At 41.8% G+C, this 144,179-nt stretch overlaps 4 protein-coding genes and 1 long non-coding RNA gene across 18 annotated transcripts in view; 3 read left to right on the top strand and 2 right to left on the bottom strand.

Annotated features, from left to right (window-relative positions):
* CHIA (chitinase acidic) overlaps positions 1-3,727 on the bottom strand; it is a 9,744-nt gene extending 6,017 nt beyond the window's left edge. The window contains 4 exon segments of the mRNA XM_045801345.2: positions 1-27; positions 1,653-1,854; positions 2,389-2,421; positions 3,629-3,727. The exon segment at positions 1-27 is cut by the window's left edge and continues 30 nt beyond it. Of these exon segments, the coding sequence (XP_045657301.2) occupies positions 1-27; positions 1,653-1,854; positions 2,389-2,421; positions 3,629-3,659 (293 nt within the window). The 5' untranslated portion in view covers positions 3,660-3,727.
* Positions 3,728-33,633: 29,906 nt separating this feature from the next.
* Positions 33,634-40,515, top strand: LOC148109203 (uncharacterized). Its single transcript, XR_015726215.1, has 3 exons — positions 33,634-34,002; positions 34,105-34,233; positions 40,014-40,515. It is a non-coding gene; the product is annotated as an uncharacterized LOC148109203 (long non-coding RNA).
* A 19,048-nt stretch (positions 40,516-59,563) lies between these two features.
* DENND2D (DENN domain containing 2D) lies at positions 59,564-78,382 on the top strand. 4 transcript variants are annotated; one of them, XM_045801517.2, is made up of 13 exons: positions 61,259-63,662; positions 63,759-63,933; positions 64,268-64,443; positions 65,331-65,443; positions 66,147-66,216; positions 66,933-67,010; positions 68,070-68,210; positions 69,318-69,466; positions 73,088-73,265; positions 76,370-76,411; positions 76,805-76,889; positions 77,209-77,448; positions 77,879-78,382. In XM_045801517.2, the coding sequence occupies exons 2-13, from the start codon at positions 63,792-63,794 to the stop codon at positions 77,953-77,955; spliced, it is 1,491 nt and encodes a 496-aa protein (XP_045657473.2). In that variant the 5' UTR covers positions 61,259-63,662; positions 63,759-63,791; the 3' UTR covers positions 77,956-78,382. The 4 variants fall into 4 exon arrangements, with proteins under 4 accessions (XP_045657476.2, XP_045657473.2, XP_045657472.2 ...); XM_045801520.2 differs by lacking the exons at positions 61,259-63,662; positions 63,759-63,933 and adding an exon at positions 59,564-59,832; XM_045801516.2 differs by having other exon boundaries at positions 61,260-63,933.
* A 1,883-nt stretch (positions 78,383-80,265) lies between these two features.
* On the bottom strand, positions 80,266-117,362 carry CEPT1 (choline/ethanolamine phosphotransferase 1). 7 transcript variants are annotated; one of them, XM_087866164.1, is made up of 10 exons: positions 117,238-117,254; positions 113,342-113,395; positions 110,041-110,450; positions 104,490-104,637; positions 102,577-102,718; positions 90,191-90,275; positions 83,127-83,258; positions 82,272-82,430; positions 81,646-81,771; positions 80,266-81,043 (listed from the first exon to the last, which is right to left on the bottom strand). In XM_087866164.1, exons 3-10 carry the CDS (start codon positions 110,377-110,379, stop codon positions 80,921-80,923), a joined length of 1,254 nt encoding a protein of 417 aa, XP_087722290.1. In that variant the 5' UTR covers positions 110,380-110,450; positions 113,342-113,395; positions 117,238-117,254; the 3' UTR covers positions 80,266-80,920. The 7 variants fall into 7 exon arrangements, with proteins under 7 accessions (XP_087722290.1, XP_045657479.2, XP_045657480.2 ...); XM_045801523.2 differs by lacking the exon at positions 117,238-117,254 and adding an exon at positions 116,716-116,841; XM_045801524.2 differs by lacking the exon at positions 113,342-113,395 and having other exon boundaries at positions 117,238-117,362.
* Positions 116,852-137,402, top strand: DRAM2 (DNA damage regulated autophagy modulator 2). Of its 5 annotated transcripts, none has more exons than XM_087866165.1 (11): positions 116,852-116,991; positions 118,053-118,177; positions 119,262-119,331; positions 121,767-121,861; positions 122,915-123,059; positions 126,761-126,828; positions 128,112-128,251; positions 134,428-134,605; positions 135,115-135,197; positions 136,493-136,622; positions 137,029-137,402. In XM_087866165.1, exons 5-10 carry the CDS (start codon positions 122,929-122,931, stop codon positions 136,583-136,585), a joined length of 693 nt encoding a protein of 230 aa, XP_087722291.1. In that variant the 5' UTR covers positions 116,852-116,991; positions 118,053-118,177; positions 119,262-119,331; positions 121,767-121,861; positions 122,915-122,928; the 3' UTR covers positions 136,586-136,622; positions 137,029-137,402. The 5 variants fall into 5 exon arrangements, with proteins under 5 accessions (XP_087722291.1, XP_045657483.1, XP_045657487.1 ...); XM_045801527.2 differs by lacking the exon at positions 136,493-136,622 and adding an exon at positions 136,400-136,492; XM_045801529.2 differs by lacking the exon at positions 136,493-136,622 and adding an exon at positions 136,400-136,492 and having other exon boundaries at positions 116,855-116,991; positions 118,056-118,177.
* The last annotated feature ends 6,777 nt before the right edge of the window (positions 137,403-144,179 follow it).

The following is a 144,179-nucleotide window of genomic DNA, read 5'->3' as shown; positions in this document are numbered from 1 at the left end:
GCCAGGAGAGTTTAAAGCTGGCTCTTCCTGTTAAGCAAAGAATAGAAAAGAGAAACTTCAAAATCCATGAGTCCTTCTATTTAAAATAACATTGCTTTGGTATTGGGCCTGGTCATATACATTGATGTTGCCTTGATAAGATATTCTGTAGGATAATTTTCCTTCACTACTGAGGACTATGTTTATAAAAATTATGTTATTATCCAATACTTAGTATAATACTAAGTGAAATAAATCAGTCAGCGAAAGACAAATGCCATATGATTTCAATCGGATGTGGAATTTAATAAACAAAACAAAGAAAAAAGAGACAAAAAACAGACTCCTAAATATAGAGAACAAACTGGTAGTTGTCAGAGAGGAGGTGGGTAAGGGGATGAGGTGAAATAGGTGAACGAGATTAACAGTACACTTATCACGATGAGCACTGAGTAATGTATAGAATTGTTGAATCATTATATTGCACACCTGAAACTAATATAACACTGCATGTTAATTAGCCTTCAACAACAACAACAACAAAATTGTGTTGTTATCATAAATGCACTCAAAATTCTTTGAGGAAATCCAAATTATGGGAGCAGATTTTGTAAAAATAGGTATCTATTGGCAATAATATATAAAACTAAAAAGCATAATTAAATCATATTCTGTTCCATCAGATGAAATGATAAATGTTGCTTGAACATAATTACTTTCTCAGCCTCCAAGATAATGAATATAAATCAATTGCTTAAAATTATGCACATTTTTCTGGAATAGTGGTTCTCAAACAGTTTATATAAGAATGGAGTGCAAGGGTCAGAGTGGGAAAACATTAAAATTCTGGGTTTATAGCCCCTTTCTCAGAGATTCTGATTTAGTTGGACAGTAGGAGGGATTGACATTTTTATCAGGTGTCCCGTGTGATTTTGATGCATAGTCAATGGATCACACTTCAAGAAATGCCACTCCACAGGAGCTTACTTCCTCTATTTATCATAACTTCAATTCTAGTAGCTACATTCAAGATAGTACCACTACTGATGGTAACGATGGCCTGTAGCCCTATTTCTCCTAGAAATAGCTAAACTGAGCAAATCAGAAATTAGAAGATATCAGAGTCATTGTTTCTTTGTTATGCTTCACTTTTACACAAATAGAACTCTTATAATACAGCAGACATTTCTGATTTGGGGGCTCGGTTCCCAGGGCTGATGTCTAATCTTCATTACCATCCACCTCCCGCTCTCTATTGTGAATAGCTACGATGGCTTGTAGTTTCTTGGGTCATAAAAAGAGATGGAGACAGGGAAAAGGAGAAACAGAGCTGATATATTTTGAATACCTGCTAGAGCAGGCAATGTGCTATGTTATCTATTATATCCTTGCTACTTAAAGTGTAACTTCCTGGACCAGAAGTATCAGCATCATTGGGGAGCTTGTTTGAAATATAGAATCTTGGTCCCTGCCTCAGACTCACTGAACCTGAACTCATTTTAAGAAGATCCCAGGTGACACTACATCAAAAACTAAGGATGTACTGTATAGTGACTAACATTCCATAATAAAATTTAAAAAAAAAGAAGATCCCAGGTGATTTGTTTGCACATTAATATTTGGGAAGCACCAATCTAGGAGATACCAAATTAGATATCTCCTCCATCTCTTACTTTTTTTTCAGGCCACTGAAAGCTTGGTAGAAAGTCACATCGTCCCATTCAATGGTGGTGATCTCGTTGGTCCGCATCCCAGCAAAGGCATAGATCAGGTGAGTACAGAGGCAGGGGTCAACGTCATCAGGCTTGAAGAGCACCAGGCCTGGCCAGTACTGGACCCAGTTAGTGAAGTAGCATGTCAGCTGGTAAGCAGAACCTGAGAGCAGTAAGAAGTGAGAACAATGGCCTGATTTAGGTGCCACTGAAATGTGCTGTGAGATTTGGCTCTGCCTCTATTTCCCTCCCTTTGTCTCAATGCCCAATCTCTGTGTGGGGCTGTTTAATATAAATATTCTTGCAGATGAGTTCAAAGATTCTAACTTGGGAACTAGTCACTGACTTGGGATTAGTTATTTTTTACTTCAACAGATTCATTGGGGGATCTTAAGCCTAAGGACCTCTTAAGAAAAGATGTCCAGTAGCCCTGTGAAGCCAAGAATACCAGTTTATAACTCCCAGTGGTCATGCTAAAGAGGATAGCAGTGACAGCCAACCCAAAATAATAGGTTCTCTCAATGCCAAACCCATCTGTGAAGTAGACAGTAGCTCTCTTTCCTTCATAAGGCTTATCTCTTGATATACTTTAAAAATACATTAATCAGACAATTGCATTATGAGTAATTTGTAGAGATTTGTGGTTTCTGTTAGGAAAAGATCGTATCAATGATAAAAGACAGAATTCATGACTTACATAGCTGAGCATTCAGCAGAAGGGCCAGACCCGGAGGGAAAGAAACACACGTACACTGAACCAATTCTCTATACCATGTGGAATCTGATTCTGAGGCCTTGGGTGCCAGTCCTATTTGCCATAGGTTGTTACAGCCCAGTGGTATGTAGGGATTATGTCAAAGAGTATTCTTTCTAGTGAAGGCACCAATAGACCTACACTTCCCTCCTCTTAGTCAAATATGGCCATGGCACTCTCTTCTTACACCTTTCATGTCAGTAATAAATGTTACTGAATGCAGAGTTCACAGGCTACTATTTTGGAAGATCTACTGAATTTCTACTGAAATTACCCAGAATGTACTCTACTCAATGAGTACATATCCACCAATACTTCACCTCCCTGAACCGGGATGAGTATAGCCTTCCACAGACAAGGCATCCTCTAAAGCTGTGAATTCAATATCTCCTGGAGCATTGGGACATTCTTGGAGCCATCTTTTAGGAGCTCTTATAGTAGAAGAGAAGTACCAGGTACTGCGAGGCAAGACTCCAGATGCCTCTCCCTGGTTCTACCAGACCACTTCTGACATGACTGTTTTATAAATTGAGCTAGAGGTTTCATTTGGAAAAGGTTCTGAAACTATAAAAAGTTTGTAAATCACAGCTCTAGAACAACTAATAAACTATGGATATAGCTTGGTTCTAAACAATTTACTGACTTAACCCCTTTAAATGATTGAATTTCTAGCTGACCTTGTTATGATACATCAGCAACTCAGTAGGACAGTAGGGGATAAAAGAGAAGTCATTCTGAAAACAGTGGAACAAAGATAACGCACATAATTCTATCTCAGTTCCTACTGATTTTCATCCCTGGAAAAGCTAGACCAAGGATGCAAGCATGTGAATAAAAATATACCAGTTAAAATGAGGTGGTGCAGGAAGAGGAATGCAGAACAAGAAACAATTGATAAGGGGTGAGAGAATAAGACCAACATTGGAAGAAAATAAGTCTTTCTTTTAGGACCATGCCAATGGGATCAATGAAGGTAGAAATGTTACTAGAGTTGACTGAGATTAAAGGAATAAGAGATAGACTGATTTGTATATGTCAGGATTCTCTTGGAAATTTGAAATGATGAAAGAAGAACAGAAGAGCCTAGAGGTAACATGTGAAGACTGCTTCATGGCTGTCAGATCCAGAGAGAAAAAGAAATCAGGTAAGAGTAAGGATCTGTCTCTGACTGCAGACTCACCTGTGAGGAGAATAAGCTTTGCCATGGCTGTCATTGCTACTGGTCTAGCAGAACCTGGATTTGCTTTTTATACCATCTGAGTCCTAGGTTATTGTAAGGGCTTCCAAGTGGAGAACAATGAACTCAGATGTGTATGTAGCTAAGGAGTAAATCAACAGATCTCCTCCCCTACAAACACCACGCCTTAGACTTGCAACCTCTACCCTCCCACCACCACCACTTTTTCTGCTCAATAAGGACAAAACAATGCTGTGACTCCTGACAAGGTCGTGGAGACCATTACAATGGAAGCCAATAGCTTAATAGCCTTTATGGCAGTTCCCAGGGCTGATAAGCATCTGTTTAAACATTCTGGTTAGGTTTTTATGTTGTGGACATTTCGTGACTGGCATCAAAGCATATCTTTATTGGAAAGCAAATAATAAAAACCCTTAGAAGTTATTAGCTGTTTTTAAACCCCTTTTCTTCATGTAATTATTCATGTACAATTTGTATAATCAGTACAAACTTTCCATCTTTAGGTGCTACTTTCTGAACATTTTACCCACACCTGTTCTTTGGAATGACCTTAAGTCATGATTATATAATTTTATCTAAGAATGTATGGTTTCCAAAATGTCCCCTCTGAAGGTCAACAAGGACTTTCTATTATTCCATAGTTCCAAATTATGTCCAGATGTTAAAAAAATACTTTCGTGTTGCTGATATGTAGAGATGATGATATTGAGAGGAGTCTCTTTTAATAGAAATATTTGCAACTTGACTATGTCTAGAATTTTATGTTTAAAATTAATTCCAATCTATCTTTCTAAACATTATCCATTACCATTATCCTATAATAAATTTTTGCTTCAGCCAAATGGTCTATTTGTTGTCCCCAAACATGTCTTTCATGCCTTTGCTGCTTATACTCTCTCTCCACCGTTTGCCTATGTCTTCTTCTCCTCACTGCCTGCCCCAATGTTACAGTTCTTCAAAGCCCAGCTTAGACCCTCTCTTTGAAGCTCAGTGATTTCTTCTTCCTCTGAAATACCCTATATACTCTAGTACCTATTGTCTGTACTGCTTATATGCTACTGCCCTGCACAATACCCAGAAGGTAGGTGTGGGCATATGGGCACCCATCGTGGGATATCAGCACCTTTGCTGATTCCGTGGATGCAGACTGACTTCTCTATCACATTTAGAAACTAAGTTGTATCCATTCACCCCACAATAATTAGGTCCTGAGTGCTTAGTTCCCACTTGCAGGACCAGAGAAAGTCTGGTAGAAGTGCTTCCAGGGAGGATTTCAGTTGCGAAAATAGTAGTATCCACAAACACTACAACAAACACTATGTGCCAGAGATTGTTCTGGGTGTTTTATATCACTAAGAACTTGTTTTTGCAAGTGGCTAATACCAACAAAACAAGCACAGATTGGTATATTGGAAAAATATGAGAAAGCTCACAGAATCAAAGATTAGAATATAGGACTGCCTCTGATAAGACAGAAATCAAGCATTTCTTGGGGCAGTGGAGTGGGAGGAGGTCTTAGAATAAACCCTAATTTTATTTTTTGCCATGATTCATTCCACGTAAGAATCAAAGTCCCAGGAGAAACTGTAGCTTTGAGCTTGCACTAGACACTTGATTAGGGAAAAAGGGCACTTGGATTCAAATTTCCATCAGGACTGTTCACAAAATGAGATTCTAAAAGAGTAGGGGGCAAATACTGAGTGACTGAAAACAATGAATGTTCATCAGAGGGTCTACGTCATTATTTCATTTAGCCCATAAAAACCATTATTACCATTACCCCAATTTTGTAGATGAGAAAATTGGTAAAACAAATCAGAAGCACCAGATCCAGCTATTTCTTATGTTCCATAAATGAGTGAAACCATATGATAATTGTCTTTCTCTGCTTGACTTATTTCACTTAGCAAAGAAATAGCAGGAAGATCGGTAGGAGAAGGAAGGGAAGAATAAAGGGGGGATAAACAGAAGGGGGAATGAACCGTGAGAGACTATGGACTCTGGGAAACAAACTGAGGGCTTAAGAGGAGATGGGGGTGGGGGATTGGGATAGGCCGGTGATGGGTATTAAAGAGGGCACATATTGCATGGTGCACTGGGTGTTATACACAAATAATGAATCATGGAACACTACATCAAAAACTAAGGATATATTGTATGGTGACTAACATAACATAATAAAAATTATTATTAAAAAATTAAAAAATTAAAAATAAATAAATAAATTCAAATAATAATTTTAAAAAGCACCAGATCCAGGATTCAGTGCCAGGATAGTTGCCTCCAGAATGGAAATCTCCTAATCTTCACACTGCACTGCTTCCTTATATTCCAGTTGGTGGTCCAAGTTGAACTGGGAAAGGCATTTCCCTGAGGCATCCAGGAGAATACGGTTGGGACAAAGAGCCAGAATTATGTTACATCAAGGTTAAGTCAAGGATTTGCAAAAATATCAAAGTCAGTAGTCTCAGGTTATCCTCTTTGGCACTATAGGTCTATCTGTTGTTTAGATTTAGTGAGATATTTTCTTTTGAATTTGGTGCCTCTTATCCTACATAAATGACCTGCAGGTAAAACATCCCTTCTTAATAGCTCCTTAGGAGCTCCAGGTATGCCCCTATCAAGCCTGCCTCCCATCTGAGCACTTAAGTGTTAGAAAGAATTATCATCATAAGATTTATAGAATAATAAAGATTTAAAAGTGTGGCATTGTGTATCTTTTCATGTTGTTAGATTCTTTTCAATAAGCCTTCATTATTTTTAGATTCTCAAATTTATGGTACAATGTACCATACACATGAGTTTAAATATGCATTTAAAGGAAAATATTAAAAGAAAACCCCTGTTCTACCACCCAGCTTAAATATGAGAATACTATCTTTGAGTATTACTTCATATGCCCTTACCCAGTTCAATGCTTCTCACTTCCCTGGAGTAAGCAACTATCCTGAATTTTGTGGTAACCATTTCTTTGCTTTATTTATAATTTTATCACATATGCCTGTATCCCTAAATAATATATTCATTAGTTTAATAATTGTTTATTATGATAATAATATCTTCATTAGTTTTAGTATCTTCATTAATTTTAATTTTGTATAAGTGAAATAATACCAAATGTGTTCTTCTATTACTTGCTTTTTTAGCTCAGCATTAAGTTTTTGAGATTCATCCGAGTTGTTACAGGTAGCAGCTGTTCACTCATTTTCTTTTTTTCAAAGATTATTTATTTGAGAGATAGAGGGAGAACAAGAGCCAGGGGAGGGGCAAAGGGAGAGGAAGAAGCAGATTCCCTGCTGAGCAGGGAGCCCGATCTGGGGCTTGGTCTCAGGACCCTGGGATCATGACCTGAGCTGAAAGCAGATGCCTAACTGACTGAACCATCCAGGTGCCCTGTTCACTCATTTTCGTAGCTGTACGGTTTTCTGTTATATGAGTGTGGTACAATTCACTTATCTTTTCTGCATAGAGCAAAATGTGGGTTGTTTCCAGCTTTTCTCCCTGTATGCTGTTATAAGCATTTAACATGTTTCTTGGCGAACATTTGCAAATTTCTCCAGTGTTTGTATCAAGGAATATGATGGCTGGGTGAAATAGCATATGTATCTTAAAATTTGCTATTTAGCTAGACATTTTTTCCAAAGTAGTTGTATCAGTCTGTACTACCAACAACAATGTATGAGAATTCCTATTACTCTACATCTTTTTTTTTTTAAGATTTTATTTATTTATTTGACAGAGATAGAGACAGCCAGCAAGAGAGGGAACACAAGCAGGGGGAGCGGGAGAGGAAGAAGCAGGCTCATAGCTGAAGAGTCTGATGTGGGGCTCGATCCCATAACGCCGGGATCACGCCCTGAGCCGAAGGCAGGCGCTTAACCGCTGTGCCACCCAGGCGCCCCTATTACTCTACATCTTTGCCAAAATTTGGTATCATTGGATTTGAAAATTTGTGTCATTATGGTGAATAGTTTTAGTTTTTCTCTCTCAGGTAACTAATAGGACTGAGCATTTTTAAACATTTTAAACATTTATTGTCCACTTTTGTTTCCTTTTCTGTGAAATGTCTGCTCATGCCTTTTGCCCATTTTTCTATTGGGTTGTCCGCAAATATATTAATCCTTTATTGGAGTACTTTATATATATTTGGGGTTGTAGTTATTTTTCTCCCATTCTGTGTCTTGTCTTTTCACTTTTTTATGATATCTTAGGATGAAAAAAGTTCTTAATTTTAATGTAGTCAAATATATACAACTTTTTCTTTATGGCTTGCTTTTGTGTGCATACGTATCTTATTTGAAAATCAAAAATCCCTCCCTACCCTGAGAACATAAATATTCTTTTATATTTTCTTCTAAACTTCTAAATGCTGCCTTTAAATTTAAGTCCTTAATTCGTCAGATTTGTTTTTGCGTATAGCGTATGGACTGATTTCAGTTTTTTTTCCATATGAGTAACTAGTTGTCCCAGCATCATTTATGAATAATCCATCGTTCCTATGCTTATCTGAAATACCATTTCTATCATAACTCAGACCTGTCTTATGTAATGGCATATGGTCAAATCCCATCCCACCATCCCCACCTCCTGTCACACACACTGCTCTTCACCCTCAGGAACGTCTCAGTCATCATGGCTCTTTATGCTCCTATTTCAATTTTATGATTCACTTGTTAAATTTCATGAGAAACACCATTGCAATTTTGATTGGAATTACATGGAATAACATTGGGGATAATTGTGATCTTTGTGGTACTGTCTTTCTATTCATGAATATGGGTTGCCTCTCAAGTTATTTACATCTTTTAAAATGTCTGTTATAAAGTAATATAATTTTCTCCATAATGGTTTTTCACATCATTTGAAAAAGATGTATTCCAAGGTATCATATATATTTTGTCTCTATTATAAATAGTATCATTTAAACTGCATTTTCTGTTTATTTCTGGTATATACAAATGCAGTTAATTTTTTTAAAAGATTATTTATTTTGAAAGGGAAGAGGCCAGAAGGAGAGGAGAGAGAAAATCCTAAGCAGACTCCCTGCTGAGTGCAGTGGCTGACGTGGGGCTCAGTCTCACCACCCATGAGATCACGACCTAAGCCAAAATCAAGAGTCAGATGCTCAACCAATTGAGCCACCCAGGTGCCCCGCAGTTAATTTTTTTTTAATAAAAATTCAAGTCCAACAACCTTATTAAACACGCTTATTAGTTTACATAATTTTTTGTGCTTTTGTTTCATTTCCTCTATAGTGACTCATATCATCTGAGAACAATGACAGTTTTATTTCTTCATTTCTAAAATGCGTAGCTAGAGGGCCACCACATAAAAGAACAATGAGAGACTGGCCCATGCAGTCAGTCTAAGTAAGGATGCCAGTTTATTCACACAGAAATATGGGCATGACTGGCACAATAGCCACTGCCAGTCAATTGTATAGAGCATTCTCCCACACCTGCCTGGCATAGTGGTTCCCATGGAACTGAACAAAGTACCAAAGTAGACGCTAGGATCACGGATTTGGGTTCCAATCCTAGTTCTCCTTCTTACTGGATACGTACATTAGAGAAGTTATTTTACTGGTTAGCCTCAGTTTCCTTGCTCATCATCTCTGGATAATAATAGTTCTTATAGGGGGATGCCTGGGTGACTCAGTTGGTTAAGTGTCTGCCTTTGGCTCAGGTCATGATCCCGGGGTCCTGGGATCGAGTCCCCTATCGGGCTCCTTGCTCAGCAGGAGCCTGCTTCTCCCTCTACCTGCCACTCCCACTACTTGTGCTCATTCTTTCTCTCTCTCTGACAAATAAATAAATAAAATCTTTTAAAAAAATAATAGTTCATACAGGGTCACTGTGAGGATTGAATGAAATCACCTATGTAAAACACCTTGCATGTACCTAGCACATATTAGATATTAAATAAATTTTAGCCATTATGATTATACCCAAACTGAGATCTGAAATCTTTGGATAGCTGAGGAGTAATTATGGGTTCTGGGGGAGTTTGCACACTAAACTTTGTGCATGGGTTAAATGACGTATTTCAAATATTAATTTATTAGTTTTTTAAATGTAGATTTAAAATAAAATACCAATTCATTTGAAAATTCGAGTTGCTTTTTGCTGTATTTCCTCAGTTGGCAGAGAAGGAAAACTACTATCACTATCTTCTATGTGTTTTCAGAGAGGAGTCCATAAATTAATTTTTTTAATTTTAGAAATGGTTCCTCCTACTTGAAAAAGCTTGCTATTAGAATCTGGCAGGGAGGAAACAGACGTTTCAAAAGTGGTGAATTTCCTGCTCTGCAGATGTTTAAATATAAACTGCAAGATATCTGAGGTCACCTTGTAAAGGACTTTGAGGGTCAACAGACAACAGATTTGCTGACCATTAAAGACTCTTCTAACCCATTTGATTCTTACTATTCCCCCAAGAGGGAGGCAAGCTAGACTTTATTGTTCATACATACCGATGAGGAAACGGAGAACAAGAATTTGATGAAATTACACAGTCAGATGTATAGCCCAAACTGAAGCCCAGAGCTGCTGACTCCTAGTCTGGTGTTGGTTTCTCTCTCTCTCTCTCTCTCTCTTTTTTTTTTTTTTTTTTTTTGCTGAATTCTACATTTCTACTAATGCAGCCTAAGACTGTATTATCTCTTACAACAACTTTATCATGTTGTTGCTTCATATGGAGTTTCTTACATGAAATGGACTCAAATCTCACTCATCGTGTGTTTGAGAAATTGATTTTTTTATAACCCTATGCATATTTTCATTACATACACCATTGTGTTTTGTGTCACTTGTTTACAGTCTATGTCTCCTACTAATAGGTCAGCTCCTTGGAGGCAGGTACTATATTTTATGCATCTTCATATCTCTAGTGAATTGGATAGTTCTTGGCATTTCAAAGATGACACTACAACGAAGTTCAGGAGTGCTATGACTCCTACCCCACAGAAAGGTGACTTCTTTGTATCCAGAACAAATGATGGGCAGAGAGTCCTGGAAGGGAGTACTGGAAACCTAAAAATGGTTGGGTGAACTTTCTACAGGGAGACACTTTTCCAATGAAGACATACAAATGGTTAACAGACACATGAAAAAATGTTCAAAATCATTAGCCATCAGGGAAATTCAAATCAAAACCACATTGAAATACCACCTTACGCCAGTTAGAATGGCAAAAATGGACAAGGCAGGAAACAACAAATGTTGGAGAGGATGTGGAGAAAGGGGATCCCTCTTACATTGTTGGTGGGAATGCAAGTTGGTACAACTACTTTGGAAAACAGTGTGGAGGTCCCTTAAAAAGTTAAAAATTGATCTACCCTATGATCCAGCAATTGCATTACGGGGTATTTACCCCAAAGATACAGATGTAGTGAAGAGAAGGGCCATATGCACCCCAATGTTCATAGCAGCATTGTCCACAATAGCTAAATCGTAGAAGGAGCCGAGATGCCCTTCAAGAGATGACTGGATTAAGAAGACGTGGTCCATATATACAATGGAATATTACTCAGCCATCAAAAAGAACGATTTATCAACATTTGCTGCAACATAGATGGGACTGGAGGAGATAATGCTAAGTGAAATAAGTCAAGCAGAGAAAGACAATTATCGTATGGTTTCACTCATTTATAGAACATAAGTAGGAAGATCAGTAGGAGAAGAAAGGGAGGGGTAAACAGAAGGGGGAATGAACCATGACAGACTATGGACTCTGGGAAACAAAGTGAGGGCTTCAGAGGGGAGGGGGTGGGGGAACAGGATAGGCTGGTGATGGGTAGTAAGGAGGGCATGTATTGCATGGTGCACTGGGTGTTATACGCAAGTAATGAATCATGGAACTTTACATCAAAACTAGGGATGTAATGTATGGTGACTAACATAACATAATAAAAAATATTTTAAAAAAAAGGTAGAGATAGCAGTGACTCAGGTATTCTGTACCTGTCCCTTAATGCGGCAGTCTTGATTTCACAGTTGCTAAGACAGGGTTGGGGGAATAAAAAGAAAAAGGTGTGGGAAGGGATATCTGGATTGGGTCCCCAAATCACAGTTGTTCAGCACCAGAAAACTTCCTGTCCTCAGAATCCTAGGTTCATAACAGATGGCTGAGAACAGATGGACTGTTGCTAGGAATGTCTCTATTTAGGATATTTATAGCATTGGGCAGGCAATCCAGTTAGCACACCAGTTGGAGTGAACACTAGGCTTAAGCAATATGTCTTTGTGTTGACTTTTCTGCATTCTCCTGCTTTCATCCTCTGTGGGTAATAAGAAACATGAAATAGCCATCAGATTAGGTTTGGACATTGTCTTAGTTTGCTCTGGCTGCCGTAACAGAATATCATAGATTGGGTGACTTAAACAACAGAAATTTATTTTCCTGGGGCGCCTGGGTGGCACAGTCGTTAAGCATCTGCCTTTGGCTCAGGGCGTGATCCCGGCGTTATGGGATCAAGCCCCACATCAGGCTCCTCCACTATGAGCCTGCTTCTTCCTCTCCCACTCCCCCTGCTTGTGTTCCCTCTCTCACTGGCTATCTCTATCTCTGTCAAATAAATAAATAAAATCTTTAAAAAAAAGAAATTTATTTTCCCATAGTTCTGGAGGTTGGAAAGTCCAAGATCAAGGTTCCGGCAAGATTCGGTTTCTGGTGAGAGCTCTCTTCCTGGCTTGCAGTCACCTTTTGGCTATATTGTCAAATGGGAGAGAGATAGAGACAGAGACAGAGACAGAGAAAGATCTAGTGTCTCTTTTTTTTTATAAGGGCACAGTCCCACTGGATCAGGGCTCCATCCCTGTAACCTCATTTAACCTTAATTACCTCCTTAAAGGCATTCTGTCTCCAGTACATGTGAATGATCCCCTCCTGACCATTTTATTCTCAGGAAGCCCACAACAAATCTAGCAGACCGTAAATCTAGGTCTGAGGGAGAGAGATCCTGGGCCTTAGATGTTGGGGGTTTTTAAGCTTCTTAATTATTAATTAAGAACCAAACTCTTCCTAGTGCAATTAGGACATAGGCTTTAACAGCAGAACCTTGACTTTCAGCTCCACCCACTATCTCAGCATTTATCAGTTGGGAGAACACTTGGTTTTCTCCGGGTATAATCTTAACCCTTGTGATTATAGCACTACTACTAGGTGGAAACTTGGCTGAGGTCTTGATCCACATGTCAGCTCTCTGCCAGGGTGGACTGCATTAAACCCTGGGTCATAGGCTATCATTGGTGTTCAGAGGCAGCCAGCCAACTTCCTTTCCAGGAGACCTGCCTACACGGCATCAGTTAAGTTAATCATCACCTCCCAGTTATCTTCCAAGAAAAATTGATGAAGAACCATCATAACCAAGACATATCTGGGTTAAGTTATTGAGTTCTTCAGGCACCAGAGAGAAAAATTTATCAAATAACTTAAAATGTATGGGTTGATGAAGGGGTAGGGGGTACCCACCAGCCTCAAACATCCCACCACAATATTCAATGCCAGAGCACAATGTAGCAATGCCTACTATCTAAGGTTAAATTTACCTGGAAGTAGTTCATGTGAGAGTAATTTATTTGGGAGTAGAATCCAGGAAGCAGGAATAAAAGATAAAAGAATGAAACAGAATGAAAAAATGGAAGACCAATACAAAAATGTATTATTAAGTTGTTCATTGCTAGGGACAACTGGATGCTCAGTCCCTTGGGACTATCTTAAAAGTATTATGAAACGTGCTTCTAGACCATCCAGAGAAGAGAAGTGGAAAGACCATGGTCCCCTGACCGCCCAGGGATGACATTAACTCCTCTACATGGGTAGGTTGTCCAGGCTTTAGTGGAAGCCTATATCTAAGAAGCCTCACGTAAGAAGCCAGAAGTGCAGCACACATGCCTGAAGCAAGGGACTACAACTCCATGAAGGTGATTGAAACTTACGCAGAGCTGGTTGCCGCAGTTGTGGCTGACGTTAAAAGGCAAGGCAGTGAGAATTTGAAGTGGTGCTAAGAGGTTTTGTCTACACCTACAGAGTTCTGATGAAAAGAAAGTATTAGCCTGTCATATAATACTCTGCCAAGGAATTTTGCAAGTATCAAAGGAACAGGCAGGCATTCTCACTTGTGAAGGGGCTCAAGGTCTGCAGCAGCCACAGCACTACTTAGAAAAACTGTTGGCAAAATCAGCCAACAGCAATAACAAAAGGTAAGTGAAAAGCACAGGAATAGAAGTATGCAATGTCAGAAAAAAAGGACTAAGACAAATTTTTGAGAAAAAGAGTGAGCCAGGAGTTTTATGTCTAACGAGCTATTGATCAAGTATAAAGGCGACAGTCAGGCATTTTCATACCTGTGAGAAAGTGGAAGACCACAACTTCAAGCCCTTCTTGGCAAACAAAAACAAAACAAAGGAGAGATGGACTGGAGAATCCAATATTAGAGGTGCTGTAGTAAAAGCACTGGTCATGAGCACTGCATTAATTTAAACATGAGTTTAGTTCTATTATCAAATGAAGTGATATTAAAATTTTTGAGTAAATGAAAATAATAACAAAATCTGGAGGTGACAAGTATTGGAAGAGTGTTAAATGTGTCGTTTTCATACCTCTAGCATGGAAGCATGAGCTTAAACATGCAAGTCCAGCTCCTAGTTTCCATCATCTTTTGTTCTTAACCCATTTCTTTGCTTTCCTTTGAGGCACATCAGATAGGTTTGTATATTCTGTCCTCAATTCTTTTCTTTCCATTCTTTCTTAAACCTTCTCCACTCGGGCTTTTGCCACCAAGCAGAGTTCTACCTTGCTCTTGGTGAAGACCCACATGCTGTTGAACCTGATGGTCAACTCACAGACCACACCTTACTTGACCTATTGGCAGTATTGGACACAGTTGATCACTTTTTCCTCTTTCCAGACTCTTGACTCTCTTGGTGTTCTCCCTCACACATCCCTCCTTCTTTGGTCTTCATTACTCATTGCTACTCTCTCTGCAGCCTCTGGATATTGGAATGCCCAGGGTTTAGTGGTTGGACTCCTTTCCCTTTCTACACTCATTCCCTTAAAGATCTCATCAAGCCTATTGACTTTAAATACCAACTACATTCCAACCTCCAAAACTTTCATGTCCAACTGCCTTCTCAATGTTCCTCACTAGAAATCCAATAGGAATCTTAATTCAACATGTCCAAAACTGAATCCATGACCTTCTTCCAGAGCCTGCTCTACCTTCAGCCTTTCTCATTCCAGCTGACGGCAGCTCTGTATTTGCTGTTTCTCAGGTCAAAATGCTGGGATTATCCTTGAATCCTTTCCTCCCCCAGCCATAACTCTAAATACAATCCATAAAGAATTCTGTTTAGCTAAAAAAAAAAAAAAAAAAAAAGCTTTAAAACACAACCTAAATTCAATCACTTCTGACCATCCTCTACTGCTGCTACCCTATTCTGATCCATCATCTCTCTCCTGGATCACTGCACTAGCCTCCAAACTACATTCTCAGCAAAGCAGCCAAATTATTTTAAAATAGAAGTCAAATAATTTGTCCACTTAAAATCCGTCAAAGTTCCTCATTGCTTCAGAGTAAAGGCAGAAGTCTTTATAATGCTCTATAAAGCCTTAAACCATGGGTCCGCAAGCTATTGTCTGAGGGCCAAATGTGACCGATTGCTTATTTTTGTACAGTAGCCTGGGAGCTAAGAATGATTTTTACATTTTTAAATGGGTGGAAAAAAACCAAAAAGGACATTTAGTGACACATGAAAATTATACAAAATTCAAATTTCAGCATCCATAAATAACATTTTATTGGAATACAGCCATACATAGTCATTTACGCATTGTCTCTGGCTGCTTTCACCACTAGTACAACAGCAGGGGTGAGTGGTTGCAGTGAGACCATATGGCCCACAAACCCTAAAATGTTTACTAACTGGCCCTTTACAGAAAAAGTTTGCCAACTGATGCTTTAAACAATCTGCTCTCTCCTGACCACATCTCTTATGACTTCCCCCACAGTTCTCTGCCTTTGCTCCCTTTTCTCCAACCAGACTGGTCTCCTTCATTTAATACGTCAGGAATTTTTCCTTAGGGTCTTTATACGGATCTTTCCTCCGCAACATTGTCCCAAAGATAACCACAAGACTAATATCTTTATTTTTTTATACACTTGCTCAGGTAATTTGTGAGTGCTGTATAAAATGGAAATAGGGGACCCCACGTTCAAAAATGATTAATAATCCAACATGTCAACAACAGAACATTAATGTACATACATAGGTCACACGCTTAAGAAACGGGCTGACCGCCCCTTTTCAAACAGAGACCCCTCCCCTGGAAGCCTCGAGCTCCTCTCCTCTCCATTTTTTATAACACGTTTCAGCATCCAACATACTATATGGTTTATGCATTTGTTATATATATTAATATCTGTCTTCCTGGTTAAAATGTAAGCTCCATGTAGACAGGGATCTTTCTCTCTTTCCCTCATTTCTGTATTCCAATACATAGAATTGTGCCTGGAATATAGTAAGTACTCAGTAAGTAAGTGTAATAAATTTTATTGAAAAAAAGTGTATGAAATTCAGCAATTACCATGTTCTTATTTTAAACTCAAATAAAATAAAATATTTTATTAAAAAGAATATTTCTACTTGTGATTTACAAAATTATTTCTGTCTGGCCATCTCTTCTTTCACTTGTACAAATAATGGCTGATGGGTACATAATATCAGTAAGTACTAAGAAATATAGTTAATGGAATTAACCTTCTAGGGAACTGCTGTTTTTGTTTTGTAATTGTGTAGTATTTTCAACTCCCAATTTATGTACATGTATTTTTTTGACAAAAACTAAAAGTTAGATTTAAAAAAAGATAAAGGCTGAGAATTGAAAAAAGTAGTGTCAGTCCTCAGATTGAAAGTGAGCATTTAGTATCAAGCAGAAGGGGAAAAAAATAAAACCACACCTAAACATAAAGGTAAAAATAAACTAAAATAGTGAAACTGCGGAACTTCAATGAAGAGAAATGGTAAAATCTTAAAAACAAAACCAAAAACCCTATGGCTAACATCATACTCAACTGTGAAAAGCTGAGAGCTTTCCTGGTAAGATCAGGAATAAGGCAAGGATTCCCCCTTTTGTCACTTCTATTCAACATAGTACTGGAAGTCCTAGCCGGAGACATTAAACAAGACAAAAAAGTAAAATTCTTCACAGAAACACACACGCGCGCACACACACACACACACACACACAAACACAAAAAACCAATCACCAGAATGAAAAGCCAATCTATGGAATGAGAAAAAAAATATTTGCAAACCATAAATTGGGGTTAATGTCCAAAATATATAAAGAACTCCTATAACTCAATAACAAAAAAACCCAAACAATCCAACTTAAAAATAGACAAAAAATGTTCAAAGAAGACATCTAAAGAGTCAAAAGGTACATGAAAAGATGCTCAGCATAATCAGGGAAATGTAAATCAAAACCATAATGAGATATCACCTCACACCTGTTAGAATGACTATCATCAAGAAGAGAAAAGATGACAAGTATTGGCGAGGATGTGGAGAAAAGCCCTTGTGCACCGTTGGTGGGAATGTAAATTGGCTCAGCCACAATGGAAAACAGTAAGGAGATTCCTCAAAAACTTAAAAATAGAACCACGAGCAATCCCACTTCTGGGTCTGTATCCAAAGGAAATGAAAACAGGATATTGAAAAGATATCTGCACTCCTATGCTATTGCAGCATTATTCACAATAGCCAAAATAATGGGAACAACCTAAGTGTCCATTAACAGATGAATGGATGAAGATGTGTGTATACACACACACACACACACGCAACATACACAATATACACAAATACACACACACACACAAAATGGAAAATTATTCAGTCACGAGAAAAAAAGAAATCCTGCCATTTGTGACAACATGGATGGATCTTGAGGATATTATGCTAAGTGAATAAGTCACAAAAAGACAAATGCTGCATGATTTCACTTAAACGAGGTACCTGAAGTAGTCAAACTCTTTGAAACAGAAATTAGAATGGTGGTTGCCAGGGGTGGGGGGTGAAGGAAAAGGGGCAGTTGCTGTTCAATGGGTATAGTCTTTCAAGATGAAAGTTCTGGAGATCTGTTGTACAATAATGTGATTATAGTTAACCCTACTGAACTGTACACTTAAAAATGGTTAAGATGATCAATTTTATGCTACATGCTTTTTAAAAAATTAAGAACCCTATTAATACAACCTCCAGTTTTTAAAAGTTATTTAAGTTCATATTTTAACTTTATTTTGGATAATAAATTTTGTTTGGGTTCAGTTTAAGAAAGCCTTCTAAACAAAGTCTCTGAACAGCAGGTAGACTAAAGATGAGTGTCTCTTGAACAAGTGACATACAGAGGAGATGGAGACAAGTCATCACTCACCGGGACAACTGGAGGATCTCATAGCCAGACCGGATGTTGGAAATGCCAGCAATTACTGTGGCAGTAATCGTCAGTCTGGGCTTGTTGATCTGCTTGGCCTCCTGTTCAAAAGCTTCCCATGTTTCCTATACACAAGTAGGAGAAAGTCTACGAATATCAAGTCTGAGTTGACTTCCATGACACCTCTTTGAATTGAATTAATCTTTCCCATTTTTCATTCTTCAGCATCCTCACTGGAATAGGGTCCTTCATCTCCAACTGAGATCGTAAGGAGTTAGGTTTTCAGTATAGCCTCAGTGATTTTTTACAGGAGACTGGTTGTAGGCTTTCCAATCAAAATGATATAGAACATGGCTCAGCTGCACCAGGATCATGGTGAGATGCTTGTCCTGAGGAGGGGTCCCATGAGAGCCAGGGTACCCCCAGTCAAAGTCTAGCCTGTTAAACTCAGACTGAAGCAGGAATTTGATGACTGAGGCAATGAACGTCTGGCAGTTCTCAGAAGTGGAAACCATGGCCGTGAAGCTGAGGGAAGCCCAAAGAAGGCAGGGTGAGGGAACTCCTTGATGGTTCCAACACCTCGTCGTAAAATCAGTGTAGGAAGTCATTTCAAAAAGCAATTCTAAAGTTCTAGCCACCAAAAGCCAGGAGAGTTTTCAGGTGACTGTTTCTGAGGGAAAAAAAGCAAAGATTTTTGGTCAGAACAAATGGAAAGGTCATTCATTTCAACAGTAGTTGTTACCGGGATTGAGAAGCCAGAAGTCTGATGCAGCCTCTCATACTGTTTTTCTTCACTTTCATCCTTATTCCTAAATTGTGAGAATGGTTAGAGTAGGTGGCCTGAGGTTGGTATGTTTCAATGTCTCTATGGTTCTAATTACTCCCCTTGGAGTAAAGCCCCTGACTGAGGACACTGAGTGCTTCATCAGTGCCAGCTTTAGGTGGATTCCAAGAGGAAGATTGTTTTCATCGGAGTCCACAAGTACTTGGACTTTGCTAAATATCCTTGGCAACTGAGCTGGACTTTAACTGACAACCACCTCTTGTAAGCCAGCCATTCCTCTTAACGTGAGGGCCACCACTGACCTGGAAATAATAAGAAAGCTTGGAACTTAACTGTGTGCTGCTTGTTGGCCCATTTGGAATTGTAGCCTAGAGGCTGCTCTGAAAGGTTTTGCTCAAACTGCTCTTGAAGGTTAAAAGATTTTGATCCTTGGTCCTTTTATTATTTACTCATTTTCAGGTCATTGAAAGCTTGATAGAGTCACACAATACACTCACAGATAGTGATCTCATCCCACATCTCAGCAAAGGCTTAGATCAGGTGAGTACAGAGGCAGGGGTTGATACCCACAGTCTTGAAGTGCGCAGGCCCGGCCGATACTGGGCCCAGTTGGTGAAGTAGTATCAGCTGGTAGGCAGAGCCTATTATCTTAAGGGTGAGAAACTGTTGCATAAAAAGCTCCCCCGAGAGTCATAAGGAGCTTCAGAAACCACAGATTCCCAGATAGCTTTCCTGTTTAATTCTCAAAGGGAGGGGAAGATCTGCATGAGAACCTTGTGTATTGCAACAAATCCATAATTAGCAGGCAGTTCAGGAAGAGACCTCTTAGAGGTAGCTCTGTCCCTCCAAGAGAGAATTAAAGAACCTTAGAAATCAGTGCCTTAAGCCTGAAATGAAACCTTATAGCTAGTAAACTTTGATTTAGATGTATTCTAGCCTCTTCTACATGCTAATAATAGCAATTACTAATGCTTACTCTGCACTTGTTATATACCAAGCATTGTTCTGAGTAATTTACTTAAATTCACTCATTAATTCTCACCAAAACCCCATGAGGTAAGTCCTATCATTACTTCCATCTTATTCACTTATAAACTAAAACACTGAAAGGATAATGGTAGGAGTCTATTTAGCACTTAAAGCTGTCTCCCTGAGTAATAATTTCACCCAGGGGGAAATGAACCATCCACTAGCAGTCCAGAGTCCTGGCTCCTGGCTTGGATTCTGCTATGAACTCTCTATATTTCCTAGGACAAATCATATAACTCACCTCTGTCTTAGTTAACTGGTCTGTGAGATTAGGTATTAACGCTTTTCCTGTTCACCTCTCAGAGAAGAGTTGTTTCAAAAAGATCCAGTAAGATGAAGATTTGAAAATGCTTCAACAGAGCCAAAGACACCATGTGCATGGCTTCTCCATATATTTTTAATTGTTAACATTCATTTTTTAAGACCACTACCAGTTGGTTTCAGCTTTGGGACTTTTAGGTCCATGATCCCAATCCTGTAAATTTGGTTAGGGAATTTCAAACTCTCTTAAAAAATTAATATTCCATGTTTGAAGTAGAAAGACAAAGGGCCAGGCTGAATTTCCCAATTATGAAGACAAAAACAAACAATATGGTGACCCATCCCAAAATGCATACCTATGCCAGCTGCAAGCACGAGGAGCAGATCTTAAAGCAACAGAGAGAATAATGAGCTAGAGGAAGAGCAGCCTTTGTAAACTAGTGCTTCACTTGTCGTAAGAAAATTTCCTCTTTTACTCTTTGAGTCTTTTTAATACTCTCTGTAGACTCCCAACCTACCGAGGCTGATAAACTTCAGGGTTTCCTCTGGAAGCCCACTCCCCTTTGCTCCCACTCACAAGACCATTAAGGTGCCATAGCCTTGAGGCTTGTGAAGGAGGGAGACTGCAGGGTCGTCTCCTATCACTGGGGAAGGCACTATGTCCCCGTACTTTTGCCAAAGGTGATCATCTCAGGCAATTTGTTTGAAAGTTTTAAAGGGGAAAAAAAAAAAGAGGGAAGAGTGGCTCACAGGTACAGAGTTGTGGTAGTTCTTCCCAGTGAGAAGGGTGAGGTTGGTTATCTTGACTCAGTGGTAGAGACTACCTCATCCAACCTGCCTTTTAGAGTCTCCTCCTCTCTCATGACTTACCAGATTCTTCTTTATTGTGATTGCTTGTAAAGTAAATGTTGATCTTGGTAGTGCTCACAAAGCTCAAACCCATTTAAGAACCCGTTGTTGGCCAGGAAACCATACTATCTTGATTTCTCTTTATGAAAAAAGATTGGGCGTGAGCCCAGGAACCACACCTGTAAGCTCCATTATGGAGTAGCTTACATAATTCAAAATTGTTTATGTAGTGGGCTATACTCTGTTTGGATAGTGAAGCAACTAATTGACTATTTCACACTTTCTTTGACAGGCAGAAGCATTGACTAAACTTGTATTCATTCATTGTTTGCAGTCATCACTTGCATTCATTCATTGTAAGAAGAAAAGTTCCTCCTTAAGCAAAGGCATACAGGGGTGTAGCCTACTCTGTCTTCTTGCCCCCAAATTCATTACCTCCTTTCCTTCTACTTATTTGCCTGTTCCTATTCTTCCCACTTTGTCCAAGGCTTCTATCCCTGAAGTGGCCCTCGCTTGGTTCCTCCCTGCTCAGGCTCCATCCCACAGTCTTGGCTGCCCCCAACAGAGCATACCTGGCCACCAGAGCCTGAGCCTAATGGGTGACACTTCCCAGGTGGTTATCTCCCCTAGACCAGCACTCTTCCCATCACTCACATTTCTGTAAGTGGTTTCCAAATTTCTCCTGGTCATTGAGGCTCTCACTGCAATATCTTTTTGACTGATCCCTTTCCTCTACTCTTCACAACCCATTGTTCACTGAGATATAGTGCTCTTCCTATTTGGGGCCAGAGTGCCTCCTCTTCTCAGGAAACCTCCATTCCACTCTCCATCACCACTGCTCTTAGAGCATATCATCTGTGATAGTGCACTGTGGCCTCACATTTCCTCATTTCCTTTTAAATCTAGTTGATATATACCACCAAGTCCCTGGTGGTGGTAGTAGGGACTCTAATGGCTCCCCATTGCCACACAGAGACAGTCCTTTCTCCTTCATCAGTCATCAAGACATGCCACAATTAAGCCTCAACTTACATTTCTAGCCTTGCCTCCTGCTGTGTCCTCAGTATAAATCTTGCACATTAAATTATACCATTCTACACAACCCAAACCACTCATCTTCATGTTTTTGTTGAAGCTATTCCCTCTGTCTAGAATATAGAATGTATTCCTCCTGCACCAACTCCCACTGTCATCTCCCAAATGCTTTCTATCATGACACCTTCCCCAATCATCACCACTGGAAGTGATTGCCTTCTTCATCTCTGCATTCCTGGTATTTTGTTTTACCACTCAGATAACTCATTGCTTATTTTGATGGACCATTTGTAGGAAACAAGTATGTAATTAGTGGAAGGGTCATATAGATTGAGGTTCAGACCCTTTCTGCTACTTCATAAGTGTTGGACATTGGGAATGTTTCTTAATTTGTTTCTTAATTTGTAAAGGTAGTATGTAAAGGTAGTATGCAGATGCCTACTTTGCAAGGAAGTTCTAAGCATTAAACAAAATACATGTAAAAAATCAAGTGCAATATAAGCACCCCCCAAAATGATAATTTTAATCGTAGAATACTGCATATGTGCCTTATCCCCCCTCTGCTCAAGAACATGAATCAAACCAATGTTGATTCTCATTTCACACCTAAATTCTATTTCCTGTGCAAAATAAGCCCCCAAATAAACATTGAACAGCAAATGAATTAATTTTAATAGGAGTAACTATTGTGAGTATTTTATATACAAGAACAGGCTAGTATAGGGCATCTTTCTGGGCGGGGATATTCTGATCTCTTACAAGTCATACCTTGTAGAAAACTGTCTAGACACACTGTCTGCCTTGGTGCAAGCACTAGGAATTGCAAGATGAACTTCAGTTGAATCTTGCAGTCTGAGAAAGGCTGCCATAAAACTTGTAGCCATGAAAGTGAGGCACTGAGGCAGTGTATACACCTGGAGGAAAGGTAAGTGTGGTTTCTCTCATATTGTACTCCAGCTCTCCTAGCTCAGCATTATTCTGTGTGGTGTTTCTCCAGTTGTGTTTCAGAATGTTCAAGGTGTGCCTTTCCCTTAAAAGTAAAATGGGTGAGCTAGGGAGCACTAACAGCATAGCATATATGGGGCTTTGTTGGTACCTGTGGGTCTGGACTGAGTCCTACCTCTGATTTATTTTGGGTTCCCAATCTGTTGAATGGCATTGCGGTCCTGACCCTCCCAGATCTTATCACTCTCAGGTGAGTTCAAGAAAGTTCACAATCATTGTACTAGTTCACGGGTGAGCTGCTTTCTTTGAAAGTCTTCCCAACCTGTTGTGGGTTCCAGGAAAGCCCTAGAGAGCTATTAGTATTCCTTTGTCTGACCTCTCTATCAATGGTAAGAGCAGAACCCAGCCTATAATTCCAGGGCAGTGCTTTGGAATTACCCTTCAAAGAACTCTAAGAACCAGGATCACAGCAGTAATAGCGGTAGGGTGAGGGAGGAGGGCAAGAGTCAGATACAACCTTTAACCCAAGTCCAATGTGTAATTGCTGAGAAAGCGTCCTAGACTTGGCAGTCAGGAGATGTCTAGTGTGATCTCTGCCATTAACGTGCTGAAGGCCTTGGCGGGGAGTCACATAATCTCTCTGGCTTCCTGTCTCATGTATGTGTAGCAAATGGTTTCGCTGGTCCCTTCCAGAAACAGATTAACATAGTCTCACTCTGTACCTCTTTCCTTTTGCCTCTGCTTGGTGCTAGAATATCTAACCCTTTCGAATAGCATAAATGTACAGATTCTCAAATCCCCCATGTACTTTTTGCTAGAATTTATTTGCCTGAAAACTAGCCTGCAATCTGAAGATTTTCCTTCCTTGCTTTCCTTTTCATAATTGTTATTCCCTCCAAAGAGGAGAGAAAACAGAATGTAAAACATCTGGGTCAAAAACATTGTAGATTTAGCTCTTTCTCTTCGGTGAGGCAGTCAATCAGCAGATGTAGAGATGGAGACCTTTGTGAGACTTTGATGGGCAAGACCACACCCTTGAGGTTGAGCCCAGTGACATCACTGAGAATGTCAAAGCCAAAATTCAAGACAGGGAGGTCATTCCACTTAGCCGGTGGCATCTGATTTTTGTCACTAAACAGCTAGAGAATAGCCACACTCAGGCTACAATATCCAAAAAAAATCCACCTTGCTCTTGGTGTTTCACCTATCAGGTGGCATTATTAAGCCTGCCCAGAAAGGCAACTTGAACAAGACGGTCTGTCCCAAGTGTTTTCCTTGCCTGTACCCCCACACTCTCACATATTATAAGCTACACCAACAACGTGTACCTACAAGGGTGGCCTCCTGCACAAGCTCTATGACCCTGGGGTCTTAAAAAAAAAGGATTATAGATTTAAACCTGAATATACCAGTAATTGCATTAAATGTAAATAAGCTAAACACTCTAGGTATATATCAAAGATTTCCAATCTGTTTTTTCATTTTAAATGTTTGAGTGATGCTTTTAAGAGACATACCACAAAGATACAGAAAGGTCTGAAGTAGAAGTTTGGAAAAAGTGTACCATGCAAACGTTAACCAAAGAAAGCTGGTATAGCATACTGATATATCAGACAAAGCAGACTTTAAGATAAGAAGCATGCCTAGAAATAAAGAAGGACATTTGGTAATAATAAGTTGATCCAACAAGATACAGCAATTCATAATCTTTATAATACATAAATTGACAGAACTGAAGGTTTACTATCATAGTAGGAAATTTTAAAGAACCTCTCAGGTAAGTGTCTAGATCTGAGCAAATGATTAATTTTAATTGACATCCATAAAACACTATATCCACAGTTGCACAACCACATCCTTTTCAAGTGCACATGAAGGAGTTAAAGGGAGTCAGGGGCCCTTGTTTCCAGAGAGCTCTCATAACTGAAAGCACATATGAAGAAGAAATAGTCTAATGAAGAGACATTAGACTCTTAGGCAGGTGGGACTCATAGGTGTGTACCCAGAATGCTGAGCACATGACCATAGAAATTCACAGATGGGGAACAAGGCAGGAGGTATTAAAAGAAGGCATTCTTCCAATAAAAGGTGAGTCACAAATTGGAAGGAGGAAAAGGAGGAGGAGCAACTCCATCTTCTACAACCTTCTGGTTTCATACTGTACTCACAGTAAATACCATGGGAATGCATCTGTATCACCCTATCCATTCAATAATGTTCATTCACGTGTTTGATAATGATTTAATGGGTGCCTGCCTTGTGTCAGGTACCATGGGGGTGCTGAGCTGTACGAGAAAACAAGACACAGGGCTCACTGTCATCAGTGCAGACAGATACATAAGTGGAGAATTAAGTGCTACAGGACAAGTGAGAACAGAATAACTATTAGAGCCAAATAAAAAGGAGTCCGGCTTGAGGAGTGGGCAACTATGCCTCTGTATGTAAAGATTCAAAAAAAAAAACCCAAAAACAAAACAAAACCCAAAACAAAACAAATGAAACAAAACAAAACAAAAAAACAGGTCAGAGGGAGGTGGAGAAAATCAAGAAAACATTTTTGGAGAACATTGTTTTTAGAATATCCAGCATTTGGTACAGAGATATAGTAAAGATGGGGAGAGACAGGGGGGCAAGGGAAGCCCAGCGAAATGGTAATGCAAAAATTCACCCCTGAAAAGAATAAAAGCAGCTCTGTGATGCTGGTGAGATGGAGAGGTGTCTGAGAAAGTGAAGGAAAGTAAGGTACCAAAAAGGATGCTTCTGTACATAGGAAATATAAAAGACAGATGATAATGGATTATTCTGGACAATGGGATTATGGGACAAGCGTGGAGCATTATAAAAATGGCCACAGGGCTTTTGAACTCTTTGCACCAGGAGATAGAGATGCTCACCCCACCCTTTGAATCTGAGCTGGCCTTGTGATTTGCTTCGATTAATTGAATGCAGCTGGTGTGACACTGCGTTCTGGGCTGAGTCCTGAACAGGCCATGAAACTTTGGCTCTCACGGTCTTAGAATACCGAGACTGCCACGTGAGTGGGGCTAGCCTGAGGGAAGATGAGAAACATGTGGCCAGTAGTGGTCACGGCCCTAGCTGACAGCCGGGCAACTCCCAGAAGGCCATCTCCTTGACTGCAGCTGACCATAGATGGGTGAGTGAGCCCAGCCAAGACCAGTAGAAGTACCCAGCTCAACCCAGCCCAAAGTGCTTACCCACAGAATTGTGAACAAAATTAATTGCTGCTGGCTTTTTAAAATTTAAATTTAATTTTTAAAATTGTGGTAAAAAACATACAAAATTCACCCTCTTAACCATTTTTAAGTGTACTATTCAGTAGTGTTTTCCATAATCACATTGTCATATAACAGATCTCTAGAACTTTTTCATCTTGCCAAACTGAAACTCTGTATTACCCATTGAACGACTTCCCAGCCCTTCTCCCCACAGCCTTTGGCAACCACCATTCTACTTTCTGTGTCTGTGCTTTTGACTATTCTAGATACCTCGTGTAAGTGGAATCATACAGTATTTGCATTATTACAACCGGCTTATTTCACTCAGCATAATGTCCTCCAGGTTCACCCATGTTGTAGCATGGGAAATTGTGGCTTTTTAAGGCACTGTATTTTGGGGTGGTATATGATGCAGCCAAAGCTAACATAAAAAGGGTGGTCTCGGGGGTGCCTGGGTGGCTCAGTCATTGGGCGTCTGCCTTCAGCTCAGGGTGTGATCCCGGAGTCCTGGGATTGAGCCCCACATCAGGCTCCTTCTCTGGGAGCCTGCTTCTTCCTCTCCCACTCCCCCTGCCTGTGTTCCCTCTCTCACTGGCTGTCTCTGTCTCTGTCAAATAAATAAATTTTAAAAAATCTAAAAAAAAAAAAAAGGGGGTGGTCTCAAAGAACCGGATTCATTAAGTCTGGGGTAAGGACTTGAAATCAGGTGAAAATACTGGTTCAGATATTAGTTGGAGTAAAAAGCAAGAGGAAAGTCTTCAGAGCCAAACCCCAGGCCGTACAGGGAGGCTGAGGGACCAGGGTAAGGCCCCTGAGCTTTTCCTCCTAGCCAGCGTTCCCTCGACTGCCCTTCAGAATGACATCAATGGGTGTTGTGTTCATGATGAAAAGCTGATTGATGATGATTGATTGATTGATGATGTTGAAGAAATGCTAGATAGGAGAAGCGGCTCTTGGAAAATCCCTATTATCATTATAGTAAAAGCTGATTGATGATGATTGATTGATTGATGATGTTGAAGAAATGCTAGATAGGAGAAGCAGCTCTTGGAAAATCCCTATTATCATTATAGTAAAAGGCCCGGTGCCCTCTATGCTTATTTCCCAAATGTGTTAATTTATGGAATTTTTTTCAAGTTTGTTACATTACCGTCCTACAGAACACACCAAGAAGGGGCTAACTATAGACAGTGTTTCCAAATTACTTACTATAGCATCCTTTTGTCATGCATATTTATCGATATCCTAGAGTATATAGTTTAAGAAACATTGTAGCTCTGTTCCATAGAAATATATTGGGAGCCACATATGTGACTCTAATTTTTTTAATGTTTTTTTATTATATTATGTTAGTCACCATACAGTACATCCCCGGTTTCCGATGTAAAGTTCGATGATTCATTAGTTGCGTATAACACCCAGTGCACCATGCAATACGTGCCCTCCTTACTACCCATCACCAGTCTATCCCATTCCCCCACCCCCTCCCCTCCGAAGCCCTCAGTTTGTTTCTCAGAGTCCATAGTCTCTCATGTAACTCTAATTTTTTTAATTGCCACCTTTAGAAAAGTAAAAAGAGACTGGTGAAATTAATATGTTTTACTTAATCTAATTAATCTATACTATTATCATTTCATCATGGGGCTGCTCTACTTATATAATTTATATGTTGTTGAGATGTTTTACTGTTCTTCCCTTTAGTTAGTCTTCAAAATTTGGGGTGTATTTCATGCTTAGATACACATCTCAGTTTGGACTAGCCAAGTTTCACGTGTTCAGTAACCGTCTGTGACTAGTGGCTACTGGATTGCACAGCCCTGCTCTAGAGAGCCCAGCAGAGAGCTCAGATATGGCTTTTCTGTTACAGGTTTCTCATAGGTTTGCTTTAATTGGTTGCAGTTTGGACTTAGGCCCTCCCTCTCTTCTGAGGGATGCTATAGAGAGCATCCAAATATAAAATAGGCTTCGCGTTTATTGTAAGCGTGTTCATGCTAACATTATACAGTGTTCTCTCTATAAATATCCTGGGGGAAGTATATTTCTGCTCCTAGAATCTAAAATAGTTTTAATTGTCTTGTTGGTTTTTTTCTGATTTTCTGGACATTATAAATTGTGTAACTCATTTCCTATCTTTCATTAGCTACCAGAAATACAGAATTAAATTTGTGGCCCACACTTAGCTTGAATATAGGATAGCATTTCCCCAAATGTGTGTAGTCTATTGCTAGCTTGCAAAACAGTAATGTTAGAACCTATTTTGTGAAATGCCTCAGCTGATGGAGCAGCCACCTGTCACATCCAAATGATAAATCTTTTAAAAAAAATGGAGTGAAGGAGTGAGAAAGTAGAGACAGCGGAATAAGAGTGGAGCAAGTGTCAGTGAGGTGGAAAAGTGGGGCAAAGTCTGGGTACCTGGTCTGCCTCCCATCTGGGCACTCGGAACTTTTGACCAGGAGGTTTTAAAAGCCCAGGGCATCGCCCACTTGCCCCATGTTCCTGGGGATGGTGGTCACTGCCCCTGGCTACACCGTGGTGACCCACTCGGGCTGGCGGGAAGGGAACCTCAGGAGCCGCGCCCAGTGGCCTGAAGAGTCCTTAGAACCACAGACAGCAGGCCGTGGGTGCCAGAGGGCGTCTGCACTTCCCTGGAGAGTTTCCTGGGCAGGACCTGACGCTCCATCCCGCCGGCTGGAGGCGCAGTATTTCCCGTGGACTCTGGCCAGCATTTGTTTTGCTTGAGTCAACTCATGGATGTTGGATGCTCCTACAGAGGATTTGAAAACCTCTCGACAACCTTTGGCAATAGATCACCCAGCCAGCGGGTGGATGAAGGGCGCAGGTGGCTGCGAGAACTGTGAGGTGCGAGAGGCGTTGATCACCAACACCTCCAATGCGCTGAGTGTCACTCTACCGTTAATCACCTCCTTAAGGGACAGCGATGGGGATTTCCTCACTGGGCGCACCCCACCCTGTCGCGTTCTATCTCAACCCGCCTTGCCAGCATGCCAGCTTCCTGCGGCCACTTCATCTCTATCCCCTCAGCTCAGCGCTCCTCCACCCGGCCATCCCTCGAGGAGGTGTGGGGTGGCGGGGCTCCGCCACCTGCGGGAGGGAAGGGGTGGAAGAGGCTGCCAGCGGAGAGAAAGGAACGCCTAGTGCCAGCAAGTGCGCTCTCCCGGCACGCCGCTAGGGGTCGCTCTGGCTGAGCTCCCGCTGGGGGGAAAGGATGTTGGGGCGGGGGACCATCGCTGTTGCTGCCCGGCTCTGGGCGGATCGTTCAGCGCGCGCCGGGCGGATGCGGAGGGCTGGCTCCGCGCAGGATGGCACCGAGAGGGGGTCGTCACTCGCGGGCGATGCTCGATTGTCCCCGCGCCGCTTGCGGGGTCCGTGCCCCGAAGTGGGCGACCAGACAGGGGTCAGCATTATGGCTCCAGGATCTGGGTGGGGAGCACTGAAGTCGGGGTTGGGGGGGGGGGGGCGTTCTTAAAATACTGAATAGCGCCACCGGACGTGCTCCACTCTGCTTTCCCCTCAGCTCTGAGTCAGATCCAGAGACTGGTGCCCGGGCTGGGAGTGAAGGGTGGTCTCGGGGCCAAAGGAAGGCACAGTGTGGGGCAAGGTCGTGCACACCAGAGCCACACTGCCAGCTTTGAAATGCACGTTCCCGCTGTATGGCTTTAAGCAAGGCTCTCGGCCTTTCTGGGCTAGTCTCCTCTCTGTCAAGTGGAAATAGTCACCATGACTACCTCAGGGAGTCCTTACGAAGATTCAGGGAGTTGATGTTCATGGAGTGCGGAGTACAGGGTCTGCTTCTAGGGCGCTATGTAAGTGTTGGTTAAATAAAGCAGCGGAAGGGACTTGGAGCCGAGGACTGGGGAATACCGAGGGTGATCTCCTTCCCGCGTAGCTAGGGCAATAGATAAGGAGTCATCAGGGTGCGTGGACTCTCACGATGAGGACTGCAGTTCAGAGGCGCACGTACAGATGGCTACAGTGCAAGCCACAGCGATCACACGATCACGGGGACAGCTGGGGAAAGCCCGGGCTGGAGACCCCGGGCTGTGCATTATGTTCAAGTTTTCTTTCTGTAATTCACTTCCAAAATGGCTGGGTCAGCACTTGGTGCAAAGCTGGTGTCTTCTATTCTGCTGAAGTAAGAGAGCATTCAGTGTATGATGGAATGTCTGACCAACAATTCTGAATCCCTTCACATAATTCATCATGCAAACGCAGACACATTGGCAAGTGAAAGGGACATTAGAATCATGCCATTTTTGACATATTTATTTTTGATTGCGTTGTTATACAAATAAACTTATCAAATGTTTCCATTAAAACAATTTTCAAAAATGTATTTTTCTTTTTTTTTTAAAAGATTTTATTTATTTATTCGACAGAGAGAGAGACAGCCATCGAGAGAGGGAACACAAGCAGGGGGAGTGGGAGAGGAAGAAGCAGGCTCATAGCGGAGGAGCCTGATGTGGGGCTCGATCCCATAACGCTGGGATCACGCCCTGAGCCGAAGGCTTAACGACTGAGCCACCCAGGCGCCCCTCAAAAATGTATTTTTCTAAAAAATAATATATATGATAGTAAATCAAAAGTTAAAAATCTGAGTAATTATTCTTGTTATATTGCAGTCACTGTGGAAAACATATACTTTCTGTATAGAGGTTCATCAAAAAACTAAAATTAGAAATACCCTATGACCCAGTAATCACACTATTGGGCATTTATTCCCCAAAATACAAAAACACTAATTCGAAGGGATACATGCACCCCTATGTTTATAGCAACATTATTTACAATAGCCCAATTATGGAAGCAGCCCAAGTGTCCATCCATAGATGAATGGATAAAGAAGATATGATGTACATATACAATAGAATATTATTCAGCTGTAAAAAAGAATGAAATCTTGCCATTTGCAATGACATGGATGGAGGTAGAGAGTATTATGCAAGTGAAATAAGTCAATCAGTGAAAGACAAAAACCATATGATTTCACTCCTATGTGAAATTTAAGAAACAAAACAGCTGAGCAAAGGAAAAGAGAGAGAGAGAGAGAAACCAAGAAATGGACTCTTAACTATAGGGAACAAACTGAAGGTTACCAGAGGGGAGGTGAGTCTGGGGATGGGTGAAATAGGGGGTGGGGATTATCACGATGAAAATAAAATAAAATTATTAAAACAACAACAACAAAAATCTGAGTAATTATTCTTGCTATATACTGACAAATTTCATTCCATTTCTTATCCATATTTCTAGTTTAGTATCACTGGTATTTTCTGAAGAGGAGTTTTTCCAGTATGGTTTTAATTTTTTTTATTTTTTAAATTTTCATTGTATTTTTTAATTTTTTTTTAGGTTTTGTTTATTTATTCATGAGAGACAGAGAGAGAGAGAGAGAGAGAGGGAGGGAGAGGCAGAGAGAGAAGCAGGCTCCCCACAGAGCAGGGAGTTTGATGCAGGACTTGATCCAGGACCCCAGGATCATGACCTGAGCTGAAGGCAGACGCTTAACCGACTGAGCCACCCAGGCGCCCCATCAATTGGTTTTATTATTTTTAATTTTTTTTCATAATATTTCCTGAAATCTTCAAAGTCACTCTTCATAGCTAATCATTTTGAAAATGCTGATACCTTCTGTGTTAGTTTGCTAGGGGTCCCATAACGAAATACCACAGCCTAGGCAGCTTAAACCAGAATTTTACTGCCTCACAGTTCTGGAGGCTAGAAGTCCAAGATCAAGGTGTCTGCAGGATTGGTTTCTTCTGAGGCCTCTCTCCTTGGCTTGTAGACGGCCACCTTCTCCTTGTGTCTTCACATGGTCCCCTGTGTGTGTGACTCAGTCCTAATCTCTTCCTCTTGTAAGGATGCCAGTCAGCCTGGACGAGGGCCCAACCTAATGACCTCATTTTACCAATTACCTCTGTAAAGCTATTGATCTGTTACTCTGTGTATCTAAAAATATTCGAAAATTTGACAATTTTTATTTTTCACAATAGAATATCACAGTTTGTTTTGGACACATCAATGAGTTATTTGTGGTCTCCACCAAATCCCCAGGGCATTTCTGCTTTGTATGTTTTTTTTTTAATTTAGAAAAAATATTGTTTTCACATAATGTACTCCACTAATACTTGACTTTATTATTATCACCAAAAAATACTTACAGTGTTGAGCTTTCTCACTGGATTTACAACAGCATTTACAATAAGGTCAGATGTTTTCTCTTTGACAAAATGAACCACCAAAAGCCTTACTTTTATTTCATGACCTGGGTGAAAAAATTTCACCCATTATTACAATTAACTTACCTGCTTTTCTGTTTGAAGCATCTGATGACTTGGCTATAAATTTGATATTACTTAAAGCCTTGTGAATTTGTTCTGTAAATAGAGCTTCACTTTTATACCTGTACAAACACACACACACACTAGAAAAAAAGGAAAAATTAATGTGGCCCAACTCTCACTAGATCTACCTAAATGTAAATTTATGCTTTACGGGATGATATGAAAAACACCTTTGGCAACTACCTTTATTAAGTCACGATCTTGAGGTAAAAATCCCCTTAAAATAACTAGTACTTTTGATGTAGAAGCTGATGCTAAGAGCAGATTTGTTTGGTTTCCACACAGCGTCAGACAGCGCCATGGCAGAGAATAAATGCCAACTAACAGAGGTTATACATTCGTCTCGACTTTCTTGGAAAATGGAAACGGAGTACTGAGTTTTTCATTAAATAAGCATCTTACATTTATTTTCCTTAGCTCATTGTTGACAAAAGCATTTCCTTGCAAAATAAAATGTGTTTTCAAACAATAAAATAAATAAGTGGCCGTAGACTTATGCTACACAATAAATGGCAAAGCATGTAGCAAGAGCATTTGGAATACTCTCCAAGCTCAGTGGCAGGACAGCTTGGCTTCTGTTTCCCTATTCGTAGTCCACATACCCCCAACCTGTAATTTCCCACATTGCCCACTGATCCCACCACTGGTGGCCTGACGACTCCATGCACCTCGCAGGCTATGTATGCTTCGGGCCATGGCACAGGTGGCTGGTCACCAGGACCTCCGATGCAGTCCCAGAGAGCAGACAGATAGTTGTCCCTAGTCACTTCCACATGAGCAAATGTCAGTTGATCTGCAAGCACCCTGCTAGGGGTCATCGCAAGACGCTGTAATTTAAGCCTTGTCGGAAAGAGCCAGGAAAGGGAAAATTGGTTGTCCCTCATGAACATTTAGATGCAACCCCGTGTTCAAGGGAGAACTCTGTGTACGGAACACAGCAGAAAGTGAAAGTATGACATGGAAGTCTATTGAATCCATTCCAGATCATTTTGATGCAACTAGTAACAAAAACATTCTTGTAACAACATTGAAAAACCAGCCAAATTGCTAAGTGAATGGGAGGCTGGAACCACAGTTACCAGCCAGGACCACCCTCAGCAAATGGAGATGGCTACACATCCTGCTTGTACCCCAGCTGAGGGGAGGGGAGGGAGAAAAACTTCCCCCACTGTTTGTATGGCTTTTGTCAGAAGAGCATAAGCCAAAGAACCCTCCACCCCCACCGCCAGGGAACTGGTCAGCGTGGAAGCACCTCCTCGCTTGGTGAGCTGCACCCTTTCTCAGCTTCTTCAGCGGGGACACTGGCCTGGGAACGGGCAGAGGCCATGCTGTCCTGAAGATGGTAGGAACGACACCTCCACCCCTGCTGTAATGTGCCTTTTCTTTTCATTTTCTTGGTGCCTTCCCTGAGGGAACTGAAAGGTAGGTTTGGGTGTGGTGTGGCACTAAAGACGATAAGGAGGTAACTTTTTGTAAAGGGAATTTTGGAGTGAGGGCTGACAGTCTTTGTTCCTAACCTTGCAGGTGTGGAAGTGGAGTGCTCAGTCTATCCCGTCATCATGCTCTGTCCTCAATCAACCAGTACGGCTGCATGGGGTTTGAGCTCTGGAGTTGGGAGATGTAAACTTGGGGAAGGAAGAGTTCCTGAAGGAGGTGAGGCAGTAAATTAAGTGTCCTGAGTCTCGTTACTCTTCTCGGTCCTTCTCTAAGACCCTTTGGAGGCATATTTGTGGGAAGGAACAAGGACTTGATCTCTCTTTCTTCCCAGAGCCTCCCATTTCCCTTCCCTTCATCCTCAGGATGGGCCACAGAGATGCTCAGAGAGATCCCAGCCACGGCTCCGCCTTCCTTCCAGCCCCAACCTCTGGAGAGCAGGAAGGTGGGCTTCTCCATTATATGCAGGGCAGAAGCATGCAGATTTATAAATCCAAACAGACAGCTGGCGTTCTGAGGCAAAACCTCCATCTAATCATCCTTCCATCCTACAGTCCCCAGTGGACCCAACAGGTGGATGGCTTAAGACAAGTTACAGCAAGAGCAGCTGGCTCAAAGACCAGGCCCGTCTGACAAGCCTCCTCATAGGTGTGCCCATCCACGTAGACGTGGAAGGTGTGACGGGGGAGGGGGGCTGGGATGGAGACCCTTGGACCTCCTGGCACAGAATCCACTATCCCCGGCACTCCTACCCCAGGAGCCACCATGACGATGGGGGCTGAGCTGGTACCCCAGTAAAGGTGGGCGCTCTGCAACCTGAAAAGAGTAAGAAAAGGGCCCCTGTGGGTTCTGGAATGGACTCCTTTCTCAGGATGAGTGTTGTGTCCTTAGGGTCACTGGGCATTCCTCTCAGCCAAGGGAACATCCTACCCAAACCAGTGATTAAGTGTTCTGGGCCTGAATCTGTGCTATCCAAGTTCACGGCCCAGCTCTGCCACAAGCTGTGTGACCATGAACAAATCACTAACTTCTCTGTGCCTCAGTTTCCTCCATTTAGTGATAGGATAATAGTACTATCTCTTAGAATATTATTATGAATATTAATCCAGGAGGATGGTGGGAGGGGGATGATCCAATCATGGGGAGGAGGGAATGGGAGAGTGGCTTTCTCACAGTGTCTTTGAGGGACTCATGGACATATTTGTTTCCAAGGACAGATTTTGGGACTGCCAAGTGGGGAAAATGAGTCTTGAACTCCAAGCATCCCTTTCCCCCTGCCCTCTGTTACGAACAACCACCTTTGGAGAAGGCTTGTCTGAGTTGGAGCTTGGGGGGGTCGTAGTGTCATAAGGCACATAGGGCCCTTCACACAACAGGTGCCTGGGCAAAGAGAAAGGGCAAAGAGACAGATGGGGAGGTATGGGGTGAAAAGCCCTGGGGTTGGTCAACAGGTACCACCCACACCTGAGCATGCAAAGACCAGGGGCAGATGCCTAATGGCCTGAAAGATCTCTTGCCTCCTGTGTATATTTGACAGAAGCAGGAGGGGAGCAAAGGAGGAGAGGAAACTCTGATCTACACTGTGGTCCTTGAGCTGGATCAGGAGCAGAGCAGAGGAGGAGACCAAAAGGGAGTGTCCAAGAGTTGGGGGGATGGGAAGGTGCAGGAGCTGGGGGAAGGAAGGCAGCCAGCTGCAATTGCACAGGAGCAGAGGGGCTCCTCCAGTTGCCAGACTCTGCAGCTGGGTCATCAGCTCACCTCAAAACCTTAGGGCCTCCCTGGGTCTTTCGTCACCTTGCCTTCCCTCTCTCAGGTGTTCCTGGGTTTGTAATTCATCAGATGTTTTGGGAGGCGCTCTATCTCTCCCACTGAGCAGAAGGAGGAGTGTGGAGGGCCTTACCTTGAGGGTGAAGCTCTTAAGGTTGACATACACAATCCACCGGTCCCCCTTCTAAGCACAGGGCTCCTCCTGGCGGGGGTGTTCCACACCTTGGTGGCCCCTTTCAGGAAGGAACAGTCCTGGGGCAGGTGCAGGAGGAACCGTCCTGACTCCGATGTGCCCTGCTCTGCTCGGACCGCCTTCCCCTCGTCTCTCCCCTTCTTTTCTCCACACCCCACCAATCCTTGCTGGAAATAAGAGTTCATGGTTCCATTTCCACCCCAGCTCCCCTGCTTTGCTTCCAGTCCAGCGCACAGTGAAGAGGTCACTGACAGGAAACCACCATCTTATTTGACCTTCAAGTGATATTCAGAGAAGTTAAGCCATTTGTCTAAGATCACCTAACTAGGAAGGTGGCAGAGCCAAGATCCAAACCGAATTTCTCTTTTCCGAGCTATCTTCCAGCGCACACCCAGGTCCCTAGAGCTTGACCTTACAACCTGTGCACTGGATTCCCAACAGGACCAAAGTGCCAATTAACCGCTCTGCGCAGGCATTCCTGGGTTCTGCCCCTCATTAGTCTGTGGGCTAGGGAAAGCTTTTAATCTCTCTGTGGTGCCCTCTCTTCAACTTTATTTTTTTTTTAAGACTTATTTATTGGAGAGACAGAGAGAGACAGAGATAATGAGAGAGAGCAGGAGCAGGGAGGAGAAGGAGAAGCAGACTCCCCACCGAGCAAGGAGCCTGATGCGGGACTCGATCCCAGGACCCTGGGATCATGACCTGAGCCGAAGGCAGACGCTTAACTGACTGAGCCACCCAGGCGCCCCTGTTTCCTCAACTTTAAAATGTTTTTTAGAACTTTAATACTCCTGCTTCATGGTGTTTGTTGTGAGGGTTACGTAAACAGTAAACAAAAAGCATCCAGCATAATGCTTGGCGCACAGTTGTCATCTGGTCAATATGCTGAGCGTTTAGCCTGCTCAAGACCCACGTTAGGTAGATCGGTAGCGAGCTCATAGGTGGCTGTGAGGCTGTGCTGCACAGGCAGACTGCAGCGGACGGGGATCCACAATGAGTCCCTGGTGGACGGCACCTCCTGGGACAACATAGAACGCAGTGCTGAGGACCTGGGGAGAAAATAATCCAGAAAAATGACAGCAACGCGCCTGTCCTGGGAAGAGCGATGCTGAGAGCTCGGCTGCTCCGGGAGATAAGTACTCTTATTATCCCCATTTTGCTGATGAAAAAACTGGGGCACAGAGAAGATAAACAACTTGCCCAAGGCTGCACAGCCAGCAAGTTAGCGACCAAGCCAAGACGTGAAGCCCGGCAGTCTGACTCCAGCCTGAGCTGTTGAATATTCTGCTTTTCTGCTTCTTGAGAACACAATGACCGAAGGAAACCACGAAACCGCTTAGAAGATCAGAGAGCTGTCCCAGATAACGTCTACCTTATCGTTAGAAAATCTGAGCACTGGGGCAGTGTTTAGGGGGCTTTGGGGACTGAGTTCCCCTACTCCAGCAGAGCTTGCCACCCCTGTCCTGTGGTACGTACATCTGGTGTTTTCGCAGTCATAAGAGAATATTCAAAGCCCCTCAGAAATAAATCCCCAAGTGTCTGGTTCTCACTGCCTTTCGGATTGCATAGACACCCCCAGACGCTCCTCCGCAGAATTCCTGGTCTTCTGCTCCCTGAGCCCCCTTAGCTCATCTGTAGATCGGGCCTGTATGACTTCCTTCGTAAGCTGTGACGATTAAAAAGGCTCATGAAAGTAGGGTTCAAAGTCTAGGTTAAAAATCATTTTTCTAGAAGGAAAAGAAGGGAAGAGAAGTGGGAGAATCAGGGGAAATTCATGCTGAAATGAAGGTGTCTGGACCCAGAAACAGCCTTACACCCTAACAGCCTTAGTGCCTGCTTTGGGCACCATGCTTTAGAGGAAGATGTGCAAACTTTTCTATAAAGGGACAGACAGGAATATTGTCGGCTTTGCAGGTCATACTGTGTCTGTTGTGACTTCCCAACCCTGCCATTGCAGAAAGAAAGCAGCCATAGACAGTATGTCAACAACTGGGCATAGCTGTGTTCCAAAAAAATTTAATTACAAAAACAGGCAGTGGACTGGATTTGACCTATGGGCGACAGCTGGCTGCCCCCTGCTTTTCGTGGTTCTGCTCTGGTCCTCCTCCAACTGTACCCCTTGCCACGAGACGAGACTCCAGGGCTAAGGGCACATCCACCTGGATCTCACATCTCTCCTCCTCTACACCGTGACCCAGGATCCCTGTCCAAATAGCCTGGTGTCCACTGTCAGGGCTCGCCTAGGCCTTGGCCTTGGTCCCGTCATCCTGAGTGTGGACCCCAAGGCTGGTGTGCATACGCTTGGCCCAAAGGATCTTGTGTGTGTGTGTGTGTGTGTGTGTGTGTGTGTGTCTGTGTCTGTGTCTGTGTCTGTGTGTCTGTCTGTTGGGGTGGGGGTGGGCTACAGTCGAAGCTTGGGTGCCAAGACTGAGGTGCTCACAAGCGTGTGTGTGAAGCCCCTGCTGTGTGAGAAGCTGAAAGGGAGAAGAGGGGAGTTGCCCGTGGGCTGAGCGCCGAGCACATGCTTGTACCGAATTCCCTGGAGTGTGAGAACGCTAAATTCAAACCTGATCTCCTAGGCTGTTGTGAAATCCTGTTTGTTAACATGGGAGTACAAATTATATTTTAACAGTTAGCTCTTTTAAATATTTAAACATATGAAATGCAGACCTCCACGTGTGCCCTAGCCCTGGGCCCCACAAATAGTAAGAACGGGACAGCCTTACACCACAGGGTCAAGATTGCACAAATGAGGCCACACTTGCTGAAGCAAGATGATTGTGTGTGTGTGTGTGTGTGTGTGTGTGTGTGTGTGTGTGTGTGTGCCTGCCTCAGGGAACAAGTCAGCAGCTGCAGGAGAACAGAGCCAAGTCCAAGGTCTGGGAGGAAGTCAAGGGAAGGCCCCGAGGGGGCGATTTGGAGGGCCTCATCTAGCCTCCCAAGAATCCCACACGAGAACTCCTGGAGAGGAAGCACACAGTCAGGCCGCCTTGCTGCTCTGATATTAGTGAAGCTTGGAAGCAAAAAGAGATATTTCAAAGCCCAAGTTAGTAACCTGAGGCCTGAACTGAGTCACTAACACATAGAGGCTCAGAAGGCAGCCCAAGTTAGTAACCTGAGGCCTGAACTGAGTCACTAACACATAGAGGCTCAGAAGGCGGCTGCCCAGCCATTTGGTCGAGGACATTTCAAGATGCTCAGGGCCCTACTCCAGGACAGCATGGCCAGTCCTCTCTAGGAGTCCATCTGCAGGGAGCCCCAGCCCACTGCTCCTCCCCTCTGACCATCTTGGCCTGGCTGGTGGGTCAGCAACAGCCCCTACCTGCCCAAGAGGCCATAGGATACCCATGACCCAGGGATGACAGGGGCAGCTAAACCACCTGCCTCTAGGCAGGAGCAGAGCAGCAATGACCGTGGGAGCTCCTGAATATCTGGACTAAAGTCGGATCAACTGTTGGTGGCGGGGGGAGCGAGCAGTTCCAATGATTAAGACTGGATTTCTCATCAGTCCAGCGAGTTAAGGGCACAGGATCAGATTTATTCTGACTTAGAAAATTAAAACTGATGCTTTTGTAATGAAGGATTGTGGTGGAGTCAGTGTTTACCCTACTACACATGTGGGGGGAAAACGCTCTTAACTCAGACTGTGCTCAGTAAATGGTAGTCAAGATTATTACAGTTATTATTTTAAAAGTCTAGGGGAAACCCACCGAAAGGACAGAACCATGTAATCAGTAAGAAAACGAGGTAGAAGTCTGCAAAGGAACGTAAGAATGGATCAGCCCACATACGTAAAGATGATCTCCCCCAGGTTCTTGTGTCTCGCTCTGCCCAGCTCTCTGCCCTCTTCCCAGCCCGCCGGGACTGTGTTACCTTCAAGGTCATGACACTTGTTTGCAGACTTTCTGAAACAAGTCGCATTGCAGGTCCAAGTTGTGGATTCTGTCCCAAGGCAGGTTTTTTGCTATTGTTACATTGCCTATCCTGACTCAAAGCCTAAACCAAAGACATTCCTTCTCAGACTTCTGCTCTTTTCCAGTCACGCAGACTGTCTGTTCTAAACTCAAAGCTCCACTGTGGAAGAGGAGGAGAACATGGCTGGAGGGCTTGGAGTCTAGAAAGGGAGGAAGACTTTTAATCACTCAGTATCCAACAAGTACCGCAAACTTCACGGGAAGTCTACACTTGGCAATGAGCTGCTAGGAGCTTCTAAGGGATGAATCCAATCTGCGTCAAGGAGCTTCACTCTACTTAGCGAGGCAAATACCCAAATACAACGAAATAGAATCCTACGGGGAATGAAGGGTACGCTAAATAGAGTATCAGCCTTTAAAATGGGTAAAAGAAATAATGAATCATGGAACATTACATCAAAAACTAAGGATATATTGTATGGTGACTAACAGAACATAATAAAAAATTATTATAAAAAATAAAATGTGTAAAAGAAAATCAATTCAAAATATATGAATGGATGGGGCATCTGGGTGGCTCAGTCAGTTAAGTGTCCGACTCTTGATTTCGGCTCAGGCCATTTTCTTAGCGTGGTGAGACTGAGTCCCACATCCGGCCCTGTGCTGAACATGGAGCCTGCTTGAGATTCTCTGTCTCCCTCTCCCTCTGCCCCCCCCAACACCCTCGCCAGCTTGCACGCACGCATGCGCTCTCTCTCTAAAAAAAACAATATATACGTATCTATAGATATATAGATATAGATATACATGTGTGTATATATATACACATATCTATAGATATATACAGTTCATATATGAATATATATTCATATGGAGTATTTCATATGTATATATGAATGGAGTATTTATGCCAGCTACTTTATAAATACAATTATGATTTGGTTCCAGCTTTCTAATAACTTACATCCTTAGGGGGAGAGACAAATACGTAAATAAACTGTTCCTTTTTTCTCCAAACCAGAAATTAGAATAAAAAATAATTGTAGCAAATGTGTGTTGCAACCAAACCCTAAAGAATATGAAAGTATATAAGGCAGAATATGAAAGTATATAAGGCAGAAAATGAAAGTAACTACTCAGTGTCTTAAAAAACCCCACTGTTAATGGTTTAGTATATATTATTCCTAACTTTCTTTTTTCTCTGTCTCTGCCTATCTCTGTACACACACATTCAACAATCTAAGATAAAGCATCCTTACATGTCATCAATTTAGATATATCAATTTTATGCCCTTTTAATGGCTGCAATCTCCCACTGATTTTAGTTGCTTCTAGATTCTACAATAACAGGCAATGCGTTTGTATAAAAGAACGTGCACTTAGCTGTTTCTATACTACTCTTCGAAATGTGCATCTCCCCTCCACCAGTGTATGGAGTATGCCTGTTACCCCCATTCTAGCAAATAATGGGTATTACCAGTCTTTTGTAACTTGTATATTAAACAATGATGCCTTCTTATTTTAACATATTAACATGAAAGGTTGAGCAAGTTATTTTAACGTATATTAACAATAAAGGTTAACTTATATTAAAATAAAGGTTGAGCAATTAAAGACTGTATTCATCGGCCAATACTATTGCTACTCTGAGTTGCCTGCCCATGCCTATCGGACTGCCCATCTTTCTGGTACTGCTTTTCAGGAGTTCTCTCTGTATTACATATATTGATCTTTTCTCTCTCATATTTATTTCCATTTTCCCCTCTTTTCCTTCATATTTTGTTTATATTGTGTTTGTGCAATTACAAAAATGTTTTTATGAAGTCTAATCTGTCAATCTCCATGTGCGGCTTCTGATGGAACCCGGGAAGGAGGACGTGGGCAGGAGCGATGCAAGGTGCAGGTGGAAGGAGCAGGGGGTTGAGTCCGAGCAGCACAGCAATACCAACGGGTCGGAGATAGTGAATGGAACGAGGGGATGCTCTGGCAGGGATCAGACTGGCTTCCTCTGGAAAGAGCTTTGATGAGAGAAATAAGTCAGTCTGAGAAAGACAAATCCCATAGGATTTCACTCGTATGCGGAATTTACGAAACAAAACAAAAGAGCAAAGCGGGGAGAAAGGCAAACCAAGAAATAGACTCTTAACCATAGAGAACACACTGATGGTTACCAGAGGGGAGCTGGGTGGGGGGATGGGTGAAATAGCTGATGGGGTTTGAGGGGGGCACTAGCGATGAGCACCAGGTGTTGTAAGGAAGTGTTGAATCACTATATTTTTCCCCTAAAATTAATCTTACACTGTATGTTAACTAACAGGAATTTTAACGAAAATTTTTTTAAAAACGAGAGCCTTGAGATAGGATTGGAAAGACAGTCTGGGCATTGCCAGGGTGCAGAAGAAAAGTTAGAAATTTTTCAGCACTCAACCATCAGTGAAGTCTTGGGGGCAGGAATGGTCTCCCTGGGCAGACACAGGGAGCAAGAGTGACCGATGAACCTTTAGGGGTGTCACGGCAACTGGGCATTGCCAGATGGCCAGAGATGTGAGGACATCCATTTTTGGTTAATAAGGTCAGATTTAAATGACTTGTCCTGGGTCACCTTGATTTACAGGGCCTAAGAAGGCAAGACCTAGCTCCGAAACCCCAGGGAAGACTTGAGTCCCTAAAAGTGGGACCAAACCCAAGGTTTGGTCAGAAACCATATGCTTTAGTGATTTGCTTGAGGAGGAAATTCAGAAGCTTGTTCTGCTAAAGGAACAAATAAGAATGGAAGATGCGTTTTATTAATCAGCGAGGCAACAGAGGCACTGTCACTGTCGGGACAGAAACCTGGGTGGAGAGGCGCCTGCGTGGCTCAGTCCTTAAGCGTCTGCCTTTGGCTTAGGGCGTGATCCCAGGAGTCCCACATCTGGCTCCCTGCTCTGCTGCGAGCCTGATTCTTTCTCTCCCACTCCCCCTGCTTGTGTTCCCTCTCTCGCTGGCTGTCTCTCTCTGTCAAGTTAATAAAATCTTTAAAAAAAAAAAAAAAGAAAGGAAAAGAGAAGAGAAGAAAAGAAAGAAAAGAAAGGAAAAGGAAAGGAAAGGAAAAAAAGAAAAGAAAAGAAAAGAAAAGAAAAGAAAAGAAAAGAAAAGAAAAGAAAAGAAAAAAAGAAAGAAACCTGGGTGGAGGCCCCTGCTGTGCCTCTGAACCCCCCCCCCCACTCCTTCCCCATAGGAGGCCGGGGGAAGCAGCGCCCTCTGGTGGTAGTTGTCAGGCGGCTCAACACCTGGTGGGCTCCTGGGCAGGGTACTGTCCCCCCAGCCTCTCAGTCTTTTCTTGGGATAGGGTTTGTCTCGGAAAAGTTGGGAGGATGAGTAGGGAGAGAGGAATGAGTCTATAACCTGGCTCACTGTGGAAATAGGTATGGACCCAAAAGAAGGAGGAAGCAGAGGGGGAACACCAGGGAAAGTCAAAGGGGAAAATGCAGAAAAAGGAAGAAGAAACGCTCTGTTCTAAATATAGCAAGATGGGTTTTCCTTGCTTGCCCCAACACGCGTGCATTCCTAAGGCTTGACACCTCTCCATGTTGCTTTCTGGGACCTGGTTCAGGCCTAAACTTGGTAAAACAGAAAGGGGCATTTTGTTTATGTGCCTCCAGGCAGAAGAAGGGATGGGCTTTCTCAGCATATGTCAGCCTTGGGAACACATGGGAAGCATGCTAAGAAAGGCTGGTCTACAAGACAGAGCACTGGGAAGGAAAAGAGGAGAGAGCAGCTTCTGAAAGAGGTATTTGTTCCTTGGTGAGAAGAGTGCACCTGCGAGAAAAGACCCAGCCCAAAAAGAACTAGGGAGGAACCAACCAAAGGAGATGCCCAAACACCCACCTTATCTGAGAACCCCTTCTGCATGAGAAGTCACTACCCCACCTGAACTAAAAACCTCTTGTACGCCCTTCTGGACTTTGTGCGTGAGACTGGCCTATATAGTAAAGTAGTTGAATAATGGACTCTAACCCTTCTCCCTTCCCAAGGAATGCAAGGTCAAGACTGCTTCTCACTCCCACCATTTCGTCAGGATGTATTTCTGACAAAATAGGATCTCAGTAAGTCGTTAAATAAACAAGCATATGAATAAATGAATAGGTGTTTCCTCTGTGTACTTCCAGCCAGCCCCTGTACCAAGTAGGGCCATCACTGGTTGTTAATTGTTGATAAATGGATGAATGAATGAGTGGCCTCTTGAGAACCCAGATTTGGTGGTTGCCAGACTAGCGGTAAGCTGAAAGATGTTGCATAAAGTCTTGTCTGGGTTGAACCACCTGTGAGAACTTCGCTCAGATACAGGATGTGGGCAGAGAGCTTCTCATGTTCCTTCTTTCAAGGGTGGGTGTTGGGCACTGAAAGTGTCTCTGCTTTGCTAGTGGGGCCAGTGCAGGGGCTGCCAGATCTGCAGAACTGAGAGTTGGGGGAGGAAGGAGGAAAGGAAGGATGTAAGCACCAGCCAGAGATGAGAAGGAAACCATTGTCAGGGGCTCATGCTGTAGAAGAGAGGGCCAGGACCCTGGAAGGAGCCTGAGACAGTCATTCATCACCTACCCTTGCACCTGCCCTGACTCTTCAGGGACAGAGGCTAGGGAAGGTCTTTATAGAGTGGGGATGATAGGGTTACCTTTCCCGTGGGATCATTTATGGAGATTAAATGTGATCACGTGTGTGCGGCACAGTACCTCGGCCCAGGATGTACACTCAATAAATATCTGATATTATTTTCCAATACATTCTGGATGTTCACTTCAATTTTCCATCACATTGGTAAAGAAGGAAGGTGGAAAGTTACGAGGAGCCCACACCTGTGGTATCAGGTCCTATGGCGTTATCACCCACGGCCTCACCCTGAGGCCGTGGCTGCAGGAAACTTGGAACGTATAGCCCAGTGACGGTTCCTGGAGTCACAGATTGGGTTCTCTGGAAACAGATGTGGAGCCATAACTTGGGCACAGATCATTCACCAGGAATTGTCACCTTGTTAAAGGCTTGGGAGGAGGCAGGAGTGGGCAGGGGGAGAAGCCGAGTCATGATGAAGCCCTGACAAAGCTTTGGCCGACCTGGCCAGGAGCTCCAGAACAAGGGCTGTCCATCAGAGTGGTCCTGCTTCAGACCAAAATGCCTGAGCCTCATTCAGTCACCTAGTAAGGACATGACCTTGGGAAAAGGGATCTCTGCATCAGAGCTGACCCTGAGAAAACCAGCAGCTGAGGCACCCCTATAGCTAGGCAGCAAGTCCCTGGAACAAGCCCTTCTGGAGAAAAGAGGCCTTTTGTGACCCTAGCCCCTCATCGCCTGACACACAGAAGCAGATGTTTTCTACTCTATTTTTTGATGAGCCCCATTTGCTTAAGTGTTGATGGTCACAATACATTTTCACAGACATGGTCTCTTGTTGCAGGCTGGTAAGAGGGGCCTTTGGGGGAAATCTGAGGCAGATGTCAAAGTGGGAGAATTGGAAACCTCATCCCACTGGTCTGTGATGGAGTGGGTCTCAGTCCTTCTAAACCGTCTGATGCACTGGGCTTGAAAGACCTTTCCCAGCTAGTCTGGAAGAAGGTAGGGGGAGGGGGTCAGTACCGCAAGTGTTAGAAGACAGGAATTGAGGGGGAGGGAGTGCTCAGAGCAGCTAAGCCAAGAAAAAGTGACATGGTTTGAGTATAAAGGTCAGCCTAAGCGCCCAAAACACCTGGGCACTACTCCTAGCTCCAGCAACAGTCTTTGTCTTTAGGCAAATTAGTTCCCCACTCTGAGTTTCACTTCCTCTACCACATGCCAATGGACTCACACTCAACTTGGTATCCTAGAAACTAGCATGGAGGCTGAAATGCACTGCGCATTTAAGAAGAGTTTGTGGTTATATGGAGGTTCCTCAAAGAGTTAAAAATAGAGATACTCTACGACCCAGCAATTACACTACTAGGTATTTACCCAAAGGATACAAAAATACGCATTCAAAGGACACACCCTGATGTTTATATTCACATTTACAGCAGCATTATCAAAAATAGCCGAACTATGGAAAGAGCCCAAATGTCCATCGACTGATGAATGGATAAAGATGTGGTCTATATATACACAATGGAATATTAGTCGTCCGAAAGAATGAATTCTTGCCATTTGCAATGATGTGGATAGAGCTAGAGTGTATTATGTTAAGGGAAATAAGTCAGTCAGAGAAAGACAAATACCATATGATCTCATGCATATGTGATATTTAAGAAACAAACCAGATGAACATAGGGGAAGGGGAAAAAAAGAGAGAGAGAGAGAGAGAGAGAGAGAGAGAGAGAGAGGGAAGCAAACCAAAAGAGACTCTTAACAACAGAGAACAAATGAAGGTTGATGGAGGGAGGTGGGTGGGGGATGGGCTGGATGGGTGATGGGCATTAAGGAGGGCACTTGTTGTGATGAGCACTGGGTGTTGTATGTAAGGGATGAATCGCTAAATTCTACACCTGAAACCAATATTGCACTATATGTTAACTAACTAGAATTTAAACAAAAACTTGAAAAAAATAAAACACGAGATATTCTGTCTCTTACACAGACTGAACACATACTTTCTTTTGGTGGTTACTGCGCAGGAAGGACCTGGGGACCCCATTCCGGTACTCAGAGTCACTCTGCTCTTCATAACTTTTTTTTTAAAGATTTTATTTATTTATTTGACAGAGAAAGAGACAGCCAGCGAGAGAGGGAACACAGGCAGGGGGAGTGGGAGAGGAAGAAGCAGGCTCCCAGTGGAGGAGCCCGATGTGGGGCTCGATCCCAGGACTCTGGGATCACGCCCTGAGCCGAAGGCAGACACTTAACGACTGAGGCACCCAGGCGCCCCTGCTCTTCATAACTTTTAAATCCACTCGAGCTCCATCCATTTTCCAAGGAGCTGCGGCCACCTTCACCTCCACCTTCCGCATCATTATTAATTGTTTCATCTGAAGGCAAAAATGGCAAAATGAAATAAAAAAAGCAGAATTCATTAAAAAATAAGTGTGTGTGGGTACTTCCAGTTATGACTGAGTAACCCTCATGCCATAAACTAGAAATCTAGATTAAATCTATGAAACCAGGTTTTCAGATGTTAGGCGACCCATAGTGCAGGACTGTGAACTCTGAGTCCAAGTGGAAAGTGTTGATTGAGCAGCTAAGAAATTAAATTGGGATCTCAGAAGGTTCAACGCTTAGTAAAGGACACACTGGCCCTTAAAGACGACTCTAGCCCTTCCGTGACAAAGCTTAAACGTGAGCTGCAGAATGCTCGAGTCAGTCTCTAAGTAATTGAACTGCCTGCCCACACACTCTAAACGTTCGACAACGTTACAGTGTTCGGCATCCAATGATAATTATTAGATATGCCAAAAAACAGGAAACGTGACTCAGAACCAGGGGGAATAATCTGTCTAGAAACAGGCCTAGAAGTGACAGAGATTAACCCACAAGGGCCATGAAGCAGCTCTTGTAAGTACGTTCAAGGATGTAAAGGGAAACGTGAGTACGATGAAAAGAGAAACCCAGTTAAAAAAGGAAGTTAAAAAATGAAATACTCAATATGAAAAATTCACTGGGTGGGCATAGAAGTTGATGAGATTCTGAAGAAAAAGATGGCAATAGAACTTCAAAGCAGAGTAATGGAAACTGGAGAAAATGACAAAAAAACAGGAGCTAAATCGTGCAGGTGCCCTGTAGGTCACTTTAAGGATTTTGGCTTCTCCTCTGGGTAACCTGGGCACCACTGGAGAGTTTTGATGATGGAAGTGATACCATCTGATTTGTCTTTGAATGGGATCACTCTGGCTGCTGTGTGAACAGACTGCAGAGGGGAAGGTGGCCTGTTAAGGGAATGCTAGTAATATTCTGAGTGAGAAATGATGGCAGCTTAATCCAGGTTAATATCAGGGCAATGAGAAATGATTGAAATCTGGGATATATTTTGTAGTTCTGTTTTGTTTTTTGTTTTTTTGTTTTTTTGTCTTAAGTAAGTTGTGTACCCATCGTGGAGCTCAAACTCACGACCCCAAGATCAAGCATCCCGTGCTCTACTGAGTGAGCCAAACAGGCATCCCCAGGGATATATTTTGATGGAGGAACAGGCAGGATTTTTTCATGCACTGGATTTAGAATGAAGAGTGATGGCAAGTTGTATACACTGAGCCATTGACCATTTCTTAAGAGCAAGAACTATGTATCTGTTAGGACTGCATTTAGGTGTGTGTAACAAAAATCCCAATGACATAAACAAATGGAGGCTTATTCATTTCACATGACTAGTTAGACCAAGGTTGGTCTATTACTCAAGGTTACCATTGGTATTCCAGGCTCTTGTTATCTTTCTGTGAAACCATACTTTAACAGATTGTATCTTTGCCCTTGTTCTTGTGCCTCATGGGCCCAAGGTGGCTGCTGTACTTCCAGGCATAGCATCAGTACTCCAGGAAAGAAGAAATGACAAAGGAACAAAACGCACCCTGCTGGTTGAGTTTGTCCCTTTTTTACCCAAGAAAGCAAAAGCTTTCCTGGAAGCCACATCCAGCAAACTTCTCCTTATATTTCCTTGGGTCACGTAGCCAACTTAGGAGAATGAGATTCTATGTGTGGCCTAGGCAAACTGCAATTCATTCTTTATGGCCAGCGTAGGAGGTCTTCTTTCCTAGAGTCAAAAGATTTCTGCTGGTAGCTAAATGCATGAAGTTCTGTTAGCAGAGTGAAAGGGGCATACTTCATGAAGAATGTTGGATTAGTGATTGACAATTTCTACCATTGATTGAATGCTTTTTGCAATTTTGTTACAAAACAACTTTCCCCACTTTCTGTGTTTGGCAGGTATATATCATAAACATGCACTGCTACCATGTCGGCAGGATGGCATAGTGATTTTGAAAGACTTCACAAATAAGCTAGTTGAGAGAAAGGAGAGATGTGAAGGGGGAAAGGGTGGGCGTGGTTGATCTCAGATTGCTAAAAAAACACAACAACAACAACAACAACAAACTGGTCTGTGAGAATAGCAATGCACCGGAGATTCGTGAAGTCTGTAGAAGAGGGTAGGCCAGTTTGGCTGTCGGTTTGTCCATCTCATTCATTGGAGGTTATCTTGAGAAACAAGGGAAGGGCAGAGTGAAGAACCAGTAGAGTTGTGAGGGGGGAAAAATGCATGTTCTGTTAAAGCTGGAGGCATAACCCCTTTTAGGGAACTTCTGCTGTTGTTGTCGTCATCAGCAAAGCACTTGCCTAGCACTCGATTCTGAAAAGTTAGGTCCCAGGATCTGGTTTAGAGAGCAGCACATGGCACAAAGCAAGCAAAATTGCTTTGCCAAATAAAGAAGAGTTTTGAGTTTTGGCTGGCCACACCACAGGAGGGGTAAAGGGATCCTGGGAATTCAAAAGGGAAGGGGAAAATTGAGATGGATGGGAGAGACCATGACCCTCAGCCAGCAGGCATTACACCCTGTCCCCATTTTACAGGGAAGGAGTCCCATGGCTTTCACATGGTAGAGCCAGGATTTAAAGCCAGATATTCAGGGGCGCCTGGGTGGCTCAGTCGTTGAGCATCTGCCTTTGGCTCAGGGCGTGATCCCGGTGTTCTGGGATTGAACCTCACATCAGGCTCCTCCACTGGGAGCCTGCTTCTCCCTCTCCCACTCCCCCTGCTTGTGTTCCCTCTCTCGCTGTCTCTCTCTCTGTCAAATAAATAAATAAATAATCTTAAAAAAAAGGGAATAGGGTTATTCCATAAAAAAATAAAAATAAAAATAAATAAGCCCAGATATTCAAAAGACTGGGAAAAAAAACAAAAACAAAAACAAAAACAAAAACAAAAAACCCAAACCCAGAACGAAACAAAAGCCTGGTGCTGTGTCTATCTGCAGCCCTGCCCCAGTCAGGGTCTAAGCGGGAAGCAGCTGGCTGGTCATTCACAAACCCTCGGGGCGTCTCCATCTCTGGAAAGGCTCTGTGGGGAAGGCCCACCTCAGTGTGAACTCCTGTGTCAGGTGCTCTGGCAGGAAGCTCTATGACAACCTTGGGGAACAGGCAGTTTCCTCTGGTTAGGGCTGCGGGTGATGGTTCCCCCTCCTTCCCCAGAGAGAACTGGTAAACAACCTTGCCCCGACTTCCACTCCCAGGTCTCCAGCAGCCAGGCCCCTGTTCCTGGGGCAACTGGTACATTTCAATTTCCGGGTAAGCAAGGGGTTGGGATCTGGGCCCCCATAGAATAAGTACCACTCTGAATTTGGTTTCCTTTGGGGTTTTTTTTTTTTTCTTGTATATCACAAAAAGCAAAAACGATAAAGCAAAAGCAAAACAAAGCAGGTTTAATTTCATAGCCCCGTTCACCCTGGGAACCTGACGCTCATGGTCTCCCACATAGTCACACCTTGAGTGCTGCTCAGACTTCCCACCCGGCATGCGGTCCGGTGGGTGCTAAGTACTGCTTCGCTCCGCTTCCTCACTAGTGAGCTCTGTTACATACACCACTGAACTACCCGGCGTAATATTAGCTCAGATACTCCGCTTATTCAAATCATTTTCACAACTCACGTCTGCCCTGGGCTTTGCAAGAAGCCCACAGTTTACGTTGGGTGTGAAAACTCTGGCTGAGATGGTGCGTCCTTGGCGTCAAGGTCAGGTTTGTGTGGCTCACTCTGCAGCACCGGGCGGCATGCCTGGGACGCAGTAGGCGCTCAGCAAAGGACAGGTGCAGGGAGAGGTGTTAGAGTGACAGGTAGAAATGACGACGTGGGTTTGGCGCACCTCAGCTCTCAGGTCTGGTACCGGTGCCGGCCGAGGCTGAGGCTGACCCTTACCCTTGAGTCGGCGTCTAATTTCAAGACACGAAGTTTGAGTGGCCGTATTCCGTAGAGGGCGGTTTTGCAACACGCGTCAGTGTGGTGCCTATAGTTAAATAGACCAGTGCGCATCTATGTGAGTGTGTCTATCAGTCCAGACACACATCTTTGTGCATCTTTAAGTATGACCGAGATGTGAGATGGAATGATATTCTCTGCAGGAGCAAAAGGGAAGAGAAGAGAGCAGTCTCGGAGACCCAGGTGGGAGGCCATGGTTGTGAGGGTGATGCCAGTCCTGCCCCCAGCCTCTCTACCCAACCACCTTTCCCTCTTCCCTCCAAGTCCCGCCCACTGTGGCTTTTCCCTTCCCCTCCCCCTCTCTTCACAGGCTTGTCTTTCAAAGTCTTTCATCATTTCCTTAGCTTCCCCCACGATGGCCATGGTCACAGTTGTTCAGCACAGCTCCTTCCTGGGCTGGGCAGGGACAGAGGAGGGGAATTGTGGGGGGTTGGAGGTCCTACCTTCCTGGGCTTTGTTCCTAGGGTGAACGTGGACAGCTGGGTGTCGATGTCATTAATCAGTCAATGAACAAATATTTACTGATTTCCATGCCCTAGGGCTGCATTAAGTGCTCGCTGCTCTCTGTTGTCTCTGTTCATTAAGTGAATAAAAAGGAAAAAATGGAAGATAGTTATTCATCAGATCCCTTCACTGGGCTGAAGATGGGCTGGGACAAAGTCATCTCGGGTTCTGATCCTGACAGCCACGAACTAGTTGTGTAGTACGAGACTTCCCCACCATCCCACACACACACCCTCCACCCCACTCCCTGCCCTTCCAGGAAGGCCCGGGACTGGCACACTCTCATTTTCTCAAGGTGGGGATTTTCCTATCCCGGAGACCGTGCCCGCTGATGGGCCAGCATGTGACAGAGACAGCCTGGAGCATAGGAATGCCTCAGACACAGTCCCTTCTGACTTGACAGTCTACAATTCTAGGCTTCTTCTGTCAATAAATGACCAGAATATGGTGGTTAATGAGACAAGTGAGATGCAGGGGGACGAAGAGGGTGTGGAATTCAAGCAGGCAGTAGAAATATTTCACTGCGATTCAGACAAGGAGAAGAGTTGGGTTTCAAATTAGTCAATTAAAATTCATGTGGAAGACATCTTGGTAAAAGGGTTATAAAGGGTTACCATTCAAAAAATCAAAACAGTGATAGAAGATGCACTATATTCTGAGAAAGGCATAGGATTGAGAAGACTTTCTGACTCTAAGAAGGGTTCAGCTTATTAGGGCAGGGCTCATCTAGAATGATCTTGGAATTATTGTGCAAGCCTTGTTTCCCCATCCAGAGTCTCAGACCAAACCCTGACTCTAAAATGTCAGTTACTGCTGTCATGACACTGAGGTGGTTTTTAAGTTGGTCAGATGAGAACATTATGCAGTTCTGGAAAATTGTACAGAGAAGCGGCGAGACAATAAAGGAATGAACACAGGATCAGTGCCTTCATAAATTGTGCTCATTCAGAGAAAGTCATTTGTCTTTGCGATGCTGCTTCGGTTACGTTCTGTCTGCTTACGACATTTAGCAGGATGGTAGGCTTGATTTGCAAGACTTGTCCACCTGCTTGGAGAGATTGTGTTTATTGGATCAGCAGCTGGAAGCGGAGAAAATCAGGTATGTCTCATTTCTAAGTGTAGGTGGAAATGTCTAATGATCTTTTATGAATTACAAGCCCTCCCTGATCTTTGAGTCCCGTTCCTTCCTCCTACAATGGTGAATGGTGGGCTCATTTCTCCAGCATTACAGAACGATGCGTCTGCCTTATCTCTGGAGGTGTCATGTACATCTCAGGACTCCCAGCAGCTGTGATACCTATTATGATGAGCCTCTGTCCCATGTATGAAACAACAACGACAACAAAACAAAACAAAACAAAACAAAACCAACAACACTCATATGTAGTTTGGGGAATCCCTCAGTGTGGGAAGTATGGCATTTTGGGAGCAGTGAACAGACTGGCCTGACATAATCACACAGGATATCTGTTTGAGGGCATCATAGAAGGCTTTGAGTACTGGACTTCCACAGAAGATTCCATAGCAACTGCTGGTATACTCATCAGCAGTGCCCCACACCACACCCCGGCCCCCAAGAACCTAAAGATAAGGTTCTCATCTGAATGTGAATGAAAGGTGCACTCTCCCTGCTTTGTGACTTTGGGCTAGTTTCTTAACATCTCTGAGCCTGTTTTTTCATCTATAAAGCAGGGATAGTAATACCTAGCTCAAAGGATTATTAGTAAAGCTGATTGAAGTAATGTTTATAAAATGCTTAGCGTAGTGCCTGCACATAGAAAGAGTTCAATCCATGAGAGTTGTCTGTTCCTCTTAAATGAGTGGCCAGGGAGAACTGGGAAATTCCTAAACGTAATCAAAGGATTAGGATTATAGTTTAGTTCAACGAATACGTGTTGTGTGTGTGTTAATGTTATAGTCATACTGCTGGGAATGTATTCATATTCGTTCAACGAATACTATTAAGCAGTTGCTTATAAGAAAATCGGTTCTGCCTATCGGTTGCTCAGAGCCCTGAATAGTGCCAAAAAGATACTCTCAAATTCTATTTCTTTTTCTTCTGAATGTATTCTGTATCTAGAAAGGTTTCTTAAAAAGTAAGTAGACATTGCTAAGTGAAAGAAGCCAATCTGAAAAGTCTACACACTGTATGATTCCAATTCTATGAAATTCTGGAAAAGGAAAACTCTGGAGACAATACAAGGATCAGTGGTGGCCCGGGATTTCAAGGGAGGGAAGGCAGAATGGATAGGTGCAGCTCAGGGAATTTTTAGGACAATGAAACCATTCCATCTGATACTGTAATGATGAATACATGTTACTAGACATTTGCCAGATCCACAGAATGCATGGGACAAGCAGTGAACTCCAAAGTACACTATGGACTTCACTTAAAAATAGTGTATCGATATTGGCTTATCAATTGTAACAAACATATACACAAAGGCAAGATGTTAATAATGGGGAAAACTGTGTGAGGGTGAAGGTGACGGAATATACGGGAATTCTCTGCACTATACTTTCATTTCAATTTTCATATACCTGAAATTTCTCTAAAAATTTGTGTATTACATTTTTTAAATAAATAGAAATTTCTGATTTCATTTTATCTCGCAGTCCCACCTCCTGGAGATTAGACTTTATTTCTTGGGCTAGAATGCACGTTTGTCCTTCATGTCCCTAGATTGCTGTGTGTTTCTCTTAATCCTGGTACTTCTGCATTAAAATATCTTTCCCACAGGAATGGAAACTCTGTAAGGACAGGGACCATACATTATTCATCTTCGTGAGATCATGTCAGTTTTCTGTTCAGACCTCCTAATCGCTCCCCATTCCAAGTGCTTTACGTGTATTAACTCATTAAATCTTTAAAACAACCCTAGGAAGTAGGTACCATTCTTATTCCCACCAGATAGGAAAAAACTGAATCACAGAGAGTTTAAGAAACATGTCCAATTTAACAAAATTAATAACTGGCAGAGCTGAGATACCCACTTAGATAGTCTGACTCCAGAATTTGGAGAAAAGTACCAGAAAACCACCCAATTTTTTAAACAGTAGGTCACACACAATTTTGGGGTGGTGTAATCATTTTAAGGTGTCTCAATTATGTCTTTTAATTTTTTAAAAACTTATATATTTATTTTAGAGAGAGAGTGTGTGGGGGCGGGTAGAAAGAGAGGGAGAGAGAGAATCTGAAGCAGATTCCCTGCTGAGTGAGGAGACTGATGTGGGGCTCAATGATCCCACCACCCTGAGATTATGACCTGAGCTGAAATCAAGAGCTGGACACTTAACTGACTGTGCCACCCAGGCACCCCACTCAATTATGTTTTTTTGAAAAATGCAATAATAGAATGGAAGAAAAAAAGGAGAAATACCTTGCACAGAGTAGGAGTGGTATTGTCCTGCGTAAGTTTTGTTTTTTGTATATTACACGCGTGTGCATTTGTGTTCGATGCTACGTAAGATTATTTATAAAGCTCACTGCCTTCTTCAGGAGAACTAGTACCTCGTGTAACGAGAAGTGCAGAGTTGAGGCAGCTGCAGGGTCCTGCCAGCCACACCTGGCACCTGCCCCCTTACTCTGAGAGCATGTTGGCCTCGTTCTGTGCATGTGCTGGCTTCATCTCAGCCTCTTCTGTGTCCAAACCCAGTGATGTCCACGGGCAGAAAAATACCATCCCTTCTAGAGAAACCTGTACTAGACATCCCCAGCAGATCGCCCCTTGACTAGAATAGATATCTCCTTACTAGTCAGAGCTGAGTCGTATGCCCCCTATAAATGAACCTCAGGAAAGGAGACTGGGACTTCTATGATCAGATTCCGCCCACGTGATACAACTCTGGCCAAAGACTGCCAGCAAAGATAAAAGGCAGAACGGGTGTTAAGCAACCTAAGCGTTTGCCATGAGTAGAACCCAGAAGAACAAAAACATTTCAATAATTTCCTGTCTCCTTAGAGATGGAAGTTTAAGGCAGACTATCCTTTGATTTATCCATTCATTTATTCACTCAAATATTTACTGATTACCTTGTATGCTCCTGGGACACAGAGTTAAGCCAAAAAGACACAATTGATGCCTCGGGGAAAATTCTAGAAAAGGAGAGAGTAGTTGTTGAATAATCTCAGAAATATATGTTTAACTACAAATTGTTATAAGTGGTTTTACAGAAACAAAGGAAATGGTGTGAATTGAGGCTGTAGCAGGAGGATCTGATTTACATGGGGGAGGGTCAAGGTTTGATCAAGGTTATGCAAATAGAGAGCCCGGACTCTTGTCTAAAAGAGAGATTTGAGAACGTTGGCTCCAGAAGCTCTTTGCTGTAATCTAAAAGGTCATCTTTGTTTCCATTATTCAGATGTCCTTTACAAATCCTGGCCACCAGGGCTTTTTCCTGGTGGATGTATGGGTTATTGCCCAAGTCATTTATCACAGGCCATCAGAAGCCAAAACTCCAAGATGGCTTGAAGGCTAGATAGTTGAGCTTCTGTTCACCTCAACCTATGAAGAGGAATTGTACAGGACTAATGATAATGTTATTCTGTACCAGAGAGCTCCTCCTTTGGAATGGTGTTTTATTTTGTTGTTGCTCTGGTGTCTTTGTGCCAAAGGGCAAGCTCACATCCTGTGTATGGGTCTGCATTCTCCCCGAAGGTAATAAATACTGTCACCTTCAATCATTCTAGACCATGTGGATATGGAGGCAGGTCTGGACTCCAGAGCATTTCCACTGCAGTCAGGTCAGCTGGCCCCTGGAGCATGGGGGTGGGTGTGAGGGCAGACAGAGAAGTATCCGGGAGAGGACCCCGCTGCAGACCCCAAGAGTAGTGATACTTGGGTTTTAAATTCCCTCTTTGGCAATATCCTTCTCATATCGCTAAACCTTCAACAAAGTCCTAACAAACCTTCTTTCCTGATCTTAGCAATCACTGTATGGAACTGGAGATAGGATCAATCTCCAGGTTGAGCAAAATGGCACAGAGGACAGCAGTAGCAGTCTGTCTTGAAGCAAACGGGCATAACTGCGGAAGGAGAGGGTAGCAGTTTGGATCCCTATGATGATGACAAGCCACTACCAGAATTGGTCTGTAGAGCATAGAAACACTTCTTAAGGGTTTCTCAGGAATACCTGGAAACAGGAGCCTGGTAAAAGACAGTACTTCAAGGCGGGGGCCGGGGGGGGTAAACAGAAGGGGGAATGAACCATGAGAGACTATGGACTCTGGGAAACAAACTGAGGGCGTCAGAGGGTGGGGGAATGGGATAGGCTGGTGATGGGTAGTAAGGAGGGCACGTATTGCATGGTGCACTGGGTGTTATATGCAACTAATGAATCATCGAACTTTACATCAAAAACTAGGGGTGTACTGTATAGTGACTAACACAATATAATAAAAAATATTAATAAAAAAAGACAGTACTTCAGCAACGAAAAGAGAGACTACGGTGATTTGGGGCATTAAAGTGATATGTGAGGTTTGGACGTTCAGATTGCAATGTGTGCTTTCTAGTGCTCGCAACCCCCCTGGAAAGTGACTTTATTATCTTAGAGGCAAGTGAGGCTCAGGGGAATGCCAACCTCAGGCTACAGGGCAAGTAAGGGCTGAGTCCAATGTCAGTCCGTTCTGCCACGCTACCTCCCTGAGTAAAACTCACTTGGGAGCTTCCTTTCAAGACCGTCAAGAAAGAAAGGCTCATGTCATTTTCTTCTCCTCCATCACCAGACTCTGGGAGAATAGCCTGCAGAATGATGTGGGGCATGGCATCTACAGGAAGCAAAGAAGGGGAAAAAACCTTTTCTCTTAGCAGAAACTGAGACTTATTCTATCCTGTCACTTCCCACTTCCTCATCTACAAATCAATCAGCATCCATACCCATTGTCATCTCCTTTATTCCCCTTTCAAATAAAGTTCTCTTTTCCCTTTTGAAGCCAGTCTGGTACCTACGCCTTCTCCCCTCCTTTCAGACCTTGATCCACCTGCCACTCTCATACTTTACATCTCGTCCCTGCTGTTCCCATCCCTGGGCTTATAAATACCTTCTAATCTTTCCCATTTTAATCCACCATTCAGACCCATATGTCCCTCTAACCTAGCAACAGTTAACTTTCCTGGTGTTATCTGTACTTCCTCATTCTCAACTGGCTTATATCTCCATTTATGTCACCCTAAGGTCCTAATGAGTATTTTTTAAAATGCTTTAAAATTAAACTCATACAGGGGCACCTGGGTGGCTCAGTCAGTTGAACAGCCAACTCTTGGTTTCAGCTCAGGTCATCATCTCCAGGTGGTGGGATCAGGTCCCGCACTTAGCTCAGGGTCTGCTTCAGATTCTCTCTCCCTCTCCCTCTAGTTCACACACACACTCTCTCTCTCAAATAAATAAAATATTTTTTTAAAAAAATGAATAAAATTAAATCAAACTCATATACATATAGAAAAATGTATAGACGTGTACAATGCAAAGAATGATCGCATAGTGAGCACATCTATGTATCTGCCACCAGGTAAAGAATTAGGACATTCCCAGCACCCCAGAAGCCCTACGGTGTTCTTCCAGTCATTACTTCCTCCTTCCTCCGTAAATCTACCATCATCCTGGCTTCTCATACCATATATTAGTTCTGCTTGCTTTGAACTTTGTGTAGATGGAAATTTACATTATGTGCTCTTTTGTGTCCAGTTCTTTGGCTCAAAGTCATGTTTGTGTGATGTCATCATGTTGCGGGCGGCAGGGTTTAGTCACCTTTTCCCTGCTGTATAGTACTCCCTTGTAAGAATGTGCACTCCATCCATTTCACTGTTTTGGGACATTCGAGATTATTTCCAGTTCGAGGCTATTTCAGATAGGATTTCCACGAACATTCGTGCATATCTTTTTAGTGTGCGTGTGCACATATCGCTTCATCTATGTCTAAAGGAAGGAAGGAGTTTGGTTGGCACCGCCGTAAAATAGGTTGGGAAAATTAAGGCACAATCGTACTCAACCAACCGGACAGGTTGCTCGTGAACAACCACTATACTTACACAGAGAAGCACAAGACACCAGGGCAGCCAAGAGAAGATGCTTGGGGAAGAGATGTGTCCTTGCGTGAGGGTGTAACACACAGAGAATAGGGAACAGAAACAGACCGTGTAATTAAGTACAAAATTGCACAGGCCCAGAGTACAGACAACTTTTAGAACCTCCTGGCAAAGACTAGACAGTGTAATACCAGGGCTGCATTCTCTACTCTTGCTCACTCACCCTGTCTGCGACAGAAGAGGTACCTGGAGGCCATTCATGGGAGAGGGAAAGGAGCTGTAGGTCTGAGGGTCATTTCTGTAGATCCCAGACATATTTCTGGCTGTGTCTTCTGCCCTCTGCCTCCCTCACGGAAATCGAGGCTAAAATCTCTGTGAATGGAGACACTTCAGATCCACTCTGCACACCCTCCACCCTTCCTACCCTACAGATGCAGGTCTGGGAGGGAGACGGGAGCCCTGTAGATGGCCCAGAAGCAAGTGGGGCTTATCAGATGCAAATATTCACCCCTGACAACTAAAGCTTGAAGCCTCTGTGTGTTTGGAAGCCAATGAACATAAGAAGCGCGGAGTAGGAGCTGAAAGGCTGTGGGGGGATTTGGGATTAGAGCACCAGGGTGGACAGCTGCGGCTGACATCATCATCATTATCATCGCCATCACACCACCACCTTCTTCATCCTTACAGTTGTATTACAAAAGAGTCTACAAAGAGCTTTCTGTTCCTTAGCTTTCCCATCTCTGCAGGGTGGCAGGGCAGGAATGACCCCCACGTCGAGGATTTGCCCCAGAACACTCTGGAGGGAATGCAGGGTCAGAACTCTAAGCGCTTCTCCTGTCCCTCCCTGGGAGCCCAAAGGGCAGCCGTTGGCTTGCTGGGTCTTAGGGAAGTGAAACCGGGAAAAGAGCGAGGGACACGTGCCCTGTGGGTGCAAGGACACAGAAGGCAAAAAGGTCTAGAAATGGGCAGAGGCTAAAGCGGTTGCGGGGTGGGAAGCGATGAAAGGTGGAAGGGTGTGCTGACTCAGAGCTCTGTGCCCTCTGAGGTAAGTCCGGAGCCACCTGGAAGAGGCACCGATGTCCACAGGGCACTCCCAGCCGGTGCCGCGGAGGTAGGGCGTGACCGCGTCGCACCCGCGCGCTTGGGCACTGCGGGCTTCGGCAAGTCAATCTTCCCGGGGCGCCCCACGGAGGGTGGGAGCGCGGTGGCGCCGCCCCCTCCCGGACGCGCGTCAAGCGCCCTCTGTCACCCCACGCCACCCCGCCGGGGGGCCGAGGGCAGAGTCGGCCCGCCCAGGTGCGCCGGGGGTTGGCCCGCAGTCCGGAAGGTGCGCCGCCTCGTCCCGGGCCTGTGCCCTCGGCCTCCCCGCCGCGTGAAAGCGAAAGTGTCGGGCCCGCGAAGGGCGAGCTTCGGAGGCGGGGCCGGTGCGGACCCGGGACGGGCGCCGGGCACTCGCCGGGCCATGGACGGGCTCGGCCGCCGCCTCCGAGCCAGCCTGAGACTGAAGCGCGGCCGCGGGGGTCAGTGTGGGGCCGGGGCGCGGGGGCGGCGGGGCGGGGGCCGGGGGAGCGCGGCGCGGGGGGCGGCTCCGGAGCCAGTCCGAGGGCCACTAGGAGCGCAGGCCCGGCTCCAGGTGAGCCGGGGAGGGGGCGCAGGTGCAGGGGACGGGGCCAGGTGGCGGCGGGGTAGGAGGTCAGAGGAGTGGCGAGGTCCTTGGGGGGGCGAGGGGGAGGCGGCCGGCCAAAGGAAGCCGTTGTGGGGCCCCGGGGCCACGTGTCCTTCCAGCCAGGAAGCTTGCGGTGCAACCGCAGTGTGCTTGAGGCGCCCTCCCGGAGCTCCCGCCTCAGCCCCGCCCCGCCCCGCCGCTGGGCTCGGTAGAAATTCGGCTCCCCGACGTGACCACCCCCAACTGAGGGCGGCGGGGCCAGGGAGAGCGTGGGACAGACCTGGGACAGACCTGCTCTGCTGCTGCTTTAGAGTGTGCCAACCAGACAGGGCACGCCTCCCCCAGCTTCCGACACCCTCCACCACCCTCCTCTACCCCCCCCCCCCGCACCGTCCCAGGTGAGGGGACAAGAAGTACAGGGTTGAGGGGATTCAATTAGAAGTCACTGTACGTTCCCTTTCTTCTTAACAGGGACACTGGACTTTTCAAGAAGGCCATTAGGAATTCATTCATGTTTTCATTCATTCAACAAACATTTATTTAGACTTGTCGGTAGCCAGTGCTGTGGCTGGGCAGCAGTAACCCTTAGCTACTTGGCCCGAGATCCCACCTACCAAGGAGAAAGGAGCCAATTGGGAAGTAAATCAGGGCCATTCCCAGCTTTCTAACATTGGCAGTCAAAAAGCTGAGTGAGACCCCTTCCTACTCCAGGACCCCCGAATTGGGGAGATCTGGGAATGAGATCAGTGCCCCTTCTACCATCATTCCCACCCCATCCCCACCCCACCCCCAGTCCTTGCTGTTCTTCCTAAACACAGGCTTCCAGTATCTGGTCATTTCAAGGCAGAGAGGTCAGAGACCAGAGTGGGGGCAGGGCCTGGAACTAATGGTTGGAACGGAGTTCAGCCACTCTGGCGTGACTGGTGTCCTCTTTTCTCTGGAGAGTACTGGTCTGGTCTTCCCTGGGCTCTCTTAACCCTCAGAAATCTGTGTGAATGGAAGAGTTCTGCTTTTTGCAGCCCAGAGGAGACATTCCAGTTGTTTCCACTGACCCCAGCCCCCAAACTGGGCTGATAATTGTGCCTGGAGCAGCTTCCTGGGCATGGAGCGGCTGTGAGATGAGCAACCTGTATTAGCTGTCCTGAGGTCAGCCACCTGTCAGGCCAGGAGAGTTGCCCTCTTCATCTTTCACACCACTCTTTACCTTTCTGGGGAGTTCCCCATCTTCTTTTGCCCTTTTGGCCTCAGGGCAATTGTGTGATAAGAGGGTGTGTGTGTGTGTGTGTGTGTGTGTGTGTGTGTACATGCATGTGTAAATCATCCTGGTGGGAAGAAGTAGCAGTGGTGGTGGTCCTGAGTTAGGAGAAGCTGAATAGAAAAGGAAGGGCCAGCTTTCTAAATCAGAAAGTTCCAGAAAGTCCCCTCACCTATATTCTAGCTGGTTCTGTGACTTTACTCGGGTGCCTGTGGGAGGGGCTTCCAAGTCCTGGCAGAGGAACAGGTGTAACCAGACTCCTGACTTCCCAAAAAGGGTGGCTCCCTCCTCAACTAAAACACTCAGGATAGTAATTTCATTCCCGGGCCCTGGGGATTAAATTAGATGACCTATTTAGATGACCTATCCTATTAATAGGATAGAGGGTTTTCTCTTCTGCTTTTCTCTTCTGTTGATAAACCTCTTTGAAAGGAAGAAGAAAGCAATCATTTTTCTGGATTTCTTGGGCTTCAGCCCAAAAGTCTAGTAACTTCTTTTGTTTGATTTTGTGAGTTTTGCTGTTCTCCTGGCTCTCCTGATAAAGCAGGAGGAAATGGGCTAAACATGCAACCCAAAGGGTTTAGGGAAAGGAATAATTTCCTGAGGTTCTGGAATGATCAGTGAAAAGATTTGGGTTCTCAAAAGACCTTTGCAAACAGGAAGAACCCCACATTGGTGGGAGGTTTGGTGCATACTGTGTCCGGAAGGCGGGAGCATAGACATGGAGCTCTCATAATTCCTACTCCAAACAGACTCTGTTAACAGTCCCTAAATAGTCCCTGAGTTATTCCGTGCCTCAGTTTCCCCATCTGTATCAGGAAGATACTTGTTCCTCAGACAGGTGGTGAGGATTGTGCAACATCTGTTCAGGTTGTGAGTAAGGCGTGGTGACAGTTCTGAGTGTTCTGGGTCATTGTCCTCACCATTACAGCATTTGTGACATCCTTATTTACTGAGTTTGGGGTTCTCCCCACGAGTCATGCCTGGGGCCCTGAGTACTGGTTCTTACTGGTCCCACAAAAGCCTGATCTGGAGCTCATAAGAACAAGACAGTCATCTCCCCCTATTCCAGCAATCCACTTTCTGCCAGAAAGCTGCAAATTCTTTGCTGGAGTGGCAGACACGGACACCAAACGCTTTGGCCTCCTGGCTCTTACCCCCTGCATTTACTCGTTCAGAAGTTTATGTGAGAATCCCAGGTGATTGATTGCTAGTTTTCCCACAGCCTCAAGACACCACTAGAGCCCAAGGGCCAGCTGCTCTGCTCTTAGCTTGGGCAGAACTATTGACCTGACCCAACAGGGAAAAAAAGACCGAGCAGGAGTGGGGGTGGGGCAGGGATCACCCCATTGCTTTCCACTGTCATTGAGTGAGCCTCAGGCTGCTGATGCAACCAGTCCCCTATTGTGGGCCAGGGAGAATGTCCTGAGTCCGTGCTTCCTACCTGGGAAGAGGGATTCTTTGCTGGAGCCCTGGAGCAGGTCCCATGAGAGCAATCAGTCTTAGGATATATTGCAGCGGGAGAGACATGTACCCCTGTCGATCATCCTGACGTAGCAGGAACTCTCCAAGGCTCCAAGATGGATTTGCTCTCTTTTACCTCCAGGAGAGGATGGTTTTAGGTTCAGATCGATTTCCAGGACTCTCTCACTAGAAAAATTTTCCATGGAGAGAATTAATGGACCGAGTCTATTTATCTTAATCAGGGGAGGCAGTGGAACGCTGGCTGTGGGGAAGGTTTGATCCCGTGTGCTTGCTTGCAGTCCTCAAGTTCTGGAAGCTTCAGCGTGCTGCAAGGGGGCTTGCAGGTTTTTTGTTTTTTTTTTTGTTTGTTTGTTTTTTGGCCGTAGTGAATCAGGTTGAATGGGAAAGGTCAGGAGTCAAAGTTACGGGGATATAAGATCCCTGTGCTGGGGCTGGTGAGGTTGTAATGCCCAGTCAGCGCTGCTGGGCATTCTTCCCTGCCCCGAGGTTATAAATAAACCCACTGCCCAATCAGCAGCGCAGGATTCAAAGCCCTTAGCCCTGAAGCAGCTGGGCCTTAGAGGTGTTTGCTCATGACCTTTTTTCTTGCCACACCCTGGAGCTCTTGGGAGGAGCTGAGGTCAGAGCTGCGGTGCCAGGATGCTGCCTCTGTCAACGCGGGCGTTCGGCTGCCTTCCTGGGTCCCGTCACATCCTTCTTGCTCAATCATTGGGTGCTCGGGATGGAAGCTGATCTCCCGTGTCTGGAAGGCATTGCGCGGCGTGGCTTCATGGAGTCAGGGTTGCAGGCCGAAGCGGCAGCTCCTGTCTTAGGCTTTCTGTAGCCAGCCTGGGTTGGAGGAAGGGGAAGCGCTCCAAGCCCCTGCAGGCTGGAGAAGATGGAAGGACAAGTGGGAGGCAGGATGCTCAGGCTCTTCCGCAACTGGCTGCCTCGACTCCGAGCAGGTCTGAACTGGATTGCCCGCTTCCTGTTTTCTAGGGTGACCCTCTTCGCTGGGGCTGTTTCTTCCTTGAAATGTTTCTTCCTTGTCTTCCATGTAGAGTCTTTATAGCCTGAACTCCACCTGGCCCCCCATGGGGCTCGGCCCGGAGGCTTCCCCTGTTGGATGGCAGAACCAGTCGTGCGGCCACGAGGGTTGGTGTGGCCACAGACACAAGACACTGGTGGGACCTGTTCTGATTCGGGTCCATGTCCACTCAGGCCTTACTGCTTCGGGTACTGCCCTGGGCACCTTTGGGTGGGCACAGTCTCTGCCTCGGGGGCAGAGGGCCTCCCGAGTGCCTCCCCAGTCCATTTCCTTAGCTTCCAAATCAGTGGTTTCTATCCTCCTCGTGGCTCCCTGTTGCTTTCAGAAATCTCCCAGGGCAGGCATGAACACTGCCCAGATGGCTCTGACCCTGTGCCAGGCCCTGAGTCACTGGGCAGACTCTGGGGAACTTAGAGGCATGGCAGCCCTGAGGGGTGAAGTTGCCTGGAGCCACACAGACCCCTTGGGGCACAGGCCACTGAGATACCAAGTGGGCCCTGGACCCTGGTGTCTTGGTTTCAGGATCTCTCCAGGACAATCTGAGGGACACCGGAAAGGAACCAGAAAGGGCCCAGGAGCACTGTCTGCCCGCCTTTGCTGGAGGGCAACACTTCTTTGAATACCTCCTCGTGGTTTCCCTCAAAAAAAAGAGTGCGGGGGCTGACTATGAGCCCACCATCACCTACCAGTTTCCCAAGGTAAGGACGGAAGGAGTGGGCAGGGGAAGACAGGGTTTGGGTGTTTGAGAGGTGGTGGGGGGAGGGGTGCCCTCTCTTCCACTCCACCCTGCCAGGGCTTGAGTCTAGAGCCGCCCTGTGCTCAGTGCTCCTGTTTCCTTCAGGCCCAGCCCGGTTTCCTGTTATCACCCACAGAATCTAGGTCTGGCTTCTTTGCAGGGAACTGACCTGGGCTCCCTAGCTAGGAAACGAGGCTGGTTCTTCTGCCCCTCTTGGGGCCTCCTTGTTCTTCCAAATTGCAGCCTCAGTCACCCTTCTCTCTAGAGAGGCTTGCCTTCTGCCAAACCTCCTTGCAGGCCTCCCCTCCCTGAGGTGGGGGGGGGAAGGAGAGGGTGGGGCAGGCTCGCAGCTGGTGGGCAGGCTCAGCCGGTGGCCACAGCCCCAACACCAGGCTCCTTCTTGTCTGCTCCCCTGCTAGGGTAAGGGGTGGGGTTACAGCACCCTTCTCGTTCACCCTGACGGCTCCGCAACTGAGCTGGCCACGTCTCTTCTCTGATGTGGTCTCTCACGTGGCCCTCCCAGGAGGCCAGGCAGCCTCTGGGCCTTTCTGTATCCAGTGAAGCCTTGGCCCCCTTCCTGCCTATGTGGGTCCTTAGGAACCTGATGTCTAACTCAGGCTGGTGTAGATTTGGCCTAGGAGGGGCTGTTTCAGCCTTGGGGTGGGTCCAGCCCCAGAACGAAGTCCCTGTGCACAGAGTGACAGTTAGAGGCACACTTTGAGTCCCTGCCAGTAGGAAGGCTTATTCTCAGACTGCTGTAGAGCCTCAAAAGAAGCCTGCCAACGCTCAGGCCCTCTCCGCCTGCCGTGACCTCCACAATTCACTGGTCTCTTTTCCCGTTCCTTCTAGCGGGAGAACCTGCTTCGGGGCCAACAGGAAGAGGAGGAGCGGCTGCTCGGAGCCATCCCCTTGTTCTGCTTCCCAGATGGGAATGAGTGGGCCCCGCTCACTGAGTATCCCAGGTAATTGCTTGGGCCTGGGACAGAGGAATCTGGGACTAGGGGAGACGAGACAGGTGTGAGCTCTGTGGGCCCCGTGGCTCCCTCACTTGCTCTGTATGCCAGTTTCTCACCAGCTTCCCTCCTGACGGGGGGGGACTGGAGTTGACTCACTTATAAACATCTTGCCCGGAGTCCCCCAAGGCCAACAATCTTGGCCAACCAGGTTGACCAGTCAGTCACCTGTGTCCAGAGAAGGGCAAGAATCTCTCACCTGTCCTGGGAATGATGGTTACCACGTGTTGACTGCTTCTGGCAAACGCTGGACTTCGTGGAAGGCCTTTGGCTTCTAAGAGGGCAATGTGGCCAAGTCCCTTTGGCATCAGCACTGGAATTGGCTGCCTGAGTTCGGATTTTGGCTTTACCACTTTTGAGTCAACTGACTTTGGATAAGAACGACCTTCTCAGCCTCAGTGCCTTTGTCCTGAAAGTGGGGATAGTATTTGAATCCACCTCAAAGGGCTGTTTTGAGAATTAAATGAAGTGGCGTGTTTAGAGCTGGATGCTGATAAGCCCTTAATAAATTACTGATGTTATTATTACTCTCATGATTAATCAGCAGCTCCCCTCTGCCCTCCTGACCCCCTCGGCAGCTGTCTGAGGCTGCCCACCTTCCTCTTTTAGTATCCTGTGAGTAAATGCAAACCGTGTGTCTGCCCTTCCTCAGGGAGACCTTCTCCTTCGTTCTGACCAACGTGGATGGGAGCAGGAAGATCGGCTACTGCAGGCGTCTCCTGGTCTGTGCTGCTCAGAACTGCCCCCTCCTCTCTGCGGCCCGCTCCGCTCCACGGCTGGGCTTGCTCGAGCTTCAGCTGCAAAAGCCAAGGCTCCCTGGCAGTAGTGGTGGCCGGGAGAGCCCAGCCCAGCACCTGCTGCCATGTTAGTGCCCCCTGCAACCCTGCAGGAACGGGACACAGGCCCCTCCTTGCCCACCCAGGGGACCTTGGCTGGTCGTGCTGCGGTCTCTGCTCTCCCCCAGGCTTTCAACAGCTCGCCCGGTGGGAGGCTCCTACCCCATCCTCCCTCCAGCTTCTGTACCCAGGCCTAGCTGCCTCGGCCCCAGGAGCCTCCCAGAGCATAGACCGGGATTCAATGACTCTTGGGTCTCGAGAGCATTCTCCAAGTGCGTTTACAGTGCTGTTGTCTCTAGCCATTCCTTCATCTCCACAGCCCCCTTGCTCCTGTTCTCTGCAGTCCGCAAATGGAGCTGGTGCCGATGGCAGCAGAGCTTGGCCCCTGCCGGGCCATCTGCTTTTGACTTTGGTGGCTGCTTCGGCCTCCCTGCTGCCCGTGCCACAAACAGAACCTCTGTGCAGCCAGGCCTTTCTCCATCCGACCCACCTCTCCCCACGAGTCCCCCGGCCCCAGGCTCCAGCCTTGTGCGCCATCAGCCCCAGCTAGGAGAAGCCCTGGGGAGGCTGCAGCCCTGAAGGGCCTCTCTGTCCCTCCCCAGCCCGCCGGCCGCGGCCCTCGCCTGCCCAAGGTGTACTGCATCATAAGCTGCCTCGGCTGCTTCGGCCTGTTCTCCAAGGTAGGGGTGGAGCAGGATTCCTCAGGGCCTGACCCGTCTGTGCTCCCCAGGGCCCTGAAGGGAGCTCTGCCCTCACAGCCAGGGGCAAACCAAGGCACGCTTGGGGAAACTGAGGCAGAGAGGCGCTTGGGCTTGACTTGAGTTTGGAGAAAAGTGGGCATTGAACCCAGGGGACGGTCTCCCCTCCGGAGAGCCCAGGCTCCCCCTCTGGTCAGGTGAGAAAGCAGGGAGAGCCCCAGGTTAGGAGGCGGGATTTTCCCGTTCCTCATCTGGCAAACTCCTGCAATGATCCTTCACCTCCCTGACTCATGGTCTGGCACGAGGAGGCTCGAATGAAGTGACGCGGGAGACCCGGAACACTGAACAAATACGAGGACAATTACTATACAGAGTCTAGTATACTATTCCGAGACTCCCTCTGACTCCTCTGAGGGTTGAGATCTCTAGGGCTTCTCCTGCTGGAGTAACTGGAGTGCCAGTACCCCTGAGTCAGCCCTCAGAATGGACGGGGCGTGTCTTGGGGTCGCGAAATAGCTTCCATGTGCCAGTCCCGAGCAGGCCCTTGGGAGGATGAGGGCGGGACACTGTCAGCCTTTGGCCTTTGCTTGGAGGAGTGTTCCTCCGCACAGGGCTCTGAGGGATGGAGTCTGGCCCTGGCCCTGGGGAGCCTCCAGTGGAAGTCGGGGGCAGCTTGTCCCCCAAGAGGCCCAGGCTTTGAGGCTCCCACCGCATCCAGCATGACTGGAACATGGTACCATCGTGGATGATGGTTTACTCTGGGATGACTCCTGGGGGGAAGACAGTTTATGTCGGGCGCTAGGAGGAATGGGGACTGGTAAAGACGGTAAGAGGAGGAAGGCGGCAGGTCGCGCACGGGAGATAAACCGCAGACCGGGCTCTGCCAGAGAGGAGAGCGAAGCAGCTGGCAGAGGGGCCTGGAAGGTCCTCAAGGACGGGCTGGACCAGGGCCGGGGTGGGGTTGGTGGGATAGTGGGGGATATGGGGGGCCTCCCGGCGGCTCCCTTTGAGCCTTGCCTCCCATGAGCCCTTGCCTTGCAGATCCTGGACGAGGTGGAAAAGAGGCACCAGATCTCCCTGGCGGTCATCTACCCCTTCATGCAGGGCCTCCGAGAGGCGGCCTTCCCCGCGCCTGGCAAGACCGTCACCCTCAAGAGCTTCATCCCCGACTCGGGCACGGAGGTGGGTTACTGAGGGCGTGAGCCCCTCCCTAGCTGGTGAGGGCAGGCTTGGGGGGCGCCGCTCTCTCTCGGTCCTGCCATCCACTGGGTCAGCACGAACAGACTGAGCCAGGCAGGGCCGGGGGCCAACTGCAATTACCAACAGAGCTGAAAATCAAGCCCACAGTTTCTGATCCTCGCAACCTGACATTCACAGGCACCTCATGACTGCTCAAGCCACCAAGACTTGTATTTATAATAAATGAAGCACGTAAGCTGACGTTCCTGGGGCTAGAATGGACAATGCCCGCAGCCCCCAAACTGCCGCTTTCCCCCATTCTCCTCTTCCCATGTACGTCCAGTCTCTTTACCGCATGGCCTCCACCTGTCTACTTCTTATCATCCGTCCCTGCGTCCCCACCCACGCCTCGCGGGGATGCTGCAGTGGCAGGCACTAAGCAGACAAGGCAGCAAGCAGGACATCATTTTAAGAATCCCAGTCCTGACCCCGGGGACCGTGGAAGATCGGTGTCTCTCTCCGAACCTTGGCTTCCCCACATAAACATAAGGGGAGGGGCTAGACTTTTCCCCTTTCTCCAAAATGCTTGCCACGCGCCAAGCTATACTGTTTCTGGATGTGAAGTGCTGAGTGCAATGAATGCGATTCCTGACCTCCTGGAGCTTAAAGTCTAGCAGAGGAGACAGACGTTAACTAAGTAAACGCACGAAGAAAATCTATAATTGAAAAAGGCGCGACAGGGATGCAAGGGAAGAAATGCTGCCTGAGGACATGATGGGAAACACACATCGAATTGGGGGGGCTCTGAGACAGAGGGAGGGGGAGACAAGAAGAGTGACCCAGGGGAGACCTGACCTGTGAAGGCCCTCGGGCAGGAGAAATGCACTGGAGGGGCGGGTGCGGCCTGTGGGCCAGGCTGGGGACAGATCAGCATGGCCCTGAGCGCGAGGGAAAGGGAGGAAATCGTGGATGGGCTTCCAGCACGGGAGGGGCGGAATCAGACGGACGTGGGTAGGGAGACCGGAGTGGAGGCCGGTGGAGGCCCAGCATCCGGGGCCCTGCGCTGTTTCAGTGCGGTGAGGCCTCCTCTTCTCTCCCAATCCCCTGCAGTTCATCTCTCTGACGCGGCCCCTGGACTCCCACCTGGAGCACGTGGATTTCAGTTCTCTGCTGCGCTGTCTCCGCTTTGAGCAGATCCTGCAGATCTTTGCCTCTGCGGTGCTGGAGAGAAGAATCATCTTTCTGGCAGAAGGTCTCAGGTGGGTCCAGCCGCTGAGCAGCTCTCCTGGGCTGAATGGCACCCCCCAGCTCAGGGGACAGGGCCGGAGGGCTCTCTCAGGCTGTGGGACCCCGTGCTCACCCTCCTGCCTCCGGGTCTGATTTTGTGTGAAGCCTAGTAGAGAAACAGCTGTTGCAATGCCCCTGCTTCTGCCTCCCAACTTGACTGCTTTTCAAGCCTGAAGAAAGTTCCAGATTCAGCTCTGAGCAGGGCCTGAAGTGTTTCTGGGCCAGCTCAGGCGGAGACCAGTCAGGGTGGGTGCAGATGTAATTCTACTCGTGATGGCTTAGGGAGGGAGGGAGGGAGGGCACAGGACAGGGTGAGAAGACCTATATATTGGTATGGAGGTCAAGCCCGTCATCCTCAAGGGCAAACACATCTCAGGTATCCATTTACTCACTCATTCAACAAACATTATATTGTGTGTCAACTGTCTGCCAGATGCCGAACGTCAGGAAGATACAGACAAACAAGACATGGTCTTTGCCCTTAGGGAGTGTAGAATTTTCTAGTGGTTGGAAGCAGAGGTGTTGAACTCAGCAGGACAAGGTTCAAATCCAATATATTCTCCTCCTTCAGCTGTATGCTTCCCCTTAGGTCAGTTTCTTAACTTTTTTTTTTTATTACATTATGTTAGTCACCATACAGTACATCCCTGGTTTTTGACGTAAGGTTCGATGATTCATTAGTTGCGTATAACACCCAGTGCACCACGCAATACGTCACGATCTCCTTGTCTGTAAAATCAAGACAACGATTGTACCTACCTCACCAGGTTGTGTCGAGGGTTAAATGAAACCGTGTACAGCAGGTTCCGACCACCCTGCCAGGCACACACATATTGGTAAGAGCTAGCTGGGATTTTGGGGGGGGGGGGGCGGGGTCTTATAATTTACTTATTTTATTTATTTTTATTTTTTAATTGTTCCTTTTTATGACGTATAGTTGACACACAGTGTTATATTAGTTTCAGGTGTGTAGCGTGTTGATTCAACAATTCTGCACATGAGGCAGTGCTTCTCAAGACAGGTGTCGTCAACACCTGTCACCATGCAACATTATTACAACGTGATTGACCATATTCCCTATGCCGTACTTTTCATCCCCACGACTCATCTATTTCATAACTAGAAGTCTGTACCACTCTTAACCCCCTTCACTTATTTCGCCCATCCTTCCTCACACCTGCGCTCTGGCAACGACCAGTTCGTTCCCCGTAGGTATGAGTCGGTTTCTGCTTCTGTTTGTTTGGTTTTGTTTTGTTTTGAGGATTCCACATAGAAGTGAAATCATACGCTATTTGTCTTTGTCTGACTTATTTCACTTAGCCTAATGTCCTCTAGGACAGCCAGGCTGGTAAGAGTGGCAAGATTTCATTATTTCACGTGGCTGAGTGACAGGCCCCTGCATATACATGTTTTTATGCTTTCATCAGTTGATGGACACTTAGGATGTTTTCCTGTCTTGGCTGCTATAAAGTGCTGCAGTGAACCTGAGGTACATACAGCTTTTCAGATTAGTGTTTGCACGTTCTTTGGGTAAACACCCAGCAGAATTTCTGGGCTGGATGGTAGTTCCACTTGTAATGTTTTGAGACACCTTTGCCCTGTTTTCCACAGGGGCTGCACCAGTTTGCATTCCCACCATCAGTGCGTGAGGGATCCTTTTGTGCCACGTCCTCACCAACACTTGTCATTTCTTGTCTTTTTGGTACTAGCCATTCTGACGGGCGTGAGGTGGTACCTCCTGGTGGTTTTCATTTGCATTTCCCTGACGATGAGTGGTGTTGAGCATCTTTGCGTGTGTCTGTTAGGCCATCTGTGTGTCTTCTATTCAGGTCCTCTGCCCATTTTCTGATAGCATGATGATATTTGGCGCTGAGTTGTAGGAGTTCATATATTGTAGATGTAAACCCTTTATCAGATATACCATCTACACATCTTCTCCCATTCGGTCGGTGGCCTTTCCATTTTATGGAGGGTTTCCTTTGCTCTGCAAAAGCTAGCTGTTATCCTTAATAGTAAGTTCACAGTTGAATATACCTCTGGGCATAGTCGAAGAAGGGTACGGTCATGTCTTGGCCTCTGCCTCTCAGGGGCCTCAAGTCTGAGAAAAACATGGGGAGACATGTGACAGAATGGAGGAGAAAAATATCATGAAAGAGTGGGAGGCTGACCGTCTATTGGTGTCTGGCAAGGGAGAAAGCCAATGAGACTGGGCTGACAACCCTGGTTCTGTCTTTTAGGGAAGAAGAAGAAAAGGACCTTAGGGACTCAAATGTGAGGCCAGAGGGTCAGGTGGATATCATGGGTTTTGGAGGAGAGGAAGTTTGGGCAGGGAGGAAGGCCTGTGGGTTGAACCTTCTACAAAATCAGTGATAACCAAAAAGGCCCTCGTTGTGAGCCAAATCCTTAAGGGAAGTGGTGTAATCTTTTGCTCTGGAAAGAGTGCTTCCACTTTCAACCCTGTAGAAAAATGAGAAGGTTCTGTTGTGGCTGGAGCTGGGGTTCCTACCTTCCCCCCAAGATCAGTGTTCAGGAAGTAAAGGTGATTCCAGGTGCCAGCTGACCTGGATACAGGCCCAGGCTGGCAGGAGCTGCCTCTCAGGTGCTCACTTTCTCCATGGAGATCCCACCACTCCCCACTTCCTTCCCACACTGAGTTTGTCAGGTCCCCGAAGCCCAGGCAGGGAGGGGACTTCCAGTCAGCCTCAGCTGGACCCTCAGAGACCCAATCTTTCTAAGTCAGGAAGCACGAGCTCCATACCAAGAACTGAAACAGGGTTTCTGCCTCCGTGTTTTTATTGGCCTTGGTTTGAGGGTTGTTTGGGGAAAGGAAGAGCCATGAGAGGCGAGCACAGGGAGCGGGGCTGGGTGTGTGTGTGTGTTGGAGGGTGGGGTGAGGAGTCGGCCTGAGCTGTGAGCGAGGCAGTAATCATACAGGGAATGCTTCACTGGAAGGGTGGAGGGGCCACCTCTCTGGGACTTTCCGGCTAGCAATCGCCGGGCAAAGGTTCCTGGAATCCAGGAATTTCCCAAGCTAGCTCAGGCACCAACCTGTTAACTTTAAATAACCTCGAGGGGTCAGAGGGAGCTGTGAGAGGTAAAGACGGGGTGGGTGAGGGTGGATAGCCACACGGAGGAAATAGGGCTCGGCCTCTCTGCTGTGCTCCACTGTTTACATGTTTGTCTCCTTAACTACGCTGAAGTCTGTTAAGCAGGGTCAGTGCCTTGACTTCCTGGTACCCACATCCTTAGCGCAGGGGCGAGCCTATAGGAGGGCTCACCCAGTGACTTGCTGGAGTGAAGGCATTTCCTCTTCCCTCCTCTTTGGGGCCACTAGTGTTTTTGTGCGGGGGTGAGAGAGAGGACTAACTGGGAAAAGAAGGGTCAGAGAGAGGCCCTGTCCTCTAGGAGAGGAGCCCCAGCCTCCTCTGGTTTCCGTCCCTCCCCTCCCAGCTACCCTTTGTCACAAGCTCTGCGACCAGCACAGCTCCCAGACTTGCTTCTACGGTGGGCAGGGGAGGGGCCGCGGGGGCTGCGTGGGGGGTGGAGGCGCAGGGAGGCCTCTCTGACTCGTGCTGTCTGTGCCCTGTCCCCAGCACCCTGTCTCAGTGCATCCATGCTGCTGCCGCACTGCTCTACCCCTTCAGCTGGGCACACACCTACATCCCTGTTGTCCCCGAGAGCCTTCTGGACACTGTCTGCTGCCCCACTCCCTTCATGGTCGGAGTCCAAACGCGCTTTCAGCAGCAGGTCATGGATAGCCCCATGGAAGAGGTACGGTGCCGGCGCCGCAAGAAGGGGGTGTGACTCGGAGCCCGGCACAGCCGGAGTCAGACCTAGGCTCTGGGGCTAACAGCTGTGTCACCTGGAGCAAGTTGCTTCACCTCTTTAAGCCTGAGCTTCTGATCTGTAAAATGGGGATAGCGGTGTCCGAGTGCTAGGGATTGGAGGGGAAATAACCTGCAAAAAGCTCATAGCTTGGTGCTTCACATAATTGATGCTCAGTAAGGGGCTGCTTCCTCCTGAACGATTTCTTTTTGAACGTAAGGGGCAGCTTTTGCAGGGGTCATCCAGCTGTCCTAGGTCAGCTCTGGGCTGTCCCCTCTCTCGTCGGAATGGACAAGCACAGCTGGTCTGTACAACACACAGCCCACTAGAATTCATTCGCATTCCTTGCAAGTGAGCTAACATAGCCCCTCCCCCCCCCCCGCAAACTATGAGTTTTGAAAAATGTGGATTTTTGTAGCAAGAGTTATTTCTTTTTTTAATTTTAATTTATTTTAGGGGGGATGTGTGCATACAAGTGGTGGGGTGGGGTGGGTGCACAGAGGGAGAGGGGGAGAATCTTAAGCTGAGCTCAGAGCCAGAATGTGGGGCTTGATCTCACAACCTTGAGATCATGACCTGAGCTGAAATCAAGAGTCAGATGTTTAACTGACTGAGCCACCCAGGCGCCCCAGGTTATCTTTCTTTCTTTCTTTTTTTTAAAGATTTTATTTATTTATTTGACAGAGAGAGAGACAGCGAGAGAGGGAACACAAGCAGGGGGAGTGGGAGAGGAAGAAGCAGGCTCCCAGTGGAGGAGCCTGATGTGGGGCTCGATCCCAGAACACTCGATCCCAGGGATCACGCCCTGAGCCAAAGGCAGACGCTTAACGACTGAGCCACCCAGGCGCCACCCCAGGTTATCTTTCTGATGACCTCAGAGCTCACTGGGCTAATGAGGATATAGGTCCCTATCCCCCTTGATTCTGCCATCTTGTTTCTTAGCAATGCCCCAGCCACACCGGAGGGCGCAGTGGTGAACATGGGCACTGGTGGCGTAAAGCTATCCCCAGTGTGGGAAAGACAACTCAAAGCATGCGCTCTGCTGTGAGTTGTCGGTAGCCACTTTCCGAAGATCACGTTACTATAATCTCCAGCTACAAGAGTTACTTAAGTATGCCTGCGTGGGCTAACCATTGGCGCCCCTGTGCAAAGGGCTGACCAAGGGAAGAGGTGGGGTCTCGTGGTAAGCGCTAAAGAGGCAGGAACCAGCCCTGGCGGGAGGACTTTTTCCATTTGCATAAAAAATAACAGAGGCCCCACAGGCAATGATGGAACCTAGCACCACAGAGAGACCCAAAGCCCTTCTTATACAAAGTGTTGCTAGGAAGTAAAGAAGCAGGCTGTTTCCCTTCCTCGTTTCCTTGGCCTTCCCAGCCCTCCTCAGAAGTGCTGAGTAGACGGGCCCTTTGAAGGAGCCTTTGCCATGTGACTAACTGGGTCAGAGTATCAGCCCCATGTTTGGCAATGACTTAAAATGTCCCAACCCTAGGAGTTATGAAACTTGCTGACGCTGCAGTTCCAGCTCCTCCCCTGACAGCCGGGCAGGAAGACACCCCAAGGCCAGCCAGACTGCAGCCCCTGCTATCCAAGAGCCTTGGCCCATTTTAGTCCTCAGCAGCTGCTCTGTGAAATGGACAGGGGATGAGGAAGGGGGAGGGCCAGGGGCCACTGTGGCTATAGGGGGGATTCTCTGCCCACAGAAGCTCTGGAAGGCATTACTCGACAGCAGTCATGTAGCAAATATTAGAAAGATTTTGGGGAATTTCTTCATGCACATTCTTAGCTCCCTGAAATGAACAGCCTTCCTTGAATAAAGGCCTCTGAGCCTGTGTATTCAAGTGGTCTCAGGCCTGGACTAGTTCAGCTCTTCTCACCGATGACGAATAATTACACCGCCGGCTCTGTCTTTTGGCACACTTTCCGGTCCCTCTTTCCCTTTATTTGGAAGAAGGGAGCATAGAAGGATCATTCACCAAACATACAAGACCAAGAGTCTAAACTGAAAAGATGGGCCCAGCAGGCATTTAAATGACCAACCCAGGCTTCGAGGGATCCTGGTAAACTGCGGAGCAGAGGCCCCGTCTAAAGGAGGCAGGTGCACTCTGTTCCATCCGGACATGGTCCTTTGGAAACGTGGAGCAACCAGTGTTAGGGCTGCTGACTTGTCAGAAGCCCCCAAAGCAAATTTTATGTGAAAATTTCCAATTTAAGTATTGGAAACCAACTCGATTATTTAAAAATAGTCTGAGTCTCAAAGAAACAGATCGACAGGTTGGAATCTAACCAGCAGGATGCCAATTTGTAATGTCAGGTCTAGACGGAGGGCCCCTCCGGCAGTGATGCACTGTGCTCCCCTTCCCTGCAGCCTGCAGACATGTGGTCTCCTCACTGCCTTTCCTTCCCTGTTCCTGTTGCCCTGGGCTCATTTCCTTCTCTTCCTGTTTCCTGCGGGAAAGCCCAAAGATCCCAGGGGGTTTTCAAAGTAGGACTCCCGGGCAATCGTACATAAAGTTGTTGCAAGCATTAAAAGACCAAAAGGTGTCCATTGCTGGCCTCAATGTGACCAGGGGGCAGGGAGCTGAAGGCGTGGGGAGGAGAGCGACGCAGTACCTAGGACAGCTCAATCTAGGCTTGGAAACCGGTTCTCCTGTTTGTAGGACCTCAGGCGACTTCTTCGCTTCCACACCTGCAAAATGGGGATAGTGCCTCCCTCTACAGGACTGTGGGGAGGACTGAACAGGAGAAAATGTGCAAAGCCTGATCGTGTGCGCCATGTGCTAAATGTTCCATATATAGAAGCCATTCCTACGATCAGTGTTTCATTAAGAGAGTGACTGGCTCTGGTTGCCCCAGTTGTCTTCCCTCCTACCTCAGAGCTCCCCCTGCCCTTCCTACACCCTCCTGCCTTTTCCCAGGAAGGGAGAATTGCCCGTGCTGATCTTGTTGCCACTTGGGCTGACAGGTGCAGCCACGGGCAGAAATGCAGGTGCTAAGTGCTCCTGAGGCTCTGATGGGAAGAGAGAAAGCCGTTCGTTCTGTGTTTATTTCAGGTCCTGTTGGTGAATCTTTGTGAAGGAACCTTCTTAATGTCGGTAAGTGTCTGGGCTCTGACCCCCTGCAGGCCCATCACCAACTCCACCACTCTTGTGCCTCCCATGCTCCACCTACTTGCACAAGCGTGAGAACCCATGCTAATAAGGGCTCTCGCAAGGAGCCCGCGGCAAAGACGCAGACGGCTTCACTACGAGGCGGTCGGTTTTGGTGCCTCTGGAGCAGGGATGTAAGCCCCGTGCCACAGGGATACAGGGGAGACTTGCTAATGTTTACCGTCAGATGGAAGGCCAAGATGCAGCTTCTGTTGCTTCTCTCCTACGTGGCCAACTTGGGGTGGAGTCGGGGTGTAGAACTGATGCCCTCCTCAGGCTTTCTGCCAACACTGCACACCTCCTCCCAGACTGCTTGACTTCCGAGCTCTCCTCTCCTAGGTTGGTGATGAAAAAGATATCCTTCCACCCAAGCTTCAGGATGACATCTTAGACTCCCTTGGTCGGGGGACCAATGAGCCACAGAGTAAGTCCTGGGCCCCCCTTATTTTGGGTTTTTCCACAGAACCCGAGGAAAGGATTCCCAGCCATCCCAGCGAGAACTAAAATGGACTCACTCAGCAGTCCTAGGCTAGTCACAGGGGCCTAGATTCTAGGGCAAGTCTGAGTGTGAGATTTTATTCTTCCTAAGCCCTGGTGGAGAACCTGTACCCAGTCTCCCATTTTAATCCGTAATTATGAGCCCGATCCTAGTCACTTCCCCAGGAGCGTTCGGCCTGCCTCGGAAGCCACCTGGAGGCAGGAGCGGTGGTTCTTCTGAGACGGCCTCCGTGTGTCTCCTGCAGCTTCAGAACAGCTCAACGAGCATGTTTCGGGCCCGTTCGTGCAGTTCTTTGTCAAGACTGTGGGCCACTATGCTTCCTATATCAAGCGGGAGGCAAACGGGCAAGGCCACTTCCAAGAACGGGCCTTCTGTAAGGCTCTGACCTCCAAGGCCAACCGCCGATTTGTGAAGAAGTTTGTGAAGACACAGCTCTTCTCCCTTTTCATCCAGGAAGCAGAGAAGAGCAGGAACCCTCCTGCAGGTAAACGGTGACAGCCCCTTATCATTCCAAGCCCAGGGAGGGTCACTGCCTCCAAGGCAGGTGTGGCCCTAGGATTAAGAGCTTTGGCTCTGGAGTCCCACAAAATAGATGCAGTCTTGTTGGTGGGATTGGACCAAAATAACCGGAAGCCTCAGGAAAGGCCTCTGAGATGCCATTTTGTACAAATTGCTCTGTTTTAATCTGGAGCTAATGTTTATTAATTATTCTATTTGTGGGCCCAGTTTTGGGCCAAACTGAATAGCTGGCTCTCGAGAGGCCTGTGAGGACCTGGGAACCCTGACGGAAATGTGGGTGTGGCAGGGGAGCACAGGGAGCAGACGGAGAGGCTATTTCTGATCCTCACTCCTACACTCATCATCGTCCGCCTGCCCAGATGACATGACCCTAACACCTGTATCTGAACCCACAGGCTACTTCCAACAGAAGATACTTGAATATGAGGACCAGAAGAAACAGAAGAAATCAAGAGAAAAGACTGTGAAATAAGGGCTGTGGTCAACAGGACTAGATTCACAGGGCAGTTTTGGACTTTGGTCCCTGCCAGCATGGTGGGATCGGCAAAGCGTGCCGCCGCCTCCAGAATCCACAGCCTTCTTCCGAGTCCTGGTAACCAGGTCTTGCTTCAACCTGGCGTCTTGAGTGTGGGATCCGTGGAATCAGCCTTCTCTGGACTGTGGAAGGCTCTGACTTCGGTGCCCCTAGAGCGGGGCTCCAGGCGGCACGGGGACACAGAGCAGCAGGCCGCAGGAGCACAGGTGTCATGGGGACTCAGAAGGTGCTGGGGCCACCCTCTTCCAGGAACCACTGTCACAAAACCCTCACCACAGAAGGCAGTTGTGGCCCAAAGGCTCAGTCTCTCCACATAAGAAAGAATCTGTGGACATGTGAAGCTAGGAATAAAGATGAAAATCTCCTTGTTGTTTTTGTGTTATCTTTAGCTTCCGCTCCAGGGTGGCGCTGTGGGGGGAGAACCAGGAGCACAAGGCAACAGATGGGAGAGTAAACTGGACTGAGAGTGGGGGACCTGGGCACAGTGGCCCAGAACTCTGGGGCTGTGTTTGGAGCGGGAGAACTATGAGGTCAGCAGCTCTGCTTCTAACAGGAAGGTGGGGGACACTGGGAGAAGCAGCAACAGCACTGGGACGGGGCAATGGTTCTTGGTTCTAGCCAGGTGTGCCTTCCAGAACCTGGGAGGAAAGGCTGCTGGCCAGGGAAGCATCTGCGGTCTAGGGCCACTTGAGGGTAAGAAATTTCAGTTTCTAGAAGCCGATGAAGAGCTCTACACTGCCTCCATAGACAGGTCTGTCTGCCCATCACTTCCGGTTTGGAGCCTTCAGTTGTAGACATCCAGCTTCCACTTGGTTATTTTGAGAAGCCCAGTTCAACTCTTTAGCTAAAGATAGAGGGACTGCTTCACTGCCATTTTTCCCCTTTTAGAAAAAAGTATCATAATCTTAAGAGTCCGAAGGAGTTTAGTGGTCCACCTTGTCCATTTTCCCTCTATACTTTTTTAAAAAATATTTTTACTTATTTGAGAGAGAGGGCGCACGTGGCAGGGAGTGAGGACAAGCAGACTCAGCGCTGAGCACACAGCCTAACAGGGGGCTTGATCCCACGACTCTGAAGATCACGACCTGAGCTGAAATCAAAAGTCGATGGCTTCACTGACTGAGCCACCCAGGCACCCTCTCCCTCTCTACTTCTAGTGACAGCTTCCGTTTCAACACTCTAAGGGATGGGAAACATTTAGAAGCCTCTTGTCTTTCAAAACTTTCATCTTTTTAATGTGTGTATGTGCCCTCGCATTCTCCTGCATGCACTTCTCTACCCCAGATGCTGGAGAAGTTGCTAGCAAACAAAAATAAAGGGAGACTTCTCTCTACTGCTAGAGTCTAGCAAAGAAATTGAACGTTTCGCTGTCACTGCTACTCAAGATTACACGGGACTAACGGAAGCATTAAAAGTGCAAGAAAGCAGAGTTCCGACTGCCAGCTGAGGCAGTGCTGCGACTGTTGAGCCAGGATTACGGAAACAGGGTAGAAATAAAAATAAGAAGACACTTTGTTTTAGTCAAGTTTCTTTTCTGCTGTCCCCCTCCATTCAAGCAAGCGTACTATCCACATAAAACGGAAACAGATCTGGATGAGAGCTAATGAAGCTATCTGGTTCTCATTTCAAACTGCAGTATACTGATGAGCCAGAATAGGAGTACGACTTTTCGGTAACCGTCCAGAGAGGCCTAAGCCTCTCTCCTTGAAAATTTCGGGGAAAGGTTTGAGATTCCTAAAAGACATAATCTTGGGGTGCCTGGGTGGCTCAGTCAGGTAAGCCTCTGTCTTCAGCTCAGGTCAGGATCCCAGGGTCCTGGGATCGAGCTCTGCATCCGGGCTCCCTGCTCACGGGGGAATCTGCTTCTCCCTCTCCCTCTGCCCCTCCCCCCTGCTCGTGCTCTCTAACAAATAAATAAATCTTTCAAAATAAGTAAAAATAAATAAATGATGCTCCCTTTAAAAAAAGATATAATCTCTAGGGTGACAAGTGCAACAACAAAAAAAACCCATTGAGAGGGAAAATGAACACAGTTCTCCTATGTTTCATTTTTTTGTTTTTGTTTTTAGTTCTCCTAGGTTTTAAATTAAACGGCTTATACAAAATAGACCGTAGGACACATAATGACAAAGTAGCTGACCGAATTTCCTTATTTATTAAAGAAGAGATATAAATTTTGCTTGAATTTTTTAAAAAATGACATTAAAACTTGGTTATCTTTCTACTGAATAAAACTGAGAAAAAGGCTGGCTTTCAGGTCATATATTTATTTAAAAAAATAAAATGGATCAACAAAGTTACCACATTATTCTGCATGCTAACAGGATTTCCCAAGCCCATGAGAGATACCATTTCTTGAGCAATAAAAAAATGACTTCCTCAACAATGTAAAGATAGGAAACCTTTCAATCCAAATTCAAGGTCTTTATCACTAAGTCCATCTCACAAGCTAGTGGGATATGTCTGTGCCACAAGCTGAGCTCCTTAAAGAAAGCCTGAGAAGACACTAAACAAAGATGTCACTAAAAGATGATGATTTGTTAAAATTATAAAGCAACCATCTTTTGGCCTGCAAATATTCTACATCAGAAATCTCCACCACTGGGGGTCTGCTCCCCAGGACAGTTTTATTCTGAATCCAGGATAATTACAAACACATGGCAATTTTTCCTGCATGCTTCCTGGGGCCAAACCCTGTATGACAACATGTACAATTACAGGATGGGACTTGAAATTCCCATTCTCATACAGGATAGTTAAGGAGTGTTACCAATAACAAAGAAAAGTTATACGACATTGATTATTATAAATTATATTTGTTCTTATCCACCCCATTTTCCTTAATATGTTCGGATTCTTTCCTGCAGAAAACATGAGTTTCCTCTATAACACCGAGTTAACATCATGAATGATGATTAGAATGAGCTGTAGAGACCTTGATTCTGAAGACATGTATGTGCAGGTGAGACGCAATCTGATTGCAAACACTGACACAGTAGCGGATCAGATCAAAGAAAGAGAAGACCTGGAGGGAGAGAGAGACTGTGAGATTCTCGGGACCTGCTTAGGCCATCCCTCAGCTTCCTGAACGTAAAGAGGAGGGGCTTCTCTGACTTTCTTCCCTTCTTTTCAGGTTTGTCTTCAATTTCATACGATTTAGTAACTTAATTTCCTCACGGATTTTTTCCTTTACACTAAGGATCAACAAACTCTTTCTCGGAGAGACAGTAAGTATTTTAGGCTTTGTCTTCATGTCAACTGCTCAGCTTTGCCACTGTAGCGTAAAAGCAGCCACAGACAATACAGAAATGAAGGGCCACGGCCATGTTCCAATAAAACTTTATTTACAAAAACAGGCCACTGGCCCACAGGATGTAGTTTATCAGCTCCTGCTTTATGGTCAGAAATCTGGAATTTTTGAGCCCTAACAAAGGCAGGACTAATAAGAATAATGCAAAAAATGGCTCAAAGATGAAGCCACAAGGAACTCTTGCCAAGTCCCATAATTGTGGTTTTTTGGCATGCTAAATCATTACAATTACATGATCTATCTTTCAGGACTGGCCCACAGAAACAAGAAACCAAGTGGCTTCCAAATCATGAAATGGGACACAGTACAGTACTTACCAGGGCAATCCAAAGTACAATATATTCATCAATAAAGCTGTTAAAATACTGGTCCAGAAACAAAAGTGCTGGGCCTATGAATGCTGTGTCAAGCAAATGCATTTCACTTTTTGTCATGTGCGCCACCTGCAAATAAAAGAGAAAGTGTGATGAAGGCAATTTCATAATAGAGCAACTGTGAGCTACACAGCAAATCAGTTTTGTGCTCAAATCACAAGTTTTAAGAATCATTTAGCAATACTGAATAAAAAGCTGAGTTTCCAAAACTAAAAAACTGACAAGAAGTATGCGTGAGAGCTACACACCAAAGGGAGAGCCCATGTAGCAAAGCCTCCCAAAAGACGCTTTTCATAAAGAGCCTTAAGTTGAGTGTACAGACTGAGACTGGAGAAGGCAGATAAACTAAAGCACTAAATTAAGCTGCAGTAGAAAGAAGCGTTGCAGAGGTCCACAGAGCTTCTGGTAACGTCAAGCTGTAGCTTCACAGAGGAGAAAAACAGCTCCCGTGTTTATGGAGAACAGCAAACTCTAGCACTGTTCGGGAAGCTGTGGAATGAAAACTAGGGCCATAAAACCAAAATAAGATGAATGTTAAAAACAAAACAAATAAAAACTCTGCTACTTACCACAAGCTTATTAGTGATTTTAGCAGAGACGAAACCGAATGTCAGTATATAGAGACAGGGATGCTTTTCAAAAAGCTGAACTGCCGATTTCTTATAGATCATTGCAGCTAGAGTAATCACCGATCCAATATGGAGAAAAGGAGAGAGGACACTTGTTCCCTGTGCAGAGTAAAGAGAGGGGAGGGATTAACGGCACTCAATGCTGTCAGACACTACATGGATCTGCTGTAAGGCAGATCAGCTCAAACTTTTAAGAACCTCATGGTGCCTGCCAGGCAGCAGTTTCCGTAACTGAACAGCAGAACAGCTAATGAAGAAAGAGCAGCACGGGCTGGTTAGGCACAAACTGAGGATTTTACTTACGTGGCCAGGTTTATTTTACAAAGCAGATCATACTTCTATTTACTTTTAAATTTATTTTTATTTATGTATTTGAGAGAGCACGAGTGGGGAAGGGACAGAGGGAGAGGGAGGGAAAGAATCCCAAGCAGACTCCATGCCAAGTGTGGAGCCGGAAGCGGGGCTCGACCCCAGCACCTCCAGATCACGACCTGAGCTGAAACTAAGAGTCAGGGGCTTGACTGAATGAGCCACCCAGGTGCCCCGATCATACTTTTAAAAATATATTACGTGTTTAAATGTGGATGTGTCTGTGTGCATGCACACAAAAAAATGCATGTAAGCATATAAACATATACATGTATAGATACAACTGAGAAGTTCTGGATATCACTTTTGTTGAAGACTAAGCAGAAACTCTAAATTACCAGGTATTTTATACAATTCAAATGAAAAAGCAACTATGAAACCGAGTCCTGGTATAAACAATTGCTGGAAATCTTAAGATGTACTCACTGCTATCGTTGATCCATTTTTTCCAACACCACCTGTGAAGATTACACGGAAGTAATTTGTACAGGAAAATATGGTCCCTGCTACAGTACAAAGTGCAGGAAAAATTTTCATTTGAATATTCAGCACTGGAATCTTTAATGGGTAGAGAGAGAGAACAATTAAAATATATACACATTAAAATAAGAAAATACAACAAACGTTTGATTCATACTGCCATATACCCTCCATTCCCTCTTTCCATTACGAACAATATAACCAAGAGAAGAGGCTATACAGAAATTAATCTCACTTCTGACACCAACCTTTAAAAAAGTCACTGATCCAACTTTATTAATTTGTGCGACAAGCTAAGGAGAGTTTACCTAATGCATCCCAGATGTCTGGCGACAGTGGAACAGGCTGTCTTCTGGACTTTGTATAAATGAAGTGTACTTTGCCTTTTCCTTTGTACATTTTTGGAACTCTGCCTTTAAATCTGTAGTTTGCTACTAATTGTTATGGGAGAGAAAGTGTGGAGCATAAAAGACTAGAAATATCTGCAACTAGATTTTAAAAATCTGCAAACTAGGGAATGGAAGACGAAGGTTGTACTCAGAAGAGTTCCCAACTCCCAACTGTTAGGATACAAACAGCTTGAAAAAGCAGAGGGTAGCTAAGAAGACAATCATATACAGGGCAAAAAAGACGTCAAGCACATCAAAGCAGGTACAATTGTGCATCCAAAATTTTAACATGTTAAATTTCCTTTTCAGAATAAGCAAATAATGTATTTTTATAGTGTACTGAAAATATGGATTGATTTACCTAAAGTAAAGGGGGCTGAGGGCACTGGGATCATGTATTCAATCTTGCAAGCACAATATCCATCATTTCAAATGAAATACACATGTACTAACTTTTTAAAATCATTTAAGATTTTTCTTCCTTTTTGCACCTCTCATTCAGTTTTTAAGAAGGCTCACATTTTGTCCAATATGGGTTGAAGATAAAGCAACATAAAATGATATATTCTATTAATAGAAACAAAATGAGTATAGGTTCGAAATTCCAGAAGCCCACAGGGTTTAATAGGCAATGAATTCTTACAATGAAAAGATTTAATTAGGGCCGTTTATACTTTTTAGGGATACAATTTCAAAACCAAATAGAAAATGTCACATTTCCTACTTTTTTTGTACATATAAAACCCAAATAAAATTGGTACAGACGTAAATCTTAATGTTTAAATACTCTATTTCTTCAAAACTCTGAAGAACTCAGTTTGTTTACACAACTCTATGACCTCTTGCAAAACTGTAGCTCTAAAAAAAAAATTGTAATCAACTGTTCAAATTTCAAGTTGTACTACGGCAGTGTTTAGTTTTCCAAAATGAAGTAGGTCAACTTAAAAATTAAGCCCAGAACTTTACGGAGCATCCTAAATGGTCTTCTTCCTTCCCTAATTCATTTCTAAACCCTACAGCCCAAATCAAAACTTGTTTACCAAGTTCTCCACAAAAGGAGAGAATCAACAGCACAGATGCTTTGAGCTCCAAGAGATTTTTCTGTTCGAGTTCAGAAAACCAGGGATACTGCAATCTTAATCTGATGCACCTGGCTGAAATTTAATACCCTGGCTAGTTTCCTTTTCCCTCAAGAGACAAAGGACTTGTACGGCAAAGGGGAAATACTATACTCCCTCAGATTTCAAAAGAAGCAAAGCATTAATCCATTACAGGGCCATGCCTATATTAGGGCCAGGGTATCAAATGAGTGCCAACCCTAGCGTAATCTGTGCCACAATGCTACTACAACTGTTAATTAAAATTTGGTGAAAATGCTTTTAGGTAAATGGAAACTGTTGCCTGTTGAAAGAAGAAAGAATAAACAGAAATATTAAAGAAGCCAGGCAAAATTAGTAAATGGCTTGGACCACAAAGTAAGCAAGCAAGCTATAGACTTAGGAGGAAGGTATCATAAACATTCTTAGGACCCTCTCCACTTCCATCATATAGGACAGCTATATACACTAAACCATAAACTCCTGAGGGTAGCATTTTGTTTGCACTGGTTTTTATATTCTCTCTAGAGCCGTGCGTATTCTAAGTGCTCAATATACCCTTGCCAAATGAAGATTAAGATCTCCCTTTCTCTTACTCTCTATGCAGAATTACTGTTATGAGAGAATATGAGGACACATCTTGCCCCCGTATTAAGAAGGAAAAAGGATGTTAGCTACAAAAAAACCTGAGGCAAAGTGAAGGGAAAACTAGAATGAGAGGAATCCCAAGGCTCACCAGGCAATCCCTTAAAACTCAGCACCAACTGAACCACTTATAAAAAGCACTAAAGTTGTTGCCATTTTCACCTCCCACCCAAGATCAAGGAGGGTGGGCACATTCTATCTTTCTCAATCTTTCCCTTTCCCTCCTCCTCTTGGAACTCGTCTAAAGCAACCAATGTGTATCCACTCTACGGAAATAGTAAGAAAGCTATATTGAAAACACCTTCATCAGAGCTCCGGGTCTTTTAGACTAGGGAGAATAAGAACTCCCATGGGTCATGGTGTCTGCTCTACAGCCAGGGGAAAACCCTCCGGATTCATGCTACCACATTATGCATTTAAATAGTTTCAATCCAATGTAATTCATTTTAAATAAGGTTAGAGATAGAAAAGCAATATTAAATTCTCAGATTTACCAGTTTACAATGTTCATGTTTTGGTTCAATAGTTTGAATTAATATAGAATATCAATTATGAATTTGTTAAGACAAGTTTTCTTAGGGACATAATAAAATATTCTTACAGGCTTTGCAAATTTCAGCAGAAATATATCACTTGAGATCAGATACTATTAACTGTCTTCCAAACAATGTGGCAATGACTGTTTATAAATACTTTCAATATAAGTGATTTCCATCAATATTTACTATAACCATGACTACAGTGTCTATGAAGCATTTAAAGAAAATCACCATATCTGAATTAAGTGTAAGCATACTTCTTCAGTCTTTTAGTTTAAGAATGAGACACAAATAAATTACACTACATAGTACATCTTTAGTTCTACCTAAGGAATTCTGAAACTTCACCTGAAGTCTCTCACGACTTGCCTTAACTGGATTCCAGAAGGTGCCTCATGGTTTAGTACCCACTTAATCAACTACTATATTTAAAAGAATCAAACATCAGTGAAAGTAACCATGAGAGGATTACACGTGGGTCACTTTCAAAGTGATGATATTCTCCTTAAAAAAAAAAAAAAAAAAAGAGAGTGATATGACAAAAGACAGTGTCAAGACATTCCAAAAGAATATACTCTTTGGGGGAAGCAATACAGAAAATCAACAATATGGATTGTGTTTTGTGTCCTAAAATGTGTAAACTTGTGCACGGACTTTTGTGCATGAAAATAATTTCTTTCCTTAAAAAACAAAACAAAAAACAAAAAAACTCCACAAAAAAAAAAAAAACAACCAAAACCAACACAACTCGGGGCGCCTGGGTGGCACAGCGGTTAAGCGTCTGCCTTCGGCTCAGGGCGTGATCCCGGCGTTATGGGATCGAGCCCCACATCAGGCTCCTCCGCTATGAGCCTGCTTCTTCCTCTCCCACTCCCCCTGCTTGTGTTCCCTCTCTCACTGGCTGTCTCTATCTCTGTCGAATAAATAAATAAAATCTTAAAAAAAAAAAAAAAAAAAAAACCAACACAACTCATTACAGACTTTGGTAAAAACCCACCCTCTCTGAAGAAAAAAAAAAGCAGCAGCAAGAAATGGGTAATCCATAAGCAGCAGATATAAATCACTTATCTTTCTCAGAGTCCATAGTCTCTCATGCTTCACTGAGGGCTTAGGGGAGGGGGTGGGGGAATGGGATAGACTGGTGATGGGTAGTAAGGAGGGCACGTATTGCATGGTGCACTGGGTGCTATACACAACTAATGAATCATCGAACTTTACATCAGAAACCAGGGATGTACTGTATGGTGACTAACATATAATAAAAAAAACATTAAAATAAAAAAAAATTAAAAAAACAAACATTACTTACACTATTCACAAAAAAATAAATAAATCACTTATCTTTGCAAAACACCTGATCTTCTGGAATCAGCTTTATGAAGACATTTGTACTGTTTTTGTTTGTTACCATAAATTTGCTTCCTATCTATCAATAAAAGCCTTTTAACGACGATTTGGAAAGCAATTTCCATTTTACGCCGTCAACTTCAAAAGAGATGAAAATTTCATATCTGGGCCCTAAACAGGTAACTTTTCTCCATTTTGGCACACAAAGGAAGAGTATTACATGTAATCTTTCCTAAACAAACATAATGCAATTTGGAACACCATGTTCAGTGATGAATATGGGCCAAGTAAAAAGAAAAAAATATAGTGGTCTGAGGTCAATTGTGGGAATCTGTACTGGGAATTACTCAAAGAATACACAATATTTCTTTGAGCCTCCAAATATCACCAGAGAAGTCAGACCCTTCCCTTTCAGTTTAATGATGGTAACAGTAGGGCCCGTAACACTAAGACAAAGGCCTGGGAATCCGTTTCCCTATTGTAACCTAGCCTCACTGCTACTGGACCTGGATTGCTGGGCCTGGGGATTTTCAGTCTTGGATCTGAGAGTTCCTAAGGTAACTTTTTAAAATATGTAATAAAAAAGGATGATTATATTATCTTAATTATCAATAAAGGACAAAATATTTGATCCTTTTAAAAGAAAAAAAAATCACTTCATTAAGTATATGTATATAAATCCTAGTAAAAACAGTAACAAGAGTACCTGAAGCAAATTCACTGCCAGGCACCACCTAAAAAAATAAGGATATATAGGGGCTCAGTCAGTTAAGTGCCCAATCCTTGATTTTGGCTCAGGTCATGATCCCAGGGTCGTGAGATCGAACCCTGAGTTGAGTTCTGTGCTGGGTGTACAGCCTGCTTGGGACTCTCTCTCCATCTGTATCCCCCCATCACCCCCCCACCCCACTTAGTGCATTTGCATGAGTGCTCTCTGCCCACTCTACTCTAAAAAAAAATAAAATAAAATAAAAAAAAGATCCTCCCTCTCCCTCTGCCCCTTCCCCCTCGCTCTTGCACTCTCTCTCTCTTAAAAAAGGATGTATGTATAGCCTATAACTTCATTTGCAATAATGCTTTATGTATTTCCATATGGATAAGGATGATCAGGTATATATACCCAATGCTGACTTGTTTTCCAATGATCGAGCCAGAAATCAGTTTTTTGGTTACTGGTATGACAAAACTTTATAGGTAATTTATATATGTTTAAGATAAGATACTTAAAAAAAGTTTGGAAGAGGGGAGATTTTGGTATAAAACACAAAGCTATGAACATAATAATCAACATAGTTGAGAGATACAAAAAATTTAAGTCAACATACAATTTACCTTAGAACAACACAAGGATTAGGAGTGCCCACCCCACCCCCCAGCTCCATGCAGTTGAAAATCTGCACATAACTTTTGACTCCCTGCAAAACTGAACTACTAATAGCATACTACTGACCAGAAGCCTTACTGATAACAATTAACACATATTTTGTATATGGATTATATACTGTATTCTTACAGTAAAGGATGTTAAAGAAAATGATATTAAGAAAATCGTAAGGAAAACACATTTATTGAACTGCATAAAAAATTTTTTTTGCATATAAGTGGGCCCTCACAGTTCAAACCTGTGTTGTTCAGGGGTCAACTGTATATATAAAAATAACTATATTTAACCTACTGGAAAGTAAAAGTAATAAAATTCTCTCTATATCTATGTATTTCTCTATGCATCTATGTCCATATATCTATCCATAGAGCTCAGATTTCACTAGAATGTATCTCAGATTTCACTAAAGACCCTACTGGCTTTTGAGGCTATGTGTAGGAAAGATGTGAATTTGAACATAACTGGATAGTTTCAGAATTTTCCTGGTTGACTATGGATCATTTTTATTCCTCTAACTCCTCCTTCCTCACAACCCTACCCCTCTCAACAAAAGGCATTAAACAATTTCTGGTGATGAATACTCAGGGAAGTATGTCAATTACACCTCCTCAAGTAGCTAATTTACCATCATCAAGTGAATTAAGTATGGGAAAGATCTCGTTCAGTCAATTTCCCTTATACCTTAAAATCCACCTGATTTTTTAAGAATCGTTTGTTCAGGAGTAGTACGTATTTGGTGAGATCACACCAAATGAACTGTAAATTCTGAAGCAGTGGTGGTAGTGGTCAGCAGTTAATGGGACCGGGGATTACAAACTACCGTGACTCAAATCTGGAAGGAGAAATCAGAACTGTAAGAGCAGCTTGCACTGATACTGTACTTGATACACACTGTTCTAGATGCTTTACATGTATTACTCATTTAACAAAAAAGAACAGCCCTGTGAAATAAGTACTGGGATTGTCCTCATTTTACAGAGGAGGAAACTCAGCCACAGAGAGTGCGGAATAACAGATGGTGTACACGTAATAGGCAGCGGAGCCTGGATCGAACTCACGCAGTCTGGTTCCTAAGTCTTGGCCCACATATTATAAAAATTATGTCCCCTCTTTTAAAAATTTGTGGAAAAAAAAATTCGTGTTTATAGGTTAGGTTGAAAATCATGGTCCTGGCTTGTTAAAACAATTCCATAACACCGATTTCAATAAACATTTGCTCTGTTTGGGGGCTAGTTCACTGACTACCTCAAACTGTGATTCAGCTTTAAGCACATGATAGAAAAACTAGTAGAAAGAGAAAAAAAGTCTCATCTTGTCATTGGCTAACTTGCTATATACTACCTGCTGTTTCCTCAGATGTAAAATGGGATGACAAATAATAATTCAAGTAGCCTTCAAAAACAATCGCCCTGGAATGGACCTAATGCCAAGTAGTAAAATTCACCAGGCCCTAAAGAGAAGTTTGTGGACTACCATTGCTGTGGTTTTTCATTTTCATGAAGAATAAAATAATTTTACATATCACCCTTTAACTGGATTATCCTATATTAGAAAACACAAGCAAAAGACAACATGCATTACATGGGATACACAATGTGAACAAAGTTACCATAGATTGCCAAAAAGGTGGTCCTCCAATCACTGCCAGCAAATGCATGATTATTATGAAGATTTGCACTTCAGTCACATCAATTCTGATTAGGTACAAAAAGCCAAAAAAGCAGAATTACTCAAAACAATTTCAAGTTAATTACTTTGCAAGCTTAGCAGCATTCCTCTATCATGCACAATAGAAAAAAATCTCAAATATTGAGGAGAGGGGAAAAGGAGGTGTCAAAAATTTGTTATGAGCAAAATCAAATAAAATCCAGAGGCTTTTAATTGAATTTGATGAATTTCACAGAGCAATAAAAACCCCTCCTTTCCATAGGAAATTTGTGACTCATTGAAGTTGGACTGAAACTATAGCTTAACCTTTCCCACCAAAAAATAAAAACAAAAAACAAGAAAAAGAAAAAAGGAGATGGGGCAGGGTATCTGTGTATTAAAATTTTGACTGTCAAGCAGAGAGGACTGCGTTGTACGGTTATATAATATGAAATCTTGAAATTTATAGTGCTTTGTAATATCATGTGGAGGAAATGGTAAGTTTTTACTAAAGTAATATAAATCACTGAGATCTTACAAAACTTACTGCCCTTTAGTTATATTCATTTAATGCCTTCCATGGTAGGGGGTTTGAAAAAAAAATCCACTCAATTGTCAATCAAATTCTTATGCTTATTAGGTCAACTATGCTAAATTTCTGGAAAGAAGAACTGAAAGCAGCCAAGAATTAGTTTTGAGGTTGCTGAAAATGATCTTATAGTCAAGAAAAGACAAACCTGGTACACAAAAAGGGCAGTAGAAATTAGAAGTCTGAAAGTCTGAAAAAAAAGAATATGGACAAAAAGACTGAGGAGCAAAGCACAAACTGGTATTCCTTTCCTTCTATAGACTAGCACTTTGTATAATCTTGAGATCAGATTATTGGATCCAAAATTAAAATTCTCAGAATTTATCCCAGCGATATGGTTCACAAAATGTTTGCCGAAGGTTATTACAGCATTATTTATAACAGAAAAAAATTTTAAAACAGCCCTCAGTGAGGGAGTAGTTACAGAAATTCTGGCACTTCTATACAATGGAATATTTGGTAATTTTTAAAAAAAGGAGTGGGCAGCTCCCTACATAGTGATATTGAAAAATATCAAAGATATATTAGGTGAAAAGGAATGTTGCAGAGTGTATAAATGCTATTTTTTTGCGTAAAAAAGAAGAAAAATAATATTCTGTCTTTATTTTTGCCAGTAATTACATAACAAATTTCTGGAAGGATACATTACAAATTAAGAACAGTAGTTACCTATTGGAGAGGACAGTGTGGGAATGGACAGCTGGGAGATGAGGATGGGAAGGAGACCATACACTGCATACCTTTTTTTATAATGTTAGTTTTAAACAAAGTGAATAATTTATCTATTAAGAAGGTAAATTTTTTTAAAAAATTAGTCTAAGAAAAATAGATACCAACAGTAAGGGGATTCAATTCTCAGAGTAGAATGGAGCCCCCATTTCTAAAATTGACACTTAAAACATATAATGTGAGCTAGATATGTAAGCTTTCATTCCCATAATAACTAAGTTGAAACCAGTCTCTCACAACTAAAAAAACTGAGCTTTGTTTGCTCAAGAATGTTTTTTGAACAGAAGCTTATTAAGTTGCAAACATATAGTGATGTAGTTATCTTTAAATACACATTTATTGGGTAAAAAAATGGACTGAATTAGGCTAAAAAGAATCCGTAGCGCTGACCTGATGAGTGGTGCTGCCAATAAAGGGTATTACACTCAGTAGCAGATTCAGGAGACTAAGCAGGTGTCAAAGATGATCGACTCTGTCTTGGGTGGAGGAGGGTAGACATCTTACAACATTGTGCTGGATATATGGAAGTAGCCTTTTGGGAGGGGAAGGGCCAGAAGTATAGAATTACAAAATAAAAATGGAGGGAACCTCATGCAATTAATCTTTGTACCTCAGATGAATGTAAAAGAGAATAGGAAACATGAAAGATCTTTATAAAGCCCCAAAATGGGACTTCTAGGTAAAGTTTTATGGATTAACTTGTTTGGAAATTTTGGAAGACAGAATTTTCTAAACCATTCAGATACTGTCATTGTACTTAGATCAACAATGCCTTAATGTTAGGAGGGAGAGCCCGGGAAAACTTACTTACCAGTTGTAGGTAGTTAAGAATATTTTTTCCTGTTTGCTCATCTGATTTAGAGGAATACTCAGTACTCCTGGATGAGCCCCTCCTGCTCTGAATCATGAGAACTGCCTATCACCACTCCTGGAGGTGTGGCTCTAATCTTGACTGTCAATGAAAAAGGGTGCAGTAAGAGGCAATCCCCAGAGACAGGAACTAAGCAAGCTAAGAGGACAGGTGGCAGAAGCTATTAACAATGAACAAAAGAGTCAACGATTCTATTTAGGAAAGAGCTCGTTATGTGGCATTCATCTTCCCACCTTTCCACTAAGAAGTCTCTTAGTATGGGCTGAATTTATTGTAACATGTATTAGGACAGGGCTCATTTCACTCCCTTCGGCTGGGGAGGAAAGAGTTATCCAGAAGGAAGAATGTTACATAAAGGCAGGAATCTGGCATTTCTGTAGTCATTTCCTTATTATTATTTTCAAAATAATAACATGGGTGCTAAAATTCCCAAATGTTGGGACTTCTCAAAAAAACAAAACACAAAATCATCCTTCATAACTACACCAAAAATAAGCCCTCCAAGATACAAAGAACGTACGGTGAAAGAGCATCCAAACACCAGACTCATTCTTTCTTAAAGACATATGGGAAAACAAATCTCTTCTCTACAGCATTAGATTTCCACAGCCTAAAAGTTTCAGAGGGGGGAAATTCGATGATAATACACTTAATTTTCTGTAACCATGAAGGTATCTGAATATCCTGAATAGTAAGTATTGCTTTAAATAATTTCCCATTTCTACTTTATTTTAGTATAGGTTGTCAAAGTACAAAAGGAACTTCCCCAATTGCTATGTAAAATCCACTTAAACTACTACAACAAGCCAGCAATAAACAATATTCTGATGGCTGCCACAGAAGACAAATGGAAAGAAGCAAACCAGTTGTGGAGACTAAGCTCCCTCATTCTTCTGATGGGGAGGCTCTAACGTGGCACTCAAAATAACTTTGAATATTCATAATAAATCTCCTGGGTCCATCACTCCTAACAACATCTCAACGGTCTAGTGAGTAAGAGGTAAAGAGATCAAGGTATCTTAAACGAGTATGAGTAATTTTAACTTCCAAACAGGGAACAGAAACTCTCTCTAGTTGGAGTGAAGAACTCACGGGGCCTTCATCACAACAGAAAGGCAGCCTAGGTCAGTTATTATATCAGAATTACAGGCTTAAAATGTGACTCAGGAGTGTAACAACCCCAAAGTACCTAAGTTAACTAATTATGAAGAAAATTTCTATTTTGAGTTTCATTTTTATTTTTCAACATTCAGCGAAATACCTATCAAATGCATTTGGTTTGAATTCCAAGACTCAGGAATAACTGAGGGATGTGAAGGGATTTAACTGACATTCTGTGGAAGTTGGTAAACATGTTAATCATCTCTTCCCAGAATGTTTTATGTCTTTCCACTCTAATATCAGAAATAAGACAAGTTAATCCATTTTTCCTGTACATGTAACATACGCAAAGATATATTTGCAGCTAATTTGTAAACATAATTTGTTAGACCACGCATAGTAAATGTAATTGTGTTATAATGTGGGTTGGCTATTAGCTTGGTTAACACAGAATATGCACTAGGGCTAAATTCACAATGTCAAAAAACCCCAGATTTATACAACTTGACTTGTGAGCTATTTATTATTTAAAAAGAATTTTGTTTGAAAAGATATCAACTGAGGGTGTCTGGAATCCTATTCAAGAATTAGATTGCCATTAACTACAGATTCACAATTATCTATAAATGGATCTAAAGTTCTAGGGAACTTATACATAACGAGAACACTTATTAAACCAGAAATACCATGGCTGGGGTGAAATCTTGGTAGACTGCAATGAAGATTGGTCTAGAAATTGATCATACTGCCTTCTAATATTTTACTTTCTACCCTTGGTAAGGGACAAACTGGGCATGGCAAGGTCAATGTTAAGTAACATTAGCCAGACAGGTGAATGATAACTATATTTTAAAATCAAGTGGTACATATAGAGAAAGCCTAAGCACCTATTTTTTAGATAAGCTGAATTATTTTAAACCATATTGTCTACCACATGAATGACTACAGGGATCTTCTGATTATCTGAGAAGACTAAAAAATACAAACGACAGCAACCCATCCAGTGACTTTTGAGTAGGAAGACAAAAACAGCCAAAGGCTAAAACATAATAAGTCCTCTGAGAGGAACTAAAGTTCAGGTCTCACATTTAAGGGGAAAGCAAACACTTACACCCTTGGAAACAGAAGCATTAGGAGAGTCCTCTCACCTCATTTAGTAATAACGTTGATGGAGTTAAATGAAGGGATCATGGACCTATGCTTCCTCTCAAACTGGCACAATCAATTCTGGAGGAAATCTGGAAACTGTTGGGAACTACTAACACAGGTCTTAAAATTAATACAATAATAGTGGTAACAAACATCATACACCAGGTGCTATAGTTAGCACATTACATTTTGAGTCTTTTAATCTTCAAACTATCCTAGGAGGTAGGAACTATTGCCACCATTTTATAGATGAGGAAATTCAGTCAGAGAGGTTAATTGACTTTTCTAAGGTTACAGAGATAATACATGGCAGAGCCTTGAAAGAAACTGGAAGTGTTGTACCTACACAGTGCTAAAACTCTTTAGTTTACTGATCAACAGGGGTAAAATCTGTCCTAAGTTTTTAACTTTTTATCACTAAGGAGCCCACACAGGATGATGCTTCTTGTATTCTAAAACAACTTTCCTTAAAATGGTAGAAAACAACAGGCAATAGAATAGGAAGTTTAGACGCTAATAAATTAACTGGAAACAAAATATAGTGAACAACTATTTCTTAAGCTTATTTTCTCCCTGAACTTTGTTAAAAAAAAAAAAAAAAGAAAAAAGAAAGAAAAGAAAAGAAAAACCCACAAAGAAACATATGACAGTCTCATTTCAATGATCAAATCAGTTAAAGCAACAAATATTGAGAACAAAAGAAAATCTCTGCAAGTTAGCAACTGGTAAAATAATGTATTTCCAAAAGATTTTTCAGGATATTAAAATTAAAATGCATTAGTTTCTAGAAACATTTTAATAGGAAAGGCTCTATAAATACAGATACTCTGTCATCATAAACAAGGTGAAAGTAATACAGTTAATATTCTATTTTCACTACGAACACTGGGAAAAAAGAACTTCAGTGAGTGTAACTAATAATAATCATAAATAAGCCATCAAAAACTATAAATCAAAACAACTGCTGTGAGCAGAAAGTTCCAGGTCTTGAAGAAAGTACCAGAAGACAGGTTATGGGTAGAGGGGTGCTAAACAATGACACATTCTGAACTAATGCACATTATTCTACCCTAGGAAGGACTCCCACAAGTAATTGTGCAAATACACTGCAAATTCAAATGAAAATGGCTTTGGTTTTACTTTTAAATCATGCCTATAGTACTTCTCAGTATTTTCCAAATTCTAAGCTTATTTTGAAAAAAAGATGTAGACTATCCCTATTAATCTGTCCCCGAAGACGTCACTACTGCCACTGAATAAATGGATTTACAATGCTGCAAGATACCTTTCAGAAAGAACTCTGCTACCAGACTTACTATTTCTATCAACAGTATTGAAACATTTTTGGGCATGGCGATTCAGGATAGGAAGCCTAATGCAGCCTTGTATTGCTAGAATCATCTGTTAGGTGTCCATATGAACAGTTCCCCAATACTCCCTGAATGCAAAATAAATGGAATTTAAGCTCTATTTTTCTTGTGAATAAAGCTTTCATACTAAAGTGTGAAGGATTCTTGGCTATTTTACTGGGAAACCATTTTCTAACAAATCTTTTTGAACTTCTAAAAGTTGTAAGGTCAAAATTATGATTCTAACATGAGAGGAAAGGGAGATATTATTCACTCAGCACTAATTAAGGAAATATGTATTTACTGAAAACAAACCAAACCTGAAAAAGGAGGGTATTCAAAAGATGGCTGGCTATAGTAACATGAAAAGCAAAGGATACTTAGTTTTAAAAGCACAACTAGAGAAAACAGTAAACAATACAAATAGGAATGAGAATAGCTTCAAGCATTAATTCTTTAAAAAACCAAGATCACTGAAAACAGAAGCAGAAGTGCTACTACATAGGTTAAAGAATATATTGTAAAGGAGTTAAGAGAATACACAAAATCTTTCCTATTACTATTACGTCCTCTCAACTAACTTATCTAAAGGAAACTCTGCTTGCTTTATTCTGTTTTCAAAATATAAATATCAAAAAAAAATCTAGTTAATGGTGGAAAGGTATTTGTTTTAAAAATATTACATACAGCAAAAATCGTATTAGGTATAGTAGGTAAGTGAGAGATATAATTTTTTCTAGCATCAAATCACCAGAAATATTTTTAAAAAATTTTAATAGGGTGGATTTTTATTGCCCTATATATATTAAAATAATTTTCTATTAACCTGTTTGTCTGTGAAATACCACAAGACTTTTTATTTTTTATATTTTAATTACTCTGTGCATGACAAAGGTGCTGACTTTATTGAGTTCACGCCACTGTTCATTGGACAGCATGAATATTCTAGCAGTTACCGTGAAGTTCCAGAACCAAGGTCCCAGGGTTCCTGTGAGAAGCTGGCATATTATAATTATGATCTGGGACTCTGTAACATCGAATCTATGCATAAGGAAACAAACATTTCAAAATAACTTTACTCAGAGCTTTTGCCAAAGAGCCTTACAGGTAGCAAAAACAGATTTAGAAGGTAGCATTCCCCTTAAAATGACATCTAAAGATTCAATAATACGATTTATACAGTACTATTACTATCCTTATGCAAACATGTATATTTTTTACCCAAACCAAAATAGTAGAAAAGTTTAAAAATTTAAACTGTAACACACTGAATAAATGACTTGTAAATAGGGAGCTGGAAACACAAGAACTAAAAACACAGTCAACTCTTAGTTACCTAAGTAGTGAATACTACTTATCGAATAATCACATTATCTTTAACAGAGGTCCCATCAGTGCCAAAACCTACCCAGACTTCTCTGGAGAGGCAATGTTTTCAGGAGCCCCAGTGCCCAGTCATCTATGTGTTTGAGGAACCACTAATCTATCCCCCACCCCTTCACTGCCCCACATCTCATCATACTCCTACCTCTGCTATCTCAGTAGAATTAGGACATGTATGAGGAAAGGGCAAGGGGAGACTGTGACTCCTTTGGATAAGGTTAGAAACAAATCAAACTGGTCAATTCCTTGTCCTGTTTCCTAATAATCTCTAGTCCAGAATCTTATCCTTTTTCTTCTTTCTCTTCCCGTAATTCCATACCAGCATTATAACTCTCTACTATATCGGATTAGTTTATTAGTGGTAAAAATAAGTGAAATGTCCAATTCAATCACTAATGAATTTGTGGAACACAGATGGTGACAGAAAAAGACCAGTGGTATAGAACAGGCTTTAAATCAAAACCATGTAATCAAAATTGAGCGGAGGAATACTAGAGATAGAAACAGGTCTACGACTTTACCTGATGATCCAAGAATCCAAACTGCAATCTAGGCTTTACATTAATATAAATAGCTGTTTTAAGATATGTTCTATAACAATTTAATAAAATTAAAATGAGCACAGTCCTAATGACTGAATCATTACCAACAACAAAAAATACATAGGGAAACTAGAAACTGAAAGGAAAATCTCTGATTATTTATTAGTTTATGTGATAAACCTAAACTTTTAAAGATACAAATATCCTATATAGGCATTCAGTAGGAAGTTTCCTAACTCTTAATCCACAAAAAGTAGATTACACATTAACAGACAGTTTGGATTATAACATTAACGGTTTTTAATTACTAGGATATCTTCAAATATTTATTCTTTAGAGATTTCTTGGGTAAGAACTGAACTGGATCTGTCAGACTACCAGTAGAACACATAGCCTATTGACTTTTCTCATTTAACTAGAAAAGAAAAAGTCAGAAGTTATCTACTTACATAGAAATAAATGTGGTAGCAGAGTTATTAGCTAACGTAAATGGAAACGTTAGAAGCATGAACTGAAAAATGTAGTAAAGATAAATACTCTGCCTGCTGTAATTATAAATAAGTACATTGGAAATAACGTCTGTGAAATTAATAGACTCACAGAAGGAACGTCAGACACCATCAAATCCAAAACTTTGATTTACGAATTAGGACATGAAAGTTACAGGCCTTGCCCAAGTTAATATACAGACAATAATTTGGAGATAACACTTGAGGCAAGATATACTCATCCAGTTCAATTCATTATAATTTTTTTTGTCTTGTGAAAAGAGTGTGTCCCCCCGCCCTCCATGATAATTTGAGTATGAATTCTACCTTTCACAGTGTGGAAGATTTTTTTAAGGCCAGTATTTTGCATAAACAGTTTTATTAGAGATTAGAGTTTCTAAGCATTTAATTTAAAAAAATGATTCCATATATACATGTAGAAATTGATTTTAAAATATCTAGATATATAGGGTTTAAGCCTTAAGAGAGGGAAACGTGATCTCTTCCATTTAATATAATCCATAAACATTTTAAAGAGTATTTTACAAATGTTTATAAATGAGCTTCAACTCATAATTATTATCTTTTTCCACTGACCTGTTCCTTCTGTGAAGTTCTAGCCTCTGAGCCCATGTCCCTCCCCAGTCTTTCAAATCCAGGCTAGTAAAAATCCTAACGGGCTAGGCTGGATCCAGAAGGGTCCCAATGAGCAGTACTCATCTCTGTCAGACCTCCACTAGCTCAGTCTAGAAGGACCGTCACGACAGGGGTCTGTCCAGATGTGAAAGGTACTAATATTCTCTGTATAAGGCAGCTTTCAGCTGTGATCAGAGCAAAGTGCTGAAAGATTTAGCTCATAATTTCAGGGATGATATATCTAAATCACACTGGCTTTCTCATCATACCTGCCTTTGAAAGGAAATTACTTAGTTATAGATGAATTAAATTATGGAGACTATTTTTGGTCAAGATACTATGAACAAACTTAAGAGCAACTAAAAACAGTGATATTAGGAGACTAAGGAAAACAAACACATCTCTTATTTGGTAAATATGTTATGTGGTTATTAAACACACAACAACCTAAATTGGTTATATATAAAAAAGAAATCCTTGTGATTTTTTTCACTTGAGTGTAAACATCAAAATTAAACAATTAAAATAAAAATATTTTAAAATAAAATTCCTAAGGTACCTAAAGTTGTTTTCACACTTCTTCAAAAAAGGAGTAAGAAAAAGCAAGGGATTTAAAAAACTTTCTTTAGTCAAATTCCATTTCAGAGTTTATCTTCTTATTTTCTAATTAAACAAAATAAAATTTGGACTTTCTCCTCCATACAAATTTTAATATTTAGCCTATTATACACCTGCCTATTCTCTCTGCTCTTAAATACAAGGAAGCACTAGAGTCTCAGGGGGAGAGTGTCCTCCCATCAGCCCCTCTGCCTGTTACCCTACACTCTGGTCCTGCATTTTCAACGATCTAGCTCCATATATCCATCTCTCTCTTTTTCCCCCTAATATCTTCAATCTCTTCTCTTGTCAATTTCTTCTGTGTAAATACAAAACCCTCCTTCCTTTGAACCTATGTTCTTTCTTCTAACAAATGCCTTGCTCCTTCTCATCATCACAGCCACACATTTCGTAAGTCACCTGTACTAAACGTGTGCTCATTTATTCCCTTCACTTCTCCCTATAATCTGGCTTCTACCCTACTGCCACAGAGAAACGACTCTGGATGGCCTCCACACTGCCAAATTCAGTGTACAATTTTCTGTCCTCATTTCGAGTCTTGGCAGCGTTTAGCGTTGTTCTCTTTTGAAATCTCTGGCTTTTCATTCTGGTATGCCTCCTTCTCTGGCTGTTCAATAATTTTCATAGGCTTCTTTCTAGGCTTGCTTTCTAAGTTTTCTAAGCTATTTTCATTCTATTTGGATGTCTAAAATCCCTCACGTACACGTTCTAGGTAGAACTCGCCCTTTCAAATAGGTTCCTCTACTCTAGTGCCTTTCTCCACCTTCCATCCAATCACCCATGGAGGGGAACTGGGAGTTACTTCAGTCCCTGCTCGCTCATTTGTTCCCCATATGCAGATAGAGTCGAGGTCCTACAGTTTCTACCTCTTAAACCTCTCTCTGACCTATGACTTTCTCTCTGATTGCGCTGTCATTGCACTAGCTCAGGCATCAGCATTCCTCACATTAATGATGCTGATGACTCCTAAGGGTCTCTTTACCTCTGTCACAGCCCACTCTAATTCACCCTCCAAATATTGCCAGCCTGCTCTTTCCAAACTGTCCTTTTGTTATGTCCTGGCTTAGGTCCTACAGAGGCTCCCCACAGGTTCAGGACAAAGGCCTGAACCTTGGCAGGACACAGAAGTCCCTGATTCTCTGGATCTTCTCCAACCTTATCTCCTGCCATTCCCCTACAAGCACCTTATGATTTAACAGTATAGAGCTGGTCATAGTTCTCCAAGTACATTTTTCATCAAAGGAATACACCACAAGGGACACTCCAAGACTGGCAAATAGAAAGCGGTGCTATCAAATCGCTCCTAAAAACACTATTTACTCTTCCCCTATGTCCATGGTTCCTTCGCTCTCCTTCCTTCAGTTCCCATACCACATGGTTGGTGCTGCTTTACTTGAAAGGGAAAGATGATTAATTAGGGTTGATAATAAATAAGATTTCAAAATAAGGGCTTGAAAATTAACTATGAGATAATAACCACTGCAACAAATTATGTCAAATCCAGACATTATAAATTCTGCTATTTTTGAAAACAGTAACATCACTAAAAACTACAATTGAATTAGGGCAAACCAAGTGATCTTAGAAGTCTAATATATTTTGTGGTTTTATCAACGCAGAGAAATACTATGAAAATATTATTGAGATAAAGGCTATAAAAACAACACTGAGAAAAAACATCTGCACATATTATCAATTACTGCTTTTTTCTCAGAAATCCAAATATTTTATGAGCACTGATCATTTTATAAACTGCTGACGAACGCAGAGGCAAACAACTTTCAATTGGACATACATGTCCACTATTGTGTATTACTTTAAGACGGGCCTTAAATATGTTTTCTAAACGTCCAGGACATGTCTTTTAGTTAACATCCAAAATATTAATAATTACTGTTACTGTCGTAAGTTAAGAACATCTTAAGTTCTATATAAATAAGTTTAACAAAAATCATTTGAACTAAACCTGTAAGGAATGGCTGAATTTCTGTGCATCCTAGGTCTTACAAGACCCAGAAAACTAAGTTTATGAGGGATCTAAAATTTAAGTATCCATTAATGATTCATCTTAAAGAGACTAGGTTAAGATGTTCTATCATTTGCAATCAGAGATTTTTATTTGGATATTTCATGAAGTATTCCGTCTTTTCTCAAGTTCTTTGTCTTTTAATCCTACACCATGAAAAAAATAAGACTAACTTGAGCAGTGTAAACAGGATCTGTGATACTTAATTAGACACCAGTTGATGAATTCCATCCTTTACCTCATTCCAAGACTAGTTTACTCATTAATATTTACAGAAAAGTACTGATCACCAGGTAGGAACCATTCATTTTGGAGTTTGAAAGGAGTCTGTATTTCATTTTTTAAATTCTTGGGCATTTTGTTGGTGGTCGTAATCTACATGGTATGGCATGTCAGCTGAATAATTAAGAGCTTAGATTTTTATAGATTCATAAACAATATCAAAAGCATAAAATCTAATTAAACTATGATATTTAGAGATGAAAGTCTGCTCTCATAAACTATCTTATTTTTCCTGAAAACGCATTTTCATGTGTCAAAATAAAACATGGAGTGAAGATGAATAACAATAGGAAAAAAACAGTGAATTTACCTGAGGGAAAAACAAGTGGGTATGAGTAAGGAGGGATACTGCTTTTTGTATTATTTGAAAAATAGTGGTTGGGAGGTTCTAAGAGTTCCTTTTAAGCAGTATGATAGAATGACAGAGATCATTAGGCAGCTATAATAATGAGTTTTAAATTTCTTTTATTTGTTAAACTAATTTAGTGCTTTGATCAATTCCTAATATTGAAATACCTAAAAGTAACATTCTCCATATCTGAAAGAGGAAACAAACAAAAAAAATCACCATTAAGTGTTACTTACATTCCAAATCGCAATGTTCCAGAAACATATGTCTGCCAGTGTGCACAATAGAACATGAATGTCCCAGCAAAACAACAAAAAAACATCCAGTCAGGGTTTGTCCCCAGCTGCACTGCGATACAAGTTCCAAGAACCACGAAAACTGCAAGAGAAAGATCACAATAAAAACTGAATAATCTGAAAAATCAACATTAACTGAGCAGGGAATGATTTTAGATGAAGTAAAAAGAAGACATGCTATGAACATACAATCTTCTCTGTTATCCAGGGTACCAAAACACTAAGATACAACCTTTTACATTACCTTTTACCCCATAATTTCAATTCCTTCTTTCACTGTACCACATCGTGGAACCAAAGGTCTCAAAAGCAACTAAAATACTTGAGCATTTTTTGGGGTATTCTCCCAACTCAGTGATAGCGATACTAATGAACAGTTAAAAATTACAGACCAGAGTTAAGGAAAAAAAAAACCCAAAAAAACCACCCCCTGTGCCTCAGTTTCCTCATTTGTAACATGACGATAAAAAACAGATAAAATGTATCAGTATTGTAAAGAATTTCAAACAGTGCCTGAAACATATTAAACACTATGGGATTGTTGGGAAAAAAAAAAAAAAAGAAAGAAAAACTAAAGGCGTACATAATTCACAAAAGGACTGACTTCTTTTTAGATTCATAGCTTTTTTTTTAGGTAGCAGATATAATTACAGGTGACTTATATAGAAAAATACTTCCTATAAAAGTTTGGAACTCAAACTACAGCACAAAAATGATTATCACTTAAAATAAAAAACAGGATACCTATCATTCCATAGTCACCTAATTATAAAATCCTTTCAAGACACCCAACAAGCCTTTATACTCGGTGGAAGTCTTGAGTGTTTCTTGAGTCCTATGAGTTATAAGTGCTTAGCTATTTACTCTCCTCTATTAAGTTGGCTATTGTTAGGACACACTGAAACAATGATTTTTCACATGAACCTACATCTGCAAATCTGAGTTCAGGAGGTAAAATTATCATGGGTTTTTGCTTCTTTTAAAAATATTTACCATGCTATACCAAATGACAAGAAACCAACAGAAAAACTAATTAAAAATCTGTGTGTGTGCAAGGGGGTGGGCATATTCCTATCAGGAAGGCTAGACAGAAACCGTCATTTAGTTTCTAAATCTTTTTTCCTTTAAAAATGTACTAAAATATTCTTTTTAAAACAGAACAAATAAAGATATATCACCTATAATCTAATATATAGTAACTCATCTACTGCTAGCACATTAGTATATTTCTAGGTTTTTTTTCCTAAAGGTTTTATTTATTTATTTGAGAATGAGAGAGAGATAGTGACAGAGACAGTGAGAGAGAGCACAAACAAACAGAAAGGAGAGGGAGAAGCAGGCACCCCACCGAGCAGGGAGCCCGAGGTGGGGGTGGATCCCAGGACCCTGGGATCATGACCTGAGCTGAAGACAGACGCTTAAGCGACTAAGCCACCCAGATGCCCCTTTTCTAGTCTTTTTATCCAAGCCCATTACCAGTTATACTCCAAGTCTACAACATAATTTTAAATGTCTACAGAATATCCATTTAAATATAAAGACCATGAATTTCCTAGCCTCCCACTATTGTACTTGTCTATAATTTATGAGATTTTTATGATGACAATTATGCCCAAAGATTTTAAAAACAACAGGTGGCAAAAGAATAATATTTAGGTTTAAAAACTTTAGAAATTAACTCAATTTCTAAATTTCCCCACACAGCCAATATAGTCTTTTGAAAACATTAAAACTTGATATCAATCACTTATTCTGATAACTATCATAACACCATAAACCTCTTATTTATTCCAACATTTTTTTCACATTAATTTTATCACTACTAACCATCAACATTAAAAAATCAACAATACCTGTTGATAATGAATCACAACCATGATCAAAAAGTTCTCCCAAAGGAGAACTGCTGTTAGTTCTTCTTGCCTGTTTCCCATCTATGGCGTCCAAAGACTGGTAAATGAAAAGGCCACATGCACAAGCAATGTATGCCCACAGAGGAGCCTGTGAAACAAATAAGAAACACAAGAGTTATAAAGACATTCATCACTATGTTTCACTGATAGATTTTTACTTGCCGATTTTTATCTTTATTCTCCAGAGAAGTACTATTGGTTGGAAGCTATGGGAGAGAATCCAAAGGCTATGTAATGAAAAACTTTTCGAGACAACCGAAACTGTAAAAGAATCAAATTCTTTGCTTTGTAGGGGTGCTCAAGCAGATGCTGGATAACTACTTCCTAAAGTTATGCAAGAGATCAGACTAGGTAACTTCCATAACATTCCTCCTAACGTTTAGACTCTAAGAGATAATTAAATAATAACCTAGTATCGTTCTTCCCAAATTGTATCTTTCAAGATGTTTACAGGTCTTCCGTGAAGAAAATGAATTCCATGCTAAACTCACGTGGGAAACACTGGAGTAAACAATGTTAAACAAACTTCTCTACTGCAGGACTTCTTCCAGCTCTTAATGTTGCTAATGCACACTGTGAATGTTCAAGACGGAGGACACAATATCCTGCTATTTTCCAAATTTATTTGAGCACGTAACCTATCTTTCAACACACCTCTTCAAAGTTCCATGGACTGACAGTAGGGAAATGATCTAGTACACGGGGTGCTTAGAACATTATTTTTCAAATATTTGTGGGCACATTTTCAAAGAATAATTTCTCTTTTCCCAGACAGAAATTGAACAACTAATACTGGATTTAAATGTTGTGTTACAAAAGGAGAGCTTCTATTTGACGTGTTCTCTTTAAGAATGTAGAAGAGTGTTTTGTATCACTTCTATTTTCCCATGCCCAAGCCATGAAAAAATTTCTATAATCACGAGGTATTTTCTCGGATACTGGTTATCAAGTTAAGCTGAATGTTAAATGCTCACAGCAGTAAATTAAAACTACTCAGAGCTGCAAATAATATTTATATGCTGCACTGCAAAGAGGTTCCTCTCAAAATTCTATTTAGTTCCCGGTATTAAAGGTAAGAATTTCCTCAGAGGCTCGTATTTTAGAACACTGAAGCTGTCAAAAGGACCATAGCATAAACCAGAGTTACAAACCCTGAAAGCAATCACTGTGATTGTGTAATCATAATTTATATGCAAGCTCACTGGACTGATTAATCTTGAGTGACTAAGAACCCCACCTTCCAGACTTTGAGTCTACTGCTCTTGCTCCTAAAGGCATCTAGTAACTCTCTAGAGCTGCCCTGTCCTACACAGTAGCCAGTACCCATTTTAGTTTAGATTATTAGATTTATTTTAGTGTAGATTTTAGTTTCAGTTTAGATTATTAGATGTATTTAGATGAGCTATGTTAGTGTAGATTCATTAAAATTATGTAAAACTAAAAACTCAGTTCCTCAGCTAAACTAGGCACATTTCAGGCGCTCAGCCAGCTGTGGCTATGGCTACCATACTGGACCACACAGACAGAGAACATAACCATTGTCGCATTAATTCCTACTGGAGAGTACTGCTTTAAAGGACTAGAAAGCTAGGGACTTCTTGGGGTCTAAACGGAGGATTTTAATGGGGGCAAAGTGTTAGCCCGAAACAGAGACAACTTCAACTATTAGTATACACACCATCTTAGAAAATGGCAAAATACTAATTACATATATACATAAGAGAAAGCAAAGTCTTGTGGTCTTCGGATCGTTCTTTCTTCCTATGAATCTGTAGAATACTAAACTAATATTTATATATTTCTTCCTTGTTCCCATTTTTTCACAACTTGGAAGTGTTTTAGGAAGAAGCTTTCTTGGGGTGCCTGGGTCTGCCTTCGGCTCAGGTCATGATCCCAGGGTTCTGGGATGGAGCCCTGCATTGGGCTCTCTGCTTAGCAGGGAGCCTGCTTCTCCCTCTCCCTCTGCCTACTGCTCTGCCTACTTGTACTATCAAATAAGTAAAATCTTAAAAAAAAGGGGGGGTGGAGAAAACTTTCTCATTCAGGAATAAGCCCGGTCTCAGCTGGGTTAAGATACACTGAATCAATAAAGGAACACATTTATCACTCAGGAAACCATCACACCGTGATAGGTGGGTGGAGAAGAATCAGCATAGGAAAATAATCTTATCACAATCAGACAATGAACTGACTTGCAAAATCTTGCAGAGATGTTCTTATATGAGTCAACTCTGGTGAAAAAATTCTAAGAAACTTGGTTTTACGGAGCTTTTGAAACAGAACTGTGGGGTTTACATACATACAAATGTGTACATATGCTGATGCAATAGTGTTTATTTTTTTCTTTTTCTGGGAGGATATATCAAAAACTTGTTGACGATAACAGGAATTAGAGGTAAGAGTGGGAAGGAAAGTCAGGTAAAAAAGATTTTACTTTTGTTTTATACCTTTCTGTCTGAATTTTTCCAACTATGTAATGTTTCCCCTTTCTTTTTCAATGTCAGTAGGAGTTAACTGGGCAATAAGATTATGGGCAACGTGCCACTTCAACTTTCTTTCCAATTTTCTATATTAAAACAAAATCTAAGAAATTTTTTAGCAAGTTGGATCAAAAACATTAAATTTAGCAATATAAAACAAAAACAAATGAACGTTGAAACAAATAACTCTTACGGTCATATTCCAAAAAGTTGTATTTAAACCTGATGGGAGCTCTTATTGGTAACAGCACATAGCTCAATTCTGGCTTTCCTGTGTATAAAATAGCTAACACCAATTTTTTAAATCTATTTTGTGCAGCAAAGGTAACTCAAGCATATGTAACATATATCAAGCTGCAAGATAAATTCCAAATTAACTTTTTTGAAACTAAAACCAAAGCTACTAGCTGATGAGATTTAAATACTTAGTCTCAGAAAGAGATGATGAGGATATTTTGGTACCCATATAAAAAGGGCTAACTCTTCATTTCTACCTTAGAAATGTGAAAAATAAGGGTTGATTTTCCTTTCTTACCTACTGGGAAGTTATTTCCTAACAAAAATGGCAAACTCCACTGAAACCATGACAATAGTGACATTCTTTTCTACTAGAAAGATTAGTATCTGAAACTCTAATGTATTAAAAAAAAAATCAGTAACATAAAAAATACATGGAAAGCTCACAATACCTAGAGACATGAAATTTAATGTTCACCCACCAGGACAAGGCCCAAAGGAATTAGAGCTAAAATGAATGAGAATGTCCCTGAGTAAGAAATTTATGGAACTCTCTGACTCCAAAACAGTGATTAAAAAAAATAAATTCAGTAAGAACTTACATAATTTGTGATTCCATATAAATGTGTTAGAGGAAATCAGGAATAATAGGAAGGTTGTGGGGAAGAACATGTTACATACTTAATGTTTTTGACCAATGAAATAATAACCACTTATTGAGCATTATATGTTAGGCACTCTAAATGTATAATTTTATTTCTCTTAATACTACAAAATAAAATTTCAAAGGATAAACTGTGACTTAGAGAATTTACATACTTACTGAAGATCACAGAGATAACAAGAACATACCATGCAAGACAGCCATGACCTATTTTAATGCACTGTGATCTAAAGCCTAACAAGGATTTCTACTGTGCAGCTGTAAACGCATCCAGGCATAGCCTTTGTGGGACACTACCTTCCCTAGCAGAACACCAAACAGTGGCTCAGTCATGTTCTACCTTGATTCCTTCTAGCAGCAATTCTGAAGCAGCAATTCTGAAAAGTTCTCTGTGATTAAATAGTTCCCATTCTGGAAGCTTCCTCAAAGATTTAAACTAATTCGAGGATTACTCCAATAATTCCAAATCACTTAAGCACAGAGGCTAAAGAAAAGTATTATAGGGAACATGGTACCTGGTACACGCCAGGGTATTCAATAAATGACTGTTAGTGGTTGAGCTACCTTTGAACTTGCCCTCAGCCCCTGATCCCCATCATGGAACCAGGTTAGGATTGTTGGAGGGCTTCCTTTGCAATCAACACACCTCCCTTGTTTTGCTGTATCTCTAAGGATATGTGAGACCTAAACCAAGTTCCTCTGCAAGTGGCTATCAGGTCCTCAAATAAGCCACAGGTAAAATAATTCAAAGGACATGCGATAAAGAATCCTAGGACACTTTTCAACAATCATACTGGTTTTTGTTTTTTAAGTTTCCTGATTGATATAAAGGAAGACAGTAAAGAAAATGATAAAAATCAGAAAGATATTCATATAATCTGTATGGACTGGATTTGTATAGTAAAAGAGGAATTAAAATTAAATTATTCAAGGGTGAGGAAGAAATAAACATCTGGAAGGAGACAAAAAAAAAAAAACAAGCAAATGTATTTTATAGGTAACTGTGATGTTCAACAGCCATTTACTTTAAGTGTATATGTGGAAACAAATGAATTAATGATAACCAAAAGGGAGGGATAGAAGCTTGGATGGTGATAACTTTATCACAAAGAACAAATCCTCTGAAAACACTACTTAAATGATTACCTCAAGCTTATAACAAGATAAGGAGTATTGTGACCATGATGGTTTCATATGGTTCAGGGTCCGGTCTGACACCTTTAGTTGAGGATCACCTTCTATCTGCTGGGTGACCTGGGACCGATTGCTTGGATTAATATAGGCACAATAAGTGTTTCTGATTCTCTTCCATTTATCTCACTACTTTAGTTCCCTTTTTATCATGGAAATTTTATGACCAAAGAGATAAACTTCAATTTACTTATTTTGATGACGAGCTCTAGTTTCAGTTTTGGTTTTAAGTAATGGGTACAGAGGGTAAAAGAGAGAGCAGCAGTAGAGACTTGTACTTAAGGCGGCCCGGGAAGAAAGTCTTTGTCAGCAGTAACTGCTCCCCTTCTTAACAGCAGCCACTGCAGAATACAGAACAGGAAATGCATTGTATTGACTTTTTCTTACATGTCTTTTGCTTTGTTAGTATAAGAGAGATATACCTGAGGTCTATCAGTCACATATATTTACAGGAAGAGAAAAGGGATATTCAAACAATTCCCACAGGAATGGAGAGGAAACCACTTTTGATAAAACTGATTTACAGTTGTGCCATCTGACTACCAAAGACTTTTTCTCTCTGATCATTTTAAACTTTGCTAAGATTTCATTCAGCTATTAAAAATTCAGTCATTTTTAAAAACTTTTTTTATATTGAGATTTACTGATTTTAAAAGGAATATCTTACATGTTAATCCCTGATAGCATTAATTTACCTACTAGAATCAGACTCTACCTTTTGCTTCTGGTTTTCATAAACAGAGGGTATAAAGTAGATGGTAGTTATAAGCTTTATTAATGGTATGTGTGATAAGATATTTTAAAACTGTTGATAAACTGCTGTCAAATCACCTTATCTTTAGCTAAGATGACCTAAAAATCCCAATTAGAGTTTTGGGTATATAACAAATGCTCAAATCTCATAAGAAATTCATCTTACCTGCTCTGTAGCTGTGGGACAATAGAAGACTAATAAAACAGTTGTACAGATGTTTATTGACAATCCAATGATGGTGATGAGATTTGGGGCAATCCAGGAGGGAACTCTTCCAACTAGCCATTCCCAATACCCCTGCATTAAGGGCTCAAGCAGGGACCGTCCGGCACTCTGATATCTGTGTTCTTCTAGTCGCTTTAGTTGGTGCCTTGACAATGGTGGTGTAGGTAACTGAAACAATTTATTTAATACACACCCTGGAGTACTCATATGCCCGAAGCCCACAGGGGACTCCGGGTGAGAATCTCCACATCGTTTCCTTGTTGACCGATGCCCACTCATGGATCTTGGCTGTCTTTTATTTCAAGATAATAATTTATCTTGTTTCACGGCTTTTTGTGTCTGGTCTTTACCTGAAAAAAGAGAAAAAGACACATCCATCAGCCACTATTTTTATCGATGTCAGTAAATTTTAAAAACAAACTGGTAACAGTAATGCATACCAAACAGATCAGAACACCAGGGATCTGTTTTTAGTTCTTCTTCTTATTGATGGCATGAGCCAAAAGAAGTCATATAACTTCACCCTCAGGTGAAAAATATTAAGGGATTTTAATAGTAATATGCTTCTTGATACCTTATAGCTTGCCTGATTTCAAAGCTCTTGCCTTTTTTCCCCCATCTCACACTGATTTCAGTAATACAATGGAACAAATCTTAGAAATGACCTAATCATTTCACATACATGGACACTGAGGTCCAAAGGCATACCCAAAGATAGCTAGCAAATTAATATTAATTAATATCAGAGGAATGACTTGAATAAAGTGGGTCCTAAATCAGATTTTAATTTAATGTTAATAGCCAACATTGGGCACTTACTACACACTAACACTTCAAGCATGTTTCACATTTTAACTCATTTAATCCTCACAACAACTCTAGAAGGCAAGGATTATTAATTATCTCCATTTTTTACAGAAAATGAAACTAAGGCACGGGGCTAACTTGTCCAAGCTCATACAGCTGGTAAGTGAGGTTCACACAAACATAGGGTTTCTGCCTAAGCTAAATTGAAAGATAAAACTTATTAGTGGAAAGGGATACTGATGACATTTCAGGCAGGGGTGAAGAGAAAAAAAAACACGTAACCATAAGAAGACAGAATATACGTATTAGCTGAGTGACCTGATGAACTGAAGTAGTAAGAAAAAACTGTAAGTATATTAAGTGATGAATATTCATAAAGGACCTTGAGTTTAATCCCTGAAGTACTTGCACTTGACTTAGAAAAGATTAAAGATAACATAATCATTATAAATTACTAAGCAACATAAGAAAATAATGACAAGAATATTTTCAAGATTAAAGGGTAGTTATATATATTCATCAGACTGCAGAAAGTAGTGAAAACACTCAAAAATTAGTATGGTGACTTCAAACGTTTGAAGTAGTGAGCGCCTAGAGGAGAGTGGTAAAAATGGAAATGTGAAAGACAAATCTGTAAGTAATTTCTGTTTAGAAGGAAGAATCAAGGGAAAGCACTTAGGAATTAGATATAAAAGGTGAAGGAGCAGAAGAAAACACAAATCAAAAGAGACTAAAAAAGGGAAGTTAGGAAAGAAAACCAGTTATTTTGGCTTGGAGGGTAATGGAAGGGGATCTGGGGATAGAGGTTAGAAAGTCATAAAAGTAACTTTAAAGCAGATATGTTTTAGACAAATCAAATACCTGGAGATAAGCAAGAGATGAAAATTTCAAGTTATCAACTCTGGATGATAAAGTCTAATTTTTTGTTTGTTTTTTTAAGTAGAAAAGTTCTCAAAGAGATTAAGTATGAAGAAAAAAGGAGAATAATAAAGAACTTGAAGGAAACTCAGGGTTACAGAGCAGAAGAAAGGGAAGCCATAAAAGGATTAAGCAGGGGGAGGAATAATCTCAATAAAACTAAAAGGGTAGTGGCATCAAACCAAGAGAGGCGTACTTCTATCTTCTGGTAGAAAGTTATCCAGAATGCATATGATTCCCAGGAATGTTTCACTAGGAGAATACAGAATGTGATCCAGGAAATAGGACATTTCAACAATGGACCCCATATCAAACATGTCCAAGACTACTTCTCTCTATTCCCATACATATCAAGTTCCAAAGTTTCAATGTCTCAAAGGATCTAGAGTGACAACCAAAATCTCAATCATGTGTCTCAATAATTGGTTCAGAAAATAGTTTTGTAATTATCAACTGCCTTAAATAAATTTTCAAAAATCTTAAAAGAATCATCAGCGCCACAATTTACCTAAAGTGCTCTGAGATAAAAATACTGAAATAATTTTCAAACCAAGGCAAATCAAAGCTAGTATCTTTTTATTTCAAAGAATTCTTCCACACACCCAACTGTATCACAAAACAATTCATGTCAACTGGTTGTAAGATCATTTTAGAGGAAGTGACAAACTGATAACCACCAAAAACTTAATTTTATAGTAGTCAAATTTTCTATAGTTAAATTAAATGAAGGTCCTCACAATTCATGAGCTATAATAAATCAGCTTTTACAGAATTCAGCTTAAAATGGGAATAAAAAGTTTATTCATCTCAATTTATATTTTATTATTGTAGTATTCCATTTTCCTACTGTAAAAAAAAAAGTGACATATTGAGGGTGCTGGCCTGCTTTTGGCACTAAACAACTACAAGCAACTGATCCTAATGGTTTTAAGTTTGAGCATTTGGCAGGATTATACGATAAACTGATACCTTCCTTCTGAGTGTTTTCCCCCTCTGACCTAGATTTTTTTTTTACCTTATGTGTCTCTTTTAGAAAAGTCTATATTTTGACAAGCCTTTCTAGATTTAGCCATTACATAATTCATACATGAAAAAAAGCCAATGAGTTTTTAAATATTTCAGTTTGGCAACATTGTCTCTGTGAAGCTATTAGCAACAAGATTGCAAATATAAATTCAGATATATGTAGCCCAATATACAGATTATCTACTATGCTTTCAATACGTGCCTATAGACATAGACACAGGGTTGTTGTCACTGCCACAGGTCCATCTCCACTCTTCCTTCATCTGATCACATGTGAGACCCAGAGACTATTGCAATTCAAACCATCTCAGGAAAAAAACAGGAGCTTTTGAACTTCAGCAAATGAAAAGCAAGCATATCTCAAGGGAGAGCAACAGGGTAGGTGACTATTATAGGAAGATCGAACTTTATGGAGAAAAAGGGAAATAGGATGTGGGATGGGAATATGGAATGGAGAAGCAAATAGTACAAAAACTATTAGATTTTTTACCTAGTCAGGCCTGTGACCAAAAGGGTGAAGAGAAAATGTCCTTTTCTTGCCACACTGCAAGGAATTAAAAAAATTAACGTAAGGAGTTAAAATTTATTGCTGGCTAGCCTAGAAACCACCAGTCATAAGTTTTTATGAGAAAATGAATTCCAAGTTCCAAATGCATTCAGCCAATATCAAGCGCAGTAAGCAAAATAGACATTGTCCTGGTTCCCATGTCCAAATGGAAACTAACTAAAAACAGGTAAACAAGCAAGCAGCATTACACGTTGTGATGGGTGCTCTGAGGAAAACAAAGTGTGGAGCCAAAAAATAGTCAGCGGTGCACGTTTTAGATAAGGTGGTTGAAATCTATGAAGACGTCGCATTTATATCAAATTCAGAGGAAGAAAAGGAGCTAGCCATTCCAAAAGCAGAAGAAACAACAGTCCAAGTAAAGGCAATAGGCCCTGAGGAAAGAAAGAGCTTGTCTTGAGATCACTTTGAGATCACTATGGCTGGACAGCAATAAATCAGATGGAAGAGGGACATAGAATAAAGTTTGAAAAGCCAGACAATGCAGAGGTTTATAGACCATGGTAAAAAATTGAGATTCTATTCTGATGTTTTGAAAAGTCATCAATGAGCTTATAAAAAATTTCATAATTTGTAGCACAACCTATTTATTAACTGAGGATATGTTTCCATAAATCATAGATAAAAGTGAGTGTTTTAAGCTGAAAAACTCCCCATCACCTGGAATTCATTTTGGTATAATACTGATCACAGGCCTACAGCTATTGTAAACTTTCCACCTGTAATCAGCAAATTCCCCTTCTCAGTTATAACCTGGCTCTAGTGCAATACTCATTTCATAGCACTTAATCACATTTTGAACTTTTCTGTTTGTTGTATTGTTTTTAGTCTTTTCCCCACACTGGCCTACAAGCTCCATGAATGCAGAGACCATGCCTGTCTTAACATTCTTTTCCCAGACTCTCATACCATACCTAACATTAAGTAGGTAATCAGGACTGATTTGTGAAGCAAGGAACAAAAATCGTTCATCTAGTATTTAATGAGCCCCTAGTTGTTCTAGACCCTGAAGAAACAGACAGACTGAAGTATGCCATCCATGATCCCAAGAAACTCAAGGGGGGTGGGGAGGAGAGTCTTATGAACAGCTAAGTTATAATGTGCTGTGAACAAACTGTTGTGGGAGTCCAGAGGAGGGGGGCACATATGGTCTAACAAAAAATTTTCTTCATGCAGGCATGAATATTTATGTGAAAAGCCCAACAAAGGTACAAAAATATAATCAGAGATATTTAATGAATACCTTTACTAAAATTACACACAAATTGTGAAGCTATATCTATAACATAGAACATCTGTGCTTATAGCAGCTGAGTAAAATGGCATGCTGCCTACGTTATTCCTGTGTTCAGCTTTGGGGAACATCTGACAAGTATCCCACTAAAAAAGGCATCTCCAACTGCTCAGCAGAGCATAAGGTAAACTTACACAGTATCCAACCTGTAGTGTGAAATTCCAGAATTCCCATCCCCCACGTCTAAGGGTGCCAAGTTTTGAGTTGCACTGATTCAGCAATATGTTTACAGTCCTTTCAGAGGAATTAGTGACTACACAGCTCTTTCCAACCTTTATGGCACGGCTAAAGAAAAATACTAATGGCCAACACTGGAAGGCAGAGCAAATTATAAAAAGTAAAAAAAAAAAAAAAAAAAAAGGAAAACTAATAGGATCACAGGATTACATTTGGCATTATTTAACAAGTGATACATAGAACAAGTTAGCAAAAACAAAAGCCTTTTCAGCAGACTTGGAAGCAAAAACAGTACTGTGTAATACAATTTAGATCTACTGTTTTGCTGAAGTGAAATCTTGCACTCCTTTTAAAAAAAGGAAACAACTTCCTCCAGAAAAAAGAAGAAAAAAAGCAAAAGCCTGGCATTTTATAGATTATTTTCGTATTCCCTTAAAAAAGCACAGCGTGACCCTCAAAAGAACATCACCAGCACTTTTAGCCAGCTTTAAAGAACAACTCTACTGCTGCGGAGAAAACAGACAATGCAATAAAATGTAATTCGGCTTATAGCAAAGTTTAGAGTTATAGATATCAAACACTTAAGTGTTTATAATGTAAATTTGAAGAGAGATTGGGTGTGGGAAAGGAGGGAGAATAAATTTATGAAACCATAGTTGTAAATATTGAGAACAATCTATTAACTGGACAAGAAATAAAGATGCCTCTGGTGGAACAGGTAAATACAGAGGCAGATTTATCGAACTTATTTCTCAAATGGAAGCATTGTACAGACAAGTTGTACAAGGGGCTCTGACTAGTTTTTCTCAGCACAGAACAGATATGCAGCAAAATAAATGCTTTTAGAACTTCAATCACTGGAACTTTATGTGAACGCCAATGTTCTATAGTAATGCTAAGTATCCTTAGGACAGTCTAACTTGTGTTACTAGTGAATTAAATACACACATTGAACACATTCCTATCCTAGTACTTCGAGTGTAGAAACTGAATATTTTCTGACCACCTACAACGACACTAACATTTGCTGAAAGATAGCTATGAATTTGCCTATCATAATATGGATTCATTAATGAACTAAGAGACCTCAATCAAAATTATATATTCGATACCAACGATGCAAAACAGCAAAATGACACAACGCCAAGCGCCGAACTGGAGAAAACAAGTTAAACACAGCTAATTGTAAAGATCCCATTCACCCAATGTTCCTGGGGACACCTGCAAACACTAGCAACCCTCCTGTCCTTTCTCCTTCCAAGAATACTGCTGAAATAAACCCTAGCTATTTATAAATATACGCTGAAATTTCTAGAAAAGTTGCTGACCAAGAATCGTGGCCCAGCCACGAAACACCAGCCCCGCATTCCAAAAGGCAGGCCGCCCCAGCACCGGATGCAACACGGTTTGGGGACCTGGCAGCACCTGAGTAGGAGGGTGTGGACCTGACATGGCAAGGTCGGTTCCACGCGGGCAGCGCCCCCAGCCCTCAACCCACCCAGCCCCGGCCGGCCGAGGTTCTCCGCACCACGACTCCCGGCTCCTCCACTAAGCACCCCCCGAGCTCCCGCGCTAGCACTTCGCCACCTCAAGCTCTCCACCCAGGGCCAGGGGGTCACAGGCGCCCCTCGCCCTCCCCACAACCCCACGCGCGAGGCCAGCCAGCGCGAGGAAGCACCGCGTTCGCCTCTCCGAGTCCATACACACCTATATTCCAGTGCCCCACCCCAGAGCATGCAGCTCTCTCTCCACGCCTCTCGAGAGTCGTGCCCCCCAACACGTCCGTCACACCCGGCCATCTTCCCAAGGCCGAGCCCCGCAGCCTTACCCCGACCCCCGAAAGCACACCGCTAGAAATAAGACCTCCGCCTCCAGACGACTGAGTGACTCTGATCCGCGGCAGCCCGTTCGCGACACTTTCGCGTTGCCGTAAAGGGATACAGGGTCGGAACGAGCGGCGGCGCGGGCGCGCTCCGCGGGGCGGTAAGCGCGCCCCAGGCCTGGCCTGGCTGCTCGGGAGCGCGCCCTAGGGTCCCGCCCTGTCCCGATCCCGCCGGCCGGCTTCGGACGCGGTGGGCAGCCCTGGCGGGGTCAGCCGAGCAAGGTAGGCCGAAAAGGGCAAGAAGGCGAGCCCCAGCCCCCTGTAGGGGTGTGGGTTGGAGAATGGGTTCGGGCGGGTCTGGGAAGTGTAAGCCTCCCGGAGCACCCCCACCCCATGGCTCGCGCCTCCCGGGACTACCCTGTGTGGAGCGCCGGAGAGGGACCGCTGGTCGCCGGAGCGCAGGCGGGCTCCTGGGGACCTGGGGGACGGGGGCGGGGGCGGGCTGGGCTCAGGTCTCCGCGCTTTCACCTTTGCCTCCTCATCCTTGGTCTCTCGCGGTTCTTCTCCCCTCCTACCCCCGCGGGGGCCGAGTCAGGCTCCGCCTCCCGCATCTTCTCCTGGCCGCAGGCAAAGCCCCGCAGAGATCGGCGTCCCAGGGCTTTGCGCCTCTGGAGGAAGGCAGCCCTGTAAACAATGCCATGGTTTCGTTTTAAGCGGCTATGGAGAACCTTCGCCCTAGTCCCACAAAAACTGCGGTTGGGTACCATTCCAATTTTCACTCCTGGACTCAGATTCCCTGGTAGGGGAGTTGGGGGCAGGTTTGAAGTTGAGATCTGTGGTGACCTTGTGTTTACCCGAAGCTTGTCTACCACGCGCAGTTCTGTCGCGGAGCGGACCTGAGGGGGGTGTGGGCCCAATACAGAAAGGTAAATGGCTGTGGTCCTTTGTATCCTCATACTGTTCGTGCTTTACATTAGGATACATTTGAAAGCCGGTAAACACACCCGGGAAATAATTTTAAATTCTCCCAAATTTAAATTTACACCCAAATGCATGTTTGTAATTCTTGTGGCATTATCAGATTTTCCCCCCATTTCTCCACTTGTGACAGTTGATTCAACTTATAAAAAAAAAAGTTACCTAATCTTCTAGACTCTAGGATTTAACAATTACAAGAATATCACATTTGTCAGAAGGCCAGGTTAGAGTTTAGAAAAATAACCGTTTTCTGTTCTGCTTTGCTTTGGGCCTGGTGGTTCTGTGGACTTTTAAAAAAGGGGCTTAATTAAGGCTTTCTCTCTTCACTTGGAATATCCAGAATTTACTTTCTTATTGTTTTTTAGCAGGCACCACTTAGAGGAGACAGTATAAGGAATTAATCTTATTACCGGTGGCATTCAAATATTTGTGAAATTTAAGAATTGTAACTGCAGTTTTGATTCATGGATCTTCAAAGAAAGCAGAGAAGGTAGGTGGGAGATGCAAGACTATTTCCTTAAGCATTCTTACTACTAGATGGAGGTGATTCTTGCATATTTTCAAAGGTTTCTTAAATTATTAACCATTAAAATTTTAACTTTGTTTGCTTGGCAATTAGCCAGCCACACTTCTAGCTTTCCACTGTGAAAATACATGGGCAAAAGTAGTCTTCCTCACCAAGTCAGGGCATTTAAATTTTTCAGTTGTCGTTAGACTGTTAAATCATTTCAAGCCCTGCTTGTCTTCTAAACTGTCAGTTTAAACAACGAGAACCCTCAAAGCCTGAGGAGATACGCATGCAAAATGATTCACACATGCAAAGAATTAAGTGTTGTTCCCCATCCTTGTGGCTAGTTACAGTTGTACAGAATTGATAAATCAGCTGTCGTTGTTATATTGTATGCTTTCTCTGTTCTACATCTAAAGAACAACCCTTTGAGATAGCTACTTTACAAATCAGAATACTGTAACTAAGAGAAGCTTAGTAACTTTACTAAAATCATTCAGCTGGGACTTGATAAAGCTAGGATTTGCATTTGGGTAAAGCTGATCTCACAACTGTGTTCTTCCCATTGCATCACATGGACTAGTTAATGTTTTATTTTGCTTAATAATAAGCTATCCTTCTTTCCTCATTTTTGTCTTTCCTTCCATAGGAGGAAATTCAGTGTTTTTCTTTTTCTTCTGTCTTTTTTTGACGCCAGCAAAAGGTGTCTAATGTGAGAAAGGATAGGAAGACTGATATCCTAGATCTAAAATATTATTTAATTTCAGATGGTACAACATCATTATAAAACAGGCTAGTACACTTAACCCGATGCGCACCAGGTATGGTATAGAAGTGTTGAATCACTGTATTATACACCTGAAACTAATATAACCCTGTACGTTCACCAAACTAAATTTAAAATAAAAAACTAAACTCAAGTATTGACTCTTTAAAGAAAAATAACTTATTAATAATTCTATAACATAGTGTCCTACCCATGAACAAATATTGGTGCATTGACTTGAAATTGTACATGTTTAAAAGAATGTGGTTTGAAACATTTTCTTATTTTCTTTGTGTGTAGATTTCAGGATTTACAAAGGTGCAGGTTTGTGCAGATTTGAAGACCAAAATCTTATGCGCTTGTAAAACAGGTAATTTCATCTTATAACAGTGTAAAAGGAACAGCCATTTATTGATCATCTATGACAGTATTTTACATCTGTTAACTCATTTAGTTCTTGCGTAAACCTCTGTGAAGTAGGTATTAATTTAGACCATTTAACAGTTAGTACTAAAAGCTACCACTTATTATGTATCAGTAATGTGTTTCTTTACTTGTGCTATGTCAGTGCAATCCCTGTAATAGCTACTCAGCATTGTCCAATAGAACTTTCCCATGATAGTGGAAATGTTCTCGATGTTCACCATCCTTTATGGTAGCCACTAGACACATAGGGCTTTTGAGCACTTGACATGTGGCTAGAATGACTGGAAGACTGAATTTTTAAGTTTTATTTTAGTCAATTGAAATTTTAATTTAAATAGCCGCATGTGGCTAGAGAATACTGTTTTGGAACCTAGGGTTACTCTGAGGTCTTAGAATCTGGATAACCTGGAAAAATGGCAATACTGTTACTGAAATAGAAAAATCATGAATCTTTTTGGGGTTTAAGAGGATTTGGTTTTGGCTGTTTGTTCGTTCAGAACATATTTAGTGATTACTATGGGCAAGGCCCTCTGCTATGCACAGTGGAGTCTCTCATCAAGGATTTTATCCACTTAAGACCCTTTCCTTATTTCTCATACAGTAGAAGACAATAGCTGTAAGAGATGTGCAACTCGAGTGTTCTCAGAAGAAGGAGTACTTATTTCCGGACGCAAAGAGATTAGGGAAGGTTGTGTGTGGAAGATTGTATTTGAGCTCGATTTTGAAGAGTAGGAAGGATGTGGGCATAAAAAATGATTAAAGGAAGAGGAGGTTATACTTCTAGCAATAAGGTGGACACAGTGTTTTGGAAATTCCTTTTGCCAAAGAACCTAAATGCTGGATAAATTATATTAGCCTTTTAAATGCATTGCACGCCTGTAGAACAGAAAGGGAAATCCCCAGGGCTAAAAGGTCTAAGAGAGAACAGAAACCAGAGTAGTAAACTAGCAGTGTGTCTTTTGGCTTGGCTGATAGCAGAAATAAAGCACAATTAGGGATAGGTGATAGGCTCCTCTTGCTCCCCACCCAAGGTAGAGAGAGAGAATTCATAGCCCTTTGACCTCTCAGGTATACAACTCCAAGAGGTATCATTCACATGGTAATTTGTGTAAATGTGTTTCAGGGGATGACTTTGTTCATAAAAGTTAAAATGTAAATATTTCTACTTGAAACTGTACAACCCCTGGCCTTGGGGAACCACCTTCCCCCAAATTCAGCCAGAATCCTCAAAAAAAAATTTACTCAGTGAAAGGGGGGCTAGGAAAAATATCTCCTTCCTGGCAAAGGGGGATCACAAAGAAACTCGTTCATTTTCACCCAGGTCCAGGTGGGTGAGTAAAACTACCTCTTGAGAACTTGAAACTATAGGGTCTGCCATCACTCAGATTCAAGGTTCAAATTTACCTGTCTACGTGGTCTAAAAAACCTGGAAGTCAGGAAATTAAAGTTGGCCCAGGTTGGTAATGTGCCAGACTGCCTGGCAAAAAGTAGATATAGACTCTCCCTGGAATGAGTCACCCTTAACTTAAGCCTTTTAGAATACTCCCAATTAAAATCGTCCAATACAAGTTCATGCACCTGTTTTATAGGTGCAAGGGTTGGTGGAACCAACAAATGTGAAACTAGACTCCTCTAAGGATGTTATGTTAGAATTATCTGAAATAAAATTATTTTCAGAGAGAAGAAAGAAGAATTAAAGATTTTAGAAGTAATTCAAAATTTATAGAACTTGAGAATCATTGTCCCAGAAACTTATGCAGGGGAAAGCACTATAGAAATGTGGCAAGGAATTGTCATGTTTAACTAAATTGATGAAGAAAATTGATAGAATGTTAAAGACTAAAAAGGGAAAAAAAAAAAAAAAGAACGGAAGGGAGGAGATTATGATAATTGAAGCAGGAAATTATTCAAATCAAGTCTATAATGGTGACTTTAGGGATAAGGGAAAAGAAACTTATCTAATAGCAAGATTTAAATGTACATATTTAGCATCGAGTCAGATGATCAGAGTAAATGACAAGTACAAGTCAAAAATGGCCGAGATTTCATTATTAGGAAGAAACTGAGCACAGCAGAGGGTTATGCAGTTAAGAGTTGTTCTTACAGAGTTCATGGGAAATACTCAATTTCTGTCCATCAAACTATGAGAAGATACTCCTCCAAACATGACATTATTTTCACATGCATAGGAGTAATTTCTTAGAATTTGAAAGTATTTCTGTATTTATTTTTAAAAATTAAATGCATTCAGATACATTAATGTCAAGTAATCATAAGTGAATTCGGAAACGATATCCTCAGTCTGGAATTTAAGAGGGAAAGTGGTGATGTGTGATATGTGTGTATTTAGGTGCTCTTTTTCTTTTCCCCCTCACGTAGGAGCTGGAAATATAATGGTGAACGAAACAGTTGGTTCCCGCTCTGTCAGAACCTAAGGTTTAGTGAGGAAGATAAAACCAAGCAAACAAGCAACAGTTAAGTGAGATGAATGCCCTGGTCGGGGAAGTAAAGGGTGCTCTCGGAAACAAAGTAGGGACACTCAGCTGAAGCTGGAAGAGTTGGTACTTGAAAATATATAGGAGTTAACAGGTGGTAGTGAGGCTGGAGGGTGATAGCATGGTAGTCCGTTACCCAGACAGAACAGTGTACATGAAGGTCTGCGAGTGTACGAGAGAGCATGACACATTTGAACATCTGAAAGAAGTTTGTTGTAGCCATATAGCATAGTGATTGGTGTTAGAACAGAGCTGCCTGAATTTGAATTCTGTCTCTACTGAGTCCCAGCCTGTGACCTTGGACAGTGCTCTTAACCTCTGTAATTGTGTTGTGAGAAGTAAATGAGATCATGTATTTAAGGTGATTAGTAATGTGGTGACACAGAGTAGACACTGTTTGCTTTTGTAACGATGATGAAAATGATGAGAGCTAGAGCAAGGAATTGGGAACAAAGAAGTAGCCAGACATGAATTACCAAAAGGTAAGTAGAGATCAGACCCTATAGACCGAGTTAGGGAGGAAAGACAATTTACAAGGGCACAGGGAGGCCCTGAAAGATTCTTTGTAGGAGAATAGGTGGTCAGATTGGTATTTCAGAATTAGAAGGATTACTCTGGTTTTAGGGTGGAGCCTAAATTGGTCATGGTCCACACTACAGAAGGACCATTTGGGAGATTATAATAATAATCTGGCCAAGAAATGATGATATTTTAGGTAGAGTAGTGGCAGTGAAGATGGAGAGTAAGAGTAGATTTGAAGGAAATTCAGGAGTCTGAATAAACTGCTTACTACTTGATTATGTGTGGAAAGCTGAGGGAGAAAGAACATTTCTGGATATGGCAAGTGGGTGAAGCTTGGTTCCATTTACAGAGAAATTGAAAGCAAGCAGGTGTTAGTAGATGGTGTGGGGGATGATCTCATAAGTGGAACAGCTCATGGTAATAAGTACAAGATAGTAGGAGTGGATGGCTAAAGTAGAAGAGATGAAATACTTGTGAATAATCTTCTCTAATTTATTTTTTCTACCTCAGAAAATCTGTTTGAGATGTGGTGGTTTCAGCAAGGTCTCAGCTTCCTCCCTTCTGCCCTAGTAATTTGGACAGCTGCTGCTTTCATATTTTCATACATTACGGCCATAACACTTCACCATGTTGACCCTGCTCTGCCTTATATCAGGTCAGTGCAATGTATTTTTTTTTATAAGAGACTTTTTAACAATGAAGCCAACATTCCATGTTAACATTTTAAAATACAGATTTTATGTTTGACATTACAACAACAAAAGGAACATTAAAAAGGAAGTTGTATTGGTTCTTTCTATGTGATAGAGAAAGGTGGAGACAGAGGGGTATGATTCACTTAGTGAATTAGGACACTTTAAGTGCCTTGTCTTCCAAATAAATACTTGAGGTTGTCTCAGAAGATGGAAGTGGAATTATTCTCCCCTTAAAATTAAAAAATACTGCAAACAACAGTAATAGTATTAAAAGATAACAGTAATGACAACTATTTATCAATCTGCATGCTGTGTACAAGGTCATGGTCTAAGCATTCTTCAGATGATAAATCACTGGATCTTTACAACTACTCTTTGAAGTAAGAATTATTACCGCCATTTAAGAGAGAAGGAAATAAGTTATTTGTTCAAGGCCACATAACTCAGTAAGGGATGGAACCAAAAATGCAGTTTGGGCAGTTTGACTCTAGAGACCCTGCTTTTAGTCTTTATGACATACCGTCTAGATCTCTCTGACACATTAAGTATCAAAATTTATCGTAATATTTTTGAAATTTCAAAACTGATAATGATATAAGTATGGGTACTCAGTTGCTTGTGCTATGTTCGTAAGTCTTTTTCCAGTTATAAAGGCAGTATATACTTAGCCTAACAAATTTTAAATGATACTAGACTGATTATAAAAGTAAAAAATGAAAGTCCGTTTCAACCCCTCTCCAGCTCCTGCCCGTCCAGAGGTAATTAATAGTTTGGTTGATTTCCTTCCATAGTTTGTTTTGTCGTTATAGTTGTTTCATTTATTTATTTGTTTACATCCTGAAAAATAACCTCTCCAACATAGAAAATAGTGAATTTTTAAAGGATGACAAACCAGAAGGCTAAATTTATCTTTTTAAAGTATCAAGAAGAAATCAGAAGGTTACTATCTACATTTGTTCCCAGAATGCTATGGTGTGAAGCAAAGGATAGCAACAAATTGGGCACACTTTGGGAAGATGTGCAAAAACCAAAGATATTTTAGAATTTAAGGTTCCAATTCTAGGAATAATTTGATGAATAATCACCACTGATCACCACGCTGCTAGGGGAAATGTAGCTTAAAGAGCCAGTTCATTCTTTAGTAACTTTTTAGAGAACGTACATCTGTAATTCCTAAGTGCCTTTCAGCATTTTTATTTCCCCTTTGAGAACTTGTCTGCTTTCATTTTAAAGAGCTTTTAATCATTTAAGAGGCCTTTGGGTTCTTTTTCAGAGTTTCAGTTCTCTGACGGTGCTGCATGTGATTTTCTGATAGTACCCTAGACACTTCCTTTTCCGTCCCTGTTCTGCCCTTTTATTTTTCTGCTACTGACCTTACTATTATTACCCTGGGATCTTTCTCCAACATTCTAATACTTTTAAACTCAGTACTACTTAATTTTACTTCTCAGGCTCATTTTCTTCATCTGAAGAATGATTAAATTAGACTAGACGCTCTGCAAAGTTCCTTTCAGTTCATAGACCCCATCTAAAACGTTTTAATTATTAATAGTCCCAAAGACATAACCAAATGTAAATTTCATTCCAAAGATAGTTCCACTGCAGGTATGTTTCAGGTGTTTTCTTAGTTGGTTCAAGTAGTGGATGCCCAGGTAGATTGCACAAGATGAGTACTGGGGCACGAGAACAAACTTTAGAATTTCTATGTATATTTTTTAATCTCGATATTTGAACTTATATGATAAATACATATATTTTGAAGTTACATGATCAGACTTTTTTTTTTTTTTTTTTTGATGGCATGTGATCAAAATAGTTTGACGACCACTGGGTTGGAGGGCTGTGCTGATGAGGTGATGGACTTGGCTGTTTTCATTTGTACGCCAGTTTGTAGTGGTCTATTCCAGAGCCAAGGCAGGAGCACACTTAGCTGGCCATCTTGGAAGTGCATGCTTTTGTTTCCTTATAGGGTATTTCGAAACTGTAGCATCTCTTGAAATACAATATTAAAATTTTACAAGAATTTTACAAGAATATATATATATACTAGAAAATTTGAAAGGTAGAAGAAACATAACAAAACCATAATCTCCATTCCCTGAAGATGATCAGAGTAACAAAATCTTTTGTTTCTAAAGATGCATCTTACAGGTGGAAGGAGCAGTCCTTAGAATTTATATGTGTTACTTTACTTTTTGTAAACCTAACCCAAATGTTCAGCAAACCTAATTGATTCCTTACCAGACGTGCCTTCCCATCTCTTTTTTATTCCTGTTACATTGTGTTAGCTGAGATCCTTCTTATCTCTTTCCTCTAGTACTTCAATTTGTGGCCGAAGACTGTCTTTTTCATTTTTACTGTAGTTTGAGGGAAGGGAAAGGAACTAACATTTAATGGGTGTCTCCCCTGTGCCTGCTGCTGTGCTAGATCTTCACATGTATTGTCAGTTTCATTTCCTCATGTTGAGCTGATGAGGCTGGGAGGGAATTATTAGCACCATTTTGCAGATGAGGAACAGTCCTAGATAAAAGAGCATACCCAAGGTTCCACAGTAAATGGAAGGCATGCTGTTGATCTGGGTTTATGTTTTCCCTGCTGTCCTGAAACACAAGCATGTAAGCCAGTGCATTGCAATACATTGTGATCAGTGATTTTAACACAGGTCTGGACAGAATGCTCTGCGAGTCCTCATTCTGCTAGAGGAGTTGGCCAAGGCTTTGGAGGGCAGGGAAAAACTGGTCTCACGTGCAAGCTCCAAGAGGGGAGCTTTGTCTCTTTTACTAAACACTCTACTCCTGTCCCTAAAATACTGTTGGGCACATAGTAGGTGCTTGATAAATGTTTTTTAAATTAACAGGAGATGATTAGGTATTAACTGAATTGTAGACAGGGTCAATAACAGATGACGAAAGCAGAGTTGTGAAAGGATCTGTAGTGTTTAGGGAACATTCAGGTGGAACAGAGGAACACACCTTCCCAGTTGATGGAAGTCAGTAACACGGCCCTAACATAACCCAGGATAGATTTGTTGGGGCTTTTTTTTGGGTTTTTGGGGGGGGGGGGGTTGGTAAGATTTTTATTTATTTATTTGAGAGAGAGAAAGCGAACAAGCGGGGAGGAGGGGCAGAGGGAGAAGGAGAAGCAGACTCCCCACTGAGCAAGGAGCCCTATGCAGGACTCGATCCCAGGACTTTGGGATCATGACCTGAGCCGAAGACAGCCACTTAACTGACTGAGCCACCAGGCACCCAGGTTTTTGTTTTTTTTTTAATCAATTTCTGTTGATTTCTGTTATCTGAAAGAGAAATAATCTCAAGTGATATCAGAAAAAAGTGAACTGCCTTCGGCTCAGGTCATAATCCCAGGGTCCTGGGATGGTACCCCACATCAGGCTCTTTGCACAGCGGGGAGTCAGCTTCTCCCTCTTACTCTGTGTTCTCCCTTTCTCTCTCAAATAAAATCTTAAAAAAAAAAAAAAGTGAGCTAGATAAATGCTGTGAGCTCGAACAGTCGTGGTCTCATAAAATTATATGAGTTTGAACTTACGAATGTATAAAAAGATACAGGATTTGAAGTAACCCGTTATTTCTTATTCCTTAGAAAAAAATACACATGTATATTTAGTGTGAGAAATCCACATACCTTCTTTTTTTTCTTTCAGTGACACTGGTACAGTAGCTCCAGAAAAATGCTTGTTTGGGGCAATGTTAAATATTGCCGCAGTTTTGTGTAAGTAATGGGAATTGTTTTAAAAATCAAAATTAATAGTGAAATTGCCCTTTCCTTCTTTAAACACTTGTTTACTTGTTTTAGTTTCTGGTTATACCTGAGGGAATGTTATCACTAAATTATTGATCCCAGATATGTTCCTTTTAAAAGAAAAGCAGTTTCTGAAAATGCTAAATTATAGAAATAAATCCTTAAAAAATATCTGTGAGCCTATTTGACTACTCATCCAAATAGAAGTTGTAAAGTATGACCAAATATTTCTTGAGACCTTAAGTGGATTTCTTAAGTGACCAGTAGAGGACAAAAAACTGTAAACACACTGACCACAACTAACACCAACTAAATTCATTTAGGATAAATAATTTAGAAGTTTAAGAGTAGCAGTGGAACCATGTTTTAATTTTTGAATGACGTTCTAATGCCAAAGGAATGGAATTCTGTATTTTACATTCCTGTTCATTATTTATTTTTTGAATCAAACTTTTATTAATGGTTAACTAAAATATTTTTCCATCAGTTGGGATTGTTTTAAATATTTGCAGTCTTCCATATGATATTTATTACCTGCTTGGATCAAAAATGGAAGTCAAGGAAATGAATGATTCAGTGTGTAAAAGTTCATCTTATGACTGGGGTTTTCAAAAACGTGTCTACAGAAGCATATCTCTGTTTCATTTCTTCATTTCTTTGGCAATATTTTTGCAATGGAAAACTTGATTTGATTTGACCCTTTCTTGACTAACAAAGATGGTAAAGTGGGTGTTTTTATTTGTTTTCTGTGTAATCGATTGCTATATCTGATTGAACCAAGTTATAATAATTTGAAATAAAATGAAATGGGAGTGAGGCAAATCACCCTTTGGTGTTTTTTTTTGTTTTATTTGTTTTTGGGTTTTTTTTTTTGCCAATACCCATTTTATCCATATTTTAGCAATAATTAATGCTAATCATATAGAATATTTTGTTTTAATAACACTTAGCATTAGAGATTTTCAGAAAACGCTAAACTTATCTCTTAAATTTTTTCCAAAATATTTGTGAATGTGAGGCCCACGGGAGGCCAGTGCATTTCAGTCACACAGAGATATTACTGGTTCCATAATGCAACCTTAAAGGTTCTTTAAAATCAACAGCTGTTTCTGTTTTTTTTTTTTTTTTTCCTCTTCTCTCAAATTAACTTTGAAAGGAAGATTTATGTTAGGTGACCTTTTTTAACTCTTTGTTGGCAACTCTATTCCCTGGTTACTTATTACTTTGTTGTCTTTCGGGTTATCTCTTCCCAGGCATCGCTACCATTTATGTTCGTTACAAGCAGGTTCATGCCCTGAATCCCGAAGAGAGTCGTATCATCAGATTAAACAAGGCTGGCCTTGTACTTGGATTACTGAGTTGTTTTGGACTTTCTCTTGTGGCAAACTTTCAGGTTTGTGTTTCAGCCCAGCATAGGTATTTTCCCGAGGTACATAAATTAATACATGTTAAAAAGGAAATGTGAAACGTTCAGTTACACACTGTTATTGTTTCTTTGCCTTAACAAAGTAGAATCCCCTGCCTTTAAATTATTTGACCTTCTTAGGGATCACTACATACACAATTAGAAAAATTCATTCTTATTAAGCTACTGAGCACCTATAAATTATTCTGACCTTTTAAGGATTCACAAGACTCTATTAGACTCTTTATTACTACTTAGTTGGAGATTACTCCAAGACTGGAGAGAATTGATATAAATTATAAGTGACACAATTATAGATTTAAACTTAAAAAAAAATATATGGCTAGGGGCACCTGGCTGGCTCATTTGGTAGAGCATGTGACTCTTGATCTTGGGGTTGTGAGTTCGAGCCCCATGTTGGGTATAGAGATGACTTAAAGATCTTTGAAAAAAAATATGCTGAACAAGTTATACTCATTTACCTATTTTATATTCTTGTTTAGATGTTCCCATTGATCATCTCTATTTCTAGGTGCTCAGCCCCTCATATGAGGAAGTAAAGGGAAGGTATGGGGCTTTTCCAGCTTTTTCTCAGGGAATTCTTAAAGTAGCAAATTAAACTTCACAAATATTTTCAAACTCTGCACATTCCTTTCTATTGACATTCTGTCAGATGAGTCTTTGGTGATACCAGCTGTATCCTAGGCGTATGGGTGTTTTTTGATTAATCTCTCTGCAGTCTTCAGAGTTTCGGTTTAGACATCTGATAACATATTTAGACATCTAGTAACTATGTATACACACTCCTACAGATACACATATAGAGGCATATTCATACATCCACTGCAGGTATTTTAGGCTGGTAGATGGCTTTCCTCCCACGATGATATAAGGTGCAGACACTATCCATCTTTGAGCTCTCCCATTTCCTAAGTCCTTCTTGTCTTCTGCATCAGCCTGCTGAAACAGTCAAAGAGAACATGCAGGAATCACACCTGCTTCTTAACAACCTTGACCTGGCAGTGACTCACATCATTCCACTAACATTTATTTGCTAGACACAGAGGGGCTGGGAAATGAAGTCTTGCTAAGCGTCAGTACCTGGGGCAACTCCATACTATGGAAGGGACAGAGAATTTTTGGTGGATACCTAGCTGCCTTTGCCACAAATAGGATCCTGCCTTCACGAATCAGTTTCTAAAGCTCAGTGTTAAAAATATGTTTTGAGGAATTTTTAGTATATGGATAGTGATTCTTTGTTCCAGTTGTCCCTTTATCAATTTAACAGTATCTCTCATCCCTGTATGGTAAAAGTGAATCCCAAAGTGACCTCCACACTTAAGATGCTGCCTCTGTTAGTAACTGATTGTTGTTTACACAATGCAGTAAATTCCACTGGCAGTTCCTAATCGCACCTGTGCACGCTGCCTTTCTACCTTTTTCTCATTTACCTACAAAAACGGATTATATACTTTTTTACTGTGTTCCTTTTAGCTTTCATTCTAATTAACCTTCACCACAGGGGTCCTTAGACCTTTTGATTTTGAATCAAATTCCTTTTTTCTCTCTTGATCACATCTTTTTTCTGCAACTTTGGACCTGTTGAATTTCCTATACGTCCTTCGCTGATGGCTTCATTGCTGAGCCTATTTATAAGCAGACTCTGTAACAGTACCCTGACATCCTTCCTTCCTTTCTCATATAAACTTTTACTGCTTATTTTAAGTGGTGAGTGCATTGCCCCCACCTCTTCCCACTTCTGTCTTGCAGAAACAAACTCAAGTTATAGAGTGTGACTTGGAAGAGACTCCAGCACTGTTTTAAAGTAGGGGCTTGTTGGTTTTACCCCTTAAACATTTCTTGAAAACACCTGCTTCTCTCCATTTCCATCTCAGTTTGCGCTTCCTACCATCTCCTCAACCAGTTCAGATTTCATGATCTCTCATAGCCTGGCCTACTACCATAGCCTCCTAAATACTTCCTCTGCCTTCACTCTTACATCCCTTTCATTTAATATGCAGCCAGTGTAATCTTTTGGAATTATATATACATCTCGCTCTGTTTTCCTGTACCCCTGCTTAAAGCTGTACGGCTCCAAAGTTCCATGAAAAGAGATGTAATCGAGAGAAAAAGGAATTTGATGCGCTGCCAAGCTGCTTAATTAATTCAAAGGTCTTACATGATCTGGCTGCATGATCTACTTCTTCAGCCTCGTTCTACATCATTCCCCTTCTTAATATCCTCTGTTATACATAACACTGCACGCACTTTGCTTCTTAAATAAGACAATTTTATTTTATTCCATTTCACATGTTTCTTTTGTTGGACATTTCACAACCCCAAACCTAAATAGATCTAGGTGTCCTCAAGATCTCCATGCAAACTACTTCCTCAGGGAGGTCTCCTCTGTGAATAGACTTGATCCTATATAGTTTGAGTTTTCTTTGTGTTTTTGTGTCTCTAAGCCTCTGGAAACAAATTCTTCACAGCACTTACTATGGTCTAATTTTATATCTATGGTTTTTAAATTTTTTTAGCTGATCTATTTCTCCATTAATGATAAGCACAATGGTTTTGTTCACCATTGTCTATTCAGCACCTAAGATAGTACTTCAAACGAAGATGTTCTCACCGTTTAGTGACTTACTAAATAGGCCAAAGGGACTAAGCAGGATGGATAAAAATTCTCTTGCTATTACTGTGGTTGTCTATGCTTAAAAAGACCTAATGGGATTTGAAAAACTCTGACTTAAAAAATACAAATTTATGTCTTTGAAAACAACTGTGTATAATAATATTCAGCAAAACAAACACATGCTAAGCGTCCTTAGTGGCTATGCAGAGGAATTTTTCCCTTCTTAGGACATTTATCTTTCAGAAACTTGGATGGGATAAGTAAGCAGAAATCTATATTAATTTCGTAGGCCTGCCATAATAAAATACCATAAATTGAGTGGCTTATAATAACGGAAATTTATTCTCTCAAAGTTCAGGAGGCCAGAAGTCTGAAACTAAGATGTTAATAGGGATAGTTCCCTTTTGGGGACACATGCCTCTTTTCTGGTTTCCGATGGTTACCAGTAATCCTTGGTATTGCATGGCTCATGGCAACATAACTCTGTAATTTATGCCTCTGTTGTCACATGCCATTCTTTCTTCCTATGAAATTTATCCTCAAGGAAACTTTGGAGAGAGGATAAGGATAAGTAAGGAGATGAGTTCCTAAGTTTCATTAATTGCTTTTAGGTAAAGATTACAGACTATTCAATATATAATTTATAAGTTTTTTTTTTTTTTGCAGTGACAATTATTTAGAAGCTGTTGGAACAGTTTTTTAAATATATTTTATTTTATTTATTTATTTATCTTTATAATCATATTTTTTTTATTATGTTAGTCACCATACAGTACATCCCTGGTTTTTGATATAAAGTTTGATGATTCATTAGTTGCGTATAACACCCAGTGCACCATGCAATACGTGCCCTCCTTAATACCTATCACCAGCCTATCCCATTCCCCCACCCCCCTCCCCTCTGAAGCCCTCAGTTTGTTTCCCAGAGTCCATAGTCTCTCATGCTTCATTCCCCCTTCTGATTACCCCCCTTTCTTTATCCCTTTCTTCTCCTACCGATCTTCCCAGTTCTTATGTTCCATAAATGAGAGAAACCATATGATAATCGTCTTTCTCTGTTTGACTTATTTCACTTAGCATAATCTCCTCCAGTCCCGTCCGTGTTGCAGCAAATGTTGAGAACTCGTTCTTTTGCTACTGACCACACATATCTCTGTAATTTTTCTCGTCTTTGTCCAAGGATAAGTTTTTGTCTTTGTTTTCTGAAAAGTTATATTTTTAAAGAGGACAAAATAACTTTTGCAGGTGTGTCAAAGATTTTAACTTATTAATTAATGAGGGAAATAGTAGGTATTACACATAAGCTCAAAAGAGAAGTTAAGGTACCACATGTTTGTGGTCCGATAAGAAAGCTAAAATAAATTTATGAGGTAAAACTCATCATTATGCACAAAGTGATAATATTCAAAAAGACAATTTGCATTTATATAGATATGGATTATTTGCATTATATCAGTTTTCTATAAGTTAACTTCTGTCTCTGCACATAACTTCTATCATTACAGAAGTTTTCTGTGAAAAATAGCCTGATCAGAGCCAAGTAAAACTCACATTCATGTAGAACCAGCCCCAGAGGTTCTAACATTCCACTGGAAGATACTCTCTGGCCTATTTTTAAGATCTTTTGCTGTTTTCCTGGTCTCTAAAATGACAAAATTGAATGTACAAGCAGAAGTACTGCCAGTTAAAACCAGTTTTAAATGCCTTTATTTTTAATTATAAAAATATAGTAATCGCTCTTCATTCTTTATTTTTACTTTCTAATTCATAGGATTTTGTTGTTGGGACTGTGTACTGATCACAGGTGGGCATAGATCAAGCTATATCTATATTTAGCTTCATCAATATATATGAGAATATTTTTAAGGGGAAAAATTCACTCATATTCCTGCTCGTAGCCCTAAAATAGTTAATTTCGTTTTTGCCTCTATTTTTCTAGCCTTTATTCATATGTATAGATAAATTCCCATAAGAAGATGATACCACTTTGTATTGTTTTACGGGTGCTGAAGTTTTTTTTCTTTGTTACCCAAAGTGGTAATAGCAATGCATTTTTTTTTTCTCTTCCCAGTGCTCATCACTTATTGCCAGTTATAATACCACAAACCGAATCAAAATAGCCCTTCCTCTCCAAAAGAAAACCAATGGCTTTGGCAAAAACATTGTTATCTTTTACTTCTTATAGCTTCAGCTAAAAAATTGGGCTCTGTGTTTGTGAGTTAGCACAGTCGATTGTGAAAGAAGGGACCCAGACCCTAACTTCTCCCCTCTTGTTACCTCGTCGTACACCCTCTGCCAGGTGCTATACGGTGCCTTCTCAACCAAGTGAAATGCAGACTGCATCAGCTTCGAAAACTAGAGTGGTTCAACCAAAAACGTTTGTAGAATTTTTGGAGAGCTGTTGTCACTTTTAAGCAGAGGGTACATGTAGTCAGAAGTAAAATGTAAATGAATACCTGTAAGAGTGAGGTAAAGGAGAAAAAAATTGGAATGTATAGTAATCTCTTGTATAATTTTCAAAACCAGTGAGGGGCGCCTGGGTGGCTCAGTTGTTGAGCATCTGCCTTCAGCTCAGGGTGTGATCCCAGGGTCCTGGGATCGAGCCCCGCATCGGGCTCCTCCGCTGGGAGCCTGCTTCTTCCTCTCCCACTCCCCCTGCTTGTGTTCCCTCTCTCGCTGGCTGTTTCTCTCTCTCTGTCAAATAAATAAATAAAATCTTAAAAAAAAAAAAAAAGCAATCAGTGAGAGCCAAGAAGGAATGCTTTAAGTTTTTGAGCCTTTAAAATGCACTTAGATTTAAATTAGATTTAAGTTGAAATTCCCTCCCTCCAGCTTCCCTACCATCCTGATCCTCCTTTGCCGGGCACTACTCTTTTCTGTAACCCTTATTACCGTCTGACATATGATGGACTTCACTTATATCTAAAGTTCATTACTTATCGTTTGTGCTGCTTCACTTGAATGTCAACTCTGAGGGCCAGATTTTTTTTTTTTTTTTGAGATTTTATTTATTTATTTGACAGAGATAGAGACAGCCAGCGAGAGAGGGAACACAAGCAGGGGGAGTGGGAGAGGAAGAAGCAGGCTCATAGCGGAGGAGCCTCATGTGGGGCTCGATCCCGGAACGCCGGGATCACGCCCTGAGCCGAAGGCAGACGCTTAACCGCTGTGCCACCCAGGCGCCCCTGAGGGCCAGATTTTTGTCTGTTTTGTTCACTAGTATATCTGAGTACTTAGAACACTGCTTGACACCGAAAAGGTACCCAGATAAACAAACATATTACAATGAGTAAATGAATAGTAACGCTCGTATTTTTAGTAGCGATGTAGGAACAGTTTGCTTTATTGTAATCTCCTGGCTTTTGTGGAGTACTCAGAGGGAATTGCTTCAGGAAGTAATCTCTAGAACTCAGTGCTTTTCCATTCAGTGACTGTTCTTTTGAGATCACTAGCTTGTGCTTTTAAATACTGTGTTGGCAACATGTTTTGAGTTTCTCTTATTTACTTACTTCTTCTTTCTACCTCTCAGAAAACAGCCTTTTTTGTTGTGCACGTATGTGGAGCTGTGCTCACCTTTGGTGTGGGCTCATTATACATGTTCGTTCAGACCATCCTCTCCTACCAAATGCAGCCCAAAATTCACGGCAAACAAGTCTTCTGGATCAGACTACTGGTAGTTATCTGGTGTGGAGTAAGTGCACTCAGCAGTATCCTTTGCTGTAAAATGTAACTATACTTGGAAGGGAATGGAGTAACAATTTAGTGAACGCTGTTGGCTTCTTGTGAGCAGGCATTCTGTGGGTGAGATTCTTGGGTTAATAACCCTAAATGAAAGGACTTGAAACATGAAATTCAAATTTTACATGGAACCTCAGTAATTGAGCTGGGAGCAAAGGTAAGATTCAGCCTGATCATACTCACCTCAGAGATATGAAGGATGAGTTAATGCCCTCCCGAGAACAGTTACGTAGCAGAATCTTAGGGTAGTACTGCTGATTTACTGAGCAAAGAGGGAATGCAAACCATTTCATGGTAATCCTCTGGGTACATTTTAATTTTCACTACTGCTGTATAATATCTAGTCTTTAAGAAAATGGGTTTGGACCTTGGAAACAAATGTATGAGTAATCCTTGTGGACCTTTAAAGTGATTTTTATTTTGAATCTAATTTAAACTTAGAGGTTTTCTCTCAGATTCTCCTTGACTTTTTTTATAGTGCTGACTTGCTCATCACTTTTGTACAGTGGGAATTTTGGCACAGATATCGTACAGAAACTCCATTGGAACCCTGAGGACAGAGTAAGAACTTGGAATCTATAAAACTTTTATATTAAAGATGACTACTTTGGTTGATTTTGATGTATTTTTAATTTCATCACTGAAAATGATACTTTTTCAGTAGAATAATCATTAGGATTATTTTCTACTTACGATCAAGTTTATGTAGCACCACCTGTATTCTTCTGTCACATTTCAGCAGTGAACATTTTCAAGACACAAGGACAATTGTGATGGCAAAGAGTTTTCTCAGAGATTGACTCCACTGAATATGGATATAATGTACAACAAACCCAACTGAGATCTTTTATTATTGGAGTACTTTTTTTCTGAATTACCATCTACAAGTTTATTATTACGGACTCTGCATCTGGGTTCCAATATAGTGGATATCTGAGTGGAGATAACGTCTTTGATCCTGAGGAAAAAAAGAGGAGGAACATACACTAACTAGATGATAAAATAAGTTCATCTGTTTTCACAAACCTCTCAGTGGCATTTCATTTTGAATTATTTTTAAAGAATTAGCCCTGGATAGGTCATGTTTGTCAGAATGAAAGAATGAAATGATTTACTAGTTTCCCTCAATTGTAATCCATATATAATTTAATGCTGTAAAAATAACACTAAGTTTATCATGAGCATTTTTTACTGAACATTGTTAGTGGCATTTAAGGAATCATGGCTGTGGGAAAGGCATTAACTTCCCAGGTACAGAGTAGAGGTTCTCCTGTTCTTAGTTCTTCAAATAGAAGTTTTATTTGCTCTTCATGAAGTTACAATAGGTAGATCATTTAAGAGGACTTTCCTAATGTTTTTCTTTAATTCTACAGATTTCAATAAATTAAGGATTGTTTTGTTTTTTTCTAGAAAGTTCATATATGGAATTATTTATATAGAATTAAGTTTTTAAACAAGCCTTATTTTAGACAGTTTTATATTTACGGAAAAATTGTGAAAATAGTGCAGAGGGTTCTATATTATCAATATATTCTGTACCTACCCCTTTTATTAGCATCTTTAATTAGTATCGCATGTTTGTTACAATTAATAAACTCATATGGATACATTTTTAACAAAAGGCCGTAGTGTTTACCTGATGTCCTTTGAATTTCAGAAGGCAGGTTGGTTTGCAGGTTTTATGGGTCTTCTGTTTGAGAGAAATTCTGGATCATTCAGATGAAATGTCACAGAATTATTCTTTTTTTCCGTTGTCACTCAAGGGTTACGTGCTTCACATGATCACCACTGCAGCAGAATGGTCTATGTCTTTCTCCTTCTTTGGTTTTTTCCTGACTTACATCCGTGATTTTCAGGTAAGAAAACACAACATTAGATTCATGCAAACTTCCCTCAGGTGGAATAAAAGAAGTTGCTATAGTCAAGTCTCCAGCCTTTTTGGAAACTAACTTCAGAAGCAGCGATGCCAGAAGAGGAGCTTCTCAGGTAAACCATTTCTGTGTTCGGGAAAGTAGGGTGTTGTTAGTAAGGGGTTCAGCCTTGAAAATAGGATTGTAAAGCAAGTAAATTTGCAGAAAACTTTTCACAGAATTTTCATCAACTCTGCCTATGTTTACATAGGCCATCCTCAACATTTTCACGATTCCTTTTAGAAACTAAAGAAAAATGAAGAACTTCTGAGTAGAAAAGCTTGGTTTTCCTAACTCTGTTGGTACTACAGATGATACCTTTGGCAGTACAACATCTGTCTCAATCTTGTTACTCATTAGAATTGATTTACGTCTCCAGTCCCAAAAATATTCTCCAGAACGTATTGAAGATGTGACATGGAAGACATTGAAGATGTCTTTAAGGAACAAACATCTATATATAATTTTCTTTTCTGTTACAGAAAATTTCTTTACGAGTGGAAGCCAATTTACATGGATTAACCCTCTATGACACTGCTCCTTGCCCTGTTAACAATGAACGAACACGGCTACTTTCCAGAGATTTATGATGAAGGGATAAAAATGTATCTGTGATGATTATGATTCTCAGGGATTGGGGGAAATGTTCATGAAAGTTCCTTATTCTGCTCTGAAATTTTTAACCAGTTAATCAAGGCTGACAGTGATATTGATGAATACGGATAATCAAGAGACATGAATAAAGCCATTTGATAAGTTATTTTAAAGGTTATCTTCAAGAAGACCATGTAAAAACATTTATGCCTATACTTTTTTTTAATCCCAGAAAATAAAACCAAAGGACTACAACACTGTAGATTTTTTTCTACTTTATTTAAGAGAAACAACAAGAAGTGCACCAAGCAGTCCTCAAAATCCAGCCTTTCATATTTTCTAAATCATTGTAAGCCATGTTTTGTTTGGAGCACTTTTATAAGAGACATTTTCCAGGACCCCAGATACTCAGCATTGCTCAGCATCCCCTTTAGAATTGGATTTTGAAGTAATAGGTTCACCATAGCAAACATTTCTTACAGTCTTTATAAAATTTTTTTCTTCAGGAATCCACTTATTAAGGGGAGCATACCTGGATTCGTGTAAGTGCTTTGATTGCTTAAGCTTTGCTCAAGTGATTCTGTAGGTATGTACTTGATTCCTGCCACAAGGCCAAATATTATGCCAAGTGGCCTGTCACACATGCTTGCAGTAGTTTCATGAAGCTTAGTCTCTGAAATGAGATTTTAATCACTAATGCATGAGAGAAGTAGCTATAGGCAGATTTACTTCAGTTGTGTTTTACCTAAAACAAGGGTTAGTGTTCATACATAAGGCTGAGAAGTTTGTGCATAACAGCAGATATGATTAATATAAGTAATGCAAACTGCAATCAAGAGCTTCTTAGATTTTTATTTGTAGAAAATTACAATTATTTCTAAAAGTTGTCTTAAATGGGCAGGTATTAAGCCTTTTAAACAGGGTGTGATCTTTGTAGAACCCAAATTCTAAAGGACAAGATCAATCCCCAAAAAACCAGGTACAAAATAATTGTGATACTTGTATCCTTCAAAGCAGTTTTCTGTCTCTGTCATGCAAATGATGGGATAGCTTCTACTTGGATCCCTATCTATGCAGATAAAGGATGGTTTACAGATCCCAGATAAAATTCAAATTGAAATTACTCATCCAGAAGGTGCTCAATGCCTGGTTCTCAAAAGAATCTTTGAAGAAGATTAACAAGGTTTATCATTTTAGAAGAAATGGTTCTGTAGCCAAAATAAAAAATGGTGAGAACAAGTTTAAAGTACAAAGGAGGAGCACTTTTAAAGGAAAATGGATATATGGTGGAACCAGAGCTTAATTAGGAATAAGTTGCTAGATACAGGACTGTGTAAATAATATTTCTGAAGACTTCGGGGCTAATAAGACAAAATGGAATAAAATACTGTTTACGTATATCATGCAGCAGTGAACATGGGAGCTATTTCAGTAAACACTGATTCATTGAAATCTGGCATCACTAGAAAAAAATTTGGATACAACCCATGAAAAATTTCTGTTATGCCTCTGAAAATTATGGTGCAGCCACACCCGAGAAACAGCATTCAGTCCTGACTTCTGTACATCAGGGAAGTTGAAATTCAAGTTGTGAAGGACCACAGTGTGGTGAGAGAGGAATTGATAGAATCGAAGTTTATAAATTATATGTGGGGAGGATGGCATAGGGAAGCACTTAGATTTACAGGTCCGTACTAGAATATTAGGCTTAGAAATACTAACACGTTAAAGAAATTATTTTAAAATAAAATGTTACTTTGATTGTATTTTAGTCCCATCATTTAACCTTTACCCTTAGGCATAACAGAGGCTGAAAATACTAAGTTCAAAAGGGGATTATAAATAAAGAGATTTTTGAATGTATGTTTATCTTTCACTTGTGGCTGAAGTAATGGATGGTAACCACCCCCTCCCTCAAAATATGCCTTGCCTCCACTGTCAGTCCAATAGCTTGGATAAACAGATAAGGCATTCCTTTTCAATTCAATCAACATTTTGTATTGAACATTTATCTTTAAAAATAGAAGGTGACAATAGAAAATAGAAGCTGACAAGATTAGCAGGTTCTATAAACTGAGTGTATCTATTTCTTTTTTGTCCTGGATACACAGCAAGACTATATTTCCCAGCTTCCCTTTCAATTAAGTATGAGCATGAGACTTGAATTTTAGCCAGTGAAATGTAAATGATATGGATGTCCATTATTTTCTTATTAAGATTCTGAAAAATGGGAATGCTCTTACTCAGTTTTTTCTCCTTATACTAAATGGATATTGATGACAAGATTTTAGGAGATGACAGAATCACATCATGAAATGAACCTGAACTAATCCGCTTCTAATTTTAGATTTTAGAAAATCAAACGAGATCTTTTATAATTTAGGAACTCCATTTTTATCCATCCCAGTTACTTAGATTATATTGTATGTTGCCAGAATAGTACCATGTATCATAAGTGTTCAGTGGATTTGTGAAAGAGAAAGAGAACTTTTCTTATCTCTTCAGTGTCCTGTATAGACTTACTGTGAAATGAAGTTCAGTCAACATTGGCTTATTAGCATCTTTATAAATCCATGATGTATGTCTTGCTTCTTTTCAACCAGCCAGATTGTTAATTTTAGTAAACCACTCATTTACTAGGAAGATAAGAAGAACGTAGAACAGAACTAAAACAAAGAAAGAGTCTTCCTGAGGTATTGTGAGTATAAGCAACTATATCCTCCAAAAGGCATGGTAATTTGAGAGAGAGTTCACCTACTCAGGAAGCCTGAGTAGACTACAAAGAGAATACTTCAGGAATTCTAAAATATGGTGTTGGAATGTAGTGCAGAGAGAAACCCCCCACGTTTGGAAGCCTGGCAGTTTAGCTGAAAAGCGCAAAGATTCCACTAGGATCTCACCAATGCTCAGATCCCAATCCCTGCTGAAAGGAAACCCTTTTCATTGAAAATATTTGAAGCAAGTGGTAAAGTTAAACTAAATCAGCAGCAAAACTCATCTCCACTTCAACTACAGATTAGATTAACTCAGCTTCCCACTCTATGAGCCTGACAAAAGAGCAAAGGTATTTTCATACCTACTGTTCTTTTATGGAAAATATCCAGCATATAGCAAGAAATTATAAGACCTGCAAATGAGCAAAAAATTTGATCCAGAGAGCAAACAGTCAATAGAAGCAAACTCGGAGATTGCCCAGATGTTGCAGTTATCAGAGGTAGATTAACTGTGATAAAAATGCTGAAGGAAGTAGTAAAAAGAGTGGAAAACGTGCATGAAGAGATGGGGAATTTCAGCAGAGACATGTAAATTATGGGAAATAAAAAAAATTCTAGAATTGAATATGATAGGATTACACATAGAGTAAATGGTTTAATAAACTTGGAAGACAGGACAATTGAAAGTAAAAAAGAAAAAGGAGTGAAAATAAAAAGTATAGAGTATTTGAGTTTTGTAGGCAAAATCAAATGGCTTTGCATCTTGTAATTGGGTTTCTGAAGGTGAAGATAAAGAGAATGGTACAGAAGAAATGTTTGAAGAGGTGATATTGACTGAGAACATATCCACAATTGTTGGAAATTAACACAGAAAACCAAAATCCGAAGTGAGATTTCGAAAATGGTAAAAATTGAAAAATACCTAGCAAGATAATATACTGCCTTGAATAATATTTCCCAAAAAGTCATGTCCATCTTGAACTTTAGAATGTGACCTTATTTGGAAATAGGGTATTTGCAGATATAATTAGATATGAGATCATAATAAATCCAATGACTTGGTGTCCTTAAAAGAAGACCATAGAGAACAAAGGCAGAGATTGGAGTAATGCATCCTCAAGCCAAAGATGGCCAGCAACCAGAAATTGTTAAGGGGGAGGAATAATCCTCTCCTACAGCCTTTAAAAGGAGCCTTGATTTTTTATTTCTGTCTTCCAGAAATGTGAGAGAATACATCTCTGTGGTTTCAATCCACTCAGTTTATGGTAATTTGTTATGACAGCCTAGGAAACAAAAACCTGATCAAGTGAGAAAGAGAAAACACAAATTACTAATATCAAGAATGAAAAGGAAGATATCACTACATAGTTTGTTGGACATTAAAGGTAATAAGAGCAGTTATGGATAACTTTATACCAATAAATTCAACTACTCAGATGAAATGGACAAATTGCCTTTTAACCCATAGCTTGTCAAAAATGATACAAGAAGAAAAAGTCTGAAAACATTTCCATACTTATTAAAGTATTGAATTTGTCATTACATATCTTTACAGTAGGAATTCCAAGCCCTGATTAATTCACTGGTGAATTTTGCTAAATCAGTTAAAAATGTATTTAGTTAAAAATTAAATTATATTTAAATAAAAATAACACTGAATTCTACATAAACTCTTTTGAGAAATAAAGAGGACTTTTCAAGTTGTTTTATGAGGCTGGCATGACTCTAGTAACAAAACTTGACAAATAAGAGAAAAGAAAAAGATTAATATCCCTCATGAATACAGATGCAAAAATACTTTAAATAGTAGGAAACAGAACTTAACAATGAAAAAAATGATATAGCATGACCAAGTTGGGTTTATCCCAGCAATATAATTCACCAAATTAACACAAAGGGGAAATGACAGTAATGAAAATAATTGGACAAAATTAAACACTCAAGATGAAAAACTCCCAGCAAACCAAAAATAGAAGAGAATTTTTACCGTTCCATAAGGACATCAATGAAAATCTAACAGCTAATATCTTGTTTAATGGTTTAATATTAAATCCTTTTCCCCAGAATTGGAAAGGACGCAAAGATATCTGTCCTTGCCCCTTCTATAGAAAAAGAAAAGAGTAATGGAGGATTTGAGAAACAAAAAATATATTGCCTACAGAAAACCAACAGAAAAATGACAAGCAACTCATTCGTATAAGGCCATTGTTATCCTTCTATTCAACATTGCAATAGAAGCCCTTGTTGGTACAATAGGCAAGAAAAAGAAATAAAAAACAAAGATTAAGAAAAAAAGGGAAAGGAATTGTGTATTTATAAAAATTATATGAAATTTTCAAAACTAGTTTTGGATGAATAAGTGAATTTAGAAAAGTTATAGAATGATGATAAACTGATAAATGATGACAATTCTAGATTAACAATGAACACTTGAAAACTGAATATGATCTATAGTATAAAATAGTCATATACCTAGGAACAAATCTAATTACATACGTATGAGAGCTTTATACTGAAAGGTACAAAAGTTGCTGTGAATAATGTAAAAATGCCTAAATAAATGGAAAGGTATGTCACATCCCTATGTTGGAAGACTCAATATTAAGATGCCAATCTCTACTTGATCTGTGGACTCAATGTAACCCCTAACAAAACCCCAGCAGGATATTTTGAGGAAATTGACAAGCTCATTGTACAATTTGGAAATTTACAGCATCTAGAATAGCAAAAACAATCTTGAAAAAATTGGAGGACTTAACATTACACTATCCAACTTCAAGATGTATTCTAATTAAAATAAACAGGGCAATGTAGTGTTGACATATGGATAGACAAATACACCTTGGAACACAATACAGTCCTAATACAGACCACACATTACACAGTCAATTGATTTTCAACCAGAGTCAAGAAAATTCAACGAGAAAAGGAAAGTCTTCAACAACTGATGATTTTACAAATTAGACCATCCAAATGGAAAACAATGACCTCAACCTTTACCTAGTCCTAAATAGACATTTTGAGGTGTTTCATGGACTTAGAGGAAAGAGCCCAAATCATAAAGCTTCTACATGAAAACCTTATAAGGATATATTTGTGACATTGGGGAAGGCAAAATTTTCTTAGAAACATAAAATGATACAGAGGACTTTTTCAAAATTTAAGATTTCTGTTCATCAAAAGATACCTAAGAATCTAAATAGGCAAACACAGACTGGGTGAACATATTCACAGTACGTACATTTTATAAAAAACTTGTTTGCAGAATATATAAAGAACATGAACAAATACAAAATAAAATGAACCATCCAGATATTTTCAGATATGCAAAGGATCTGAACAGATACTTCACAAAGAAGAAACATGAATGGACAAACTGCACATGAAAAGAAGCACAACATGGAGTAATGGAAATAAGTACCAGAATCAGATGTCATACCCACTAGTGGCTTAAACAACAGTTGTTGTTGTTGTGTGTGTGTGTTTTGTTTTGTTTGTTTGTTTTACAGTTCCGGAGGCTAGAAGTCCATGATCAAAATGTCAGCAGGTTTTGTTTCCTCTGAGGCACCTGCTTGGCTTCCAGATAATTGCCTTCTTGCTGTGTTTTCACACATGTCCTCGTGTGTATGCACATGTGTCTCTTAATGTGTCCAAATTTCCTTATAAGGACACCAATCAGATTAGATTAGGGGCCACCCTAATGGCTTCTTTGTAACTCAATTACCTCTTTAAAGCCCTGTCTCCCAAAACAGTTTTTTTCTGAGCAACCAAGGATTAAGACTTCATCATATGAATATTGGGAATGAATACACAATCCAGTCCCTAACAGTCCACCCTCTGGGCCACCAAAATTCATGTACTTATATGCAAAATACATTCATCCTCATCAAAACACCTCAGAAGTCTTGGCCAATTTCATCATCAACTCTAAATCCCAAATCTCATCTAAGTATCATCTAAATCAAATGTGAGCAAGACTTGAAGTATGATTCATCCTGAGGCAAAATTCTCCAGTTGTGAAACTATGAAAGCCATATAAGTTATCTGCTTCCAAAATACAATGATGGAAGAAGAGACATTGGTTAGACATTTCCATTTCAAAAGGGAGAAATCAGAATGAAGAGAGGAGTCATGGTCTCATGTGAGTTCAAAATCTAGGAGGGAACATTTCACTAGATTTTAAGACTGGAGAATAATCCTCTTTAGCTCAGTGCTGTGTCTTCCAGGCCCCTTGGGGAATAATCCCACCTTCTTAGCCTGCTAGGGTGGTAGTGTGTTGCCCCTGAGGCCCTGGACGGCAGTCTTTCCTTTACAGCCCTGGGCAG

This window comes from Ursus americanus, chromosome 12 (genome assembly GCF_024610735.1).
Source record: "Ursus americanus isolate L20-20 chromosome 12, mUrsAme1.1.p, whole genome shotgun sequence".
Taxonomy (NCBI): Eukaryota; Metazoa; Chordata; class Mammalia; order Carnivora; family Ursidae; genus Ursus; species Ursus americanus.
Note: the sequence above shows the minus strand (reverse complement) of the source record. Positions and strands in the feature narration are given on the sequence as shown.

Excerpts from the sequence above, each read along its gene's own strand:
- DENND2D (XM_045801517.2), top strand. The coding sequence starts at position 63,792 with ATGGGGCTCGGCCCGGAGGCTTCCCCTGTTGGATGGCAGAACCAGTCG. Across the intron at positions 63,934-64,267 it reads CTCAGGCCTTACTGCTTCGG|GATCTCTCCAGGACAATCTG; the intron begins GTACTGCCCTGG and ends TCTTGGTTTCAG. Across the intron at positions 68,211-69,317 it reads TCCCCGACTCGGGCACGGAG|TTCATCTCTCTGACGCGGCC; the intron begins GTGGGTTACTGA and ends AATCCCCTGCAG.
- CEPT1 (XM_045801524.2), bottom strand. The coding sequence starts at position 110,379 with ATGAGTGGGCATCGGTCAACAAGGAAACGATGTGGAGATTCTCACCCG. Across the intron at positions 82,431-83,126 it reads AAAATGGATCAACGATAGCA|GGAACAAGTGTCCTCTCTCC; the intron begins GTGAGTACATCT and ends TACTCTGCACAG. Across the intron at positions 81,772-82,271 it reads AAATCACTAATAAGCTTGTG|GTGGCGCACATGACAAAAAG; the intron begins GTAAGTAGCAGA and ends TTTTATTTGCAG.
- DRAM2 (XM_045801531.2), top strand. The coding sequence starts at position 122,929 with ATGTGGTGGTTTCAGCAAGGTCTCAGCTTCCTCCCTTCTGCCCTAGTA. Across the intron at positions 128,252-134,427 it reads CTCTTGTGGCAAACTTTCAG|AAAACAGCCTTTTTTGTTGT; the intron begins GTTTGTGTTTCA and ends TCTACCTCTCAG. Across the intron at positions 134,606-135,114 it reads TGGAGTAAGTGCACTCAGCA|TGCTGACTTGCTCATCACTT; the intron begins GTATCCTTTGCT and ends CTTTTTTTATAG.